The 144,179-nt window shown below is 40.7% G+C and overlaps 1 protein-coding gene across 4 annotated transcripts; it reads right to left on the reverse strand.

Moving 5' to 3' along the window:
- Nucleotides 1–13,877: 13,877 nt before the first annotated feature.
- Nucleotides 13,878–93,806, reverse strand: WAC (WW domain containing adaptor with coiled-coil). Of its 4 annotated transcripts, none has more exons than XM_068986921.1 (14): nucleotides 93,663–93,806; nucleotides 92,686–92,722; nucleotides 90,975–91,170; nucleotides 48,294–48,400; nucleotides 43,932–44,047; nucleotides 43,256–43,368; nucleotides 38,560–38,868; nucleotides 26,834–27,079; nucleotides 25,415–25,537; nucleotides 24,446–24,594; nucleotides 19,453–19,571; nucleotides 18,079–18,265; nucleotides 16,820–16,947; nucleotides 13,878–15,590 (listed from the first exon to the last, which is right to left on the reverse strand). In XM_068986921.1, the coding sequence occupies exons 3-14, from the start codon at nucleotides 91,111–91,113 to the stop codon at nucleotides 15,521–15,523; spliced, it is 1,806 nt and encodes a 601-aa protein (XP_068843022.1). In that variant the 5' UTR covers nucleotides 91,114–91,170; nucleotides 92,686–92,722; nucleotides 93,663–93,806; the 3' UTR covers nucleotides 13,878–15,520. The 4 variants fall into 4 exon arrangements, with proteins under 4 accessions (XP_068843022.1, XP_068843021.1, XP_068843024.1 ...); XM_068986920.1 differs by lacking the exon at nucleotides 93,663–93,806 and adding an exon at nucleotides 93,102–93,172; XM_068986923.1 differs by lacking the exons at nucleotides 38,560–38,868; nucleotides 93,663–93,806 and adding an exon at nucleotides 93,102–93,172.
- Nucleotides 93,807–144,179: the final 50,373 nt, after the last annotated feature.

The following is a 144,179-nucleotide window of genomic DNA, read 5'->3' on the forward strand; positions in this document are numbered from 1 at the left end:
CAGAGCTGGTGGCGGAGGCGTGAGGCGGGCGCCCTAGAGCAGGGAAGCCTCTGTGGTCAGACACACGAGTCCGTCGCTGTCGCACCTGGGGACCCGAGGAGTGTTAGAAGGCCTCGGTCCGAGCACACAGGAGCAGACGCCCAGGCCTGGGCTTCTGGTGTGGAACCCCAGCACCGGGTCCACCTAGAGGCTGCCCTTCTCCCCACAGGACAGGCGTTCAGGCAGCTCCCCGAGGCAGAGGCCACAGCCTCACGGTCCCCGCGGAGCCTCCAGGACCTTAGTGCCCCCTGAGCAGGTTCTCAAGGAGAACCCCCCTGTCCAGCACCCCCAGCCTTTGGCGAAGGGCCTTCACCCCCAGGGTAGGGGCCCAGGTAGCAGCCTCCCCCCGTGCCACCACCCCACACATCAGAGAGCAGCCAGGACCAAGAAAGGGGCCCCCTTCTGTAGAAAGAAAACTATTCCTCCCAAATATTTATTTGGCACCTGGCAGAGCAGCTGGGGCGGAGGGGGGCGGTGGGTGGTGAAGGTTCAACATAAGTTTCCAGCACCTTCTATAAACCAGGGTTATGACAGTGTGGTCAGACTTCACACCTTGGCACCGCTGGCTGGCCCAGCCCCCTCCCCACGGAGAAGAGGTTAGAGGAGCTTATTAACCGGAGGAGGAGGGGTCCCTTGGGTGTGAGGGTGGGGAGAAGGGGGAGAAGGGAAGGGAAGGGGGCAGAATGGGGGCCCTGACTTCTATGTGCTCCCTGGCTTCCCTTCTACCTGCCTATCTTTTCAATGGGCCTCTAGAGGCTTCTATACATAGAAGTTGCATGTGACTCCCCCCTCCTCCACGACTCCCACAGAAGAGGCCTTTCTTTCTTGGAGTCCCATCTCCTTACCGCCCCACCCCCAACCCCCGAGGCCCCCCGACCCTCTGACAAGGCAGGCTTGGTTCCTCCTGAGAAACAATCAGCTGGTTGGACTCTGTTCAGTGGTTGGAGCAGAAGTAAAGAAAAACACAGACTTGGTCTCTTCACCTCAACAATGAAATCCGTTTTTGTTCAGCCCTTCTTCCAGCCATCGGTGGGCCAGGGAATGCCTGTCCGGTGGCCTTACGATCTGCTCCCCACTCCGGAGGGGCTCAGAGAGTGAGGGTTGGGGTCACTGGAGGCGCCAAGACAGTGGACGTGAGCTGCACGGCCCCAGACCTGTGGTCTGAGCACTGGCCGTGCCTCCGATGGGCCGGGGGAACTTCGGTCCAGGGCACAGAGAGGGACAGTCAGTATCCGAGGAGGCATAGCACCATCTGCCCTGCCTCCTCTGACTGCACAGCTGCCAGCCTACCTCGTGTTGGAGTCTGACCGCCAGGGGTCCATAAAGGGCTCACGAAGCAAAGTGAAGTCGCTTGGTCGTCTCTGACTCTTTACAACCCCATGGACTATAGCCTACCGGGCTCCTCCATCCTTGGGGTTTTCCAGGCAAGAATACTGGAGTAGGTTGCCATTTCCTTCTCCAGGAGATCTTCCCAACCCAGGTCTTCCACATTGTAGGCAGGAGCTTTACCGTCTGAGCCACCAGGGATGCCCACAAAACAAAGGCGGGCTCTTCTGCTGCGTGACCTTGTCTGATGCGTTCAGCAGGTCCCTGGGGCTTCTTTGTGTCCTTGCCCCACTGGGGTCCCTCTACCCTCAGAGGACTTAGGTCCCAATGAGGCTGCACCCGTGGTCACATCCCTGCCCTCGCCTGCCCAAGAGAGAAACCCTTCCTTGGCACCTCCTCTGGCCTTTCCTAGAGGACCCCCCCAGGAGGCCAACATCACTGCTCCTTTGAGCCGCCTGAGGGCCCTGAGGACTGAGTGGGGAAAAGGCGTCCTTCCACCAGATCACAGTGGCCAGCGCGGCAGGCGCCTACAGTGACCCTGCATCGTTCACAGCCAGAAACCTCCCTACCATGCTCCTTGATTCTTCCCAGAACCCTGGGGTCACCCTGACCCCTCCCCTCTCAAACTGTCATCCGCTCCATCAAGCATCTCGGTTGGCCACCTTCCTGGTCCTCCCAGAACCCTGTGTCCTGTCTCTGCCAAGCCTTAGCATCTCAAGCCTGGACCATCGCAGTAGCTCCCAAGAGCCATGCATCTCCTGCTACACCACCTCCATTCAGGTGTTCTCAACACACAGCACTTGAAGATGGCAGCATGATGTGCTCTGACCAAACCCTCCTGTGGACCTGTTTCACTCGGAGTTAAAGCCAAAGTCCTCACGAGGCCTCCCGGGCCCTCTGTGGCCTGGATCTGGCCACCCACCCAACCTCGCCTCCTGCCAGTCTCCCCTGCTGATCACTCCACCCACCGCACCCAGGCCTGCTCTACCAGCGGGCCTTCACAGCAGCTTACTCTTCCTGATGTCCCCCCAGACGTGGCCAGCTCATTGTCTCGACTCTGTGTTTCCTGCCAACCATGCTGACCTCCAACACACTATTCAAAATGGCAGTAACAGGGGACTTACCAGGCAGTCCAGTGGTCAAGACTCGGAGCTTCCACTGCAGGAGCCATGGGCTCAAACTCATGTCCATCGAGTCAGTGATGCCATCCAACCATCTCATCCCCTGTTGCCCCCTTCTTCTGTGGCCCTCAATCTTTCCCAGCCTCAGGGTCTTTTCCAGTGAGTCAGCTCTTTGCATCAGGTGGCCAAACTGAGTTTGAGTTTCCCTAGATGAGAAACTAAGACCTCACATGCTTCTTGGCCCCGCAAAAAGTTTTTAATGAAAAAAATCTTTTTAATTACACTATGTCTCTGCACTACACATCCATCTGGATGTTCTTACCCTGCTCTGCTTTTGCTTTATTCCTACCACTTATCACCTTCTAACTCTCTGTGTAATTTACTTAAGCATCATTGGGAGGACTGATGCTAAAGCTGAAGCTCCAATACTTTGGCCACCTGATGTGAATTGCTGACTCGCTGGAAACGACCCTGATGCTGGGAAAGACTGAAGACAGAAGAAGGGAGCAACAGAGCATGAGATGGTTGGATGGCATCACTGACTCAACGGACATGAGTTTGAGCAAACTCCGGGAGATAGTGAGGGACAGGGAAGTCTGGCGTGCTGTAGTCCACCAGGTCACAGAGAGTCGGACACGACTTTTAGCAACTGAACAACAACAACAAGAACAACGATGTTTACCATTCAGCGTCTGCTTCCCAGTGGAAGTGCGCATGTCCGCAGGCCAGGGAATCTTGAGTTCAGTGATGTGCCCCAAATACCTGGGACATTTTCTGGCATACGAGAAGGAGCTCAGTATTTCCTCATGAATGGGCAAGAAGAATGTCACCCTTTACCAACAGACGTCACAGCTTGTATGTGGGCCCTGAAGCCACCCTTGCTGGTGCTGCCAGACCTTCCAGAGCCCTCGGTGAGAACACTCCTTTCTGCTAACTCGTAGGTGCGTCTGACTCTCAGCAGTGCTGCGCAACTGGGATTAAACTGGTATCACTGGTTTAAGCCAAAGATGGAAGGAGATATGAAAAAGGGCAGGAGGGCTGCTGGAGGCAGCCTCTTCGATGTAGTTCCATGTCAGAGAAAGTGAAGAGAAGGAGGCATTCTGGTCTCATTCACAGACCTGCTCTAACCCCCAATCACACATCACTACATGGGCAGGTGAATGAGAAGAGACATGCAATGCCCTGAGCAGTCACTTACGCAAAAACAACTAACGAGCTCAGTTTGCTCATCCCCATCATGCTTTCTCTTGACAGGACGGCAAAAATGAAGACTTGACTGAGAAGGAGACAAATGCACACATTCCTGGTTGGAATAGAACCTCCAAGCTGAGTCTCAGCTTGTCCACGATATCCTCTTGGAACACAGCCACCTTAGTTTCTTCATCTTCCAATCCAGACCCTTTCTGAGAACAGAAAGCCTAGCCCTAAACCACACTGTGAGTTTCTTGCAAGCCAGGACCCTCGCTCCCCTGGTCTAAGGTGTTAAGTGTTCATGGTTGTTGAGCTAGACGCTGGTGTCCTTGCCTGTGATCTAGCCATTATTCCTAGTTCATCTGGGCTCCTATCCCTGAGGACTGGTCCTGCCATCAGCCCCTGGCTGGCATCTTTCTGTATAAACGGATCACTCTCCACTTTGGGCTGCTGTCCCCCTAGACTCCTGACCTGCCCCACCCACTTGCTGGCACTCTCATCAAATGACCCCCTTTTCCCTCCCTCTCCTTCTCCTGTTTCCTGTTAGCACAGTTTCTTTCTCCTCCAAACCAGTCTCCAGCCCAGGGGTACTGGCACATTTGACAGTCAAGCTCACTTTTGTGATTAGAGTGGGTGATAGGTGACTAGACCTGAACCCTGCCAGCCACAGCCTTTGGCTTTATCGAGAGTAGATAGAGGGGGTAGGCAGATGGCTTCCGGCAACAGCACATCCTTCCTGAAGTATCCATGTTGCTCAGATAAATTTTCTCCTTTGTTCCCAGGCTCTACCCTAATCTGCTCATCTCCAAGTGAACAGCTAAGTGGTTTGTCCATAGGGGCACCAGAATAGTGCCTCAAGGGTGTTTTCCAGCTCTGAAAACTCCAACCCTATGATTTAAACACCAAACAGTAAACTTACAGTCAAAGAAATAACCAAAAACAACAAAGGAACTGCTGTACATAAGGCAAGCATCTCAGTGGAGGCAAATTTGAGCTATTGTTGTGAGCACTGTTTACCATTCCAACAGGTCCAGAACCATCAGATTCAATGGGCGGAGGAGAGCTCAGATAAGGGCAAAGAATTTACCATAGCTGTGATTGCTTCCAGCTAAGAGGTGGAGGGTTCACTCATTCAATCAACCTTTATTGATTAAACTCTTACATGCCAGGTCCTGTTCTAGGGGCTGGGGACCCTGCAGGAAACAGCCCTGCCTTTGTGGAGTTTATTCCTCAAGCTGAGGGAGTGAGGCCACAAATACATAAAAACTCAGTCTCTCTGAGGTTGTGCCGTCCTGCCCTGAATACGTGGTTTTGGATTACGGACTTCTCATTTCACTGGCTTCTCTCATTGTGGAGCACCAGCTCTTAGAGTGCAGGCTCAGGAGTTGAGGCCCATGGACTTTGTTGCCCTGCAGCACGTGGGATCTTCCCCGACCAGGGATCAAATCCCTGTGTCCCCTGCACTAACAGGCAATTCTTAACTACTGGCCCACCAGGGAAGTCCAAGAGCCTGGATCTGAATTCAGTAAGTCAGACCCCCAGGGAGTGCTCACCCAATATCTTCCCAGAAGAATTGTGTTCATTAAAATAAATTCCTGTCTCTTCAGTGTCCGCTCACAGTTCTTGCAGCTATTTGAAAGCATAACGACCTCTCTCACCCCAGCCCTGAAGTCTGGGGAGCTTCTTGCCTGCTTGGCCAATATGCCTGAATAGAGCCCAACACTGCCACCTAGTGTCACCTGCCGGGCAGCCCAGCCCGCAGCACGCAGATCTCGTACTGCTGTGGGCTTTCCTGGTGGCTCAGATAGTAAAGAATCCGCCTGCAATGCGGAAACCTAGGTTCGATCCCTGGGTTGGGAAGATCCCCTGGAGGAGGGCATGGCAACCCTCTTCAGTATTCTTGCCTGGAGAATCCCCACGGACAGAGGAGTCTGGTGGGCTGCAGTCTATGGGGTCCCAAAGTGTCGGACACGACTGAGTGTCTAAGAACATCCTAAGTCTGCTGCAGTTTCCCTCCCGTAACTGTTTCGGTGGTGGCTCAGATGATCAAGAATCTGCCTGCAATGCAAGAGACCCAGGTTCAATCCCTAGGTCAGGAAGATCCCTGGAGAAGGGAATGGCAATCCACTCCAGTATTCTTGCCTGGAGAATTTCATGGACCGAGGAGCCTGGTGGGCTACAGCCCCGTCCATGGGGTCCCAAAGAGTCTGACACAGCTGAATGATTGACACTATCACTATGACTGCAAAAGGAGATGCTTGTAACACTTTCAAGTATGCTTGTAGAGAATGATTCTGAAAACTGACTTCTACAGGGCAAAGCCAAAGGGGCTCTGGTTTGACCCCTGTATGGATATTTCTCTAATTTTCCTTTGCTCCCAAACTCCACCACATTGTATGTGTTCTTGGGATACAATGTTATCTGGTTATGTACTGTAATATCCTTATTTGTGGGAGAGTGTGTAAAGGAAAGTGCTACAGTGTCTACTACTGCCTGTGGGATGGTTTAGGGGGGAGGGAGGGGACAGGGCAGTGACCTTGTGAGTGACTCCCAAAGGCAGCACACAGGTGTTCAGTGAACAGTCCTCTTCATGTTTCATAAGTTTGCTGTTTTTCAAAATAAAAAGTCACAAGCATTACTGGGATGTGTGAGAAGAGGGGCCAAGCACGGTCCCAGTGTCAATATCCAGACTCAGCCCTTCACTGCTCACCTGAAACCATCACAACAGTGTTCATCGGCTATACCCCAATAGAAAATAGTTTACAACACCAACAAAGCCTGGCGGTCAGCCATCTTGTACTACCTAAATGAGAGGCAGTCCATAGGGATCGTGAAGTCATACCCAGAGGGAGCTGGACTTCAGATGACTTTATGAAGCTGACTGTCTTATTGCGTGCTGCGTGCTAAGTTGCTTCCATCATGTCTGACTCTTTGTGACCCCACGGATTGTAATCCAACCAGACTCCTCCGTCCATCGGATACTCCAGGCAAGAATACTGGAGTGGGTTGCCGTGTCCTTCTCCAGGGACCTTCCTAACCCAGGGATTGAACCCCGTCTCATGTCTCCTGCACTGGGAGGTGGGTTCTTTAGCACTAGAGCCACCCGGGAAGTCCCGACTGTCTTATTAGCTCACACTTTAATGCGTCAGATAATTTCTTTTCCTTTTTTGAAATTTCCCTTATGATTGGTCTCTGTCACAGTCAGTTGATGTCATATCCTAATTTATCCATTCCCAATGATGACATTTGGAATTCAATAATAAAAATGCAGATATATGTTGTGTTTAAAAAAAACATCCAGACTCAGGAATGTGGACGGTGTGTGTCCTTGTGTGGGTCTTGGGGCCTGCGTGCTGCTTGTGGACAAATCAGATCCTGGGGGGCTGGATTCCAGCCAAAGAAAATGAGTGACTTTCCCTGCTGGATAAGCTTGCTGGGTCCAGCCAAACAGAATATGATAAAACTTACCTGGTTACAGACGAAGTGAGGGACATGAGTGAGGATTAGGAAGCAGAGAGGATGCAGGGGGAGGATCCCGCTGGGAAGCACCCGCCTGGCTTGAGCCCAGGTTCCCTCTTTCTAGGTTGTTACACGTGTGTAACATGTGTGCCCTCCAAATGTGTGCACACGTTACATGTGTGCACATGCTACCTGTGTGCACTTGTTACCTGTGTGTAACATGTGTGCCCTCCAAATGCTTGCTTTCCCGTCTCCATCCAGATGACATTCCTCTTCTGTTTCACACGAGCGCAGGAGTCAGAAACAACGCGGAAAGTAACAACAGGGACACTGGAAAGGGCCCTGAAGTGGAGGCTGAGCCCTTCTCCCGTGGGGCTGGGGCACAGGGGACATGCACATGGGGGAGGAGAATCCTCCCAGAGCGTGATGGGAACACGTGAGCCAGAGGCTGTGTCACCCCTGAAGTTTATCACTGGCATCACCCAAACCATTCTTGCTGTGGACAAACACTGAGCTAAAGAAAATGGTTAAAAACAAAAACGTGCAAACTTGGAAGCAGCATCAAGGGGGGACACAAAGGCAGTGAAAGCATGGAGACCTAACCCCTGAGCTGCCAGGGAATAGTTCTAGAGGGCTTTATAAGCAAGCCTCTATGTCCCAATCCACATCCCTTTTCCCGAGGCCTGCATTTGTTGTTATTGTTGTCTAATTGCTTGGTTGTGTCTGACTCATTGCGACCTATAGCCTGCCAGGCTCCTCTGTCCATGGGATTTCCCAGGCAAGAACACTGGAATGGGTTGTCGTTCCTTCTCCAGGGGATTTTTCCAGACCTAGGGAGCGAACTCTTATCTCCTGCACTGGCAGGCAGATTCTTTACCCCTGAGCCACCCCAGGGCCCGCTGTGCGGTTTACCTAAGGTCACTGATGGAGACTGTGAAAGTCCTCACTGATTGAGTGCAGCCCCTCTCTTCCTCACGTGGCTGGTCCTGGTTGAGAGAGGGTCCAGTGGGGCTGCCTGCGCACTACCCTCCTTCTGGTTGTGTCCAGGGCAGGGATGACTGGCCAGGGGACTTGTCCATGTATTTATTAACTGGACATCATGTATGGCAGTAATGTTCATCAATCAGTGCACTAATGAATGCTTAAAATAGGTCTGGGGGAGTGAAGCCTGGTTGGAGGGTTAGCCCATTTCCATGGTGTCAATACTATCACTGGCCAATTTTGAGCGGCTGATAAAAAGTCATTAAACATAGAGTTGGGAATAAATGGGCATCATTGCACAGTCAGGGCCTTGAGCTTGGCTTCAGCATGTTACAACCACCACAGCAGTATTTCCCAAACAGGACTGAAAGTGACAGAGGTGATAAAAAGTCTTTCTTTGTGACTGAGATTGTACGGGACTGCTTCCGGTGTAGTGTCACTGAGCCCTGATGTAACGTGGAGCCTGACATGCTATAATCCTATTCTCCTTCCTCACATCTCAGCTCAAGAGCTCATTGTTAGGGAGGCTTTTCCAGTCTCCGTGGTGTAAAACCCCTCACCTCTCTCCCTGTGGGTCTCTAAACTATTGCCTTGTTTCCTTCATAGCAACTATTTCTGTAGGTATTAAGCATGTTGCATTGAATTCTAAGTTTTCTGTGCATTTATATTTTCAATCTGTTTATGCCTTCTTCATCGTCTTCCCTGGAGCAAGCACTTGACCCGCCCAGTATAGAGCACATTTCTACAGATGGGACTCCAAGTTGTCTCCCTAAGAAAACTTCTGCCCTTGTCTTTCCTCCCATTTTCTTATTCTGACATCACCTGACCGTCATCGGGGCCCAACCCCTCAGTTGCTCCCACCACCTTCTCCCTTCACCTTTTGGTTAGATCTGGTCATTTATTGCTTTCTTTGAGGTCTCTGACCCTGGTTTGTTCAGGAGTGTCTGCTATTCTTATATTTGAACAACTCACTAGCTGTTAACACTTGGGTCACTTTTTCTCAAACATTGTTTAGAACGTCATAAACGAGTGCTCCATGACCTCCTGTCAGGAAACGGTGCTGAAATCGGCACCCTTTCTCTTGGTTCTGCTAGTGAGATCGGAGGGTAAGCTGGTTATTTGCTTGTTTGTGCTCAAGCCCCTGTTTCTCCCATGTCTTCCCATCTCAGGGCTGCGGAGCTTGTGTGCCAGGCTCTCTTGCTTCTGCGAAAACTCTGCTCTGAAGCAGGGGAGGTGGGGAAGTGGGGTTTCTCCCACCCTGCTCGATTGGCAGCTTAGTCACGGGACTCATGTTTTCCTGGGCAGGAGCTGCCCTCTGAGCATCCTCTTGGGTCTCTGCCTTGCTGGTTCCTCTAGTTAGGCCTGCCTTGGTTTATCGTCCGCCAGTTCCACATTCCCGCCTTTGGAAATACCCAGGGTGACTTCTTTCTGACTGGACCCTAAGTAAGGGGTGACTAGATGTGCTGACCTCCACCAACATTTTCTGTCTTCATTTCTCTCCAGCCATCACCTTTCAAAGATTATAGAACAGGTTTGTGCTTTGTTCATTGTTTTGAAGTTTGTGAAGGAATATTTTGGCTCTTCAAATACTTTGGTTAAGCACTGGGGGATATCTTATCAGCTATCTTATAATTCCATTGTCATGTATTTTACGTCGTATCTTTGGCACACTTGTGCTTGCGAAACAGGTAAAGAGATATGGGTGGAACCTGAGACTGTATTCACAGTTTACAACTTAGAGCTTCTCCAACCACAGAAGTGCCTTCTGCTTATCACTTTAACAGTTTTAGCTCATAACATGATAAATGTCAAGGTATCAAAGTGGAAAAAAAAAAGTGAAATTTAAGGAAGTGGCTTGTTGACTTATTTCAGAATGACTGCTTAATCTTTCTTTAATCGTGAATTTTAAAAAATTAAAAAATGAATGCATTATGCTTAAATATTAAATACAAATTTGGGCAATCCTAGAAAGCAAATATGTAAGTTGTATATTTCATTCATTCATGTAAAAATACTTGAGCACATCCTAGGTGCTGATTTTTCTAGGTGATGGGAATAAGTAATACAAAAAACCTTGTTCTTGCATCCTGCCTTTTTCACTAAGGTAAAAACCCTAAACTACCTAAATAGGATGAGAAAACTTACAATCATCACACACCAACATATGCTGGTCAAATTGGGCAATTAAACAGTAGGCACATTAAAACAGGAAAAAGATGCCCATTATGAAATTCAGTTCGGTTCAGTCCCTCAGTCATGTCTGACTCTTTGCGACCCCGTAGACTGCAGCGCGCCAGGCTTCCATGTCCATCAACTCCCAGAGTTGGAGTTATGAAGTACATGCATGCTAAGTCACTTCAGTCATGTCTGACTCTGCGATCTTATGGACTAGCCTGCCAGGCTCCTGTCCGTGGAATTCTCCAGGCAAGAATACTGGAGTGGGTTGCCATGCCCTCCTCCAGGGGATCTTCCCAACCCAGGGATTGAACCCGTGTCTCTTAAGTCTCCTGCACTGGCAGGTGTGCTCTTTACCACTATCCCCACCGGGGAAGCCCTTATGAGGTACACCCAGTCACAAAAGCAGGGAATTCTCACATCCCAGTTGTTTTCCTCTAGGACTGTTTTCCAGTTGCTAGGTTGTGTCTGACTCTTTACAACCTATGGACTGCAGCATGCTAGGCTTCCCTGTCCTTCACAATCTCCCGAAGTTTGCTCAGACTCCTATTTATGAATTGGTGATGCTATCCAACCATCTCACCCTCTGTTGCCTCCTTCTCCTCTTACCCTCAATCTTTCCCAGCATCAGGGTCCTCTAGGATGGGTATATGTAATAAGGACATTTTTCTACCATTGACACATCTTAGAACGTAGTAGGCCTACACCCATCCTAAAAGTTACAAGCATCTAGTTGGAAGTTAAGGCATCATCTAAACCAAACAAATGGCCCCATAAAGGCCATTTGTGAAACCTGGACCCAGTCCCCAACCCCATCAGTCATGCAGTCATGCCCTACAGCAGAGACAGTTCCTGGCGGTCCATCTCCCTGTGCTTATCACATCAGAAAGAGCACCTTGCCTCTCAGGGGATTCTTTACTCCTCAAATGTACTACAGGAGACTCTGATTATTACTGATTCAGTTGACTGATCATTTGAGAGTAACATTTCATAACACTAGCAATTAAGATGGGTTTGGAGTTAGGTTTTGATAACTAAGTCAATAGTGATTTCTTAGAAAAGAATAAAAAAAAGCTAATTGCTGTTCTTGTCTCATGGTGAGGATCAAAATCACAACTTGAAGAAAAAACTCAGTAATCTTGTCTTCGTAAATTGACTCTGTCCATAGCCCTTTAACACTCATAATTCATTCAACAAAACATTTATGAAGTGCTTACTCTGTACAAGACACTTCCGAAGAAAACCGCATGCAGGCTTAGGGATACTGATTTGGATGGAGGGAGGGGGGTGGCAGTCAGGGCAGGCCTCTGAGATGAGACCGACGGGGCAGCCAGCTATACTGACCTCTGGGACCAGAGCTTTGTGGACAGAGGAAGAGAAGACCACTGGGGCAGGGGAAAAGGGGCACTGCAGCCAACAAGGGACAAACAGCAGAGAAACCTGACATGAGATTATGGTGACACTCTGGGGTTTGAACATTTAAGCCAAAGGAGTTATTTCTTTCTGTGACAGCCTGTGCATGTGTGTGTGGCGGGCATTAGAAGCAAGATGAAAAGGCAGGAGGGTGAGGTTGCCTCTGGCTTAGAAGACTGAGGACTGGGCTGGAGTGGGAAACCTCAGGGCAGGGAGCTCTCAAGTGTCAAGCACACTTCTGAAGGCAGACCTGTGGTTCTTGGTGATGGGTAAGCACATGCTATTAGAGCAAAAATATTTGCATCTTGAGCAACTGGGGCAACCATGCTGTCAGCTACTGAGAATGGGAAGAGTGGAGGATGAAAGATCTCCCCTCCCTTGCCGTTTTTTAAAAAAATTTGCCATGTTAAGGCAAGAATTAAACTCACTTGTTGGGAGCTCAAGAAGAGTCAAGGGCTGGAGATAATCTGGGTGAAATCGACCAAAGAGTGGGATTCTTTAGGTGGACTGCATTTTGAGGGCACTCCCCAAGTTCAGAATTAGGCAAAAGGGTACAGCAAATCAGAACAGAATCTGAAGAATCCCAACTTTAAGCCAAATGATGTGAAACATGACTGGAACACAACCGCTATTAAAAATTTTGTAGTAACCTGGTATTTTAAGTATTTTTCCTCAAGTGCGTAATTTATGCACTTTGACTTTCAAAACAGACTGTTCTGAAATAACTGCACAATATAGTCAAAACATATTTATTACTTTTCAGTGTCATTTTGTACACTCCAGTACAAATACAAGAATATAGCCATATTTACAGTTATTGAAAAGAAATCCGTATATTCAAACCCCACGTCTAAATACAGTAGCTTTAAGTCCTGAACTACAATAGTTCTGGTTTGCAGTGAATGACTTTGCCCCCTGCCCCCTCCCCTTTGAAATAATCCCTTAAAGGTTGTGTTTAAAGAGAACAGATTGTTTCTGACATGGGTTAACAAATTAATTCTTTGCAAAGTGTTAAGCACCTCCTTTCCAATATTTTACAATTATGAAGCAGATATATAAAATCTGGAAGATAAAAATCACTCATTTGGGCTATTAAAAGCAGCATAATGTCTTTAAAAAAAGGCTGACACAGAGTTTTCAGTGTGCTTAAAGTCTGGCAGTACAGCCCGTTATCAAATTAAAGGTTAGTCAAATTAGTAAAGCAGAAAACAAAGGGAAAAATAGGAGGCTGGCTCTTCAAGGCTAAGACTTTCTAACAGGCCCACCTTCAGACTATTTTATTACATCACTTTTTAAGATTTGAATGCAACACTACTAATGTCCCTTTTAAAATAAAATCCTGAGGTTTCCTAGGGGCAATTTGTATCTCTATTCTCAAATTCTCTGAACCACAGTGTCCACAAAATGAGATACATGCTCAAAGCCATGGCAACAGGACAAATAAAGGATATTCTGGAGGGGTATAATACCTATTTTAATAAATATCCCCTGGTTACCTCAAGAAAGTTAGTAGCTGGACACGAAGTCTGTATTAGTATTAAAGTGCAGTATTTAAAATAATTCACTACAGAATAAGTGAATCAAATATTGTAAAAATATTTCCACAAAATTTTTAATTGTTTAAAAATTCACTGGGAAATTTCAAATTAGGCATCTTCTCATATGTATATATATATATATATATATGAGCAATTCCTAATTTAGGGATAAAAACACTTTTTAGAAGTCCAACGAATAAGGTGATACAGATCAATAAACAATTAGCAAATTAAATTCAAAGTTACCTTAAACCACAACCCAAGCTGCTATCTGATGGGGAAATATCTGCCTACCCCATCATCTTTCCAGAAAAGACACAGGACTACATCAGTAAGGGTTCTAACTTAACAGAGCTCTTCCGAATTTCATGTACATGCACTAATCAAGCCCAGCAAATATTAACAATCTCACAGGTATTAACATTTCATGACGATGTAATTTATGACATTTGTCTTTTCTTACATTTTATCCTCAAGTTACAATAAAAAAAGTCAGTTTCCAGTATGATCTTAATTCTTAATTACACTGGAATATTTTTGTATTTAGAAAATATCAACCATACTATCACAATTTACCTTTTTAAATGTATTAAGAAGTCTGAGCATTATCTTCTATACTTTAAATATGCTTAAAGCACAAGAGCATTTTGAATTTTTGCATCCCAGAATGTAGCAACAATGTCTAACATCACAAAATAAGCCCTTGGTGCTGGCAGTTCTGAAAGCACATGAATGCATCTGCCTCAACAGGAAAAAAAGTCTCTAAATCGGATAAGATTTTGAATTAGGAGATTTTTCTGCATAAAGAAACCCTTGTGATCTGATTTAATACTGGCAGTGTCATGCTAAGGCCACGAGACCAATATTTTAGCAAAGAAAAAAAAAGCCAAGGTAATTTTATAGTAGCAATAGTTTCTTTTTTTATTTTAATATACTTTAGGAAACAATATACAAAGCTGAGCTTTCCCACCATCTCCAGGTAACAGCAGGAAGCTCCAATTACACAAATTTAGCGTTTTGTGATGGCTAAGAACAGCAGTCAGCACCAGACTTGAACAGTTAGCTACAACACAAACATCCTTCAAAATGAAATGTCATAATAGCAAGACAGGTAAACCAGGGTTTTAACAAATGACAACCACTTGGGAAGTGACTTAATCGTTCTTGTTGAATTTCTTATTTCATTAAATAGTCTTATACACATTTTCCTGTTAATATGCTTTAAACAAAACCTCCCTTAAGGAATTATTTCAATGAAGTATAAATGTTCAACAAGAATAGTTTTGATAAAGAATCCCCAGGTAGTTCAAATTCTAATATGCATTGACCGAAGGTAAAGAAAAATAACAATTTTTGTTTCTTTTAACATGTTTATTACAACAGATACAATTCACATCTGACTAGCTTTGTTTCCTCTTCCCTCCCACAACCATGTTCATTGGGCCATTTCCTCATATTTGAGCAATCAATGTACTTTCAGCACACATGCCCAGCAGTACTTTTAAGTCCATTCTTACAGGGTGCAAATGGATTTCAATAATTTATACAAACAAGTGGGTTATGCTCAATCACTGCAATTTTAAGCTACTGTACATAGGAATGAAAAGGTTATAGAAAAGTGCCATAGCAACAGTGCCTTAGGAAAAGAGAAAAAGAGGAGCCTTAAAAAATGAATAAAATCAGATCAAGGATTTCAGAGGGAAATGGAACACACGGGAAATGAAAAACATTTCTCTGCAAAACAAATGGAGAAGCACTGCTCTTGATCAGGTGCAAGTGTGGAAACAGTTGTTTCATGATATTTTGTACACTGCCCATAAGGTTCAAAATCGCATCCTTAGACACAGATCGCCTGGCGCTTGCACTGAATTTTTGAAAATGCAAGATTTCTGAATGATAAATTAACCCCCCAAATTTTTCTTTAAAAAAGCTAATTTTGCAGACAGGTTTACATGTAAAAGGCTAGGTATTTAGCCACCTCAGCATTGATTAGTTTTGGATGTCTAAGCTCTGTTACACATGGCTTCCCATGGCTTCACTCTACAAAACATATTTACAACGTGAAGAATACATCTACAAGAAATCTACATTTCAAGGGTTTTACAAATCAATCTTGTATCTTTCCCCTGAAGTGAATCTCACAGACCCCGACCCCTTGTCATTTCCTTTGCCCAGCTTAACGGTCCAAAGTCTACTTAAATGCAGCTCAAAAATGTTAAGACTGGGCAACAGATTTACAGTTCCTGTTCTCAACACCATGTGCAATTATTCACATCTTCACACCATGAAGGAATTCTGATTTTTTAGCTTTTCGAGTTCCTTAATTTGTTGTCTCAAAAATAGTATCCTGAAAAATAAAAGATGGCATTAGAGCCCATGCAGTCATTATAAATTTTACAGAAAAAACAAACTTTTAACTATAAAAATAGCTTTACAAAGAAAATGACTAACTACTAGCTATGATGAAGTAATTTAAAACTGTTCAGTTTAGTTAGGACAAATAACCATTTGAAAATATGACAAATATTAAAGTATTGGGACGACAAAAGTTAAAATATTTCTAGTTTTCTAACCCTTTCTCAATAATTACGAAGAATAATTCTCAATATAAATGTAGGTTCATAAAAATGGAGCAAAGTCCAGCTGACATGCATATTTAAAACAAAATATAAAAACACAAACTCCACAGCTTAACTAGATTTTTATGAGCTGCGTAACACTACTCTTCTGTGAACTGTGACAATTACTGCTTGATATCATATGGTCAAACACGGTTTGTGACTGTTTCAGTAGCTGCACATCTGTCGAGCAAGTCAAAGTAAAGTTTTACATATGTCAGAACTACTTTTGAAGCAATCCTAGAGTAAAAATTAATCCCAACTGATATTCAGGAAGTGTTTCCAGACTTTTTAGTCGTTGAAAGGTTAGGAAAAAACTCACTTTGCCAAGTATACCATAAACCATGACTTGGTATCAGTGGTTTCACGACAAGATTACGTCTGACACAGTGACTCAAGAGACAGGATGTGAAGCCACTCAAAGTGTGTCCTCAATTTTGTAACAGGCATTGAAAAAGAAAATAACCTATACTATTTAACACAATATAGAAATCCTACTTGAATAAAATACTACATCATTAAGAAATACAAGACAGAGTTAAGGTGAAAACAATTAAAGAAAGCACATATATATCATTAAACTTCCTAGACAACTAAACTCTTCATGTAATTTGCAAGGGATCTATTGATGCTTCAAGGACAATGTAATCAGTAGTTTGAATGTCAACTGAGATATTTACCCTCAGTAAGAGGGCACTGCTCTCAACCAAAGAGGGGACTCCTGATAACTGGTCACTGTCAACATCTCACTTTTTAAATAAAACAAGTACCTTATGTAGTCATTATCCAAGAAAAAAAGTTTAATAATAAAGCATTATATACCACGGGTTAAGAGAAATAAAATCTAGATGCCATTATCATTCATCAGGAATATTACTAACTCATGAAACAGTTCACAGTATTATGGAATGTGATATTATCAAAGAGAACTTTAAATTTACTTCAGTGAAAAGTTTACCTTTGCTCTCGCAAAGTTGCTTGAATTTCACATACTCGGACTAAAGATCTTAAATTTTTTAATTCAGTACAAATTTCTGACATATGAACGCTTCCCATGTTATGGGCTTCTTCTCGCAATCTTGATGCCTATAAAAGAAATGAAAATCTCATGAAATATAAGTCATATTCACATACAAAAATAGAGAATGTAACTTTATATCAAGATTATAAAATAAATCTTAATGCTCATGGATCTGGGGGCGGGCAGGGAATGATTTTTTTTTTTTTTTAAAGACCATCTCTAATGGTGAAGTGTATTCCTTTAAGATTTCACCCCTCACGTTTCTTCAGAAGATACTATTTTCAGTCTCATGGTAGTACAGCAGTAAGATAGGACTCATGACTTGTTAATAAAAAATGCTGGATCAGCCAAAGTGAAGTCCAGGTATAACACTGATAAAAGGGCCTTACCGTATCCCCATATCAAGAGATACACAATGCATGACCATGAGCTTACAGAACCATTTCAGATGGTTAGTCATTTGATAAAACGGAGGAGCCAGTGGCAATAACTGGAATGTGCTAGGGTTGGTCCTTCATCCCAAAGTACAAGTGTTTTCTAACTTTCAGTAGTTAGTTGAACCTTGAACAACAGCGGTTTACACTGTGCAGGCAGGCCCACTTACACATGGATTTTTCCCAGTAATCAACACCCCTGTGCTACACAATCCACGGTTGGTTGATCTGGGGGTGAGGGACTGTGGATATGGAGGGCTGACTATAAACCATACTTGGATTTTTGACTGTGTGGAGAGTCAGCCCCTCACCCAAGTTGTTCAAGGGTCAACTGTACTAAAAGGATCAGAGTAGCTGGCTGAGTAGGAAAAGCATGCTGGCTTTGAGTCATATCTAGTAACTGAGTGACCTTGGTACAGATCATTTGGTCTTAAGGGCCTCATTAGTAAAACGAAAAACTCATGATCAGTAGTTTTAGAAAATGGAAAAAATAAACATAAAGCACTTAGCACAGAGCTAAACGCTGAGCACTTGATAATGGGAGCTATAATGATAATTAAAATATGTGAAAAACAGAAAGTTACCTCACAAATATCCTGTAAGTACATATCAAATATTTACAAAGTGACCACAGACAATCTAATGAGAAATTAGTTGTTTTAAAGACTGCTCGAATCCACAGGGTCCGGGTCAGATTTTCTCAAAGTGGAACTGAGCTGCCAGCAAACCACAGGCAGAACACCTGCTGTGACTGTGACGTACCTGCTTCTCTGCATGGTCTGCAGGCCATCCTTGAACGTGCTTGATGAGATTTTCATTGAAGTGTGCTGCAAGCGTCGGTGTTAGTGAACACGGAGGTCGGGCAGAGGAGTTCTGTGGTACAACTGCTGTATTTGATGCATTACTACTAGACGTGTGATTTGGACCAGGTGACGGACTTCTCTGGCTGCTACGAGAAAAGATAACCGAACATGGAGCATGGTTAAAAGTGGTTTCTAGGTATCCTAAACATTGCCTGTCAATACCTTTCATTAACTTAAAGATACCCAAATTCCTAAGAATAACATTATTTTAATATTAAATAAGTATAATTTCAAATCCAAAGAATATTTACATCATATTCCTAATACACGTCTGGAGGTTAAAAGAGCCCTTTAAACAGTAATGTCAGGGCTGAATTTAAAATATCTGTACTCACCCAAACTTGACAGTGGAACCTGTGACTTTGTATACTACAAACACTAATAAGGATGTGACTAAGCAATGGTCACATTAGAACAGTTGTAGATATAAGGCACATCAATATATCTTAAATACATGAAGACATGGAGGGTGAAAAGTTCAGAGGTTTTGACTGTTTAAAATCAGAGTAAAGCGTGTAATCAGAGGGTGAAATAATGTGAAGCAAAATAGACACTGTAACTGCCTCACAATGAATGAGTTCAGTGGCAAATAAGACCAAAAATGGGGAACACTCTGAGGTTGCATATCTTCTTTTTACCTGTATGGTTTGGGCCAGGATTTGGGGATGTGGTGATGAGAATCAAGAATGTAATACCCCAAAGCTGACTTTCCAGCTGCCTCACACCAGACTTTGCTCTGAATGAATTTCAGTTATTTCCAAAAATGAAGTCTCCCAAAAGATGAAGAGTTTTCATCACTGAGTATATTTTAAATTATACTGCAGCCACTAAAGACTAAAGGTTCAGAGCTGAGGCTATCAGGAAGGCCTTACACACATCAGTTGGAAAATACTAACCCAAGTTTCAGATGTGAGGTTTTTGGCTTTATCAATAAACTCAAATCCAAAACTGCTATTGGGAAGTTATCATTCCCAATGAATGAAGTAGTATAAAATCATGTGCCTCTACAAGTGAACTGTCATATATAGTTACTCCCATTGTATTCCATCAAGCAAAATTCTAAACAGAGAGCCTCTTCCTCAAAATAACTCAGGATTCACTACTAGAGACAATCTAGTAAGATTTGCCTTTGTAAATTTTATAATACACGAAACTATGTTAGGCTATCCATGGATTCTTCCAAGAGCAAGGTCTACTATGCATATATAATATCCAAATAATATGGTAATAGAAGGAAAAAACAGTGTTGTCTCAACACACAAAATCAACTTACTTTGAGCGCTGAAGGCTTCGAGGAGAGACAGGTTCATGACCTTGCTGCTTGTCAGAAGTTACAGGCTGCTGTGTGGCCGACTGTGAAACTGGTCCTTGCTTAACTACTGGAGTACTAACCTGGAATGTCAAAATCTGGTGAGACAGGCTTCTACCACATAGACAAACAGCAGTGGAAACTAGATAAGAGCAAAAGTTCTGCCAATGAAAACTTTCCAATTATTTATGTTCAGTGATTTTTTTTTAAAGGTAAGAATTGTCTTAAATGTTCACAGTAAGATCAGTATTAGCGATACAGCCACACTTAATTATGTAAACTATTGTCATTTAGGGCCCAAATCTTCAGATCCCTCCAAGTCTAGTTAGTAATCTTGAACAATTTAAAATATGGAGATTTAAAGAAGAGGAATCAGATGAGTTTCCAAAGGTTACGTAGTTAGAAGAAAGTTTTGAGGCTTAGATCTCATTTCTTCATAAAATGGCCCAGGGCCAAACAATTTCTTAAGCCAACCAGCTTAAGAAACTAATTCTCCTGATTTTAAGCCCCATTTTCTTTCCAGTATACTGTAACATCTTTTCTGATTTACTATTACTTCTATATCAATAAATATATTACACCACACCATACAAATACAGCTGCTTAAAATTCAATCACAAATGAAGAGAATGTATAGACTTGTCTATCAGAGAATGAGCTATGGCCCATATGCAATTTAACTGGAGTGGGCTTCAAAGAGATGGCACCCTACAGTGGCAGACCAAGAGGTCCATGGTTACCACTGTGGACACATATATTTTCATACACACATGTGACAGAAAACAAGCAGTTTTCAATGTAAGTCCAAAATATATACAAAAGCATGTTCTTTTATAAAGAACATTTTAATAAGATATATATAAGATCAAATGCCCACTTACTTTTAAAGACAATCTGAAAGGTTTATAATGCAAAAAACTACAAGCCATCTGCTTACAGGATTTGAAGTGACAATGTTACGATCAACTGTAAACCCAACACAACCACTATGCTGTGTATAGCCATCTTTCACTGTGCTCTTAGAATACCACAGGCTAAGTTATAAGCTCTAAGAATAGGTCTCTTGTGCTAAAACTCACATTTTAATTTTTCTCTCATCAGAATACAAGTAAACAGTAAGGAACTACACAGGAAACTAACAACTGTAACTCAAAATTTTAAAACAGCAATCTACAACACACATAGAAACATGACTCAAGCAGGGAAGGGATGAGCCAACAGAAGACCTCAGAGATGGCCTGCCATCCATTTCAAACCATGTTTCAACACAGTTTTATTTTTAGGCTTCTGCTTATGATTTTATTTAAGTAAGGCATTCTCTGCCATTAAAGGGTCAAACAGCCCCGTTTTACAGCTTTGAAAAATAATTTCCCCATACAGTTACCAGTAAGAGTTCAAAAAAAGTTAAAACGCATACATTTCAACTTCCAAATAGCTCAAGTTTTACTGGTGGTATGCTACAAAAGCACAGAATGAGGATGACTGGGAACTGCTTATGAATTTATGAGCAAGGATCAAAGAATGCAGCGTAAAATCCAACAGCAGCATCATAAGGTCCTGTTCACAGCCCAGTAAGAACAGAGACTAGCAACAGTCTAACTGTGCTGTGAGGAGCCAACAATGTAAGGTTTTACTTGGACAAACAAGCAATATAGCTTCATAAAATGGGTTCTATATTCAGAAAGACCTGGGTCTAAAAATGACTCGACCATAAAAATCAGACTTAATCAAAGAGTTAAGTTTCTATCAAATGAAGCAAACAGTAGCTGATGTGAAAATTAGATACAAAGCTCTTGCCACAGAAATTTCTATAAAAAAGTATGGGGAACTCACTGGAAAACATGTTCTCTCACAGCTTGGAGTCTAAAAATTCTACAAAAATAAGACTATTAGTAAACCTTCTTTATCCATGAAGTCAATAAAGAGAAAACAGCATCAATGCACCAGTGCAACTCACTCCTCCAAGCCCTCCATTAGCTGAGATTAACCTGCATCTATTCTCAGTCCCCAGCCATGCACCCCACCACCACCTCACTCCCCAAAAAGGGCGCTTCCTCCATACAGTCTAGAACACTATGAAAACTTGTTTTAGCCAAAGTGTGTTCTTTCCCAATTCCCCTCAGAGGCGATGTACCTACCAGTCAGTTCAGTTCAGTGGACTCTCTGCAACCCCATGCCAGGCTTCCCTGTCCATCACCAACTCCAGGAGATTGCTCAAACTCATGTCCATCAAGAGAGTGATGCCATCCAACCATCTCATCCTCTGTCGACCCATTCTCCTGCCTTCAATCTTTCCTAGCATCAGGGCCTTTTCCAATGAGTCAGCTCTTCATATCAGGTGGCCAAAGTATTGGAGCTTCAGCATCAGCCCTTCCAATGAGTATTCTGGACTGATTTCCTTCAGGATTGACTGGTTTGATCTCCTTGCAGTCCAAGGGACTCAAGAGTCTTTTTCAACACCATGGTTCAAATGCATCAATTCTTCAATGCTCAGCTTTCTTTACAGTCCAACTCTCAAATCCATACATGACTAACTGGAAAATCCACGGCTTTGACTAGACAGACTTTTGTCATCAAAGTAAAATCTTTTCAATATGCTGTCTAGGTTGGTCATAGCTTTTCTTCCAAGGAGCAAGCGTCTTTTAATTTCATGGCTGCAGTCACCATCTGCAGTGATTTTGGAGCCCAAGAAAATAAAGTCAGAACACATACAGACTGTATGCCATCTATCTGGCATGAAGTGACGGGACTGGATGCCATGATCTTAGTATTTTCAACGTTGAGTTTTAAGCCAGCTTATTCACTCTCCTCTCTTACTTTCATCAAGAGGCTATTTAGTCCCTCGTCATTTTCTGCCATAAGGGTGGTGTCATCTCCATATCTGAGGTTATTGATATTTCTTCTGGCAATCTAGATTCCAGCTTGTGCTTCATCCAGTCCGGCATTTCGCATGATGTACTCTGTGACATGTACTCTTATAAGTTAAACAAGCAGGTTGACAATATAAAGCCTTGACGGACTCCTTTCCCAATTTGGAACCAGTCCGTTGTTCCATGTCTGGTTCTAATTGTTGCTTCTTGAACCTGCATACGTATTTCTCAGGAGGCAGGTAAGGTGGTCTGGTATTGCCATCTCTTGGAAGACTTTTCCAGTTTGTTGTGATCCACACAGTCAAAGGCTTAACATATTCAATAATGGAGGAGATGTTTTTCTGGAATTCTCTTGCTTTTTCTATGATCCAATGGATGTTGGCAATTTGCTCTCCAGTTCTCTGCCTTTTCCAAATCCAGCTTGAACATCTGGAAATTCTCAGCTCACGAACTATTGAAGCGTAGTTTGGAGAATTTTGAGCATTACTTTGCTAGTGTGTGAGGTGAGTGCACCTGTGTGGTAGTTTGAACATTCTTTGGCATTGCCTTTCTTTGGAATTGGAATGGAAACTGACCTTTTCCAGTCCTGCGGCCACCGCCGAGTTTTCCAAATTTGCTGGCATATTGAATGTAGCACTTTCACAGCATACCGTTTCTATGCTTTATTGTGCCATCTTTGGATAAAATGTTCCCTTGGTATCTCTAAGTTTTTTGAAGAGATCTCTAGTCTTTACCATTCTATTGTTTCCTTCTATTTCTTTGCATTGATCAATGAGGCAGGTTTTCTTATCTCTCCTTGCCACCTTTGGAACTCTGCACTGAGATGGATATAGCTTTCCTTTTTCTCCTTTGCCTTTCACTTCTATTCTTTTCTCAGCTATATTTAAGAAGTCCTCAGACAACCATTTTGCTTTTTTGCATTTCTTTTTTCTTGGGGATGTTTTGATCACCTTCTGTACAATGCCACAAACCTCTGTCCACAGATCTTAGGCACTCTATCAGATCTAATCCCTTGAATCTATTTGTCACTTCCACTGTATAATCCTAAGGGATTTGATTTAGGTCATTTCTGAATGGTCCAGTGGTTTCCCTACTGTCTTCAATATAAGTCTGAATTTCACAATAAGGAGTTCATGATCTGAGCCATAGTCAGTTCCTGGTCTTGTCTTTGCTGACTGTATAGAGCTTCTCTATCTTCCGCTGCAAAGAATATAATCAATCTGATTTTCGGTATTGACCATCTGGTGATATCCATGTGTAGTCATCTCTTATGTTGTTGGAAGAGAGTGTTTACTAACACCAGTGCGTTCTTTTGGCAAAACTCTGTCAGCCTTTGCCCTGCTTCATTGTGCACTCCAAAGTCAAACTTGTCTGTTACTCCAGATATCTCTTGACTTCATCCTTTTGCATTCCAGTCCCCTAAAAGCACATCATTTTGGTGTTAGTTCTAGAGGGTCTTGTAGATCCTCACAGAATCGCTCAATTTCAGCTTCTTTACCATTAGTGGTTGGGCACAGACTTGAATTACTGTGTACTGAATGGTTTGCCTTGGAAACGAGCACAAATCATTCTGTCGAGATGAGATGCACCCAAGTACTACATTTCAGAGTCTTTTGACTATGAGGGCTACTCCATTTCTTCTAAGGGATTCTTGCCCACAGCAGTAGACATATTGGTCCTCTGAATTAAATTCGTCCATTCCATTCCATTTTAGTTCACTGATTCCTAAAATGTTGATGTTCAGTCTTGCCATCTCCTGTTTGACCACTTCCAATGTACCTTGATTCATGGACCTAACATTCCAGGTTCCTATGCAATATTGTTCTTTACACCATCGGACTTTACTTCCATCACCAGTCATCCACAACTGGGCGCTGTTTTTGCTTTGGCTCTGTCTCTTCATTCTTTCTGGAGTTACTTCTCCACCCTTCTCCAATAGTATATTGGGCACCTACCAATCTGGGGAGTTCATTTTTCAGTGTCATATCTTTCTGCCTTTTCATACTGTTTATCGGGTTCTCAAGGCAAGAATACTGAAGTGGTTTGCCATTCCCTTCTCCAGTGGACCATGTTTTGTCAGAACTTACCTTTGGCTGTGATGAAACAGGAGGAGTACTGATCAAAGGTTTGATGGGGACTGTGTTTGTCTGGGGTGTGCTTATCCTTGGAGACACATACGATCGTGGGGATGATGCGTCAGACGTTAAAGACATTGGAGACTGATTGGATGGTTGGGCTGTGAAAAGTAAAATAAACCAGAAACCTCTGTAATTGACATGAGGCCGATCTTTACAACTCTGCACATGCCCGATAACCCCAAAAAGAATACCTATCTGAAAAAGTCAGCATCTCTACCCACTGGGGCCACACTGACCACATGACCCGTCAGAGACCAGCCACCCAGTGCAGCACCCACTCCAAGTCTGAACACAGTCTCACTGGGAAAGCATCCGGATCTCAGCCTTACTTCTTGGCCCCCTCAGATTCCCACCCCATGAGACTACCCAAAGGGTCTCTCAAGAGTCTTTTCACTGCACTGGTTGATCAGCAGTCCTGCTCACTTGAGCAGCTTTCTGCACTGGAGCTCAGGGATAAATCAAGAGACCCTTTTACTTCCCATCTGCTCCTTGGTGTCACTTCTAACTAGATACCTGCATGAAGAAGAGAGCTAGTTAACTCAAGGCAGGACTAAAGCATTTCCACATCCTCTGATCAAAAATCATCTAACACCAACTTGAACCAAAGTTCAACTCTGAAAACAGATTCAATGATTCACAAAGATTGAGAGCATATCATAGTATATTTTAGCTCTGGAGCAGGATACCTCATTAACGACTTACATGCTGAATTAAACATATACAGCATAAGATAAATGTGAAAAGCCTGTTTCATCTAAAAAGGTAAAGAAAAATACTACTTGTATAAAGCAGTGTTAAAAAATCAAAATAAAATTATCATAGTTACTTTTTCTTCAAAGATTAAAAGAAATCTGTTATTAATCCCACCTGCCTGCCTTAAAGACACAACTCTAGAGGTATCTAAAAATACATTAATACCTTGTGTGGAGAGCTGAGCAGCTTGAGAAATCAGAGAAGTTATGTTGAAAGCAGATGGTCCAGCAGTAAGAAACTTGTGAATTATAGACTGCAATGAGGCTTGTGTCACAGCTGCTGTAAGAACTAGAAACACAGTACATCTTAAATTCAAATAAAAACACAGCAGCATATGTAGTATTAGTAAAAACTTGAAAATTCAAATAAGAACCCAGAAAAAAATTGTTTCATACTAGAATTCCCAAATTGAGTCTAGAAGACAGGAGTAATACAACAGGTCTAGACATGGGGAATGATCTGAGGCAGAGGCAAAGAAACTGAAGGGGCTTATACAATAAAACAGTAGAGTTTCCTTTCCAGTAAAATTTAGGTGTTCAGTTAAAGGAAAACTCCTTGAGACGTTAAAACAGCATAGTCGTCACTGGAACTTCTGACTATACCAGGAACCTATCCATACATAGGCAAGGTGCTTAGTACATTACTTGGAATGAACGGGATAAATAGCAGCTGTTTCATGCAACTGCTTTATTAGATAAGCTGAGCACTCAAATCCTACATCAACATCTACCCTCAACAATCTTTCAAAAATGGATATTAAAAAGCTGGGTACTTTGGAATACTATGTACTTTTGAAACGTAAGATCTTTTATTATCAACATTTTCTTAGGCTATAGTTTCTTCAAACTATTTAAAACTCCTACTTTGTCTAGTAAAACCTTTACCTACCACACAAGAGAATACAGAAATGTTGAGAAGAATAAGACTGGACAACTAATGACCAACTAGCCTGGAATAGCTCCATTTTTATAATAAAGGAAGACTTAACCACTTAACAGTACTGTTAAATATATTATATGAAAATGCATGCAAACAAAATTTTGCAGTATTCCTAAGATTTAATACTTCAATCTGAATGGCTTACAAACTATATCCATTTTTACTCAGATTTCTTTGAGGTGGCTGTCTAAATACTTTAGTAGTACACTGAAAAGCAAAACTGCAATTAACAATGCAATTTAACTAGGTAAAACAGCATAAGATATCCATTACTTCCCTTCTCATAGATGTTTAAGTAGTTCAAGAACTACCTGAATTCCTACTCTTAGCTTAGTCCTAGTAATTAGCATATTTAAAATACCTCAAATTATACAGGAGGCTTTTTGAAATATGTTAGAGACTAAGCGTTTTCTATCAATTTTAGCAAATACTTTTTCTGTTTTCATTAAAAAAAAAATTCACCATAAACATTAAATTAACAGAACAATTATAATTATCTCTGGTAACTACCAGGTACACAGACAAGTCTTGGAGAATATACAGAAAGTTAAAGTATTGCTAATTGCTATACTGGGGATTTTACTAATTATGTAATTTTGCACACTGCAAATGAACTTTTGAGAAACTGTTACCATGAAAATTTACCTTCATTTATTTTGGATATGTCCACATTAGAATTATTAAGTTGCAGCGTGGCTTGCAAAGCAGGAAGCAACTGTCTAAGCAGATTTGGGTCCTGAAGTAATGGAGGTATTGGTGACTGTGGAACAGGAGAGACAGGAATTGCTGAAGCGGATGCTGGAGGCGCAGACGTGGGGTTCAGTCCAGAGGCTGAAGATGTGGAAGGAGTTGTGCAAGAATGTGATACAGACTTGTCTCCTGATGTAGATTCTAAAGACAAAGGAGACAATAAGGCTGAAAACTGTAACTTGAATACTGGAAATTGGAACCAACATCAAACAAGCAAGATCCATGCATATGCCAGGCACCTAACTCAAGTAATCGCATCAGAGGGGACTCAGGAAATAGTTGGCTGACTAGATATGAGGTAGATATGTCACACTCTGATTTCACAGATGACAAAACTGTACAAAAAAAGACTATGGAACTTGCTTAGAGTCACCAGGGAAAGCAGTGATGCTACCAAACCTGTATCTGAGTTTCAAAGCACCACTCTGCTTATTAGTAATAATGTCTCAAATACATGTACAAGCACATCTTGTTTTATTGCATTTCACAGTTACTGCCTTTTTCATCCCCCCCCCCCAAAATAATCGAAGGTTTCCACAGCAACTCTGTATTGCAAGTCTACCCACACATTTTCCCAACAGCATTCTTTTTTAAACTAAGGTACGTATCTTTAAAATACTGGAATACAATTGCTTTACAAAAGTGTTGTTTCTGTTGTACACCACTGTGAATCAACCATATATACACTACATACATATATCCCCTCCCTCTTGAGTTTCCCTCCCACCTACTCCCATCCCACCCATCTAGAGGTTATCACAGATTTTAGTCATAATGCTATTACTACACACTTAACAGACTACAGTATATCGCAGAGGTTAACTTTTATATACACCGGGAAGTCAAAATATTCATTTGTGATACTTGCTTCACTGTTGTAGTCTAGAACCGAACTCTCAATACCTCCATGGTACTGTCCTGTATTGACTACACTTCCAAATAAGGCTCCATTAAGATATAAAGGGACAATACAATTCTCCAAGTATTAATTTATATGCATCATAAAGTAAGGTGAAAATGTTCATCACCACGAAAACAGTCTACTTAAATATGAAAATCAGAATAGGCATGATGGTGAGCAACCCCAGAATGGACTAAGGATGTGATAAATAAGAGGAGACTCCTACTCTGAACTTTTATACTTAGCAACTGAGTTTTAGAATTACATACTCCTCTTCTGGAATTAAATATAGAAGGCAATGAACTATCTCTATTTGTATCATTTAAAGGTTCCCAGCACTAAAAAAGATGATTTTAATAGCAAAAAAAAAAAAAAAATCCCACAACACCCCAACCTCAGTGTTTCAATGTACACAAAAAAAGTATAAAACATGCATGAAAAATTATCATAATTTGAAAGCTGTCATTGCAAATTATTTACATAGATTTAAGGTAACTGAAATTAAAATCCCAACAGCATTTTTGGTAGCATTTGAAGAGGTATGGGTTAGTAAAAGCCACAAAACTCTTAAGAAAAAGAACATAGCTAGTGAAATTTTTAAACAAAACCAATTTAAGGCAGATTTAACTTTTATATATACATTAAAGTCTTAAGAAATAGTAGTGAAAAACACAGAAAAATAACTTTCATGTGAGAATGCAGAAAATGACAAAGAGCAAAATAATTACACCCAAAGGACTGGTAACCAAAATACTTTAAGGAATTTCTACAAATCAAAGAAACACAAACAGTAGAAAAAGGAATGAAAGACATGAAAAGACAATTCACAGAAAAACCTGAATGGCTTCAAAAACAAAAGATCCTCAACTTCACTGATAATCAGGAAAATATATATTAAAAAGCAACAGAATATTCTTTCACATTCATATTGAGAAAAATGTCCAAGTCTAAAAATACCAAATACTGATAAGGAGTAATAGAAACAGCATCTCAGGTGGAAGCTAAACTCATATAACTGCACTGGAAGATAATTTGGCATTCTCTAGAAAAACTGGAAATACATGCACTTCATAACCCAGTTAATTCACCTTAGGTATACACCCTTAGAGAAACTCTAATGTATGTAAATTAGAAGAAAATATTCAATAATTCTTGAAATGGTATTGTGATTAAAAAAAAATTCAGCACAAAACTAGAAACAAACCATATGTCTACCAACAGGAAAAGGAACACAAACTGGTATTTTTATATCACCATATTTTATTAATACAGTCACCTTAATGAAGCAACGAATTAAAAACAGAAGGTAACGACATTTATACTAGATTATTCAAGATATCCATACACTCTTACAATTCTGGCAGAAATTCCCCCTATAAACCCATTTCCTTAAGATTTTCAAGCTCATATACATTATACAATTGAATTAAGACTGCTACTATGGTATATAAAAGTTTCAGGAACCCTGTATTTGAAGATCACATTGCTACCTAGTAAGTACAAACCTTTAATTTCAATTCTAGGAACTAAACATTCGTTAATCTTCATGGCCCCCAAGAAGCTGGGAATTAATAGGAAGCTTATTGCAAAATAAAAAACCAAACCTCCTTTACCAGCCTTTTAACAACACTGCGTAATGGTCAAAAGAACTAGGGACAATAGCTCTCTAAAATCCAGACTCAGAGCTGCTTTCAGTACATTTCATGTATGTGCTGATCTCTCATGATCCATTTCGGTCTCCACATCTTCCATTTTTCTAAGACAGATATTTTCATTTTACAAAGCACACATTTTAAAGGAGGGTCTGTAAGTCTTAGCAGACTGCTTACCATGTTCAGCTTTGCTTTCAAACATTTGTTTGGAATCATAAACAAGTAAAAAGAAACTTGAAGGAAATAAGATCTTTCTTGTGAAAAGTTACTACATTTCATGAGGCAATTCTAGACAATAGCAGCAGTTTTCTCCAGATCATTATACCTTAAGTTTGGCTTAAGGAATAAACAGTTTAAATATCTTAATGATGTTTAGAATGAAACAAGTTCTATTTTTACTTCCTTTATGAACAATTAAGTCAGTACTTATATCCCTCTGAAATGACCCTTTTGTTGCTTTTACTTAGGTTTTCTTCTGCCTTCAAGGACAGGAGTTGGAGAAGGTGTTGTTTCCACATGTGTTTCAAAGCTGCTAAATCCAGACTGGAAAAATTAACAGGGGCTTGAAAATTCTTCAGTGTTATTCCTCATTCCAGGAAAAGAACACCACTCCAAAACAGAAAACTAATACACATCACTCTCACAGAGATAATGTAATAATGTAAATAAATGTTTATTTATCCTTTGGATACATGTCTTTCACAGTTTTGTGAGAGATTATTGATGAACAGTATGGAAACCAGTTGACACCACTCAGTATTTATAGGAACCTTCAGCAAGTAACATCTCTAAAGGCCAGAAATTCTCTTTTTAAAAGGTTTGATTTTGAGAATGACTTTAGCAGAATTACTCATGAAGTTTAAAAACAAACAAACAAAAAAGATACCAGAGCTCCACCCCAGTTCTAAAGAACAGAATGGGGATGAGAGAGTCCAAGAATATGGTAAACTTGCAATTCTATGGGTGATTCTGCCAGGCATTGTTGGTTATGGGGAAAAAAAAAGAGATCTTTAACTTTGAAACAAAATCAAAACAAAATTTAGCACAAACAAGAAATAAGGAAGCAAGGGCATAATCAAAGACAGGAGAGCTAAAATGCTTTTTCCAGGTAGGTCTTCAGCATGCTATTTTCCAGCATGCTATTTGTTCACACTTTTTTAAACAGCTCCACTCACCCTACTCTTCCTAAAAGACACACCTATAACAAATGTCCTCCCAAAGTACATCTTTAACATTTTTAATATTACTTGCCTCAATCTAGAAGTATAACTGAGAACAAAAGATCATATGTGATAATGAAAACATAAAATGCTACCCGGAAAGGTAGTCTTATCACTAAAATACAGAAGAAAGCTATTGGTTGGGTGCCGCTCCTCTACGTTCGGAATGCCCTAGCACAGGAATTACTCAGCATCTTCTATGAGATAGCTTATTATCTCTCCCTTTTAGCAGAAAAGGGACTCTTTCAGGAAAAGAAGTTTGTTGTATTTCTCTCTGTAACTCTGGTAGCAAAACAGGATCCAGCACCCAAATGGCATCTCATGTAACTCTGGTAGCAAAACAGGATCCAGCACCCAAATGGCATCTCATGTTTCTTGACTGATGCCTGACTCGCCAAGAAAGGCGCAGGGGCATGTGTATGTGGTCCTCTTCCACATACACATGTGAACGTTCCCAGGTTCAAAGCTTCAAGTGGGGGAGAAAAGCCCAAGATCTCCAAATACAACTGATAAAGCACACAATGACCAGCTTGCTTTATTTTTCATAAAGCCAAGTAATACTGTATAATCTTAGAAACAAATATAACTTAGACTTAATTCAAAAAATCTGAATCTTAAAAAGACAAACAATGAATTTAAGAAAATCAATGCAGCATTTTACATTACAAAGCCACTTCAAAACGCTGTTCTGCTTTTTAAAATCAGCCTCTAGTCTCATTCTTTAAATGAGAAACTTTCCAACTTTTCCAAGCATTAATTTTGTAGGTTGCTTTAAGCTTTTTCAGTTGTTGGCAGAGCAATGGTATCTAGTTTTAGCTCCAGCATTATTCTGTGTGTCTGACTTTAAGGAAATGTAGCAATGTCATCCTACCATACTTTAAATTTAAAATGAACTAAGTTACCTTCCTAACTGATATTTCAATCATTTGTAATTCTCTAACCAAGTCTTTAATATAAGCCATGGAATAAGTATGTTACCCTTTGATTTTAAATTGGATATATTCGCTTTGATAAAACTTTGTCTCTTTATGAATTCATCATTTATATTCATTTATATTTCCAATTTTTACCAGTAGAGGGAGTAATCTACCAAAGACTAGACCATTCACATAGAAATGTTATCATAACCTAACTTTTCAAGGCTTAAATAATATCCACTCACCTCTTCTAATTATAGATACGCTTTCAAAACACTCAAGACAGCATATACTAAAGTCAAAATTTTCTGACCCATATTTTTCTGGTATGCCAAATAACTCCTCAATCTGCAATAAGATCTCTAAAGAGATACTGCACTTAAAGAATAAAAGGTACTGACTGACTACATTACTAACAATTTCCTACAATGTTCTGATAGTTGCTGCAATAATACTGAACAGGACACAGGAACAAAGCTCAAACAACTGATGCAATGAGGGCAGCCTCCATATTCCACTGTGTAGGAATGGTTACATAGGGAGGGTACAACATGGAGAAATAAGGGAAAACAAAGTGTGTACAATAAGAAAAAAAAAAACAAAACCATGAAATAGCTAGGTAACACCACCTGGTATATAATCTGTGACTTTCCTTTTAATTCATAATTTCAAATCTTATGTCTGTTCATAACTTACCTAGGCATTTAAAATATACATAAAAATAAGTATGGTATTGATGTTTTATAACAATTTATGCTTTTGCAACTTGGTTTTTAATTCAATCAGGGAAATCATTGATAATACAAAAGATAAACCTACTTTAAAGCTTAACAGATTTTACTTAAGTGACCTTCATAATAACCATCTTACATACTTTTACCAACTGTCATTAATCTTAAGAGTGAAAAAAATGTCATTTTAATTTCCAATACTGAATCAGCAATCTTTCTTTTGAACTTTCATGCTGATAAAATATACAACATTAGTAAAAATTAATCATTTTAACCATTTCTGGGTTTACAATCCAGTAGTATTAAGTGTATTCACACTGACACACAACCATCATAATTCACCTGCAGAACTTTTTCATCTTTCCAAACAAATGCTCTAAACAAATAATAGCTCCCCATCTCATAAACCCTAAGGAGGCATAGCTCTAGTTTGTGTTCATGAATTTGTCCATTTGAGGTACCTCATAGAACTGGATCATAACAGTTGTCCTTTTGTGTCACTGAGCATAAGGTTTTTAAAGTTATCCGTGTGTATCACAATCTTACTACTTTCTAAGGCGGAGTAATACTGCATGTGTATTTTATATATATAACATTTTGTTTACCCTAGGATTGCTTCCGCAATTTGGCTACTGTGAACAGCGCCGTTGCGATCCTTGGTGTATAAATATCCATTTGATTCCATGGCTTTCAATTCTCCTGATTACACTTAAGCAAGAATCACTGGAGGATCCTACAGTAATTTTATGTCTCATCCGCTGAGGAACTGCCAAACTGTATTCCACAGCAGCTGTTTTTCAATGTGTATAAAGTGATATTTCACTGTGGTCTGATTTGCTTACCCTGTTGACTAATGATGCTGAACACCTTTTTATGTGCTTACTGGCCATTAGATTATGTTATCTGCAAAAATGTCTTTTGAACTCCTTTACCCATTTCTGAACTGGGCTGTTCACTTTCTCGCTGAGTCATACTACTGTATATTCAGGTATTAATCCCTAATCAGATGTGACTTAGCAAATGCTTCCTTCCACTCCATGGGTGGTCTTTTCACTCTAGAGCGTCCTTTGAGGCACAGTTTTTAATTTCGATGAATCCAATATATCTATTTTTTCTTCCTGCTGCCAGTGCTTTCGGTGTCATATCCAAGATATCAGCACCAAATCCAGTGTCATAAAGATTTTACCTTGTTTTCTTCCAAGAGTTTTATAGCTTTTATCTCCTAAGTTAAGGCCTTTGTCCCATTTTGAGTAAATTTCTCTAACCATTCTAAAGCAAGACGGGCAATTTAAAATTCCTCTTCTATAATCGCTGGTTCCTATCCTTTGCTCATTTTTCAACTGGATTATTTTTTCATACTGCTTTGATGAATTCTTAATGTATCCTTAATGTACTGTGTTTTAAATATGTTCCAAATATTTTCTCCTAATTCAGTATTTGCTTCCAAACTTTGTTTCTTATATCTCTGTCAGAGAAGTTTTATGAACTTTTTAAGGCAAATGTGTTTTGAGTCTGATTTAAAAGATCTTCCTTGACTCTCAAGTTATAAACAAATATTTTCTAATATTCTTTCACCACCAGGATTCCCTCTGTCCCACTATTCAAAATGCCATCTTTATTAACGTAATTTTAGTAAACTCACTGACTAAATCAGACTAACCACCCACTCCCCATTAATGTCCCCAGTTATTCAAATATCTGAGTACCTCTATGGCCAATTGGTCTAATTTTATATGAATATTTAGTAATCCTAAAAGCAGTTTAAAGCAAAGCAAAGAAGGGCTGAATGGTGGCCCACTTAAAACCAGTAATGACCTCCTCTGTGGGCTTACTGCCTCAACATACAATGCAAAGTCTTTGAGTTCATTTAAATTTCACCCAGTCTACAAAACATCATTGAACACAAAAAGGAAGTTTAGGTGACTAACTTACACCTCATATTAAGAATGACTAATCCCTTTCTTATTAGATTAAGACTACAGAAAGTCAAAGTCGCTCAGTTATGTCTGACACTTCGCAACCCCATGGACTATACAATCCATTAATTCTCTAGGCCAGAATATGGGAGTGGGTAGCCTCTCCCTTCTCCAGGGGATCTTCCCAACCCAGAGATCGAACCCAGATCTCTCACATTGCAAGGGGATTCTTTACCAGCTGAGGCACAAGACTACAGAAGCAGCATGTAACTGACTGACTCTTTAGACATGCTAAATTTCCTAAGAAATTACTTAAGGCCACTGACTAGGTCTGCTTCTGCAGACCTAGTTTATTTTAATATATAACTCAAAATTATTAAATAAAAAATTTTAATCTCTTCTGACTTCAGCACTTGTTTGGCCAAATCCGAAAACAAGGACCCATGTCTCCTGCCTATTTTGTCATTTCACACATCTGAAAAGGAGGGTGGAGTCGACCAGTTTAGAATGTTCAACAGGCTACCAATCTGTAAAAATTCAATTTCATCATTTCTTAAGCACAGAGTTTCTCTGTACTTTGTTGTCTAATAAAGTAGTCTTGCCAATAGATGTTCAAATGTTACTATAACAAAGATATAATCTGTAGGGAGGTAACCTGACACCCTTGTTTCACTCTACCTAACACTAGAATTATTATTCTCTGCAAAACCAAACAGCTTCATAGCTCCTCCACACTTCTATCCCTCAAGCAAGCACAGACTGATTTGCCTTATGTTCTTTTTAATGGAAGACACACTGGCATTACACAGATCTAAATCTATTTCTGGTTTCTTTAATTAGATCACAACATATGTAACACTTCTTCTCCAAATACATTTTTAAACCATGACCAAGGCAGGTGCTTCCCCAGCCCTCAACAGCACATTACCATTCTGTCAGTTATTTATTCACATATCACAAATACCGACTGCCTATTCTAGGGATATAGAAGTGGTCAGGACAGAGATCCTGTTCTTGTATTCTTTATTAGAGCATTCTATTGCTGACACCCTTGAAATACAGCTTTTTAGCACTTAAGACCAAGACCCATCTTATAAGAACCATCAACCTCTTAATTATTTGTTAAGGAAAATCCAAACAAGGAAATCACTGTGTTGATGAGAAGAGTCAACAGGGAGGTTAACTGAATAACACAGATGTCTCAATTTAGGGAAAAAAATGTATTTCAAATTAATTGACCTTTTTATAAATTTAGACTAACTGGAAAACAATCTGAAAAGATCCAAATTGTTACACAATTTATTTAAGGGAATACACAAGCAATTCCAAGGCAATCAGGTTGCTTCCTAGAAGCTTAAAATTATATGTAAAATTCTCACATAAACTTTGTGATCAGCAAAGACACTCTGTAGAATTTAAATATGAACTGATTTTTTAATCTCTTTCATGGTGTACAATTTTATGGAAAGAACATGGATTTTGGAGAAACCGCATCTTACACAATACGTTTGCTGCTGCTGCTGCTAAATTGCTTCAGTCATGTCCGACTCTGTGTGACCCCATAGACGGCAGCCCACCAGGCTCCCCCGTCCCTGGGATTCTCCAGGCAAGAACACTGGAGTGGGTTGCCATTTCCTTCTCCAATGCATGAAAGTGAAAAGTGAAAGTGAAGTTGCTCAGCCGTGTCCAACCCTCAGCGACCCTGTGCATTGCAGCCTTCCAGGCTCCTCCATCCATGGGATTTTCCAGGCAAGAGTTAGCGGAGTGGGGTGCCATTGCCTTAGACTTCACCAATGTTCAAGCTTTTCATATCTAACAGACAATTCTTTTCCTCACAATGTTGTTTTAAAGCATAAAATGTATACAAAATTTTTAGCACCAAACTAGGTATACAGTTTACTTTTTATTATGTTAAGTTTCTCAGGAATGGTGCTTGAAGCTTTGAAGGAGGGCAGGGAGTGAAAAAAGTACAAAAAGCAATAAATCATAATGGCTCACCCTACACAGGACAGTCTAATTGAAGGAACTAAAATAATAAAGTTGTAAGTGCAATAACAGACCAAAAGAAAAGTGTTTGAGAGGTTAACTGACACTGAGAACAGAAGGACATCATAGCTGGCTCTGAAAAAAAGAGTCCTGAGTTCAACAAAATAAAAATGGAGGAAAGAATATATCCTTTTCAGCAAAGGATCAAGCCATGAAAGAGCATAACATGATCTGAAAAGAAGTACAAGTTTTTAGCAGATGAATTATACAAAGAATGTAAGAGTGAAATACTGGAGATCAAGCTAGTTAAGACAGACGCAATCAGACTGTCAAGGACTTGCTATTATCTTCTTGAGAAGTATGAACTTTGATCCTTTGGGAAAAACCACTAGGAAACTTTAAGCCAAGAAAAGAACACAACCCAGTATAATGATGTCACTGCTAAGTGCACAGACTGGGTAGAAGGAAGCACAGCAGTTATCAGAGGTTATTTCAAGAGCCATTATCTGAGTCTCATGGCACTGGCAGTAGCAAGAAGGACATACATGAATAAAATCTGGAAGAATTCAAGAGTTGTTGATGGATGGGTAGGGGTAGAAGGGCAAGAATGTTAAAGAACATGGAGTAGTTGCGAGGATAGCGTTATCGCTGAGAACCTACAAATTAGGGGAAAGGGAGGCATTTGGTACACATTAACTTCTGGATAACTTCTGGATACCAACTACTTAGATAAGGAAGCAGACATGTGTATGAGTTAGAAATAAAGTTTGGGAGTCACTTATGTAGACAAAGTAGTCCTAAGAATTGCCAGCCAGCAAATGAGAACATGTTAGGGGGGAAGAAAAAAGAAAAATAACACAGTAAGAGACTAAACTCTATTGACATTTAAGGAGCAAGAAGAGAAGAGTGGGGAAATTAAAGAGCAGCAGTATTCTAGAAGTCAGGGAAGAAAAGAACTCCAAGATGAAGGTAAGAGCTGAAAAAAAGGCTGTTAAATGAACAAGAGGTAAAATGAGATAAATACCAAAGATCTTTTTTAAGGCCAAACGATTTTTTTTTTTTGCCAAACTGAGAAAGGCTTAAAAAAAAAAAATGTTCTGTAATCAAAATAAAACGGACAAAATTGGAAAACCAAACTTCCTTTAGAAAGTACTACTAACAATTAATGCATTAAATCAGATTTTCTAAGAAATTCTCTTTTGGAAATTTAGTTCTGCATCAGGGCAAATATAACTTGTACAGTGAATTCTGATACGCCATCTTTGGGGAATTTGACAACATTTGGAATATCCTGTTTATGTACTATGCACTATATGATAAAGCATGGTTTAATAATGTGCAAAAACTGCTACAGGAGAAATTCAAACAACATACATAAAAGGAGAAGAAACTAGAAGCGAAAGAAACCCAAATACTTAAATCCTTTGTCAACAAATTAAGTCAGTGTGAAACAGTGGGCCAGATATTACAGTAAAAGCTTGAACACTCAATAGGTCCATGTCACATCTCCTAAACCCAAAGGAAAGAAAAATTCCTCAACAGTTAACTGATGCTAATCTGCTAATGAGTCTACTCATTAGAGTGATCTGTTTACTTAATGCCTTTAAATTTCCTTAGTTTCATAAAACAGTGTTTAGTCTGGGACTGTGACTGGTCTATGCAAATATGCTTATCCCATCACCGTGCTTCCCATTATCCATCATCTCCCAATTTTTTTCCTATTTTTTTTTGAACATTCTATGGTTATTAGCACAGAACTGGAATTTGGGTTGCAAATTTTAACCTCTACTCTTTCAACTAAGTCCTAATTCAGACATAAGACTCCTTATCTTATGGCCCATAACTCAGCTGTCTAATTCACAAACTGAAACCAATAGTTGCATGTTACGTGGAAATGACAAGTTTTTAAATGTCTCTCTTCATATTAAATTTTAAGTGAAAACTGAGACAATTTCTAGACTAAATCATGAAGACAATTATCACAGAACACCCAAAATTACTTGTATACATGTGTGATGGGACACTCATTTAGCTTTAATAAGTTGTTTTATCCATTACTGTTAAAAATTAAGCACTTGACTTCAAAGTGTTAAATGCAAAACCAGTTCTGAGGCTCCACAATTAAAGAGATAAAAACTAATTACAGCTAACTCAAGATCTAATCTATGCAGTAACATTCTAAAAGACTTTTAAACGAATTTATAATTCAGAGTCTCACTGAAGCTGACGGAAATAATGTCATATAATCAGAAACTCACACTACAGTTCAACGTGCAGCATCTAGTAATAACGGCATACCTTTTCTTTCTGTTCTCTGAGCAGGGACAGAAGATGTGGGTGTAGGCAGTTTTGATAAGGTAGATGCTCCATTAGCATCAAATGATTTCTTTGGCTGGTGATCAGACTGTAGCGTAAATGGACTAGAAGGAACAGTGCTTGGGGCAGCAGTTGGATGCACCACTGGTTTGATGGGGTGCTGTACTGGCGCAGAGCTACTGTGAGTCTCTGCTCTTGGCAGTCTGTAGTCTCTGTCATTGTGTCTGCTTGTCTGAGACAAAATATTCTGTGGGAGCAAACTACTGGCATCACTGGAATGCTTGTCTTCCACTTTAGTTCAGAGTTCGGAAAAAGAGATGTCGGAATGACGGAAGGGGGAAGAAAAAAGATTACGTTAGAATCCTGTCTTTAACATCAGCTAATTTAGCAACATACTTGTACTTACATCTTTTCTATAAAACTGCAAGCCCAGTTAGTGTCTGCAGTTTTACCACTAGCATATAAACATCCAAATACTGGAAGAGGAATTTCAGATCGACTATAAATATTAATCCTGTTCTGAGATTTCAAGTGGGCTACTAGTTTGGGGGGATTCTTTAGAACCACACCATAGTTCCAACAGAACATTTTTTAAAAAGATCAATATATGAATTTATAACATTTCACTCAAATTAAAAAAATATTTTAAAAACAGAAAATGCAAATGATCCATGCTTTTAAAATATGGATCTTGGCTCTAATAATTGACTGTATCATCCACAGTGGTTCAAATGCAAAGAATTATTACTTTGTTAGCCTGATTTTTCTGAATACTGAAGTAGCTAACTAGTGGGCTCTAAAGTTGTTGGTACTAGGGCTAAAACAACCTCATTTAGGGATGGCTGAATTTGTGAAGAACTCTGCATTCATTAAGTAAATCATTTTAAAAATGCTTACAAATACCAGATATTTTAGTTTATTTATAAAGTTATAGATAATGCTATCTGAAAATAGAAGCCCTACATCTGCAGCAAAGTCAGAAAAATATACTTAGGTATGTTAAAAACAGATTCTCTTCCAACTTAAAGCCACAAAAATAAATTTTAAACTCAAAATACTTTGCTTCTGCAAAATAAGTACAAAAGAAGGAAAATCTGAACAATCACAGTTAAAGAAAATTTATATTTATCAAAAATTCTCCAGCCTAAATTACAATAGTCTCCCCAGTAACTAAAGGATGAAAGCAACTTCCATGTAGAAAAACATCTTAAGATTCAAGCACGTGATTACCACAGGATGCCCTCCCTGTTGAATGCAGTGTTATTTTTTTCCAATTCATGGTTCCTCCAAGTTTAGAGACCACAAGAGCACAAAGAAGGAAGTATGCTTAAACTACAAATCAGTTTTCAAGTTGGCAATGTACACTTTCTAACATTATAGCCAAACAAAAGGTACTGGGTATAGTACTGGATACTGTCAAAAAAAATTTAGTCATTATCAAAACAAGGTCTTTTGACTTGAAGACTTAATGAAAATCAGGGTTACAAAAGATGCATTTATTACTGTACCAGAAAAATAAACAGACTGAGCTGCCACAGCAGATCACAAACATCTGCTGCCTGATATTAACTTATCAGTAAACTATCAAGTTGAGTGCACATACAACTTAAAAATTTATTCTAGAGTTTCTTCCTGAAAATAACACTACCACAAGCTTTTAGAGACAGATTTAACAGTTTTAAAAAACAAAAACAAAACATGCCCAATTCCCATCAACCTTGTCACTTTCCTCATGAAGTAAATGCCCTTTGTTTTGTATGACTACAGCCAAAATGTATCAAGTATTCAGATGAAAATTAAGGATACTTCTCACATGTGTAAACTCTGAGGGTGAGGGGGGGACACAGCAGCAAAATCACAGCAGATGAGAATGCTATGGCCCCAACAGGTTTCTATTACTCACAACTCAAGACGAAACACGATTTAAGTGACTTGATCTGCACATCCCCACAACAAGAACATTAAGCATGTGTCTGGAGACACTTCTGGTTGTCACGACTGGGGCAAGGAGAGGAGTGCTACTAGGATCTTAAGTGTGGAGGTGGGAACAAGCTCTACATTCTACAACAGAGGACAGAATCCACCAAGAATGACCTGACCCAGAATGTCAGTAGAGTCACTGCTGAAGAACACCAACTTAAAGTTTCCCTAACCACAGAGCAACCACTCTACAAGGCACAGATTAAAGATTAAAAATCAAACAAAACACAATACAACCACATCAGTGCAATTACAGTAGCAGTGATATCAAATTTAAAATTTCACCTATACAACTTCAGTGTCAAATTGTGGATTATTTGCAACACTGCCAAAAAACCCAAAACCCTAAAAATGCTCTTAAAAATCCTTTCTTCTACCTTTCTCTCTTTACATGTAAGGTGTTCCAATCCTTCCTGCTCCCTGCTCCATACTTCTTTAGTGGGCTGTTAGGAAGAACAAAGCTTTAAGTGCCACCTTACATGCATACCAATGTACCAGACACAGAGGAAACTCTCCCAGCAGTTTTTGGTAGACAAAGTTAAGTACTTCAAAGGCTTAGTAACTGTTACTCTCACACCAGGTACAGTCAGTTGACCAATAAAAAAAAAAAAAAAGGCAGTAGCAGCAATACAGCTAAAATCCTTTCTCAAACATTACTTAAAACTCAAAAAGTGTAATATATGACTACATTTCAACACAAACACAGACCCACTCTCTTCCTCTACACTTCTAGGAATTTAACTAAGGAAGTAATCAGGTCAGTGGGCAAACATAGAAATAGCAGCACTGTTTACTGTAGGAAAAAGCTGAAAACCATGCCAGTTTCTGCAGACAGAGGATTATCTACCGGACATGAGCATGTCCAAAAAAGGGAACAGCATGCAATCAACATAATAAAAGTTAAATTATAAAATGACAAGCAAACATGTTTGGAAAAAAAAAATTTTTTTTGGCAGTGCCTTAAGTCATCCAGAATCACAGTTCCTCAACCAGCGATCAAACCCCCGCTCCCTGCAGTGGAAGCATGAGTCTTAACCACTGGATCTCCTGGGAAGTCCTATATCCTTGAAACATTACTGAGTAGAAGAAAAGGTTAAGAACAGTAACATAATCTGATTTTGATATAAAATACATACACATGTAGTTTTTATATACTATTATATGCAGCTAGAAAAAAAGTTTATGTCAAGTGTTCCTGAATCATGAGATTAAAATATTTTCCTTCTTTCATTTTTAGTAACAAACATATCTAACTTCTGAAATCATAAAGAAGAAAAACTTACTTCACTTCTGAAAGTAAAAACAAGACAGAGATAATTTAAAAATTCAACTATGGTTTCATTTGCTTAAAGATATTTTTTTAAGCAGACAAAACTTGTACTTTCACTTCTGTCAACATTTCATCAGATTTCTAATTACCCGCAAGAGAGGACAAGTGCCTAGGTTACCTTGGAAGGGACAGACACACTAGACGGTAATCTTTTCCTCTCTGGGAATCACCAGCCTCTTATGTGGAGAGGCCTGCCCTAATAACTAAAATATGTTATCTTTACACCCAACTAGCCAGTCTTCCTGGATATCCATAATTTACTCAAGAGGACCACAAGCTGGGCACTATGTATTTTTTTAATCTGGAAGGAAAAGCCACTCATGTTTAGTTATTCACCAAAAGTCAGTTACTTAAGTAAAATGAGACTACAACCAAAGTCTTCCGTATCAAAATACAATATTCTGAATTTCTTAAGAGTATCTTAAACCATTTTTATTTTCTAAAACTCAAGTACAATTTAATATAACAAACTTAATGTTTCCAGAAACACATTTTAAACATTCAGCCCTACAGAACTATATTATATTTCACCTTAAATAATTTTTCATCAAAAGTTCAATATCCTTTATTGAGACCAAATATATCCCTACTTTTTTGAGTTACAGAATGAGAAGTCAAATATGCTTAAGTCTAAGAATTTCCAAAACACATCTTAAAATTCTCAAAACTTGATAAAGAGCCTAAGAATTCTATGTGGCATTTAAATTTTATTCTGGGCAAGACAAGTCACTGGAAATAGAACATATGTGGTAAAATCTTTAAATCCAAACTTTACTTGAATTAAAAAAATAAATTTACATTACCCATATTGTTCAACTTGGACAAAATTTGACCTTAAGAGAACATGAAGGTATGCCCACAGTACCGAGATAGCACATACATCTATGATCATTATGAAACCATTTCCAAATACAAGAATAAACAAGTTTTCTCACTGCCAACACAAAAACAGGCACTTCATGTCACTATCTGTGTATCTTTAATTATTAGATTGAAATCCAGGAAGGTTTGCAATGTCCAGTTTAAATGGGGGGAGGGGGATGTTGCGGCGGTTCCTGTTTTAAGAAGTTAATCCACAACATAAAATTTTACTTTTTAACCAACTCAGTGGCATCATAGCCATTATGAGTAGTGATGAATACACAGGTGTATCCATTCTACTATGTACTATTCTATTATATACTCTTTCCCTTTTCAAGAAACAAAATAATGTAGGTTACAAGGACAGATTCAGCATAAAAGAAAAAACCTGTTATGTTTCTAACTATTTTACATTACAAGTGGCAATGCACATATATCTGTAAAGTAAACAAACTACTGGAATGAATCAAACACTACATTAGTTCAAAGAAAAAAATTAATACTTACTTCCGCTGGCAAACCCACTAGTGGCTGTTGCTTGCATCACCTCTCTTCTGTAATCTCTATCTTTCGGGAAGCTATTAACTGCCATCTTGTTTGCTTCTTTTTGTCTCTGTTCTCTAAAAATAAAAGATAAACCCATAAAAATTATAACAGATACAATGAATCTACACAACACTTCTGGTCAAATGCTTAAGGAAACAGTACATTGAACATCAAAGAACAAGGCAGTGATGTCATGTAACTGGTGTGGGACCTGGGACACAGCAACAACAGTAATGCTTCTCACTGACGGCAACATTACACTGATTATTTACATGCCATAAACCCTACAACTCAACACGGTAACAATATTTCTACATTCTACATGAAGGAAACACTGTCCTACAAGATGAAGATTTCTAATACAAATTATAGAAAAGATGAATAAATGTAGATCAATATGTTTTAAAATTAAATATACTGTTTACAAGGACCTTGTGGACAGCTGCTCATCTGTCCTAGTTTTTAGGTTTGTTTTTTAAGAGAAATTATGGAAAACACAGACAATGGTCAACATTTTAATTAAGAAGAGAAGTGATGAATAGCACACTAAGAAACCTAAATTTAGAGTGTTTAGTGCCCTAAGATGTTAGCCCGCAGAATCAAGGATGAGAAATACTGTTCAATTAAGCACAAATACCTCTCAAGCCACTCTTTTGGTTTTTCCCATTGTGAAACTTCTGTTCGACAATTGTAGTAGTATTTTTTCCCAGAAGAGCTAATATGCTCAGACCAGTCATCTGCAGAATCATAAGGCTTAAAAAAAATTAGAAAATGTTAATGTAATTTAATCATTTGATATATCAAGACTAAATGGTTTTACAAGCACACACGGGGAAAAAACCTTAGACAAAGGTGCCCTCATCTGAGATGGAATCATCTGCATGTACACTTTAGGAGCTCTTAGTCTAAGAAAACCTTCAACTGTAACAATGGAACACTCCACTCCATAAAGTATCAAATTAAACAGTTCAGTATCTTTACTAGGTACAAGAAGAAAGACATGAAATTAACATCATGCTAACCTTAGAAAAGCATTACAAAACCCCCATCACCACAATTTTAACTGCTGAAGTCTAGTCACACAGAGAATCCACTCTCAACTGACTGGCTTGATGGCATGAGAGCACATCAGTTCTGAACACTTTAAGGCACAACAGTAATCAGTGTAACAGAGAACAACCTGCTTGTATTCACTGTTACTTAGTGGGGGATAAAAGCACACACAAGAAAGCTTCAGTATAAACACAGGATATTAAAAGCTACGAATTTGCTCCAGCTTCACAATCCACAAGACATGTCAAGTATTAACTGAACTTGTCTCACACAACCTACAGCATCAGCAGCACAGCACTCATTTTCCCAGAACTAAAATTGGTCTGTCTTAGTTCTCAGATACAGTCTGCTGGTCATTTCACAGACACTGTAAAACTATCATGAAATTAAAAATTACCTGAAAGGCCCAGTGCTCATGGAACTAATCTCAACAATGTAATGTTTAACTGCCTGCACTAGCTCCAGGAAATCTGGGGGAAATCCTAGTATTACATGAATTTATTGATAACTGTTTACCAAGGAGCTTTGAGATTAAAATGAAGCAAGAGTTATACTTTGGGAGCTCATCCTTCTTCCTTGTTCACCACTGTGCAGAGGGACACAATTTGAACACTTCAGGAAATGAATTCTTATGCACTGCCTATTCAGCTTGAATTTAGCACATAGGAACAAGCTAAGAGAACATGTCCATACATCACAAAACTAATGAGTGATTAAGAAAAGATCAAAACTCAGGTTTCCGGGTACCTATTATTTCCACTAAATCAACACCAATTTTGAAAATGTCAACAATTTTGAGCATAGCTGAAGGAACACTGCAGATTCTGCTCTCCGGCTATTTCAAAATTGTGAAGCTGCTGGAAATCAGCCCAGTGCTTCCAAACCTCTAGAGATCAGGGGAGAGTTAATTCTCAACACCCCACCCAACTCTAGCCAGGAGAAGCCTTCACCAGGCTACAGGAACCCAATCCAGAAGGCAAAACTCAAAAGGGTTCTTCTCCACCATCTACCACCCCCTAGATCTAAATTATCATGCCAACAAAGCCCTCTATGGATGTATTTCCAAGATTTGGTTTGCTGGGCAGGTGATTACATGGGATTACTAGTTCGGTCTAAAGGCGGACAGAGGACATCAGAGTAGAACAGAGAGGCCTAAGCCAGTGAGTGCCCTTCAAAAGTGATGGTTATGCAAACTGTGACCTGTCCTGGAGGAGACAAGGAGCTTGCATCAGAATATATATAAACACAAGACCTTCCCAAGCCAAAGGTCTTGCTTTAAAAAACAAACATATACCATAGCTCAACTAAAGAGTGTATTTAATGACAACTAATTTCTATTGTGGCACAACCTGCAGGACAGTGAGTTAAAAGTTCACAGACCAGAAGCTCGAAGAGCATGGGTCTATCAAATCCTAGGTTAGTACAAGTTAATATCTTACTTAACAAAATGTGCTCCAGGGTACAGCATTACAATCACATACTAGTAATTTAAGTTCATCTTCTCCACCCTATTTCTATCCCCCAAAACAGGTTAAGGAAGGAATCTTTTAAAGAAACAAGGAAATTACTTAAATGTTGATATGCAAAAGCAGGTGCTAAATGTTCTTCCCATTGTATTATTTTCCACTTTACTGAGGTGTGACTGACAAATATAATTGTAAGATATTTTATTTAACCTGGGTTAAAATAATGTGTTTTTTTAACCTGGGCTACCTAATATTCATCAGTGCGTCTCTTTCATTACAAAAATATTAATGAATGGTGATTTTATATTTTACTTTACTACTCAAAAAAAGTCTATTAGAAGTGATTTTAAGACATAGTTGGAAAGTAACCTTCAGATTACTTCAGATTACTAATGTTCAAAAGCCAGCTTCTCAGGTAACATTAAACTCGGTTTGTAAAAAAATGTCATGCCCACTGGGTACATTATGATGAAAAAGACCACCACTTGAAGGTTAATTATATACCTAGAGTTGAAATTTACAGAAAGGGGAACCTTGATTCTAAAAACACATGACATTTAATCCCTGTTCTGTTGTCACTCACATAATGAAATCCCGACACCCTTTAGAATCTGGATGTTGCAAACTTTCTGATACCCATTATTTATGCTGATTTCATTATGCCAATCTATTTCCTGAAAATCAAGATAATCAGAAACCATTTTTCCTGAATAAAGAATTTTTTTTCACCAAAACAATGTCCACATGGCCCGCCTCTGTCCTAACAGCAGATGAATACAAAATCTAAATAGTGATGAAGGGAATATGAGGTTAGTGCTAGACTGTTAAATTAATGGGGCTATTTTTCACAAAAATGGATACTCATTGTAAAATATTCAGTATATTTCTTAGTGAAAATGATTCAGCAGAAGCAGTGTGATGGTAACACCTGTGAAAGTTTATCAAGCTGCTATCTGGATCTCAATACCATCCTTCTATGTTCTGTGATGCTAAGGCTGGGACAATGCAAATTACATTCTATTTAGCCAGCTGGCTTTCTGTTAAGTCTGCCAATACCAGATATTAGAGGACTGAAAGGCAGGAGAAAGCAGCCACAGCGGATCCCAGTTTCCAGCTCTCAATCCAGAATCAGAAACTTTCATTATATCCCTCGGAGAACTGTGCCGGGCTCCTCCTCTGAGCAATTAGGTTCTGATAACCCCCAACCTCTTCCTTTTGTTTCCAGTCCTCAGGGGTAATCACTATCTATGCTACTTTTTGTTTTGTGTGTTTGAAATTCTCTGTGCTAAAATAACCAATATGATTTGTTTTCACGAACAGACCCTAATACTTAAAACTAAGCAAAGTTTTTTTTTTAATGAAAATCATTGATGTCCCAATTTTCTCTGGAAATGTACTAATCACACTGATTCAGCAAGAGACAAAAAATAATAAACCCCAAGAGTTTTCAATACCACTTAAGGTACGATAACCACCTGAATAACCAATGCCTGCAAGATTCAGCCAATACTTCCCTGGCCTTTCAGTTAGTTGTCCTTTTGTCCTTCCTGTAATGGATTTTCCACACTGCTATCAGATGGTTTCTAAAGTGCAAATACAGCAATTCTCTGACTAGGCCCTTGAGGAGCTATCCACTGCCTTCACATACAGTCCATGATCCCTGGGAAGCAGAAAACGCTGTGTGATCTGGTCCCATTCTCTCTGTAACCTGAGCTCCTACCATTTCTCCACACCAGAAAAACCTGTGTTCTCCAAAGTGCTTTTTCACACTTCTATGTTTTTGTAGGTGCTGTTCCTTTCCATGCTACACAAATTCCAGATCTCTTCCACTACATGGGTTACAGTCAGCCTGTTGGCCAGCACAGCCTCTTCATCCAGGCTCAGTCCTCTCTTGAGGGCTCCCCCAGGACCTTAACATGCACTGATCTAATGGTTTACGGACCTACTGTCAGTCTCCGTATTTCTTTTGTTCTATACATCAAAAATCTATCATCTGCTTGGAAAGTTGAAATCTTATTTCTGCATGAATGTATTAGAACTTTCATTTGAATCCTAACTTTAAAAAGTTCAAACTACTTCATTAACAATTACTTCATTTTTAGAAAAACGTACAGTCTCTCACTGGGTTTCATGCCTTTCAGGACCGAGACCTCTATTATCACTAATGTTTTGTAGGCTATATAATATATAGTAGATACTCAACTTACAAATTTTAAAAACAGAAGTTTATGAAAAAAAAAAAGCTCAAGTCAAGACACAAGTTTCACAATCTGAAGTTCTTTGTATCTCAAGTATCACAATGGTAAATTCTGCTCCACAAAAGGATGTTAAGGAAACAATATCAAGATGGCATATTCAGACTATCCTCAGTTTTAATATTAAAGCTAGCTCATTAGTTCAGCCGCATTAAGATCAACTTTGCTTTTTTAAAATTTTGCAACATATTCAAAAAACAAAACTGCAAACATTAATATACTTACTGCATCTGAAGTTTTGCTTGGATTATTGCTTGGATTAGAAGAATGTGAATTTGAACTATGAAGAGCACTGTGGTTGTGTGAATTTTCTTGGGGAGAGTAACTGGTCCCTTTAAAAAATAAAAAGCAAAGAGAATTTTAAGTAAGTCATAGCTGATGTTTATACTGGGCTGTCATACTACAGATATATCACTAATTCATCACTGCAAACCTGAATTGTTGTCATTTCTAGCAAACTGTAGTTTTTTTTAAAAATTTTAAAGTTGTATTAAAGACACAACATACATTTTTAAAAAAGGCCAAAATTTCCACTAATGAGAGAACAAAAGTGACAATTACCCAATTATCCACTGTCCATGGAATTCTCCAGGCAAAAACAGTGGGCTGGGTTGCCATTCCCTTCCCCAGGGGATCTACCCAACCCAGGGATCAAACCCGGGATTCCTGTATTGCAGGCAGATTCTTTACCATCTGAGCCACCAGGGAAGCCTCAATCATCTACTAAGTTTTTGCAATTACTTTCCAACTTCTTTAAGTTTCCACACTTGCTCTCTAAAGTTTTGACAAATTTTAACTAAAACAGTATAAAGTTTTCAAAAAGTTAAGTTTCAGGGAAGGTGCTTGCTTTCAAGATGATGAAAATGACATCGTATCTCCTCACAACATGACCAGTTGCTTTAAAGTAATTCATGAATTTTATGAACCATGACCATCAGGGATGCCAGTTTTATCTTAAGAAAAGCCAAGATCTAAAAATCCAGACTTGATTAGTAATACAAAAGCTCCACTACCAAAGTCTAAGTGCTAGTATTTCAGTTTCATTCCATGAATTTTTCATCATAAAGCTAACATAATTCAACTTCCCACCTACTCCTTGTCCCAGAAAATGAACTAGCAAGTGGTATGGAGGCTACAAGATAATGAACAAAACCTGGAAGCAGGAAGAGCAATTTAGATGGTCCAGTGGTCCTGGAAATTAATTAGCAGTCAGAATCAGGGTGGTTATGAGAAGAATTTAGTAAAAATTAACTATTTCAATCAACAAGAACAACTACAGGCCTACGTTTGTTTTATTGGGTTTTGCTTTACTGAACTTCAGATACTGAGTTTCATACAAATTGAAGGTTTGTGTCAATCAGTGCTATTTTTCCAACAGCACTGGTTCACTTCTTGTCTCTTGTGTCACATTTTGGTAATTCTCATAACATTTCAAACTTGTTCACTGTGATTATCTTTGTTACAGTAATCCGTGGAGAGTGATCTTTGATTTACTATTGAATTTGTTTTGAAACACCACAAATGACACCCACACAAGATGGCAAGCCTAAATGATAAATGTGTGTGTTCTGACTGCTCCCCCATGTCTCCCCTTCTCCACGGGCTGTCATTTTCCCTGAGACAAGTGGTATTGAAATTAGGCCAGTTAATAACCCTACAATGGCCTCGATGTGCTCAAGTGAAAGGACGAGTCATATATCTCTCACTTTAACTGAAAAGCTAGACATGGTTAAGCTTACCGGGGAAGGCAGGTTGAAAGCCCAGACAGAAAGCAAATTGGGCCTCTTGCACCAAACAGTTAGCCAATGTGAATGCAGAAAGAAAGTTCCTGCAGGAAAATTAAAAGTGCTACTCTGGTGAACACACGAAGAAAGCACAACAGCGTTACTGCTGATATCGATAAAGTTTGAGTTCAGATGGAGAGAAGATCATACATACCAGCCACAACATTCCCCTAAGCCAAAGCCTAGTGCAGAGCACACACTCTCTTCAATTCTATGAAGGCTGAGAGGTGAGGAAACTGCGGAGAAAAGTCTGAAGCCAAGAGGTTGGTTCCTGAGGCTGAAGCAATGAAGTTGCCTCTGTAACATCAAAGTGAAGCCACAAGTGCTGATGTAGGAATTGCAGTAAGTCACCAGGAGATCAAGCTAAAATCTTACATTCATGAAGGTGGCTACACTAAACAACAAATTTTTCAACATAGATTGAAACAGCCTTCTATTACTTTCACAGAGAGAAGACGTCAATGCCTGGCATCAAAGCTTAAAAGAACAGGCTGACTCTCTCAGGAACTAAGGCAGCTGGTGACTTGAAGTTGAAGCCAACGCTTAGTTACCACCTGAAAATCCCAGGGCCCTTAAGAACTCTGCTAAATCTTCTCTGCCTATAAATGGAACAAAGCCTGGATGACAGCACATCTGTTTACAACATGTTTTCAGCCCACTGTTAAGATGTATTGTTAAGAAAAAAAGACGCCTCTCAAAGTACTAGGGCTAACTGACAATGTGCCTGGTTACCCAAGAGCTTGATGGAAACATACAAGATTCATGTTGTTTTCAGGCCTGCTAACATCTATTGTGCAAGCCATTTTAACTTTCTGTTCTTTTTCAGAAATACATTTCATAAAGTTATAATTGCCATAGACATGAGTCTGACTGACCTAAGTAAAGTAAATTAAATACTCTCTGGAAAGAATTCATCATTCTAGATGCCATCAAGAACATTTATGATTCATGCCTGGTAAGAGGTCAAAATATCAGCATTAACAGGAGTATGAAAGAAGCGCATTCCAACCCTCACACGTGACTCTGAGTCTTATCAAGACTTCAGTGGAGGAAGGAACTGCAGATGTGGTGGAAATAGCAAGACAACTAGAAGTGGAGCTTGAAGAGGAGGCTGAACTGCTGCCTCTCATGATAAAGCCTGAATGGATGAGGAGCTGCTTCCCATGGATGAATCAAGAAAGGTTTCTTAAAGAGTGAAGCTACTGCTGGTAAAGATGCTGTGAAGACTGTTTGAAATGACAAAGGATTTAGAATATTACAAAAATTTGACTGATAAAAGCAACAGCAGGCTTGGAAATCACTGACTCCAATTTTGAAAGACACAAAATGCTATCAACCAGCACTGCATGCTAGAGAAACATCTGTGAAAGAAAGAGCCAAGCCGGCAAACTGCATTGTCTTAAAGAAATTGCCACAACCCGCCCAGCCTTCAGTAATCACCACCCCAATCTGTTCGGGCCATCAACATAGAGGCAAGACCTTAAGATTAGGATTCCTGAAGGATCACAAAATAGCATTTTTTTTTTTTAGTAATAAAACTATTTTAAAATTAAGGTGGTTGTTCAGTCGCTTAGGTGTGTCTGACTCTTTGCAACTCCATGGACTGCAGCATGCCAGGCTCCCCCGTCCCTACTATCTTATGGAGTTTATGCAAATTCATGTCCACTAAAGTCAGTGATGCTCTCTAACCATCTCATCCTCTGCTGTCCCCTTCTCCTTTTCCCTTCAATCTTTCCCAGCATCAGGGTCTTTTCCAATGAGTCGGGTCTTTCCATAAGGTGGCCAAAGTACTGGAGCTTAAACTAAGGTATGTACATTTTTTTAGATATAATGCCTTACACACTTAACAGTCGATAGTATAGCATAAACTTTTACGTGCACTCGGAAATAAAAAAACTTGTGTCTCACTTTATTGCAATATTCACTTGACTGAAATGGTCTGGAACCAAAATGGCAATCTCCCCAAGGTATGCCTCCAAATGGGTAAGAGAGGTGGATTAGGACAGAAGACAACCTAAGGTTTCACATACTCAACTGGAATGGTCAGCAGATCTAAGAAGTCAGAAGTGGAGAAAGAAGTCTGTTCCACTGGAAAGGTGACAGGTAAGGAACTCACACATAGTAACGTAAAAAACAAGCATTATGATCTCAGAATGAGCAACAGCAAGGCAAGAGGAAAGGGAATAACCAAGACTTAACGTTGGCCAGAACACAGCTTATTGGGGAAGCTAGAAGCAGACTCAGAGACCCAATAAAGCTAATGATATGACAAAAGATATGTACCTAGGAAAATGAAGGGGTACAAGAGAGGAAAATTTCCCAACAAAACAAGACTGATGCTTAAGATGTCTAGTGGTTTCTTCATCTACTTGTTTAAATGTACCTTGTTGGATAGTACGTATTTATGTAAAACATCCTCAACTTTTTAAAAAATACAGTAGTCAAATTCTTCAATAAACATTTTAAGACTAAACACAATTGAAAGAAGCAATCAGTCAAGGATAAGCTCCGTGTACAGGGACGTTAACATGCCAGCCTGAGGTTGCCATTCTTAGAAAAGTCAGCTTGCACAGTTGGTCCTCGGCTAGCACAATGACTGTTCAGCAGGGTTTCCACAACAGTTAACTGTTAAGAGTGGTTCACCGTGCCTAAGCCTTTCTGTAGAACATATGGTTTATGCTGAATACCTGCTTTCCTACTGGGAATCCAGACTTCTGGTTCAAATCAGGCAGAGATGCCTACATAAGAATCCAAATCCAATAAAAACCTTGGGTACCAAATCTCTAATAAGCTTCCACAGTCCACAACATTTCACCAGTGTTGTCACAGTCCGCTGCTGGAGGAATGAAGGGTGTGCTGTGTCTCTCTGCTGGGCCAAGACTCTCAGAAGCCTGCACCTCGTGTCCTCCAGACTTTGCACCACATGCCTTTTCCCTTTGCCGACGTCACTTTCTGTTCTTTCGCAGTTATTAAGACAAAGCCGTGGTAATGAATGTTAGGTCCTGTGACTCCTCTTAAGACAATCACCAAGCCTGGGGGGTGGTCTGGGGACCCCAACACATTCAGTTAAAAAGAAAAAAAATCCAAATTAAGACTTTTAAAAAGAAAATCTCAGATCTACACCAAAATTTGTACTTTTCAGGTGTAACTTAAAAACTATTTTTAAAAACTCAGCTTTACAGTTGCATGCAAGTGAAAGAGAACTAGTAATATGGCCTAGAGAACACCACATTTATACCCTATGAGTTGAGAATCCCATGGAAATTCCCATAAATATGTTGCAATAATGAAGGAAAGAATGGCCAGTCTTACCAACTGAAACGATCCCCAGAGTAGTTCTTTAAGAAGCCTGGGTTAGATGCCCTGACACTTATTTGCATATGTTCTTCAGCAAGATGTAAATTTATGAAAGAATGGTGCCACACTGAAGATGTGGTAAAAGACATGATAGGCAGAGTCCTCTATAAGCCTAATATATATTAGAAATGAGATCTACTGATCTCTCTTGAGTTTAAGACACAGGAATTCACTTTAGTGTTATTCTTCATATCAATGAAAATTCAAAAAAAAGTGGTAATTAGTACTAAAGTGCTTAACCTCTGAACAAATGACATGTTAGATAGCTTTTAGGTCTGTTAAGTGTTTTCAGAGGGCAAAACATAACAATTAAAAACCATAAGCATCAAGACACACTAGTCTAAGACTTTAATAGAATCCAGAGAAAAAACTCAATCAGCCTTTAAGAGGAAAGCTATTTTCAGAAACAGGAGCTTTTTGATAGGGACTAGATTCCACATTCTATGAGACAGATTCATCTAGAACACTTAGCAAAACTACCAACTTAAAAAAAGAAGTGAGGAGGAATTTCCTGGCGGTCCAGTAGTTAGGACTCTGCACTTTCACTGCTGAAGGCATGGTTCCAACCCTTGGTTGGGGAAGTAAGACCCCATAAGCAGAAAGGCGTGGCTCCCCAAAAAAGTGAGGAGCAAGATTAAGACACAGATATTTTATTGAAAGACTAAGAATAAACTGATAATTCTTAAATAGAACCCAAAATAAGAAAGAGGTTGTACAGGAAGCATGATAAAGCAGGCAACAGGCTCTCTAGATTAGGGTCAGAAGGATGCACTTAAGAACTCAGGGCAGGGAAGATTTGCCTCTGAATAATATGACTATAATTGGCTGAACCAAAGGTAACTATTACAAAAGCTACAGTTTGTATCATTTTCCAAAGTATTTGGAGTTGGGGGGGGTGGGGTGAGCATTCCATTGAGACTTTTAATTTCTCCATATAGTTCTTTCCAAACTGAAGTATCAAGCAGGCAGAAAAGCAAGATCAGAACAATGATTATGGTTATGATTTTCCACAGCCATACCTAAGGAGTGCTACAAACAGTATTTCTTTGAAAGCTCATACTTCATCTTAAAAACTCCCATAAATTTTTATATCCCACTCCATGATGGGATTTGTATGTTTCAGGATAAGAAAAGTGTTTTTTATTCTGGTAATAGCAGTATAATGCATAGTCTAAAGCCAAGACAAAGAATACATGACCTGTGGATGGTAACATATCCAAAGAAAAATACAGCCACACATAAAATTTGAACTCAGACTTTCAGTGCTAAATTCAGAGACATACATATATATATATATATGCTGGTGAGAGACTGTCTCATAGATGCTGCTTGGCTCAACAAAGTAATGGAAGCAATAGCTGTTTACATGTCTGATGACCTTTATGCTTTCTTTACATTACCAAGAAAAAGGCTCTCCACTTTAAAGAAAAAGAAATTATCTCGAGAAAAGCAGAATTTGTGACTAAGTGGGATGAAACTGTTTTAAGTAACACAAATTTAAACCAACTTTAAGAAATTAAAGTCTGATGAAAAGTATTCAAGACTTTCAGAACACAGGTGCAGCCAGCCATTTAAGTATTATCTACAGTTACTTTTATTCTCTTAACTGCGGCAATGACTGTGTGGACCTTGAGACTAGAATTTTTACTATCCAGCCCTTTAAGAAAAAGTCTGCCAACTCCTGCACCAGGCAAATGATAGACAGTTCATGTTAACAGTGCAAGATGCTACCCTTCTCCCTGACAGAATCTTCACTATTTAAAACGGCAGAATAACCCCTCCTACTTGTCAGCCTCTAAACTTCAGAAGCTAGATCTTACGAGTAAGACGGCTATAACCTACAGTCTGAGAAAGATGAAGTCCTAAGAGTACCATGGGAAATGGGACCAAAAATGTAGCGAAACTCATCTGATTCTGCAAGAAATGGGCATTAAGCAATTAGACTGCCCTCCCATTTAGAAAAGGGAACTTGGATATTAAATGGAAAGTGGGAAGTACATACAATTCTATATAAAGAAACAAGGCTAGGAAATGCAATTAGCTTTTCTAAAGATGAAATAAGTTTCCAGTCTATTCAGGGGCAAAATATGGCATCGTGTCCTTATTCAGAACAAGATAACCACTAGAATTCCCTACGACATCCTCAGACTTAGAAATTAAGTCTTAATGCTTTCTCCAAGAAACTGGGAAGCATATGTAAGGTACACTTATAATAAGTGAAGATCTCAAGTACATCCACCACCCCACACTGCTATTCAAACTAATACAAGCAGATAATGTGCATGACTGAATAAGGTTCAGCAGTGGACCTCAAATGTTAATCTAGTAAAAAATGTAGAATTCAAATTTAATTTCACAGTGATTCACACTCTATGAGATGGGATCTTAAGATCTGAACTTTTTACAGACACTTTCTCTGCCAAGATGGTTTTGGTGGTCAGGATCCAGACCAGGGCTTCCCAGGTGGCACTAGTAGTAAAGAACCCGCCTGCCAATGCCGGAGACATGAGACGTGGGTTTGATCCCTGGGTTAGGAAGATCCCCTGGAGGAGAAGAATGGCAACCCACTCCAGTATTCCCTTCTCAGAAATTCCATGGACAGAGCAGCCCAGCGGGCTACAGTCCATGGGGTCACAGGACAGTCAGGCATACTGAGCATGCACACATATATTAATAGTATCCAGACCACAGTTTATTCCAAGTGTCCTTCTCTCATCAGTTAGAATCAGAGACCACAGATACTTAAACATAAGGGGATTTCAGACTCCCCTAGTGGTCCAGGTCTCCAATGAAGACAAGAGTTCCATCCCTGGTCAGGCAACTAAGCCCCTGCACTGCAACTACTGAATCCGCACGTCACAACTAGAAAGCCCACATGCCACAACAAAAATCTCGTGTGCCAAAACTTAGATCCAATGCAGCTGTAAATATTTTGAGAGAGAAAGGAAGCCAAGCAAAGAGAGGAAAGCAGGCTTGAATTTTCTTTAGAGGTCTTGCCTGTACAGCTAGATAAGGGCTTTCCCTTTCAATTTGAAAGTTATCCTACTCCTGCTATTCTGATTTGCATTTCCTAGAAAAAAATTTTTCATGTATGAATCAACACAACTTCATTATACTGATGCCAATTTACCGACTGCATATGAGGTACCTGGTGATGAAAAGTAAAAACTGTAGCTAACTGGACTTAACTACTCTGCACAGGACATTTTTCAAAGAACCATTTTATATCTGAAAAAAATCAGCTTCTAATTAACTGAGCCTAGAACCTGGTTCTGCTTTATTCAACCTGCTGAATTTTCTAGAAATGTTAACTGTTGCACACACTGTACTGTATTGAGTTTTGTTTTGAACTTTTACCAAAATGTTCAACTCTTACAAAAATCTCATCACCAACAATAATGCCATATAATACACCTGCTGGCATCAAGGAGACATGAGTTAGGACCAAAAATAATGAAACTTTAGACATAAATGAGAGATACAGCTCTCACTTTCATTAATATAGACTATTTTAAAAAGTACTGCTATCCTGTATCTTTATAACAAATGAATATGCTAAATATTTGCAGCGCATTGATACCAACTACTCTGTGCAAATTACATTTAACATCATTTCCTTTGAAGCTGTCCTTTTATTTCCTACTCTTTAACATGTGCAGCTGGTATGTATTACTCACACTTGTCTACAGGCTATAAATGGGGAGTTTACAAAACACTTGAGAAGGTGCACATGCAACAAGGAAAACTGAGTTGTATCCCTTCCTTACATCATACAAAATAAATCACAGGAATTAACATAAGAGCAAAAACTATAAAACTTTTAAAGGCATAAATCATTGCCAAAAACACAAGCAAAAAAAAGAAAGAACAGAAAAATTAGACTTGGTCAAAATAAAAAACTTTAGTGCTTTGAGGTACACCATCAAGAAACGAGAAGACAATCCACAGAATGGGAGACCGTATCTGCAAATCATATGCCAAGGACTTTTACTTGGTTCTGCTAGTAGGAACTCTCTGGCCAAAAGGTACATGAAAGGATGCTAAATATTAGCCATTGAGGAAATACAAATTAAAGCTGCAATGATAGACAACTTCACATCCATCAGGATGGCTCCAGTAAGAGAAACAGACTTAACAAGTGTTGGTGAGGATGTAGAGAACTGGCACTCTCCCACACGTTGCTGCTATAGAAGTAAACACTCGGCTGCTTTGGAAAACAGGCTAGTAGTTCCTGAAAAGGTTATAGAGAGAGTTATCATATAACACAGCTATTACACCTCTAGGTATGTGTCCAAGAAAAATGAAAGCATGGGTCTCAAATGTTTACTGCACACTACTTGGAACTGCCAAGAGACAGAAACACACTAAATGCCCCACAAATGATTAACAAATGAATAAAACATCCTATGTCTATACTATAGAATATTCTTCAACAAAAAGGAACAAGTATTGTTACACGTTAAAACATGATGAACCTTGAAAATATCAAGCTAAGTGAACAAGCCAGTCACAAGACTATACATTGTAGGATTTCACTTACATAAAACGTCCCTATAGGCCAACTCCTTTCTATAGAGACAGAAAGGAGATGAACGATTGCTGACATACAGTAGCACAGGGGAGTGGGGCTGCAGGTACAGCTACAGTTTCTTTCTGAATGATAAAAACGTTCTAAAATTGGTTGTGGTGATGGCTGCACAGCTGTAAATGGAGGAACTGTATGGCAGGTGAATTACACATCAAAAAAAGGATACCAAAGTCTACCATATCTTATATTTGACTTTTACTTGTCTAGCTTAGATGTCTGCCATCATTTCTCAAATTCTACTCCATGAAATGCTTTGAACAAACAATCTTGTGTGGTCCCATGAATCCAGAAAAAGTTGCACATGATACTGTCTTACAGAAAACTTGAATGTAACTTTAAAAGCACTGAGAATTGTTGGTGAATAAACTTTAACCTGGTGCAGGGGGAGGAATTAAGTACTGATATTTGATACAATATGAACCAAACCTCAAAATCACCATGCTAAGTCAAAGAAGCCAGTCACAAAGACCACAGGTCCACAACAGGACAATCTATTAAACACCATGCTAAGTGAAAGAAGCCAGTCACAGAGACCACATGCGATCCATTTATATGGACTGTCCACAACAGGACAATCTATTAAGACAGCAGATCAGCAGTATGGAGTGGGCAGGGAGAAAAATGGGAATGATGCTAATAGGTATGGAAAAAAAATTCCCCCCCAGGGGGTGGGGTGATAACTGCGTGAAATGTGAGTTATATCTTAATGTTTTTTTTAAATAACTTTTAAAACTTCTTGCAGGGTGGGCACATTGGGTCTAACTAAGAATCACTCATTTAGTGAAGAGTACTCAGTCAGGCCTCATTCAGGCAATCTGGGCTTCAGTAAAGATTTTGCCTCTACACTTCACTAAATAAAAATGAAGAGGTCACCCAACTTCTGTAGTAACCTTTACTTGTCAAATAAGGCAATAGTGTGCAAGACTGCAAACAATGACAACTAAATATGAAATGCATATTATGAATATTAGTAACTTCTTTTGACCTCTGCCATCTGACTTTTTACTAGGTAACTGATGCAGATTTTAGAGTAAGATTTTTATCCTCCCTCTGTTAGCTCTTGGTGAGGGCTATATTAACAAGGTAACAATGAAAAGTCCAGGGCCTTCAAACTGCGTATGCCCTCAAGATTCAGTGCCTCATACTTATATTCCTAAAAAAATTATTAACACAGGACTCTCAACTCTTCAGCGATCTCAGGCACTGGCCTTAATACCACGAAAAGTAAACAGGCAGTGAACACTACGGGGCCATGCAGACTGAATCCTGGAATAAAAGCGCCTCTTCTTACTGACTCCAGTAGAAATTTACTGAGTTCACCATAATAGCTAACTGCCCTCCCACTTTCATTTGTATCTCCAGTTCAAAACACTCACCACAGAATAATCAAAATAATCTTTTCAACATGTATCTCAGATCATGACATGTGTTTTTGAATTTCAGTGAGTACAGAGGGAAGCCATTCAAACTTCTCATTGCTCACTACACTTTGACTACACTGGCCTCTTTCATTTCTCTGAATATATGCCCAGTTCTTTCCTACTCTAGACCCTTCATACACTCTACCTGCTCACCACTATCTCCCACTGCTGTCTGTGTACTGCCTGGTCATCCTTCAGTTTCAGTTTAAATGCCAAGTTGTTAGAAAAGCCCTCCCTGATCCCTCAATCTAAAAACAAGTCCCCACTGAGAATGGATATATGTTTATGTATGGGTGAGTCCCTTCCCTGTTTACCTGAAACTATCACAACTTAATTGGCTATACCTCAATAGAAAATAAAGATTTTTTTTTTAATTTTTAAGCCCCCACCACAGCACATCTGTCCTTTATAGTTATTTTTATGCAGTGTAATTAGATTATATCTCACATTGCTCCCTATGCTTTCTTATTTTTATGTTAGCTGACTGGCTAGTCTAAGAATGCATTCCTCTGAAAGAAAAATATAGGTTAGTATGAAAAATAACAAGCATTTTTAGTTAAATTTATAAAATTATTGTGAGACTCTAAAAGGATGAGTAGGAGACAGTGCAGCTGAAAAACTTAAAATATCTTTCTCCCAAGCTAATGCCTTTAGAGAGACGGTACAGCAAACAAAAGAAAGAGGCAGGTGCTGGCACGCCTTTAGGTCTCCAAGTATTTTCATCTCCTGACTAATCAACTGGACAAGAAGTGGCAAAGGTCAACTTTGGAAGCCTCATGGCACCCCCTCAATCTATGAACAGATGAACAAAGGAATCTTCAAGTAAGTGCCATGTCCTCTACGAAATGAATAAAAATCTGTCAGAGCAAATATGAGCAAACAGCATAAAAGGATGTGAGCACAGAATGAAAGGGTTCAGAGGGCAATGAGCAGAACTAGTTTGACAGCAACATGTGGTTCCCAAATGAGATAAAACTATATTAAGCTAAATTAAGCTAAAGACATCAAGGACCCTGGAAATCAAACAGAGGGTGTGTGTGTGGAGATTTTTATCTTTGCTTTTGGGGGGTTTTTTGGTGGTGCTTTTGAACAGTACTGGGTGCATCATGAAAAAGCAGATTAAAAATATGTCTTTAAGGAAAACATGAAAGACTAAAGAATAAGATTAAGAGGATTCTTTCTAGAGAAATGGTTATCTAGTACTCTCTCCCAGCTTCAAGCCACAGATTTTCTTACTTACATGGCTGCCTGCTCATCCTTCAGATGTCGATTCACGTTACTCCCTAAAAAGGCCTCTCCCTGACCACCTTCTACACCTGCCTCCCTTCCTCCCTGCCATTATCATTTATTTTCTTTATAGCACAAATCACAACATGAAGTTACCCTCCTTGTCTACTTTATGTCTCTTCCACCAGGAGAAAAACTTTCTGTGCACAGGAACCTTGCTGCCATGCCATGCTACAATCCCTGATGTAACTACAACAATGCTTGAGTTTCTCAATAGACACATGAATGGAAACCCAATACCTCAAACAGAAGTGCCTCTTGCTATAAGGGTGATAGTGGGGGATTAAGGGTAAATAGCTCAGTCACATTCTTGGAACCTCTAGGCTCGCTACAGTGTCATTTAAAGAGAAATGACATAGATAATCCCTAGAGTTTAGCTCTTGAAAAGGCTGGTTAGTAGTTCTATGTATCATAAGCAGGTATACAAGGTCCACCTGTTAAATATGACACAGCAAATAGGTTTGAAGACACTCATGACCTGAAACAATCACTGAAAACGTCTGACTTAAACTTACTTTAAAACTGACACCCTCCATTCTATTACCTAGGAAAAGTGCTTTCCCCAAATCTATAAGCTATATGAAAGAAAAAAGGCAGCATATTCCAGCAGTTACCTCAAGGAAAACACTACAGATGAGAAGTTTTAATACTGCTCTACTATGTCTCTTAAAAGACGCTTACTCCTTGGAAGGAAAGTTATGATCAACCTAGACAGCATATTGAAAAGCAGAGACACTTGTCAACAAAGGTCCGTCTAGTCAAAGCTATGGTTTTTCCAGTGGTCATGCGTGGATGTGAGAGTTGGACTATAAAGAAAGCTGAACATAGAAGAATTGATGCTTTTGAACTGTGGTGTTGGAGAAGACTCTTGAGAGTCCCTTGGACTGCAAGGAGATCCAACCAGTCAATCCTAAAGGAGATCATTCCTGGGTGTTCATTGGTAGGACTGATGTTGAAGCTGAAACTCCAATACTTTGGCCACCTGATGTGAAGAGCTGACTCATCTGAAAAGACCCTGATGCTGGGTAAGATTGAGGGCAAGAGGAGAAGGGGATGACAGAGGATAAGACGTTTCAATGACATCACCAACTCAATGGACGTGGGTTTGGGTGAACTCCAGGAGTTAGTGATGGACAGGGAGGCCTGGTGTGCTGTGGTTCATGGGGTCGCAAAGAGTCGGATACGACTGAGTGAACTGAACTGAACTGTCTCTTAAGACAGACATATACACACAAACAACGTTTACTCCAAAAACCTCACCTGTTTTTGCTGTGTACTCATCCTGCTTTGTATTTAGACAGGTCTGCAGTTTAGGGTGGGGTACTGGTGATCTTCTAAGATTGGACACCTTGTATCTATGTCTTCTCCAACTGGGACATGGTTGTATATTAAAGGTAAAAGTAAATACTCTGCTGTATCACCTAAACTAGTTTTATAAACATTTAAATGGTGCATGCAAAATACTACGAGGTATCTTAAAAATAAAAACAAGCTCAGAATGATTAGGGATAAGACAAGCTGCAACAGATAATGTTTAACCTGCATACCAATTTTACCACAACATGCTTTCTACAGAGATTATTACTATGTTATCTCTTCACTCTCCCTTGAGTTCCCCTCTGTTCCTCACCACCCACCCTGTCCAATCACAGCTCTAGCCAGACTCAGATATTACAGTTTTACTGAGGACCTGTTTCAAACTTTCAAGGAAAAAGTACATCATCTGTTCCAGAATCAGATTCAATCATTAAAGTAACCAATCAGAAAATCCTGGCAAAAATAACAAGAATCAAAGGAAAATAGCAGAAGAGGATTCACATCTATATACACACCTCAGTCCAGGAATGCACAACAGCTTAATATTAAAAGTCCTGCATGAATATGAATCTTAAATTTTAACTTTTTTAAACATTCTGTCAACAAATAATGAGAACATTTGACAAACCTAAATCAAGACTTAAAGTGTTAACAACTAACTGTAGCAAATAGATGGAAAAGCTTCAAATAAGGAACAGTCTTTACATAATGATCATCCCATCACCAAGCAATACCCTTTTAATACCACAAGAACCATATTTCCGGTTGAGTCTTTTACTATTTTTTAATTGCAATAGCTATTGGTTTTCTAAAATCCAGAACAGATATCAATATTATAGTCAGAAGCTACAGAAAAGCATTAAGAAGGGTTAACTGTATCTTCCTAGGTTTGTCCTCACATGTAGATCTAATACTCATAGAATCACCCTACTTTACACGTGGATTTTTCTACTTAATATACAAGCACATCTTCACTAATGTGGTTCTACATCATTTTTAACAGCAACATTATACTCCACATTGCACTGCATAATGTAAGTAATCCTAAGAACACTTATGTTCTCTATTTACCATCTAGGTGTTGGAATTCCCATCCATGCTAAAATGGAATGAGCAGTATCTAAAAAGAACCAAGTAAAACTCATCTTAAGAGATTGTTTCAAAATTTTAAAAATCATTAATTCAATGACTGGAATAAGATATTTTAATAATTAAATGATTCAGACATAATGAAAATTTGACAATGAAAATTAAACTAAAAGCAGATTTTCAGATGAATAGTGTTAAGAACAGGCAGTCCAGTGGTCAGGACTCTGTGCTTTCACTGCCAAGGGCCCAGGTTCCATCCCTGGTTGGGGAACTAAGAACCCAGAAGCAAGGCAGCAAAAGTTTTCTACGTGTGCCCTCCATAAAAACCTATCAAAATTAACTAAAGAAAAAAACTAACAAATCCATCAAGTAATCCATCAAACTGGTCCTGACAAATGATTTCAAAGAAACTTAAATCCGTGCTCAAGTTCAAAAAAATACTAAAAAGCCAACATCCAATTCCTCTAAAGTCTGTTAGGATACATATCTTAGAACTATGGCAGACAAGAGGAGGAGGGAGAATTCTTAAATCATCCAGGCAGAAGCCTGTCACTTACAAAACAAATCTCAGAACTCTACATAGAAACACTAAATGCCAAAAGATAATGTGCTAAGAGAAAAACAATAGATATGACCCAGAGAATTATTTTTCCAAGTAGACTGTTATGACTGAAACAGGACACTCAAATATTTTAAGAATTTAAAACTTAAGGTAGTCAATTTCGGAGGTGATGGTGTCAGTAGACTAACACAGACAATCCTAAGAAAATTCAAAATAACCAATGCACAAATGGAGAAGTTAGAAGCTATACTTTCGAAACAGGCAGTGTACAATGAATGAAGCTAAACTCATCTCCTTAATATCTGGGATCAACACCACTTATTTCAAAGTGTTTATTTTGACACCTTTTTTTTTTTTTAACCAAATGACATACAGCAAATAATTTACTCAAAACACACTCTTTAAACTTTCCCTTTGTTGTTAAAAGCAGTCAACATTACACACACACACAGAGCATTCATTTAACAAATGTTTCATTAACTGAACATTTACGATATGTCAAAGGCAGTGTAAGACCTAACAGTACAAAAATCATTCTCTGAACCTTAGTATAGTTTTCCAAACTTTATGTATCCAAAAAAAAAAAAAAAATCGAGGTGCTTTTTAAACAGTGAAAAATACCTATTCACATTCACCCCTTTTAATAATTTGAATATTTTCAGGTTTGTTTCAACTTCTCAGGTGATTCTGACAGATAGCCAGGTTGAGGAACAAAAGGTCTGCCAGTTACAGCTGACCCTTGAACAAGGTGGGTTTGAACTCTTGGATATTTTTCAACAGTAAATGCTACAGTCTTACAGGGTCTGTGACTGGTTGAATCTGATGACTTGAAGGAACCAAGGAGATGAAGGGCCACCTATAAATCATAACACACCTGGATAAAGCCTTGCATTGTTCAAGGATTAAATGCACTGCAACCTTTCCTGGTCGCCTAAATCTTCAAGGGCAGATTAAATAACATAGAGTACAGTTAACAGTAAAATTACTCTAAGTTTTTTGACAATGGTAGCACAGGTCATCTAGAAGAAATGTCTGTTATTAGCTGAGCAAAATAAAAAGCAAATCTGGTACATTTACCAGCACTTCACGCTGGATACAAGTATTAAACATTAAATTAGCATACAGTAATTAAACATCTTTCCTTTAAACAATTCAGATATTTGTGTAATGACTTACAGAAAAATGTGATTAAAGAGTGTAATAAATGAAGATTAAGTTCTAACAACAGCAATAGCTTGATAATTGGTGACAACAAGATTTTTCTACTTGCAACAGTCATTAAGCAGCAATTCATTTACTCTGGCATTTGTAATAGAGAAATGAAGTTATTTCACACCAAAATCTGTACATGAGTGTACAGCAATGCTGGTAATAGCCCAGAACTGGAAAGAACCCAAATGTCCTTCAACACTGAATGGTTAAACAAACTGAGTACATTATACCACAGAATACTACTCAGCAACAAAACAGAAACACACCATGGACATGCAGTCCCTTGCTTCTCAAGGGAATAAGCTGAGTTTAAAAAAAAAAAGTCAATCTCACAGTTACACATCGTGATTCTATTTCTGTAACGTTTTTGAAATGACAAAATTACAGATTGAGAAGACATCAGTGGTTGCCAGGGCTTAGGACAGAGTGGAAGGAGGAAAGTGGCTGTGCCTATAAAAAGAGTAGCACAAGAAACTGCTGCTGCTGCTAAGTCGCTTCAGCCGTGTACGATTCTATGTGACCCCAAAGACAGCAGCCTACTAGGCTCCTCTGTCTCTGGGATTCTCCAGGCAAGAACACTGGAGTGGGTTGCCATTTCCTTCTCCAATGCATGAAAGTGAAAAGCGAAAGTGAAGTCGCTCAGTCATGCCCGACTCTTAGCGACCCCATGGACTGCAGCCTACCAGGTTCCTCCGTTCATGGGATTTTCCAGCCAAGAGTACTGGAGTGGGGTGCCACTGCCTGCTGAACTGCTCTATATCCAGACTATGGCAGTCGTCACATTCATCTACTCATATGCTACAACTGCACAGAACAGACACATACCCAAAAAGTGCATGTACTCAATAAAATCGGTGACATCTGAGCGATTAGGGATTGTACCATCAACTTCCTGGTTGTGACAGTACACTCAGTATACTAATAGTTATGCAAAAATAAATAAATAAATTTTAAGGTAGCCAGCCAAAACCAAACAGTTTGGGATTAGAACCCAAGTGTGACCGCGCCTATTCTGCCTGTTAACAAGTACGGGTGGTGTGGTTTTGTTCTCTCACTGCCCTAATCAAAGTCATTCTTGCTGAAGGTGCTCTTTCAACATCACTGCCCTTTACTCTCCCCACTGAACTTAATCTCCACCAATGTATGTTTAATGACTCCTGATTACTCGCCAAACTTCCATGGCTTTTCTCTTATTTCCTGGAATCAGTCACCATCAAAATCTTCAAATACATCCTTTTGCCTCCTACAGACAACCCCAATATCAGCCAATTCTGTCAATGAACTCTGTACAACACTTTTCTTTCCCCCGTTCTTGTTCCTTAATTTTTCTTAAGTTTTTTTTTTTTAAACACTTCCAGATTTGATGCCATTTTAGAGAGAAAATCCTGTTCAAGCGTTCTCCTTAAAAATACGTCTTGTGTTATTATTAAATTATCACAGGTGTGAAAAATTCCCAGACTTCATCCCTCCTTTCTTTCAACTCCAAAATCTCTAAAATACAACCACTATGGCTTGGCTATAAGCCAAAATTAAGAAAAGACAGAAATTACTGAAAGTGAAAGTGAAGTCGCTCAGTCGTCTCCGACTCTTTGCGACCCTGTGGACTGTAGCCCAACAGGCTCCTCAGTCCATGGGATTCTCCAGGCAAAAATACTGGAGTGGGTTGCCATTTCCTTCTCCAGGGGATCTTCCCAACCCAGGAATAGAACCCAGGTCTCCCGCATTGCAGGCAGACGCTTTAACCTCTGAGCCACCAGGAAGTCCGTAGAAATTATTAGGCATTACTAAATACCCTAAGTATAGGAGAAGACTGATTACTTGGAAAGAGTAATGCTGAAAGAATATGGTTCTTTGTGCCTAAATTCAAATACATGGAGATCTTCCTGACCCAGTGATCGAACCTGAGTCTCATACAATGTAGGTAGATTCTTTACTATTTGAGCCACCAGGAAAGCCCAAAGTGTTAGTTCCTCAGTCACTGTCCAACTCTTTACCACAGCACGCACTGGACCTCACCAGGCTCCTCTGCTCATGAAATTCTCCAGACAAGAATATTGGAGTGGGCAGCCATTCCTTTTATCCAGAGATCTTCCCAACCCAGGGATCAAGCTCCAGACTTCGGCATTGCAGGCAAATTCCTTACCGTCTCAGCCACCAGGGACACCCCATTTTTACTCAGATAGTACCAAAAGACTTCCCATGTGGCTCAGCATAAACAATCTGTCTGCCAATGCAAGAGATGTAGGAGACTCGAGTTCGAATCCTGGGTTGGGAAGATCCCCTGGAGGAAGAAATGGCAACCTCTAGTACTCTTGCCTGGAAAATCTCATGGACAGAGGAATGTGGCGGGCTATTATCTATGGTATCGCTAAGACTCAGACACGACTGAGTGTGCACAGACATGAATCAAATACTATCATAAAACAAAAAACAAAAACATTTTTTGACTACCCTGTATACGGCAGGAATTGTTACAGATTTCAATCATGCTGTTCAGTCACCAAGTCATCTCCGACTCTTTGTGGCCCCATGGACTGGAGCACACCAGGCCTCCCTGTCCTTCACTATCTTCTAGGAGTTTGCTCAAATTCATGTTCACTGTGTCAGTGACACTATCTAACCACTGAATCCTTGTTGACCCCTTCTCCTTTGCCTTCAATTTCAAGCATATCACTCCACTTAATTCTCAAGCAAATCTTTGAGGGAATAGTAAAAATGCCTATGTTAGAGTTCAAAAAAAAGGAAAAGTTTTAAATAATGAGCCCAAGGCTACAGAGTCACTGTGTGGAAGACAGGGGTTAGAGCCCTGGCCCTGACACGCTAATTTTACATTATTTTCTTTGTACCACAACACCCACTGCTAAAGCAGCACAATCTACACAAGTGCATCTGGTACAGGAGAGCCAATACTGAATCACTTTAACCTCTTCAAATAAAGGACAGAGTGAAATACCCAAATACTGTCAATTTTATTAATTTTTCTTACCTTTCTGATCTCCTAAAAGTATCTTCTTAAATTACTTTCAAATTCAGAAACTATCAACCGAAACTATTTGCTCATTAAATCATATTATTCAGCATCTACTGTGTTCAGGAACAAGATGTACCAGACCAAAAAGCACACCGGAAATGATCGCATTACTCTATTTGTATCAGTTTTTCAATTAACATCATTGCCCTTAAGGAACTAAGGGAAAAAAACACATTTAGAAAAATCTATCGGCAAACAGAAGTCATTACAAATGTCTGCAGCCTAACACAGATTACAATCAGCTCCCAGTTCCTCGTTCCCTGCCCTCGTATACTTTCTCATCCTTACTGAAGCTGTAATTACTTCACCCACCATCCCACCTAATGAAAAAACTACACGTTCTGTAATCCAGTCTACCCCCGCCACCACTGAAACACACACATCCACATATCCAAAAGTGAACTGTTTTAAACTATTTTTTATTACAAGCACCAGTTAAAAGTGAACTTTTCAGGTAGTTGTCAAAAGAACATCTATACAGGTGTCTTTAAGAAACAAAATCAAACCAAATCAAATTCATGACAAACATCAAAATGAGGACAGTTATTTAAAATTAATCCTTCTATTTAACCAAAAAAAAGGTGCTACAATGCTATCTCCAGCTATAGTTAAGTAAACAGTAAATAATAATATGTATGCTGCTGCTGCTAAGTCGCTTCAGTCATATCCGACTCTGTGCGACCCCACAGACAGCAGCCCACCAGGCTCTGCCGTCCCTGGGATTCTCCAGGCAAGAACACTGGAATGGGTTGCCATTTCCTTCTCCAATGCATGAAAGTGAAAAGTGAAAGTGAAGTCGCTTAGTAGTGTCCAAATCTTCACGATCCCATGGACTGCAGCCCACCAGGCTCCTCCATCCATGGCATTTTCCAGGCAAGAGTACTGGAGTGGGGTGCCAATGCCTTCTCCGAATAATATGTATAGATACTGTAATAGCATGTGTGTATATTCCTACTTATTATCAATGAACTATTAATGCACCAATCTACTGCCAATCTTTAATTTATACAGTAAGTGATCTTGCTTCTCTAATTCAGAGATTAAATGACTCCATATCCTCGATTGGCTCTTCATCTTTTTCAGAGTAAAAGCCTAAATCCTTTTCAAAGCCTCCATGATCTGGCCTTTGCTACCTCTCTGAGATCATCTCCTATTACTTCCCCACTCTGAAAACAGGTTCAGTTCAGTTCAGTTGCTCAGTCGTGTCCGACTCTTTGCGACTCCATGAATCGCAGCACACCAGGCCTCCCTGTCCATCACCAACTCCCGGAATTCACTCAGACTCATGCCCATCGAGTCGGTGATGCCATCCAGCCATCTCATCCTCTGTCGTCCCCTTCTCCTCCTGCCCCCAATCCCTCCCAGCATCAGAGTTTTTTTCCAATGAGTCAACTCTTCACATGAGATGGCCAAAGTACTGGAGCTTCAGCTTTAGCATCATTCCTTCCAAAGAAATCCCAGGGCTGATCTCCTTCAGAATGGACTGCTTGGACCTCCTTGCAGTCCAAGGGACTCTCAAGAGTCTTCTCCAACACCACAGTTCAAAAGCATCAATTCTTCGGCACTCAGCTTTCTTCACAGTCCAACTCTCACATCCATACATGACCACTGGAAAAGCCACAGCCTTGACTAGACGGACCTTAGTCGGCAAAGTAGTATCTCTGCTTTTGAACATGCTATCTAGGTTGGTCATAACTTTTCTTCCAAGGAGTAAGCGTCTTTTAATTTCATGGCTGCAGTCACCATCTGCAGTGATCTTGGAGCCCCCAAAAAAATAAAGTCTGACACTGTTTCTAGTTTCCCCATCTATTTCCCACGAAGCGATGGGACCAGATGCCATGATCTTCGTTTTCTGAATGTTGAGCTTTAAGCCAACTTTTTCACTCTCCTCTTTCACTTTCATCAACAGGCTTTTTTTAGTTCCTCTTCACTTTCTGCCGTAAGGGTGGTGTCATCTGCATATCTGAGGTTATTGATATTTCTCCCTGCAATCTTGATTCCAGCTTGTGCTTCCTCCAGCCCAGCGTTTCTCATGATGTACTCTGCATATAAGTTAAAGAAGCAGGGTGACAATATACAGCCTTGACGTTCTCCTTTTCCTATTTGGAACCAGTCTGTTGTTCCATGTCCAGTTCTAACTGTTGCTTCCTGACCTGCATACAGATTTCTCAAGAGGCAGGTCAGGTGGCCTGGTATTCCCATCTCTTTCAGAATTTTCCACAGTTTATTGTGATCCACAGAGTCAAAGGCTTTGGCATAGTCAATAAAGCAGAAATAGATGTTTTTCTGGAACTCTCTTGCTTTTTCCATGATCCAGCGGATGTTGGCAATTTGATCTCTGGTTCCTCTGCCGTTTCTAAAACCAGCTTGAACATCAGAAAGTTCACAGTTTACGTATTGCTGAAGCCTGGCTTGGAGAATTTTGAGCATTACTTTACTAGCATGTGAGATGAGTGCAATTGTGCCGTAGTTTGAACATTCTTTGGAATTGCCTTTCTTTGAGATTGGAATGAAAACTGACCTTTTCCAGTCCTGTGGCCACTGCTGAGCTTTCCAAATTTGCTGGCATACTGAGTGCAGCACTTTCACAGCATCATCTTTCCAGATTTGAAATAGCTCAACTGGAATTCCATCACCTCCACTAGCTTTGTTTGTAGTGATGCTTTCTAAGGTCCCACTTGACTTCACATTCCAGGATGTCTGGCTCTAGATGAGTGATCACACCATCGTGATTATCCGGGTCATGAAGATCTTTTTTGTACAGTTCTTCTGTGTATTCTTGCCACCTCTTCTTAGCCATCTTGTTTTCCCAACACATCTAACATGCTCTCATCAGAAGCCCCTAACACTCTTCTGGAATATACTCCCTGTATTCATAGGGCTTCTCTCATAGCTCAGTTGGTAAAGAATCCACTTGCAATGCAGGAGACCCTGGTTTAATTCCTGGGTAGGGAAGACCTGCTGGAGAAGGGACAGGTTACCCACTCCAGTATTCTTGGGCTTCTCTGGTGGCTCAGCTGCTAAAGGATCCACCTGCAATGTGGGAGACCTGGGTTGGCAAGATCCCCTTGAGAAGAGCAAGGCTACCTACTCCAGTATTCTGGCCTGGCGAATTCCATGGACTGTATAGTCCATGGGGTCACAAAGAGTCAGACACAACTGAGCAATCTTCATTTTCATTCTATAGTCATACGCTCACCTTTCTCATTTCTATATAGCAATCATTACCTTCCCCACTTCCAACATTTCCATAGAGCAACCCCTACTTCCCAAGATTATCTTATTTCCTCTTATTCAGCTCTACTTTTCAACAAGGAGCACTTTTTTCTGACTCATATATTACCACTTTATTATCTCTCGCAAGACAGTGTCAGTTTTGTCAGGGCACAGTCAACTATCTGCAATATCCAGAGAGCTTGACACACAGGAGGTGCTCAATGTATTTACACGTTCTCTATCAATGGTTTTCTACCTTACACATTTCATCTGTTTTATCAACAAATTCACCTTGAGTGGTACAGCTACACATTCTTAATTATACAGTTTTCTGCTACCTTCTAACCTTTCACCTCTAATCAACCTTTGACTTTAGGTGCCTGCCAATTATATCAACTAAAAAGCCTACACTGCATAAAAATCAAGTCTTACTCTTTGAAGAGTATCTTTATTCCCCAGGACAGCCCCACCTGGGGAGTCCCTGAACTTCTTGAATGTACCAGAGCTTACTGATTCTGAAGCAAACTCTTTATCTTATTTGCTTTCACTAATACCTGTAACTGTCGTCTTGGACACTGTAAAGTGCAACAATGAAAGCCAGAAATGTAAAACTGAACTTACCTAGGTTGGTTCACTTACATAAAACTTATTACAATTTGTATTTATAAAAGGTAGATTTGTTGCACATAACATTAGAGAACAAAGCAGGTGGCAGCAGGTAAAAAAAAATGAAGAAAATTTCACAGAAACGAAATATAGTTCTCAAGACCAAATTTGCTAAATCTCATATTCTTTATATAGGTAATGTTGATGTGTAACATTTATACAGTTTTATAACACTGCTGCTATACTGCATCAATATGTGATTTTAACTGGCACTAAAAATGCAATAAATTATGCCTAAGAGTATACTCAAATTTCTACTTGTTTTTAGAAAAACACTGTTTCCAGTTCAATAACCTTGACTATAAGTAAGCAATTACCAATCTCAAATGTTTAGGGCAATCTCCATCTTAAAACTGTTACACATTTCATATAATGACAAAAGTGCTAAGTTTTCATTTAACAAAACAACTGGTAGCAGACAGGAAACAGTCTTCTACAACCCAAAATAACCCATTCACATCCAGGCCAAAAGCTGAGCAGTAATGTAAAACAGTTCACAATCACTGTAAGAAATACCTGAAACTGTCTGATGCAACCAAAGCACTAACGTAAGAGACATTCCCCTAGAAAGCAAGTGAAGTGAAAGTTGCTCAATTGTGTCCGACTCTTTGCTACCCCATGGACTATACAGTTCATGAAATTCTCCAGGCCGGAATACTAAAGTGGGTAGCCTTTCCCTTCTCCAGGGCATCTTGCCAACCCAGGGACTGAACCCAGGTCTCCCTTATTGCAAGTGGATTCTTTACCAGCTGAGCCACAAGGGAAGCCCAGAAGGCCAGGGTTTGCAAAAATCTTTACACAGTGAATGTATGTTTCTGTGGTTTGAATCAAAGATTATCCCAAAGTTCTCAGTGTGACACACTACAGATAAAATGCTACTAAGGATTAGAACGCATGCAACTGTTGACAATTCCAACTGGATCCTATTCAGTCCCAAAGTTGGTCACACTTGCTTCCAGAAAAAAATGAAGGCTATTTCTGCAGACTTACAGGGCTCATGTTCACTTAGTATCAAAGTTTTGAGTTATAGTTCTTTATAAAGTTTTAAATATATTTAAATATTTTGTAAAAATTTAATTAAAGCTTAACCCAGACCTTTCGGCCACTAACATAATATGGGAGTCATTGTAACTCCATTATTCATAGAGCACACAGCAGTGGCTGTCAAACTTATATGGACACCAACCTGAAGGTTTGCTGACATTCAGGTCTCAGCACCCAGAGTTTCTGACTCAGGAGGAACTGAGTGGCATTCTTAAACACCTCAAGTGATTCTGGGGCAAGTGGTCCATGAACACCACTGTGAAAAACAATGGTACATGTTTCTGGCCATGGAAAAAAAAAAGAATGCTTCTCTAAAACGTAATATAGATTTCTCTGAGACATTCTGAAGTATGTTCTGAAAAAGACTGAAAAACTGAGAAGACTTAGAATTACTGGCAGTATATTTTATTGTATATGGTCACTTTTTATTCAAAGAAGCCCTTTGTAGACCCTAAATAATGCACTAGCTTTAGTCAACTAACTAAGTGATAGAAGATACCCAGACCGTGAGGCAGGAATGTACCTGAAGTGCTTGAGGAGACAAGGAAGCCAGTGCGGTAAATCTTTGCAAGTGAACAGTAAGATTTAGAGGCAGGTCAGAGAGGTGACAATGCTGGAGTTACAAATCGCAGGGGCCTGTGGGCCACTGTTGAGGACATTTGAGAGGGTTCTGAACAAAAGAGTAACTTGATAGGGTTGCCGCACTGCTAATAAACTGTAGAGTCAGAAGGTAGGAAAGCAGAGAGACTGGTTAGGAGGCTCGAGATTATTGGTCAGACTAACTGAAAGGCTATAGTTTCTACTTAACAAAATGTAGATGGGAGAAGGCGATGGCACCCCACTCCAGTACTCTTGCCTAGAAAATCCCATGGACGGAGGAGCCTGGTGGGCTGCGGTCCATGGGATCGCTAAGAGTCGGATATGACTGAGCAACTTCACTTTCACTTTTCACTTTCATGCATTGGAGGAGGAAACGGCAACCCACTCCAGTGTTCTTGCCTGGAGAATCCCAGGGACAGGGGAGCTTGGCGGGCTGCCATCTATGGGTTCACACAGAGTTGGACACGACTGAAGTGACTTAATAGCAGCAGCAGCAGGAAAAGCAGGCTTGAGGGGGAAAATGAGCAGCTCAGTTTGGGCAGTACAATATTACCACCATAAGTGAAGTGTTTTATGGGATATCTGATTTGCTAACTAACCCAGACTGGCGATTGGGAGGTTGGAGAAGCAACCTCTAAACTGAAGATTTTTGAAAAACAGGAAGGAATGAACTCAGCAAACTGAGGCAGGGAGAGACAGTATTCTAAAAAGACACAGCATGTATGACAGAACTCCAGTTATTATCTTCAAACAACTAGAAGAGGGCTAGAAAAACAGAGACGCAGCAAGTTGTTTAGGGAAACACTTGTACTTTTTATCTTAGGGGCACTGGGAAGACACTGAAAGATTTTTACATAAAGAATGAGCAAATGTGCTTTTCTTAGAAGGCGATTCTGGCAGCAGGGTGGATAATGGACTGGGGAGAGAAGGGGTCATAGACCACTGCTTTCTTTTAGGCAAGAGGGAATAATGATCCCAGTTCGGAAAAAAAAAAAAAGAGTGGCTTCAAAAGCTATTTCAGAGGTAAAATCTAAGAGACTCAGTAAATGGATACTGGGGAAACGGAAGGATAACAGCATTAAGGAAGTCAAAAGCAAAGGAAAGGAAACCAAGATGCGAAGAGAACTTAAGTCCATACAACCAGTAAATGGACAATCAGGATACTTCACCCACACCTCAATGTTCACTGAATCACACAGCTACCTACACAGCATTATAAATACTTACTCATGCTTAATTATGTGCATTCTGAAATACTCATTTTCACCAAAAACAAACTGCCAAATTTAGGTATAAACATTTACACTCTACTTATATACTTTAAACTGAAGACTCTTCCCTCAACCTTAAATGGCACTCCACAATTGCATGACACTTGTTTTATAATTTTGTAAAGTAAAAATGAGAAAAGGTTGTATGTTCAAAATACAAAGAATACACAAGAATTTCTGGAATATGAAATTAAGTGTTTCTTCCCTTTTTAAAAAGTAAACCCACCAGAAAAGAGTATTTGGCCAATAGATTAAATAAAAAATATTAATACTCAATGTTTTGAGAGTCACAGTGATTTTATCCTGACAATGCAAAAGAATGAATATTGTTATTTGGTGCGCATCTTAAGACTTAAATTGGAAGCTGTATGGCAGGACTACAAACTAAACCACTTCTTGTATAAACAAAAATGACTTTTAAAGAATATACCATACAGTGAAAACTTCAGGGTTTGTGTTTATAATAGTCTTGAAAATGCTCAACCTTGTTTCTCCAGCTATCATGCTGTTCAATCCTTCTCTAAAAAGTGATGTGTGCCTGTGCGTGCTCAGTCACTTCAGTTGTGTCTGACTCTCTGTGACCCTATGAACTGTAGCCTGCCAGGCTCCTCTGTCCACAGGGATTCTCCAGGCAAGAACACTGGAATGGACTGCCATGCCCTCCTCCGGGGTATCTTCCCAACCTAGGGATCAAACTCTTCTCCTGCATTGGCAGGCAGGTTCTTTATCTCTAGCGCCACCTGGGAAGCCCTAAAGAGTAATGAAAATATTAAATGAACATCGGAGAGAAATATTCCAACGTAGTCTATACTTCCGGCAGGGAGTGAGTTTTGGTAACCATGGAATGACAGGACACAGAGCAAATATTTAAAAGCATAAATTAAAGCACAAAAATTCAGAAGGTTCTCCTACACACATTTCAAGCCATTTATTTGGAAAGTACCTTGTAGATTATTAATTCAATCTTGTTTAAAAAAAGGGAAGGAAAGAGAAAAGCACCCAGAAATTTATAAGGTTTCCCCATAATCAGAAAGCTAAGAATCAGCAAACAAAAACTACAAATCCAGACCTCAGGACTGGTGCGCATTCACCTTACATTTTCTCACCTTAACCCTTGTCACCAAGCTAACAAGGATCTACTTTTAACAGCATGCCATTCTAAAAGATACATACACCCAAGTACAAAAAAGGAACTTTTTTTGCAGTTTGAATCCAGTTAACACTCAATCCAAAGGGTTCTGGCTCTATGATACAACATTTTCTTTTTTCTAGGTTTCAAATTTTATTAGGTACTAGTTCTTTAACATGATGCTTTGACATGTGTATTAAAAACCCAAATGCCAATCAACAAGGATCTTCGGATATAATACAGCAGAATGCAAAACAGAAGCTCCCCACACGCATCCCTGGCTTCCTCCACTAACACCAATCTTAATGATACTGAAAGGTTTACAGAGAGATAAGGTGATGGACAGGGAGGCCTGGCGTGCTGTAATTCATGGGGTCACGAAGAGTCGGACACGACTGAGCAACTGAACTGAAATGAATATCTAGTATGTCCAAGAACAGACAGTCAACAAACCAAAACTTAAGCACCACTCTGACCAACAATCTTGACTTTCTCCACCTGATTTGATCAATCCTGAGTCAGGTGGTGCTAATGGTAAAGAACCCTTCTCCCAATTCAAGAGACCTAAGACACATGGGTTCAATCCCTGGGTCAGGAAGATCCCCTGGAGGAGGAAATGGCAACCCAGTGCAGTATTCTTGCCTGGAGAATCCCGTGGACAGAGGGTTACAGTCCAAACAGTCACAAAGGGTCGGACATGACTGAAGCAAGTTAGCACCCAAGCACGAGTCTAGATATGGGAGAAAGCATATTGATACAGTTTTCCAACATAAATAAATTAGTGCTTGTAAGCCAGATGACAGCTTTTAAAACCATACATATCCTTAAGAATAAACACAGAGAAAAAATTAAGGTGAAAAATAATTTTAAAAAAAATAAACATTAGAATACACATATACCAAAAAAAAAAAAAAAAAAGCCAGATAGGAACCTTTAAAGCATTCACCTTAAGGCATCTCCAATGATGAAAACTAGCACTTAAGAACTTCTCCTTTGAAAGCTTGGAGTATATTCACTGAAGTGAATAGGCTAATTCTTTAATCATTAAAGATGTGTTTGCCTATTAAAAACAACTAGCAACTCAAATGAAAATAATGGGGAAAAGAGTAGAAGTAAAATTGGCTAATATTGTTTGCTCAGTATTGTTTCAGATCAAAACCAAATGGGATTTAAGAGAAATGAAGATCAACCTGTTACTATGGCTCTTGATTTCCAGTACGATGAGAATTCAACCCCTAAAGACTTCAACTGATCTTCAATCCATTGCTGGATTGAAATAGTTTACATTATTTAAATGATCTTAAAAGTCATAATTCTCTCAAAATTTTACTGTCAAGAGCTAAAGTATGCCATATTATAGCTATATTCTATTTTCTGCTGATACAAAATGATCTTCAGTTACAAAATGATCTTCAGTTAACATTTTAGTCACTTTAAGGAATAAAATCACAACACAATGAATCACTAATTAAAAATAATTAGAGCATTAATTCTCAAGGGTGAAAAATATAGAGCACCACATGTGAGAATTTCTAGGAAAATTCTTAATTTCAATAAGCTTCAAAAACATTATTGAATATTCAAATACAGTAAAATTTGGATAAAAGACCAACAACCAAAAAAGGGGGAAGTAAAGCAGTAAAGCCCCTCAAAAACAAAACCAAATTATTATTCTGCCTAATATATCACAGAAAGTAAAACTGTAAGAGATCTTCTTAAATAATGGGGCATGAATTTAAAAGGATTTGAGAAACAATGATTTGTAAAGAGGAACAGTAAAAAAAAATTGGTAAAGTCTGTAAAAATGTAAATGTCATTATTCAAATTAAATATATTAAAGAGAATAAGGCAACTGATACCAGTCAAACTACCAAGGTAACTTAAAGAACAAGTAATAATGTGTTGGAATTAACATACCAATTACTGTACACAATTTTTTTAAAGTTTAGTTTCCTGAAAACGTGAATGAATTATTTGTTTCCTTCATAAACAGTACAAAAGCAACTTCAATCCAATCACTTTAAGAATTCTGGAATAGTAAATTCTTATTTTACTCTTAAATGTACCTGAGAACGAACTAGTGTACCATCATTTACCTGTTTCTCACATGTACTGTGTGTGTCAAATGGCATGTAAGTGTAACATTACTGTGCACCTACATTCATACGCCAGGCCCTGATACAATAAAAATTAAACAGTCTCTGCCTTCTAAGAGCTTAAGAGTAGGCAAACCATGTATGTAAACAATTACAATTCACTGGACAGGAACTTTAAGAGAAATAGGTTCAAGGAAGGCTCATACAATAAAGAACTGGGATCCTGAAGGATTACGAGGTTTGCCAAGCGAAGTGACTAGAGTACAGTTTTGCTGTAAAAAACATAGACAAGGGGGACAACAGTATTTGATGTTCTAGGACTGGACACAACTGTACTAGAGAGGAGAGGGTGGCTGAGAAAAGTTTGGACTCTTGGCCATGGTGACTTAGAATATTTTTTTCCCAGAAGACTTTTAATTGAAGTTTTCTAGCTACCATTACAAGCAGAAAATCTATTCTGAGTTGCCAGCTTTCCAGCATGAACGTAGCAGCTTTTTTTTTTTTCCAGTGTCTTCCTATGTATACTACATAGGAAGATTATCCAGGTAAGAAAGCATATGAAGAATTAGGGAGGAAAACTCACAGATTTGGACAATCATGTTGTTAACACATAATGTTATATTTACGTATATTATTATAATATTATTTCACAAATTTAAATATGTATATTTCTAGTCTCAAGTCTTTACTCAGACAGCAATGCATAAGGAAAGAGACAACAGACAGACCCGTAAAAATGAGTTAGGAAAAGAGTAACGTGGTCTAGAATCCCTCCTAAACACATGAAGAAAGGAAAGGAAAAGGAATTAAGGATAACTTCCCAGGTAGTAATCAGGTCAGGGAATACTCAAATTAAGAAGACTTCAGGAATCCATGGACCATCACATGAAATATGCCTATTAAGTAAGAAACCCTGTGAGCCTGGAAATCCAAGGATAGGGTACACCAAAGACAGAACAACACAAAGAACACCGACATGTCAGTGGAGGTAAATGAGACTCGGAGCTCAGGAAGAGCTGATACCAGCTGCAATCATAGGAAAGCCAAGAAAATTAAACATCAAGCAACTATCAATAAGAAAGGCAAAATCACTTTAAAGGACTTAGGAACATCTGGAAAGTTTTCAGTGGACTTGGCAGCCAAAAGATTAATAGCAACTGCAAAAGGAGAAATCGCCATACTGCAGAGAGAAAACGCCATAACAGCAATGGGCTAAATTTAAAAGCATTAAAACTTCTTAGCTACATTAGCCACATTTCAAATACTCAATAGGCACATGTGGTTAGTGGCTGCCACACTGGACAGCTCAGATATTCAACACTTTGAACTACACATTTTTTTGGACAGTGATTAACTAACCTAAACTCTCCTTTCCAAACATGAACAGACAACTTCAAACAGCAAATGCCTGAGGAAATCGGTAACATACAAGAGGCAGCAAACCCAGAAAGAAAACTTTCTGAGGACATATATTTGACATGGAAAAAAACTAAAAATATTATATAAAATCTCAAGAGTTTCTACTGAATCAAATTATAAGAAGGCATTTAAAAATTAAAAGTAGATCATCCAAAAACTAAAACTTTTAACAGGTGAATAAAATGAACACAGCTTTCAGTGTAACTATGGCACTAGAAGAACCTGTCATGGGAGTCTTCTCCCCAGAGTATAATGTACCCTGTTCTCACTCAAAAAGTTATCCCAACACCTACTTTTTACCAAGCAAGAGGTAAAAATGAAACGAAAACACATCTAACACCAATTCCAAAGGGAGAAGAATCAGAAATAACTTTAACGGGGGGGGGGGGTGGCAGGAAGAGGAGAAAGGATGCGAAGACTCTTTCTAAGGACTATCCTCAGGCTAAAATAGCAGAAGTACCCAAATAAGACCACACACAGGGAGAGACTGGTGAAGGTGAAATCCAAGATTCTCAAACTGGACCGGAGAACAGGGCAAAGACACAGCATCCCAAAGGATAAGCCACTTATAAACAAGAACTATGTTTGATGTGGACTTCTCATTTGCAACCATGATCAGTTATCAATTTAGAAGTAGCTTCAAAAAATAAAATGTTTAAAGATTCAAGGAAAAATGATTTTAATCTAGCAAAAAGATCATTCTCCATATATAGAAACAAAATGAAGACATGTTTGAGCATGCAAAGCCTCAGACTACCACCCATCAAAAAATAAGCTATGAATCTTTACGTGTACAGAAAGGTAGAACACAGAGCAAAAAATGCTTTTAAAAAGTAAGTACAGGCAAAACCAATACAGTATTGTAAAGAAAAATAAATAAATAAGTACAATCAATTATGTACGGGAAAACTTTCTCACCTGTCAAAAACAGATCAAGTAAAAATTAAAACTACAAAGGGTTTCTGTTGCACAGTATTATACGATAGAATCTATATAGCATAGCAATAGTAATCTACTGCATCCATTTCTTTAGAACTTGATTTAGAGTTCTAAACTAGATCTAAAGAGAAAAATACATTATTTTCAAACATTTCAAAAACATCTGCTAGAATTAAAGTATTCTGAGATAACAGGAAAAAAAATCTTAATTTCAACAGGCCAGTAAAATCGGAATAGCAAAGTCAAACAATTTTTAAAATACAGATTTATAAAATTCATTCAGAAACTTGAAAGCATATTTTTAAACATACTTTGGCTTTTAAAAAAAGGAAAATCAAAACTGAAATCACATTTAGGCTTGAATTAAAATGAAATCATTCTATAACCCTGCATTAAAATGAATGCAATATGAATAAAGCAGCAAAGTTTAGAAAATTTACAGGCCAATCCATTTTACTTTACAAAGTAAGACTCAGAAGTTTCCCTACTATAGAAATTTGATAAGAGTTCACAAACAAGACTGTAATGGGTCACCCAATGACAAATACATATCCAAATCGATCTATCTAGATTTGACACCAGAATGTTTTTGCTTCAAAATACAATCAAGTGCAATCCCTCTTAAATTCTACTTCTACCACCTTAAGCCAAAACCTAATCACCTCAAATCTACAGTACAACAAGCAATGCTAACCATACAAGGCTTTATATAACCAAAGGCTGGCAAATGTGCCCCAATCAGTACACAAAAGGACAACCTCAAAGCCTAATTGTAAGGATTCGGTGGTGGTCCAGTTGTTAAGTATCTGCCTTGCAATGCAGGGGACACCAGTTCCATTGCTAGTCTGGGAAGATCCCACGTGCCGTGGAGCAACAAAGCCCATGTGCTGCAGCTACTGAACTCACATGCAGCAACCACTGAAGCCCAGGTACCTTAGCGCCTGAGCCAATGTAAGAGAAGTCACCGCAACAAGAAACCCAAGCACTCCAACTAGAGAGTAGCCCCTGCTTTCCGCAACTAGAGGAAGCCTACATGCAGCAAAGATAGACCCAGCAGAGCCAAATGTAAATTTTTTTAAAAAGTGTAACTGTATAGTGTGCCCATGAACAAGGACATAATGGGGGAAAGCCGTGAACAAGCATGTGATTCCAGAGCTAAGAAAGTCCAACTGAACAACTAGCAAGTAAGGGCCCCCAGTAGCTCTCTTGCTTTAAAGAGGCCACTTACGTCTTCCATACACTATGTAACGAAAATGAAAATCAACTTATATATAAATTAAGCAGTAATTATCAATGTCTGCACTAAAAATAATAGTTTAACATTTAAATACTAAAATGAGTGCTACATTTTAAAATCTGTTCTTCCCAAGAATCAAGAACACCCCAATTCTAAAGTCCGTATTAGGGACTTACTAAACTGATTGTTGAGGAAATAATAAATAAAACTGGCCCAAATCAAAGAGGAGATTTTGAGGGACCAAGTAACTTGGTCTACTTTTGCAAAATAAGGAACACTGACATTTAAGTTATATTAAAAAGGAACTACCATAATTACACAAAAATACAAAGTTAAGGTCAGTCTTCAGCTTTAGAAAGAATAGCCTTGTGACTTAAACGTCTCATGATAAGACAATCTCTACACAAACAGTATTAAATAAGGCTATAAAACCTGAATTAGGAGCTAACAATCAGCAGGGACAAATCATCACAGAAAAGGCTGTAGGACAGCAAAAAACACCACTTCTAACTGCCCATCTTACTGTGTCACAGATTCCATGTTTCCCTCAGGGCTTCAACAAAAGTATGCATAATCAACTAGCGCACAAAAGTTTGAGAAGTCAGAAAAGTTTTTCTTCGTAAGTGTATTATTAAATGCAGAAATACTCACCATGATCTCATCTAAGCCAAATATTCCAAAATAATGTCTTTAGTACTAGAGTTGCTTTTTGGCTACCAGAAAGGACCAGTTCTGAATATAATACAATTTAGTCAAAACTCTTCAGAAGATGCCAACACAATGCCATGCTCTTTTGGGCATATTGTCATATAACTCAGAAGGAATCAGAGATTAAACCAAAAGACTAGCATTATCTAAATACATCAGCCATGCTTATGAAAATTAAATGATTTTAATTTTCATTACATAGTGTATGGAAGACTTAAGTGGCCTCTTTAAATTTTTAAAGGTTTAAAATGCAATTACAATTGACCCCTGACCAACAGAGGTTTGAACTGCATGGGTCAACTTACACATAGATGTCTTTTCAATATTAATTTAATCTGAAATGTGGAATCACCAGTAAGGATGATGGACTGTATAAAGTTAACACACAGAATTGCAATACGGAGTGGGGGAGGTCTGTTGCCATCCCAACCCCAAATACTGTTCAAGGGTCAATCCTACTCCTAATGGTCAATTTCAAGAAAACTGTTTGCTAACACCTGAAGTCAATCTGAGTACAACTTGGGTTAAAGGCTTTACTTTCCAAACACTAAATCAAGTTTAACACTGAACTGTCTCAGGAAAGCCTGATGGCATGGGAATGTGAGGGGTGGGGGGAGACATGACATGCCAAAGACATTTCACCTGAAGAAATAGCAGTGGCTTCAGATAGTACCCAAATAGATCCTACTGGTCTGTCGAACTGCAAATACTGGTAAGAAACTCTAATGGCCACACCTGTTCTACTCTAGGGCATTAATTACCACATTAGATGCCACAGGATGCTAACTTCACTATTTAATGTGTAAGTGCATACAAACTATACTATTATCTGTGACTCAGACAGAAGGTGACAGAAGAAAATTCTTTCAAACTCAAGAAAGCAGAGTATGATTTGGCGAACAACCGCCCTACTTCTAGAGTCCTAATGATAAAATTTACATTCCTTAATACCTCATTTTCTTCGAGGATCCTCCTCTTGTGTGTACTCTCCCTACATCTGTAGTTGGTAAATACTGAAATTAAACCAGTGTTTGTTTTTAAAAATTCAGTTTTCTATGCTCCATCCTCCTCCACTGCTCTGATTCACGGTAATTCAAATGGACTCAGGAACTTCCAGCTTCAAAAGCTTCCTAGGTGATTTGAACAGACAGCCCAATTTGGGGTAATCATAATAAACATGTGTTTACGTTTCCCCTTCCATCAATCCTAAAAATCTCTCCACTGCAGAGTTCTCGGTATGAGCAGGGAGCAAGTCAGCACAGCCCTGCAGGCCCCTTCATGCAGCTCTCACTGACCAGATTCCTCAACTGGCAAGTGAAATATCTAGGATGCTCCTTCCTAAGGAAAAGGTAAGAATGAAAGAGTAGCTTGAGGCCTGGGGCTGCTGATCTGACTGACAACAACTCCTAATTAGTCACAGGAATAAGAATAAAACCTAATAATTCACTGTCAGTCTGAACACTCATCTAAATGCTTTACAAGTGTTTTAGATACCATAATTTTCATTCAATCCCACAACAATGCTCAGGGAATGGACACAAAAACACACATTAAGTAATAGGCCTAAAGTCACCACCCCACTACAAGTATCAGCACCTGGCCTTAAACAACTAACTGAAAAATGGCTTCACCCACTAGTTAAGGAAGAAAGGTAAATATGCACATTCTCTGAGCACTAACTAAAAGTTTACCTCCTCAGGCCTCTCAGACTGATACTGTCAATACCAAGTATTGAATCCACTGAGAAAATATACTAAAGACAAGTCAAATAAAACCATAAGATGTAACCATTTTTAATATAAACTCTACCAAGGCTACATATAGAATTCTTCTGGTATTTTATAGCACAAGAAGGAGTCCTATAAAAACTGATAGGATCTGAGGCAATGTCATTTTCCCTCCTCTGCATTTCCTGGTTTTACTATAATAAATTTGTACGCACAAAGAAAAATTTTAGTACAAGCAGCACTATACAGTCCAAGGGCCCATTAACTCCAACCTTGCCTTGCATAAACGTCCTATTTCAGAACTCAAGCGGTAAAAAATTTTGGAAAAACAGGAATATGTGTAAAGCTAAATATGTCAACAGAGTGATCATATTCTCCAGAACTCTGCTGTCCAATTCAGTAGTCACTAACTACATGTGACAAGTAGGCACAGGAAATGTAGCTGGTCCCAACTTTAATATGCTATAAGCACAAAACAACAGATTTCAAAGACTTTGCAAAAAATTAGATTGTAAAAAATCTTTAGTTTTTAAAAAATCAAGTATGTGCTGAAATGAATATTTTATATACATTATATTATATAAAATATACTAAAACTCACTTCACTTTTACTTCAACATGGCTACCAGAAATCTCCACAGCTGACTTGCCTTTGTGGCTCACGTTTTATCTCCATTGGGCAGTGTGCTCTAGCACCGTGTTACTCACATGCAACCAGCAACATGGGCAACATCTGGGATCTTGTTAAAAAGGCAGAGCCTTGGGCCCCACCCTAGATTGTCGAACTAAAATATGCATTTCAGCAAGATCCCCAAATGTTTCGTATACACATACAAGTTTGAGAAACACTGTTCCAGAAAACCGCAATTTCATTTCCTTAAATCATAATGACAAACCCAGTATTCTTTCATCTACCCATTTACTAAAATGATCCATAGTGCGGAGCACTGTTCTAGGCCACTGGGATATTAGGGGAAAAAATCATTAAGAAACTCACTCCCTATTCTGGTGAAGTGTGGTCCAGAGGACAAGCAACTGTCAGTTCTGCTATAACACGGCTTTTTTTTTTTTTTTTGAAAATCAAGTTTGTTTGAGTCCTATTGATTTATCAGGAAACTATCTGAGCATAACACAAATTTCCCACTTACCTACAAACAATTTCATCTGCTGAGAAACACCAGCTGCACCCAGCTGACCAAGCTACATACGTATTCACAGGATAGACACACACCTCAAATACCTGCCAGTTACCCCAGTTCTTCCAGTTAGGAATGATATCCACCCACAGTTGGTTACAATTTTCAGAAGGTTACTTCAGATAACCTTCCTTCCATCATTTCACAGTAACTCATAAACTGCAACCTTTCCACAAGCTAATTTCAGGTCATTAGCAAAGTAAAATGCTGTTACTAAATATATTGTTAGTTTACTCCTTAACCATTTAACAAAGTTATATCAAGGTATTTGTAAAGTTCCTGTTTTAATGTGTCATTGACAATGTTTTTGAATACTGTGCCCCTATCACATTTTCCCTATAAATCCCAGGGTGCAATTTTGCACAGCATGGTAACTTTCAGTAACATGTGCTGTAACAGAATGACTAGAAATAAATAACATCAGATCACTTTAAGTACAAGGAAAGAACAAAGCAGCAGACAGGACAGAGGATGACAGGGAGCTGTTTGAGTCATCAGAAGGGTAAGTAGGCCTCTAGGGGAGGGGGTGCTGAAGCTGACCCCTACTGGAATGAGACAGCATCAGGTGGACATACAGAAAGATGAGCATCCCAGAAACAAGGAGCAGAACTCGAGACCAGAACAAACTTCCTGAGGGCCAATGCGGACAGAGCAGCACAAACACCCAGACACCAGATTTTACAAAGAGCCTATTACAGGCATTGGTAAGTAACAGGGTCAAGGGAGGGTCTTGAACTTGAGTGATGTAAGCTGACTGGCATTTTATCTGGACCACTCCGGCTATGTGCTGTGAATAACAGTACGAAGCAAAAAGGATGCAGGACACCACTTAAGGGGCTGTTGAAGAGTCCAGGTAAGAGGAGAGAATAGCAATTTTAAGTATATACCACAGTTCAACTTAGGATCTGTTGGCCTTACAATGATGTGGAAGCAACAGGCATGCAGAGTGAAAAGCGCACTTCTAATTGTGAATTCTGCTCTCTTCCCAGGCTAGTGATATACCCTGAGGATGGGGCGGCAGCAGCAGAGAGATGGACTTCCCAGTCAGCCACGTAATTAGAAAGGGAAACAACTCCTACATTTACAGCCAATTCTGCTTTTCACTCAGTACAGCAGAGAGTTACATGAGATACTCAATACTTTATTATAAAGCAGGCTTCCTGTTAGGTAATTTTGTCCAATTGCAGGCTCATGTAAGTGTTCTCAGAACATTTAAGGTAGGTTAGGTGTATTAAATGCATTCCCAACTTATGTATTTTCAACTTTTGAAGGGTTTATTAGAGATGTAACCAAGTGGTTATAGTTGGAGTACAACTGTAAGGTAGAGATAAGGTTTTATATACAGCAAAAACACTTGCCTTCTACTTTCAATAGCTAATAGTAGGCTACATAATTGGATTATATGTTCATTGTAAAACAGGAATAATCCTGATCAGCCTAATTCAAAGGGTTGTGGGACCGGATATAAAATGGCTTTCAAAATTACCATGCATCAAATAAATCATAAAAAGGAGACTCTTCGTAGGATATATTTTCAAGCCCTAAAAAACTGGTTTTGAAATGACTGACAAACTCCTCCTCCAATACTTAGTATAAGGTCCCAGAAGAAGAGTACAGGTACATATGTGGGGTATGAAGACACCCCCAGCTCACTGCTAACTCCACTCTTTTCAGCACCATAACAAAATGATTAACAACTTAACCCAAACCATCCTGCACAAAAGAGTAAGACAAAAAGAGGCTTAACAGAAAGACCATCTAGAATACATATTTTCTGTGAATTATGAACCCCAAATCCTAAGCATGTTCACCAAGAACTTTAAATACATCTTGCATAATTCAATCAGTTCAATTAACACTGCCGTAGGCAATCCACTCCAGTCTTCTTGCCTGGAAAATCCCAAGGACAATCCATGGGGTGGCAAAGAAGTGGACACAACTGAGCAACTTCACTTTCTTTCTTTCTTAAAATTTAAGATCTTAAAGTAAACCATACCAAAATAGTTTTGACTGTGAACTGAAATCCATTATATCATAATAACCACCTCTTTAAGAATACCAAGAATGGCTTGCCATGCCCTCCTCAAGGGGATCTTCCCAACCCAGAGATCAAACCCATGTCTCTCATGTCTCCTGCACTGGCAGGCAGGGTCTTTACCACTAGTGCCATCTGGGAAACCCGTTTCTAGACCAGTCTTACTATTGGTTCCTTTCACACAAGTAAATATTCTCTCATCCATAAACTATAAAACAGGGATACTATTTGTTCTACCTACCTTCCAAGGTCAATGCAAGGATCAAATGAGACTGTTCATTTTTATAGTACTTTCTAACATTACAAATGCAAAGCATATTTCATTTTAACCCAGTGTAAAGTTATTCAAAGAACCACAAAAGTCATACTATGCAATTATCAGTCTACTTAATGTGAGAATACTATTACTAAATTATTTTAAAAACTATAAAAACAAGTTATCCCCAAATACTTTCTACTGAATAACAATTCCTTCAAATGTTACAGTAACTGTCATTTGAAAATTGGATTACATTTCCCAATTTCTCCAAATATACGTAAACGACCCAAAAAAAGGAGGGGGGGATACTTTCATTATGCAGTGAAAAACTTTAAAGAAAATTTAGAAATGTAAGCACTAAGGCAATTTTCCCTTTGTACTCAAAAATATTTGAATACTAACTTTAAAAGCTATAGAAATTTACTTAATTCCCACAATTCAGGGAACCAGTAAAGAATAATTTTTTTCGATTTTGATTAACAAACTGAACTAAGCTATCTCCCCCTAAAAGATGTTTCTAACAGTTAATTCTTAGAGGGAAGATAAGAAAAATGGGACAAGCCCCAAGAGGCTGAACTTTTGTGGAACAGATTTACATAATTCCTATAAAGCTACCCTTCATTCCTAAACTCACTGGTACTAGCATCATCCTGAAAGTTACTTAGTAAAATTATCATTAGAACTAGTCAACAAAAACATACTTTAATGAAATGGCAAAAGCTTAAAAATTCCAGTAAGTACAAATTCAACCTAAGCTATTAAAAAAAAAAAATCAAACGACTGTACCTTAGATTCCTGCTTTTGGTTATTTTTAAACAAAAGATTGTATTTTGCAAGTTGATCACAATATATGTAAAAATAATTTTCCACTAAGTAATGAACTTTTAGGTAATGTTATGTCACAAAATTTCCCTTAGTTACAATAAATAAACTCCCTTTCATAAATCCTATGGGATAAAAATCTCTAATTCCTTTAACTGTACAAACTTAGCTGGAATAAATCCTTTTAAACTGCAGACTTCAATCTTCTGCAGGGAGTGACAATCCTCAATCCCTACTTTCTGATTTCTTTCAGTATTAGTATGTCTTAAAGTCTTTTTATATATTACTCTAAATTGGCACTTTAAAGAAATCTAAGGTGACAAGAAGAACAAAAAAAAAACTGTGATGTGGACAGATGCCAGTAAAGCCCGGTGGGGCAGTGTGGGGTAGGGTAGGGGGTATGTAGATGCTTGAGTTAGGCATTTATTAAAATTAGATTTTAAAATCCTAAAATAAAAATCAATTTTATATTAGTTCAAAAATATAGTAACCTGTTCTTATATTGTTACTCACACAGGCTGAGTACACAGAGAATCCAGCTTACTTGCATTTGACTTTGAATAATAGTTTTCATCTTTATGTGAAAATCTATCTACATATACAATTGAGTTTATAAAGATAAAAATATCAAGGAATACAAACACATCTATAATGAAATTACACATATTCACTTTAAAATGTTAGTTTCAAACTCTCATTGTTAAGAAAGAAACAGCTAGAGTCAAAGTATAATGACTTAAATGTCTAAGAATTAACTGAGGGAAGAGTCACCACTTCACATCTTTAAAACACAGAATTAACATCAAAGATGCTCTCTGCACTCAAGAATACAGATCTCATTTTACAGTATTTGTTATTATTCCTCCGTGGTGTAAAGTAATATGGCAGCCAAGTATATGAGAGATAATATAGACCAGGAATGAAGTTAGACCAGGGAAGAAGTTAGTATTAGTTAAAAGGCTCCAGAGGAAGACAACCAAATAGCTAAAAAGCAAATCAGAAAAGGGGATTAACTTAGCAAATGACTACATCAGAAACATAAGTTTCTTACAAATGGAAATAAAGAAACACCAGCAAACATATGCAAATAAAAAAGAAACTAAAAGCCAACAAGAGGAAGGAAAATGAAAATCAAAATGAAGGGGGAAAAAAAAAAAAGAGTACAGAAAAAAAAGCAAGCAGCTAAAAACAAGTAGCTCTCCAAAGTCAGAGCTTTTAGTAACCGCTTCAAGGACAGGACTACATCTCAGCATTATTTCCAGGCACACCACACAACTGCTGACACACAGTGGACGCCCAATGTTTGCTCAATATTTAAGCATTAAGCAACAGAACGTTCTTGCGAGTATTTCACCTGTAAAAGAACTTAATCAGACACAGTTCACTGTAAATGCATGAAAACATTTACAGAAGTTTCCCAGAGTACCTAAAATGACCCTTTTCTGGATCTGGGGGTAGATGACAGATTAACCAAATCATATTCACTAAAAGAGAACCTGGGATACTTATTCTCTTTAAGGAGATGAGGTGCCACATCCTATTTAGTCACAATCACCAAAATTTTAAAGACAAAGCACAATATAGTATAAACAGTACTGCCTTCTAAGATTCAACATTTGAAATGAAATCCACTATAGTAGTGACTGGTAATAGAATCTCAGGCTAAATGTAACACTACACAAAACTTACCCCAAAGATTAATATTAATTTTGCCCCCAAAATTCTAACTTATTAACCAAATCCACCTGCTGTTATTTCCAAACAAATGTTTATATGCGTAAGTAGCATACAGCTATGCTATATTTAACAGAGAACTATACTCCCCTCCCATTCAATAACCATCCAAATATTCCATCTCCATCCAATCTTTTTTTTTTCCATGCAATCTTCTGACCACTATTAACTTCCTCAACCCACCAATTATATACAGAGGAGGCCAATGTTTTCCAATATCTCATCACACTGAATATAGCTGATTTCTATCCTAGAAGGCAAAAAGAGAACCAGAAGAAGCAAGATTTGAAGATAGTTGAAAATCAAGGGACAGAAAGCCATGAGGGACTCTGAGTTTCCTTATAAGCTTATAAAAACACAATCAAAATGGGCTGTATTTATTTCAAACACATTATCTATTATGCAATTTAAGATCTTATGAATAATAGAGATGATTAATTGACTTAGTGAAATTGGTTTGTCCCTCAATGAATGCCAAATGTAGACAGGAAATCTGATTATTTTGGTAAATTTTGGATACATTAAATCTGGAAACAATTTATTTTCAGCCTCCTACCACAAAAAACTTGAAGCAAAGTAATAGCTGAAGGGTAAAACCACTGAAATGCACTTTTAAAAAGGTGAGTATCTGAGTACATACAGAAGTTACATTAATAAGACCCTGGAAAATATGAAAAATAGTATTTTTCTTAAAAAACCTAACAAAAATTTCCTGTATCACGAATGACTTTAACCCATGAACTGCCTCAAAAAACCTAAATTTTTAAATTCATACTTTACCACAAGAACACACACCTGAACTCCTTAAAAAATAAAATGAAGTAGAAACAAGGATCTCAAAATTAACCAAGCCAAACTGCAATCTTGGAAAGTTGAAAAGCTGAAAATTCCTTTCTTGGAGAAATGTCCTGCATGTCACTCACCATTAATAAAGCACTGGTAGGCTACATTCATAAATGCATCCTCTAATTATCACCCACTGGGGTCCAGCTGTAGATGCTGGGATCAGCATCTTATTTCTACATAATTTGTTTAGGAATCAAAATATTCTGATGACAAACATTTAGTAACATTTGCAAACTGGAAATATGACTAAAACTTTTTGTCTTACACAGAATTATTATTAATAAATGTAAGTTTCAATAAAAAAAGCTACTCACCACCATCCCTCTCTCTAACTCTGTGAATATGCACATTTTTGGCCTTACTGTGACCTGTGCTGTCACTGTATTTGTTTTCAGGACTATCAGATCTCCGCAACATTTTGTTTGGTGGTGAAGGATCTGCGGCGTCTCGCATTTTTTCATGTCTGTGATCACCACTACTGGGGTGACTCTTCGATGAATACTTAAGTGCCTGTAAAACATCACCCCCCCAAAATAAAAAAGAAATCAAACTTTAATTTCATAAGTCAGTTTTATCATAAAATTTGCTATATTACCTACATTCAGTTTTATGAATTTGTAAAATTGAAATTTTCTTTTTGAATTCTGCCTTTAAGTTACTCACACAAGACCTAAACACAAGTTATTGTAAGGCTCATCACACATATCAAAATGTTTTTTTTTTTTAAAACCTTCCATTAATCATCTTGTAAACACAAGAAATCAACACTTTGACAAATTAACTCCTCAAACTTTTCTGCGAGTTAAAAAGTTTAAGTATTCACTGAGTACTACTGTAATGTTTTTGCTCTGCAACTATGCTAGACACAAATACAAATAAGCATAAACACGTTTCTTCAATCTGACCCAAAAAAAGCATCAGAATTCAGAGAATTCTCATCAGAATTTCTCCAATTCTTGGATTCAAGTAAGTAAGGCATTTCAGATCTAGTTTAACTACTCTTGCAGGCATGGGAAACAATTTTAAGGTATAGAAATGTAGGCTCTTATTTCTGACCTATCCTAATGGAACTTAATGGAACTCCCTCAAAAAACATTTAACATATTTAAGACAACCATGATATAGCTGTCTTTCTTAATGCATAATTAACCATGTTTTAGAGTGTGATTCAACAGTTTAATCGTTGACCTATCCAAATGTAATGCACAATGTTTTACCCGTCAAGGAACCTAGATTTTTAACTGGAACTTTAACTCATGCTATCCAGAAACACAACCGTTAGCTTGGAAACCCGCTCTCCTATCCTTTAAGTGGTCAGATGCAAGAAGCATTTACTTCTAGTCACCCCAGAGTTACAAATTAATGAACTTTCCTCCCCCGGAAAACAGGGGCCAACTCTTTCAAAAAAATTTTTACAATGTTACACGAAGCTGTCACAAAAAGAAAATTATGTACCTAAAACTCCTTTCAGGACAGTGAATTACCCAAGATCTCAATTTCTACAGAAAGAAAAGCGCCATCTTTCACTGAAGACAATTATTTCCACCGAAAACAAACTGGGAAGGGGTAATGGTTTACAACACACTTAAAGAGTTGCAAACCCATCAGTGGCTTCTTCCCCGCCCTTCCGTCCAATTCTGATATCTCTGCGTTAACTTTTAGTTTCCCCAAAACAACAAATGAAGGTGATTCCAGAGTTACTGAACACCTTGTCCTACCGAGTCCCGCACACCCGAATAACCGAGTCAGGTCCTTCCTGGACAAGAATCAATTTTTATTCCCTTCCCCCCACCCTCCCCGCAAAAAGAACTTGAACTTCCTCCCGTCACCTGTCAAAATAAGCCCCCACCCCTCGCCGGCGAGCGCCCCGGGAGGCGAGCGCAGGGTTTCCGGCCCCACCAAGCGGGTTTCGCGTCTGTGGCCCCGAAGGGCCTGCAGCGACCTGTGAAGCCTGCGCTCGAGTAGCGGCTCCTCCCTCCCCCGCCGGCCCCGCCAGCCCCGCAGCCCGCGCCCGCCCCGTGGTACCTGGTAAGGCTGCGCGTCCCCCCGCCGGTCGTGACAGCTGGAAAACAGAAGAAAAGGCCACCTGAGGCCGGAGAACGGGCCCCCAGCGCGGGGCCCGCAGAAAGGCCCCCGCTCCGAATCCCAGCGGCGCTCCGGCCCCAGGTAGCCCGCCCTCCCGCCTCGCGCACACGCTCTCGCTCTCACACCCGCTCACACGCACTCACACGGGCTCCCGCCGGCGAGGGGCCGCCGCCGCCGCCGCCCGCGGCCGTCCACCCTCGACTCCCCCCCCGCCCGCCGCCGCCCGCGCGGCCGCTCCCCCTCCCGGCCGCTCCGGATCAGGGTTAACAACAAAAATGGCGGCGCGGCCGGCCCAGATGAGGAGGAGCGCCCCCCCGCCGCCCGCCCCGCCGCCTCGAAACGAAAAGACGATTTACCCATCACTGAGCCTCTGCTGTTTCCTCGCATACATTACCATCAATGCCCGGCCTGTGAGCGTGTGTCGGGGAGGGGGGAGCGGCCGCGGGAGACGGCGGCGGCGGGCGGGCGCGCAGGCGGCGGGCGGCGCAGGCCCGGCGCGCCCTCGGCGACGCTCAGCACCTCCCCGTCACTGGCGCCGGCGCTCCCGGGCCATCTCCTCAGTCCGCACCACGCTCACGCTCAGCTCAGGCCGGGCAGCGGCGAACTGGGGGGTGGGGGGGAGGGGGCAACACGACGCGTCCTGCTCGCCCCGCGGACAGCGCGACTGCCTCCTCCGCCTTCTCCTCCTCCCGCTCCGCCGCCTCCTCCCCTCCTCCCCCCGCCGCCGCCGCTGGGTCCTTCGCCGCCTCCTCCTCCTGCCGCTGCCGCCGCCGCCGCCGCCGCTGGTGCCGCCGCTGCCGCTCCACCAACTACATCCGGGCAACTCGGCCGCTGCGGCCTTCGGAAACCCTCGGCAGTTTCCGCCGCGCCCCTCCTCTCCCACCCTCGCGCGCGCCGGAACGCCGCCTTCGGCAAACCTCGGCTCGTCCCGGCCCTCCTCTTCCTCCGCGGCCTGGCTCGCCTCCTCGCGACCCGTCCGCTCTTTCCGGTCGCCGCTACCGGTCCGCACGCGCCCTTTCGGCCGCCGCCGTTCCGGTTTAGGGGTAGTCGGGCTCGGGGAGCCCCCCGAGGCTGGTCCCGGGGGCCCCGGGGCGCGCGGGGCGGGCAGCGTCTATAGGAGGAGGCTGGTGGGGCGTGCGAGGAGCCATCGCGGACTAAATAAGGGCGGCTGCGCTACTGCGCGTGCGCCCGGCGGCGCGGGGGCGGGGGGCGCGCGGAGGAGCGCGCCGGCCGCCGCCCCCGCCCCCGCCCCTGCGGGCTCCGGCCGGGAAGCCGGTGGTTGGGCGGCGGGCGGACTGTGAGCCCAGGTGCTGTTTCCGTGCGCGGCGGCCCGAGCTCCCGCGAGGCCCTCTCCTCGGAACCAGGGCCTCGCTCCCGCCTCAGACCGGCGGCAGACCCAGAGCTAGGCCTTTGGCCTCACAGAAGTAAATCATCCCCGGAAGCTCGGGAAAAGGGCAGGTGGTGTTCAGGGTCACCGTGCTTTGTGCCCGAAGCCCGTGCGCCTTCGAAGACCAAGGTGAGGACCCGCGGAGGAAGGGCCAGCGCCGCTGCTTTGAAACACCCGATGAGCCTGCTGATGTAGGGGGACACTCATATTTTCCACCCCAGCCGCGCCCTCCCCACCGTCTCCTTTATTTCTCGTTTTTTTCTCTTTTAGCTCGTCCGCTCTCAGATCCAGTCATCTGGAGTTTGTCGCAGGTGAACTAAGGCCTGGTGGTGGTGGTGGTAGTTAGTCGCAGAGTCCTAGCCGACTCTTTGCGACCCCTTGGACTGTAGCCCACCAGGCTCCTCTCTGTCCATGGGATTTTCCAGGCAAGAATACAGAAGTGAATTGCCATTTCCTTCTCGTGGGGATCTTCCCAACCCAGGGATTGAACTTGGAATTGCAGGCGGATTCTTTACCAATTGAGTCACCAGAGAAGCTCCAATAAGACTTGGGAAGTGCTAACGAGTTGCTGCAAATTGAATTTTATAGACTGCTACAGGCACAGTGGCATATTTAGAGGGGAAAATATCCAAGTATACTCCCCAATTAAGCTTTACGTGTGTGTGTGTGTTGGTGATGATTTAGTCCTTAAGTCGTGTCCGGCTCTTTGTGACCTCATGGACTGTAGCCCAACAGGCGCCTCTGTCCATGGGGTTTTCCAGGCACACGAATACTGGAGTAGGTTGTCATTTCCTTCTCCAGGGGATCTTCCTAACCGAGGGATGGAGCTCAGGTCTCCTGCTTCGCAGGTGGATTCTTTACCAACTGAGCCACCAGGGAGCACAAATAAAGGCCTCGGGGCAGGGCGGGCGGGGCGCTAAATTTGCTGCAAATTGAATTTTGTAGACTGCTACAGACTCAGTGGCAACATGGGCATATTTGGAGGAGGAAAATCCAAGTATACCCCCCAAGTTAAGGAGTGTATCTGTGTTGTTCGCTCAGTGGTGTCAGACTCTGCCACTACACAGTGGCAAATAGGCATATTGGAAGAGTGAAAAAATCCAAGCTTACCTCCCAGTTAAAGGGGGAGGGGGGTGGCGGCGGTGGCGGTGTGTGTATTGGTCGCTCAGTTGTGTCAGACTCTTTGCCACCCCATGGACTGTAGCCCGCTAGGTTCTTCTGTCCATGGGATTCTCCAGGAAAGAATACTGGAGTGGCTTGCCATGCCCTTCTCCAGGGGATCTTTCTGACCCAGGGATGGAAGCTGTTTCCTGCATTGGCAGGCAGGTTCTTTACCACTATCACCACTATGAGAAGCCCAGCCTTTACCTGAGGATGATGGTATTCAGGTGGTTTTATTTCTTCTGCTCTAAACTTCATGTAAGGCAGCATTAACTACAAAGGATAGTAATAAACGTAAACTAAATATACAGCCATTTACATGGAAGATAAAGGCAAGGTAGGAAACAAATCAGAAGAAACAAGATCCCTTCAAAAATCAGTATCAGAAAATTGATTTAAGTGGTATCTAACCGGTTACATTATTGCTAACCTAATCAAGAGATGGGATGATGTGGGAGGAAAGGGCTAGAAATCACAACTGATGGGAAAAAAATTTTTTTAATCAGGTAGCCTTATTTGTCAAAAGGTCAAGATTTTTGCTGTTTGGGATGACCAGTAGAGACCTGCTTAGTGCCCTCTGATGCTGTCAGTAACTAAGAAGAAAACTGCCAGTGACTGAAATGGAAGAAAAAGAAAAACGGGAGTCTTTTAAGTGCAATTTTTAACACTTTTGTAACAAGACATCACGTTGGAACAGCACAGAAAGTAGTACAGAAGTCTCATGCACAAACATCTTGTTAGCTGGCAGCAAGATTTATTACTAATTTCTTGTTCAGTGATTGGATGTCTGCTGAACCTATTACACGCCCTTTGATCAAAACAGCAAACTGGGCTGAGCTACAGAGAGAAACAGCTTTAGCAGTGTACAGTCCATACGGGTTATTCTGCATTGGTAAGTTCGCTTTCTCACTAAAATTTATTTGTAATACCCAGATCAATATCCATAGTATTTCTGGACATTCATGGTAGAGAATGTGACTTGCCTGATAGGCACTGATGAGGGTAAAGGCAACACTCAGTCTTATTTCATTTCTCATACTAATGTGTAAACACACATACTAATGTGTAAACAAATGTGGTTTTCACGATACACACATAGTCATGTTTTTAGCATTTTTTGTTGCTTTTAACTGGTGACTTTCCTGTTTTAAGTGCCCCTCCACTCCCACCCCAAACACCGTGCTGAACTATTATCTAGTACCCCTAAGCACAAGACAGCTGTGATGTTCTTTGTGGAAAAAATGTGTAGTACATCGGGTTGATTTAGGTATATCATTAGTGCTCTTGCCCATGATGAGGTCAGTGCTGATGAATCAACAATGTATTAGATGTCTAAACAGAGGCTTCCTTGGTGGCTCAGCAATAAAGAATCCACCTGCAGGGCAGGAGATGCAGGTTCAATCCCTGGGTCTCGAAGGTCCCCTGGAGGAGGAAATGGCCATCCACTCCAATATTCTTGCCTGGAAATATCCATGGATAGAGGAGCCTGGTGGGCTACAGTCTATGAGGAAGCAACAGAGTCAGACAAGGAAGTGACTACACCACCACCACCACATGTCTAAACAGAAATCAGTTGAATCAGTTCACGAAAATGTGGTCAGAGTATCTCAGGACCCCATCCATGTGTTTATTTCTCCAGGAGCAGTTCAGCGTTCCCAGTGACTGTAGAACACACCTGCCTCAGATGATGAGAATCGACTATTTACTGAAGTACATATCTAAACGTTAAACCCATTTTTTAAAAAATTCACTTCTGTAAGAGAATCTGATTCCATTATCTGTTCTTATGACTCCTCTCTTCCTCTACTTTACCTACCTGACCCGTGTACCCTGCTCAATTCACTGTATGCTTGAGGAAAATGAGCTGCCAGTATTCCTCACCCCTTATGTTACTGAAAGCTCAGTCTCTGCACAGGTGCCATATCTGTGGAGACAGTTTAGAGTGAAGAAGAAAATATCTTTATTACTTCACCAAGCAAAGGGAAACACACCAGGTTTCTGCCTAGAAAAACTGTGTGTCCCAACCCCAGAGGACTTGATGTTGGGGTTTTATAACAGTGGTTTAAAGGTGGGGTCTCTAACAAGATTAGGATGTGAGCATAACAAGTTGAGGATGTGAGCCCACCAGTCTCCTCTGTCCATGGGACTTGCCAAGCAAGAATACTGGATAATCTTCCCAACCCAGAGATAGAACCCACATCTCTTATGTCTCCTTGTATTGGCAGGTGGGTTCTTTACCACTTGGGAAGCCCTTCATCTCAGGTGGACGGTCTCCTAATCTTGATGGTCCTTTTAATCTTGCCTCAGATTGTTTCTTGTATGCTCCTCCCTTAATCTGCCCTTTGGAGCTCAGGGAAGGTCGTGGAGGCTGAAATCTCTCCTACGAGAAATAGGGAACAGAAAGGCCTCTATGCCGGGGAGCCTCACTGAGCCCTGCTCAATTTCACCTCTCACTAATTTCTCTTAGCTGTGTACCCTACCCAGCTGTTTAACATCTTCCAAACCTGACATTACATCCTGAGTCTTTGCTGTGTTGCTTCTTGTTTCTGTAAGAAAATAGAGGGAATCAGAAATGTGTAGCAGCTCCGGCCCACTCCCACCCTTGCAGCTAGCAACGTTCCTCCATCTGAATACACTACTAGCCTCCATAACTGGATGGACAGTCCAGATTCCTATCCAAGACCAAAATGGCTACTTTTATGTCAAGTTCCATTTTACTCTTGGAATTGTCTTCCTGTAAAAGTTTCCTCACTCAACTTGATCATTTTTGTCTACTTATGAACATTTTAATAACCGCCCTCCAGGGAAAAAATCTTGATCGTGTCTCCCTCCGAATACTACCCCATTGCTCTGATCCACTCCTATACAGGAAAACTTGCATGTCTGCTACTCATTCTTGAACCCGAAAGTCAGACTTGATCCCAAACTCCACTTAAACTTTTGCTCTGGATCCTCAGGAGCCTCCATGTTCTCAAACCCACTTTTCATTTCGCAGTCTTCATCTTACTTCACCTGTGAGCTGCATTTGGTAACTCATAGCTGATTACTTACTCTCTTCCTCTTGAAGCTCTTTTTCTTGCCTGCTGGAATTCCACTCTCTTATGTTTCCTGTTTTCTAAATGATTCCTTAGTCTCCTTGCTGGCTCCTCGCCTATCTTAAAATCCACTAATGGCTTCCCATCTCAGAGTGAAAGCCGTGGACTTTGAATCTTACCGTGGTGTACAAGGCCCTGTGTAAACCACTCCCACCCACGTTATCCCCAGTTTCTCATTCAGGACTTTTTTGCTTGCTCAGTCTTCTCCCACCTCTCGACCCTCCACTTTCCTCTGCTACACCAAGCATGTCTGGGTCTCAAGACCTCTACTCTAGTATCCTGCCTTCCCCTTGGCACCAACTTTGCTTACGCTATGTCCCTCCTCAGATCTCTTTCAAAAAGGTCAGTGCTCTGAGAACTATATAAACAGCTCCCCACTTACTCTCTCTTACTCTCCCTTACTCTGCTCAATTTCCATGTATACCATTTGCCCTATAATGTCTTGTGTATTACATTTAATGGTTGGCTCTCACTAGAGTGAAGGCTCTATGTGACAGAATGAGATAAATATTTGTTGAATGAAAGATTTAACTACAAAAATGTGCAAAGAAAGTAGCAAAATATTGTAAGGCTCAAGAGAAAAAAGGTATATGGTTTTATTTCTGCTTGCTCTCTAAAACAAACAGGATCATTAATTATTAATTCAGTCCTGCTGTCACAAATTAATGGGGAAAAGCTGGATTATCCCTAATATAAAATACTGTAAAAGGTAACATTTGAAAATGAATATGAATTTGCATATGTAGCTAATCTTATGCAGATTACTTGCATACCTTTCTAATGAGAGATCTCAAATTTGTAAATGAGCAGGAGATCTGTATTTCAACCAATAGATTAATACATGTCAGCCACTACAGGGGAGAACTATCAGCTAAAGGCATCGGTGACCCTGATTTTAACACCATCCTCTTGGTGGAGGAAGAATAAAAAACTCAAGTCCTCAAGCCTCTAGTTGTAAAAGAGACTTTAAAAGGTTTTGCTAGAATTTTTAAAGGGTCACAAGAATAAATATATTCCCTGAATTTTTACTGACCTCTTTTCATTTCTCTTTTTTTTCTCTCCGTGCCTTTCTGTCCTGTGCCTTGACACAGTGTAGTGATTGAGAGCATGGTTTTTGAAATCAGAATGACATGATCTAGTGCTCTGGCTACATGGTTCACTGATTAGCAGTGTAAAATTGGGCAGATTACCACAGTCTCCAAGATTGTGCTTCCTTGTCTCCAAAATTGGCTTCATTGGGTATAGGGCTGTCTGTAAAAAGTGAATGCGGTTTGATAATTTAGCACCATGTGGCATATACATGCTGCAGGACAATCTTAAAAAAAAAAATGTGAGGAATTACCCACAGAACTTAGAGTACAGCCTGAGTCATAATACTGTGCCTCTCCTGTGAAGTGGATACTCAGACATGCTGCATGGGCGACCCCAAGTTATGGACCAGTCCCTGCTCACAAAACTGCAGTATTCAATGTAATTTGCATGGCACTGTCTGCTCATATGTAAGCACATATACTCGCTGATGAAAATTGTAGTCTGACAAAAACATTGTTTACAGTTTCCCATGTTAGGTTTTGGGAGGTTTTCTTGTGGCTTCATCCAGGAATGTGGGATCTTAACTACCCAACCAGGGATCAAACTAACACCCCATGCAGTAGAAGCAGAGTCTTAACCACTGGACCGCCAGGGAAGTCCCAGGCTTTACTTCAGATTACAGTAAAGCAGGCTGGATCCAAAAAGGAAGCACTCCATTTTACCAGGAAGTTACCCCCAAACAGCCAGTCATCCAACCAGTAAGAGAGACAGCACCTCTTGGGGAGGAAGTAGAAGTGCTGCAGTGATGGTACGCAGGCCTTACTGCTCTGGTCGATCCATCCCTGGTTTATCCAGGTCGTTCCTCAGTGTAAACTTTCCTCTGCTGACTTTGCCCAACAATATCAAACCTTAGGAGAAAGGTAAGCAACTTTTCAAATAGGAAAACTGATTGTCTGTTTTCAAAAATGTTCATTGTATCTACTTTTTACCAATTTTACTCTTTTTGTGAACAAATGGTTTTTAATTTTTTTTTTAATGTTAGGAACTATATAAACTAGCAAAATTTCTCCCCCAAAAAAGCTTATCACTGCCTGTAAGGCTTCTCTTTCACCCTTCAGCTATTTGTCTTTGAATCAAAGCAGAGGGAAAGCTTAAAAGTGGTTTCTTAGGACCCTTTTAGTCCATTAAGTTTTAGAGAAATTACGCCATTTTGGTATGTTTGGTAAAGCACAATTTGCCTATAAGACTGGTGAATTCTAGGACTTCCCTGGTGGTCCTTTAGTGAAGAAGCCACCTGCCAATGTAGGGGACACAGGTTTGATCCCTGATCCAGGTAGATCCCACATGCCTCAAAGCAACTAAGCCCATGTACCACAACTGGGCTCTAGAGCCCAAAAGCAGAGAAGCCACCGTTGTGAGAAGCCCAGGTACCTCAGCAAAGACTAGCTTTCCACAGCTAGAGAAAGCCTGCTCAAAGCAGCTAAGACCCAGCTCAGCCAAAAATAATAAATAAATTTTAAAAACTAAAAAAGACTGGTGGGCTCTAGAGGCTCTAATGCAGTTTGCAATGATTTCTTGTTAAATAAGGGTTTCTCCAGGTCCAGCAGATAGCAGTCACTACCCCTGTCAACACTCCCTACAGGATATCATGTCTGCAGAACCTTCCATATCTGTACTCATATACAGATATTTTGTTCCATGAACTCCTGGGATATTGCAGGATTGGGGAAATCATAAGAGGTATAGTGGGTTTCCCTGGTACCTCAGCTGGTAAAGAATCTGCCTGCAATGCAGGAGACCCCAGTTCAGTTCCTGGGTCAGGAAGATCCACTGGAGAAGGGATAGGCTACCCACTTCAGTATCCTTGGGCTTCCCTGGTGACTCAGCTGGTAAAGAACCCACCTGCAATGCGGGAGACCTGGGTTTGATCCCTGGGTTGGAAAGATACCCTGGAGAAAGGAATGGCTACCCAGTCCAGTATTCTGGCCTGGAGAATTTGCGAAAAGTTGGACACAATTCAGCAACTTTCACGTCACTTCAAAAGGTATCATGTAAGCCAGCTTAGGATAGAATTTAACATGGTACCCAGTTTTTCATGCAGAATTTAGAGAAATACTATGATACCACTCATGTCAATGTCCAGTATTTCCTAATTAAGCTTCATTTCAAGATGGGATAACTTCAGTAGGGATATTCTTTTAAGCTCACTGTCGGCCTGTATTATGTGCATTTAGGCCACTGCATTAAACCCATGGCAGCAGGGAGAACACGGGACTTATGAGCAGGTGTCTGTACTTGCAGCCCAGCCCAGCACAGCAGGGCCATATGACTCCATCGGCACAGCTCCAAACTTGTGTTAGTGTTGACTGCTTGATACAGGTAGTGTGCAACTGTGTGGTACCAAATTCCCTCCTTTTAAAATGTTTTTCATCTGACTTTTCATCCTTTCTTGCATCATGAAGTATACTTTTAGAAAAAGGGATATTCATCATCTATATATTTAAAAAGCATCTTACATCAACATCTAAAAAATTTCATCTGCAAAATTGTAAAATCGATTTTTGTTGTTTTTCTACATGGAGTTACTTTCCTGTCTGAAGGAATAGTAAATGTATATTTTTACTTATTTGGCTTCACCAGGATTTAGCTGGGGCACCCGAGATTTTCCTTGCAGAATGCCATCACTTAGTTGTGGCAAATGGGATCTAGTTCCCTGACCAGGGGTGGAACTCAAGCCCCCTGCACTGGGAGCACAGAGTCTTAGCCATAGGGCCACCAGGGAAATACCCTATTCAACGGAATATTGACCTGTTTATATAGTAAATAGATTTACCTACAGAACACTACCAATATGAAAGCTCTCTGTGGCAAAAAAGACTTCTGCCAGTATCTTTTCGTTCTTAGTAGAACGCTTGATTTTTAGTGGGACTATCTCTGTCCGGAAGACTGTATTTCCTCACTTCCCTGTATCTTGAGGTTGCCATGTGATCAACTTCTGTCTAGCAGGATATAAGCAGAAGTGCATGAAACTTCTAGGGAATCCTTGAAGAGAAAGGGCTATTCCACCTCTCCTTCCTCTGGCACAACGTGATGTGATGGCTGGAGCTTGACTAGCCATCTTGAGCTGTGAAGTGGAAGCCATGTGCTAAGGATGGTTTCCTGGCACAGTGGACAGGCATATCAGCCCAAGAGAGACTACCGACAGCCAGATTTTTTTTCTGTGAGAGAAAATAATCTGCTATTTTGGTAAGCAACTGTAACACGGGATTTCTTCTTGCTCGTAGTTAAGTCTAAGTCTGCTCTCAAATATGGAAAGAAATGATCTGAAACTGCGTTGTGCTGTGCTCTAAGTTGTTTAATTTGGAGTGGGTGATCATGGCATCTCCATTTGATGAAGAAATTCAAATCTGAATAATGTCCCCACAGTAAAAAAAAGAAAAAGAACAATACAGCTCACTTCAGTCTTTCTTCCCGAAGATGTTGGTACCTTTACCATGATGTTCACTTCCTTTGAAAGAATAATATGTCTTGACAAGTGAAATAGGTTATCTAAAGCAAAATACCTTGATACTTTAAACTTGCTAACGAACAGACTCTGTTGTATTTATTTTCAATTCTTGTGTCTGTTGCATTTGTGGAAAATTCATGTTCAATGAATTCAGGAAATTAATGTTGAATTAATAGTAAGTGAAGTTTGTATTGAAGATGATTGCTTCTAGAGGGCTGGTACCTTATTTCTTGATCTAGATGGTGGATGCATGTATATTTATTTTTAATCCATTAAACTACATATGGTTATGTGCTTTTCTGAATTAATATATTTCATAAAAATGATTAAAATGTGAATTTTGTGGTTTCTTTAAAAATACACCTTTCACTTGTTTGAAGCAAATATTTTGTTTTTTTACAAAAAGAAATGTAAAATATAAAATTCATATTATTGTTAAAAAATTCCTCAATAATATATTTATTTGATTAGCAATTTTTATCAAGTATATGTGGTTTTTTGTTATTGTTGAAACCTTTCAATAATTGAACTAACTACATAATTCCCAGAAAGTTAGCAGACTTTCTCTATATAACATCCACTTTAGCCAAACCCTTAAATAAGTAGAATCTAGTTGAAATAGAACCACTTCACATCTTGTAGAACAAGCCTAGGATGAATGAATTGCTAGATTAGATTTTATTACAGGTGCAGTAACATTCTAAGACATATTTCTGTAAAAGTAAAGCATCGTAAAAGAGTGTTAGTCTCCACTAGTGTGTTTGAACAATCTCCACTGTAGATTTTGAGTTTTAGTTTGCTATATCCATAGAAGATGTATACTAATCCCTGCCCTCCTGCAGTTATAAAAATACAGTGAGATATGTGCACATCCATTGAACAAGCATTTCATAAACCTATTGTTATTAATATACAGATTTAATTTAACCTTTTTTTCCTCTGCCCCTTCTAAACCCAGCTTACACATCGGGAAGTTTTCAATTCACATACTGCTGAAGCCTAGCTTGAAGGATTTTGGGCATAACCTTACTAGCACACAAAATGAGTGCAGTTCGATAGTTTGAACATTATTTGGCACTGCCTTTCTTTAGGATTGGAGTGAACAATGACCATTTCCAGTCCTATGCCCACTGCTGAGTTTTACAATTTGCTGACTTACTGAGTGCACCACTTTAACAGCATCATCTTTTAGGATTTTAAATAGCTCAGCTGGAATTCTATCACCTCCACTAGCTTTGTTATAATGCTTCCTAAAGGCCCACTTGACTTCACACTCCAGGATGCCTAGGTGAGTGACCCACCATCATGGTTATCCCAGTCATAAGACCGTTTTTGTATAGTTCTGTATATCCTTGCCACCTCTTAATCTCTTCTTCTGTTAGGTCTTTACGATTTCTGTCCTTTATTATGCCCATCCTTGCATGAAATGTTCTCTTGATATCAAATTTTCTTGAAGAGATTGCTAGTCTCTCCCATTCTGTTGTTTTCCTGTTTCTTTACACTGTTCATTGAAGAAGGCCTTCTTATCTCTCCTTGCTGTTCTCTGGAACTCTGCTAAAGATGAAGCTCCAATACTTTAACCATTTGATGTGAAGAACCGACTCATTGCAAAAGACCCTGGTGCTGGGAAATATTGAAGGCAAAAGGAAAAGAGGGCAACAGAGCATGAGATGGTTAGATAACATCTCCATCTCAGTGGATATGAATTTGAGCAATCTCCCAGAGAGAGTGAAGGACAGGGAAGCCTGGTGTGCTGCAGTCCATGGAGTCGCAGAGAGTCAGACACGACTTAGTGACTGAAAAACAACAATTTAACATGGACATGGTCCAGGTTGATCCAAGTTCTCTGAGGCCTTATGTGTCAGCAGCGGGGGTATATCAGCGGGGGTATATCAGTTGGGTTAAGCAGTACTAGCTGCCTTTCCAGGCACTCTGACTTCTCAGGAAATTTGCACAACACAGATTTATCCCTCCATCCCCTCCTAATCCAGTGTGGGTCAGGTGGGTCTCCTTGGTGGCCCTCCTACCAAGAGGAGAGACGTGGGATTGGGGATGTGGGATGCCTACATTTTACAACTCTGCCACCTTAAAGTCCAAAACAGAGAATTCAGACCTGCCCATTATAGTCCTATGTTCTTCCCCTCAAAGCCCTTGGGCCAGAACTGTTTCTGCAGCCCCATCCCACCTTCCGGGAAACATGGGTACTTATAACGGCACAGAAGGCAGCTTAAAAGAGCTACTTGATTTAAAGCAGGAATTCTTAATATTGAGTCCATGAAATGGCTTTAAGATAGTCTGAGAATCCCACTAGATTTTATACAAAACTCTGGGCTTGTGTTGTGATGTTTATTTTTTCATAAAGAGAATCCATTGCTTTCTTTGGTCTCAAGGGGTACTCAAAAAAAAAGTTAAGAATTATGATTTAAAGTGAGATTTTCCTGTTGGTCCAGTAGCTAAGACTCCAAGCTCCCAATACAGGGCCTTGGGTTCAATCCCTGGTCAGGGAACTAGATCCCACATGTTGCAACTAAAACCCAGTTACCCAAATAAATATATGTTACTTTTAAAAAAAGAGCTACTGATTTAAGGCAATAGGTAAGGGGAGAAAAACTATGAAATTGGCTGCTCTCCTTTTATATTTAACACTATCTGTAGTTTACAGCCTACTTTCTATAGGTGACACATGGACCATGGAGGTTACACACAATGAATGACCAGGCATTTTTCATATGTTACCTGTAATATTCACATTCACCTTGAAGGCAAATTTCTCATCCCCTTTTTGCAAATAGAGAAACTAAAGCATAAAGATCACATAATATGCCTCAGATTACACAGCAAGTAAATGCAAGGAATACCTATGAACCTAGGGCTTCAAAATCAAGCTTCAAAATCCTCATCTCATACTGGGCAATTTAAGTGTTTACCATCCACTATAAATGAGATGTAAAAGACAATATGGCCTGAACACATTCCTGACTTTTATTTTCCTGCAAACCGAACAAACAAAATACTGGTCTTTAGCAGAAATGTTATAGAAATTTCTGTGGTTGAATTGACAGGCTCCAACACTGATGAAGATCTGTTGTATACAGACCTGGCTACAGATAGAAAAAAAGACTAAGTAATAAAGACGAAAAGAGAAAAGAATTTCTACCTTATTCATGCTCAAATAGATGGGTAGATATGTAGAAATATGTTCTTTTTTGATTTTGAGATAACTACAAATAATTTTAAGTAGCTGCGTTGAACTGATGAGAACATTTTTTTCTTTCTATTTTTTTTGCTGAATTTTCTAAATTTTCACTTTAAATATCAAAATTCACTTAGAAATGGTAAATATGTCCCTGAAGTATCCAGAGTGACTCATCATCTTCAGAGAGCACTGTTGAGTTGGTATCCTGGAGCATTTTTGGCAATAGAATCTGGATTTTTTTTTTTTTTTCTTGAGAACATCAAAAACCGACTGGCTATAATAAGCAAAATGGAATTTATTAGAAGAGCTTAGAGAATTCCTGGAAAGTTGGGTCCCCCAACTTGGACAAAGAACAGGAACCAAGTTGCTCTCAAGGGTCAGGAAGCAAGTTGTCAGCAAAGTTCTTGCAGCAGTAAGAATGTCTTCTCAGCTGGTAACTGTTTTCGTCCCAGTGCTTCAGTGATTCAACGTTCAGTCTCAAGAGTGTCTAAATATCCAGTCCTCGGTAACAGGCTCGATACTCCTCTCCCTGCTATTTGCCTGGTCCTACAGCCTTTTGTTCCCATGAAGGAAAGATGCCACTTCCAAAAATGACTCACAGTAAAGGGTTCTCAAAACAGAGGCTGAGAGACCAAATCAGGCAGTGTCAAACTAACTAACTCCCCCACGACAAGCAGCCATCCCACAGGTCACTGACACGAGGCTCTTAGTGTATAACTTTTAGGAAAGGAAATTAAAATGTGAAATGTCTTAGTCAAATTTCTTAGTTTAGTTACCTATGCTGAGCAAAAATATAATAACTGAATTCTATAAAATGGGCTTCCCAGGTGGCACAGTGGTAAAGAATCTACCTGCCAATGCAGGAGACACAAGAAACTTGGGTTCAATCCCTGGGGCGGGAAGATCCCCTGGAGAAGGAAATGGCAACCCACTCTAGCAGTCTTGCCTGGAAAATTCCATGGACAGAGGAGTTTGACAGGCTACAGTCCATGGGGTAACAAAGAGCTGGACGTGACTAAGCATGCACACAAGCAATACCAAAAGAAGTACAATAAAGAAAAGAAATTGTGAATAGTCAATAACAAAAGTAAGAAGAAATAGGAAAAAAAAGAAGAAGGGATGAAGAGACAGACACTGCAAAGGAAAAGAAAGGGAGGCTGTCAAGGGAAACATGGGTGCAAGCCTTTGGCAATCTCCTCCTTCAGGCTTGCTCTATCTGCTACCGTAAATTCCTCATCACCCTCCCTTTCTGACACCATTACTTCCATCAGTTCCAGTGAGCTCCCTGCACCTACAGACAAACCTGTTAGGGGAAGCACACTGATTGAAACTGCCCACCCTGGCCAGGCACCATAGTAACTATTTGCATGAGTTGTTTTATGAGAGGAGATCCTGATAAGGAATACGGAACTAATAAGCCACCACCAACCGGAAGAGTTTGGGAAAGGTCTAAAGGAGACACCGCGTGTCCGTCCACTTCCCAGAATCCCTCTTGCTAGCATCCATCTTGGCTGAGTGACATGTGCGCCACCAGGAAATACTCTGAATTAGAATGATTGGCCAAAGACCATCCGGAAACTAATCCCATCACCATAAAACCCGAGACTGCGAGTCACGCAGCAGAGCTGTTCTCCTGGGTTCCCTTACCCTACTGCTCTCCACCCGGGTGCCCTTTCCCAATAAAATCTCTTGCTTTGTCAACACATGTGTCTCCTCAGACAATTCATTTCCGAGTGTTAGACAAGAGTCCAGTTTCGGGCCCTGGAAGGGGTCCCTCTTCCTGCAATAAACCTGTGCTCTATAGAGAATTAGAGCTCGCTGAGATCTCAGGAAGCCAGAAGAACCAATCCCTACCAAGTGCAGCTTCCTTGCACCATCAACACAGGACCTCCAGAAAGCCACAGGTGCTGGGCGCAGCAGCCCTGGAGGGGCTTCTGCAGAAATCTGATGGACGGAGATAACCTTCAGAACCTGTGCCTCCCTTTTTCTTCATATCCCTTCCAAACAAAGCTCTTCCAAAGGAGGACAGAACCCTTCACTAGGGGAATCCAGTGCCGCAAACCGAGGCTTATTCGCGTCTGTCTCTGGCCTGAATTTCACCGGGAAATTCACCCAGGCACGCTTTGTTGAGAAGTACTTTGTGGCGAGGTTTCACATTTTCCCTCAAATCAGCTAAAACAAAATCTTAAGTTTACCTCTTTGGTTTTCACATTTTTCTTTGTTGGGCTTAAGTAAAAGGGACTGTTACAGAACCAAACTTGGGTCCAACCACCTACAGGCCATAAAAACCCCAAGTTCTGGTGAAGGAAAGTGCATTTTGAAACTGTGCAACTCAGATTGAAACTTGAACCCAGGCAAAACCCAGATTGGAATTTGAACCAAGTCTTTTAACTGAGATCACACACCTGCTCTGAGGACTTAATGGAGCTCAGTTCAGTTCAGTTCAGTCGCTCAGTCGTGTCCGACTCTTTGCAACCCCATGAATCGCAGCATGCCAGGCCTCCCTGTCCATCACCAACTCCCGGAGTTCACTCAGACTCACGTCCATCGAGTCTGTGATGCCATCCAGCCATCTCATCCTGGATCGTCCCCTTCTCCTCCTGCCCCCAATCTCTCCCAGGATCAGAGTCTTTACCAATGAGTCAACTCTTCGCATGAGGTGGCCAAAGTACTGGAGCTTCAATTTTACCATCATTCCTTCCAAAGAAATCCCAGGGCTGATCTTCAGAATGGACTGGTTGGATCTCCTTGCAGTCCAAGGGACCCTCAAGAGTCTTCTCCAACACTATAGTTCAAACGCATCAATTCTTCGGTGCTCAGCCTTCTTCACAGTCCAACTCTCACATCCATACATGACCACAGGAAAAACCATAGCCTTGACTAGACGGACCTTAGTCGGCAAAGTAATGTCTCTGCTTTTGAATATACTATCTAGGTTGGTCATAACTTTTCTTCCAAGGAATAAGCATCTTTTAATTTCATGGCTGCAGTCACCATCTGCAGTGATTTTGGAGCCCCCCAAAATAAAGTCTGACACTGTCTCTACTGTTTCCCCATCTATTTCCCATGAAGTGATGGGACCAGATGCCATGATCTTCATTTTCTGAATGTTGAGCTTTAAGCCAACTTTTTCACTCTCCTCTTTCACTTTCATCAAGTGGCTTTTTAGCTCCTCTTCACTTTCTGCCATAAGGGTGGTGTCATCTGCATATCTGAGGTTATTAATATTTCTCCTGGCAATCTTGATTCCAGCTTGTGTTTCTCCCAGTCCAGCGTTTCTCATGATGTACTCTGCATAGAAGTTAAAGAAGCAGGGTGACAACATACAGCCTTGACGTACTCCTTTTCCTATTTGGAACCAGTCTGTTGTTCCATGTCCAGTTCTAACTATTGCTTCCTGACCTGCATACAGATTTCTCAAGAGGCAGGTTAGGTGGTCTGGTATTCCCATCTCTTTCAGAATTTTCCACAGTTTACTGTGATCCACACAGTCAAAGGCTTTGGCATAGTCAGTAAAGCAGTGTTTTTCTGGGACTCTCTTGCTTTTTCCATGATCCAGCGGATGTTGGCAATTTGATCTCTGGTTCCTCTGCCTTTTCTAAAACCAGCTTGAATATCGGGGTTCACGGTTCACGTATTGCTGAAGTCTGGCTTGGAGAACTTGAGCATTACTTTACTAGCATGTGAGATGAGTGCAATTGTGTGGTAGTTTGAGCATTCTTTGGCATTGCCTTTCTTTGGAATTGGAATGAAAACTGACCTTTTCCAGTCCTGTGGCCACTCCTGAGTTTTCCAAACTTGCTGGCATATTGAGTGCAGCACTTTCACAGCATCATCTTTCAGTATTTGAAACAGCTCAACTGGAATTCCATCACCTCCACTAGCTTTGTTTGTAGTGATGCTTTCAGGTTCTGGATATTTCATTGCAGAAAGAGTTCAGTGTGAGACAAAGTGATAGGTAAGAGGTGGATTTATTTAGAGAGAAACACACTCCACAAAGTATGGGCCACCTCAGAAGGCAAGAGCAGCAGCTCAGTAGGAGGGTGTCAGTTTTTATAGGGGTGGGTCATTTCATAGGCTGGTGAGTGGGAGGGGTATTCCAGCTATCTTGGGGAAGGCTATGTGCTAGGTCACTTCAGTCATGTCCAACTCTGCGACCCAATGGACTGTAGCCCGCCAGGCTCCTCTGTCCATGGGATTCTCCAGGCAAGAATACTGGAGTGAGTTGCCATGCCCTTCTCTAGGGGACCTTCCCAACCCAGGGATTGAACCCACATCTCTTAGGTCTCCTGCATTGGCAGGTGGATTCTTTACTACCAGCACCACCTGGGGAAAGGGTGGGGGTTTTCAAAAACTGGGCCACCACCCACCTTTATGACCTTTATGGACTTGCAACTATCATGATGTCTGTAGGGTCATTACTTAGCTTGCTGATATGTTACAGTGAGTGCACACTGAGACTCAAGGTCTAGTGAAAGTCAATCGTCTGCCATCTTATATCTGTTTGATGCTAATCAGTCTATGTTATGTCCTCAGGCAATGTCATTCCTTTCAAGATTGTTCTCTAAATTCGCAGCCTCCTATTTCAGCTTGGCCACAATGTGGGGCCAAGAAAGGAAAATGGGCAGTTAATTCTCAAAAGGCCCAAATTCCCCAAAGGCTTTCAGGGAAATGTTTTTAAGGACAGAGTGAAGAAGTGGGCTTCTGGGTGTGTGATCAGCTCATGAACATTCTTCTGATTGGTTGGTGATGAGGTAATCAGGAATGAAAATCAGAAACCTTCCAATTCCAACTGGTCTGGTGTTTACAAGCTGGTGATCAGTATGCATTTAACTTCTACCTGGTGGGGGTTTCAATACCTGCAAAATAGCTCAAGGATATGGCTCAGAATATTATCTGTAGCCCTTGAAAAGAGCTAAATGTCCTTGACTTTAATGACTAAACTATCATTATCTGTCTTGCTGGACTGCTTTCCTTTGTTTCTGCATTTTCTTACTTCTCTGATTAAATGTATTCTTTGGAATTCAGGAAGGCCTCGGAGACTAAAGTTTTTTCCATAAACAAGAGGCAGACAGAGGACACAGCGGGGATCTGTCCCTGGAATGCCCCATAGGATTCTGCTCAGGTACTGGACTGCTCTTAACCAAAAACTTCCAGCAGCATGAGCACTGGTTAGGGAAATCCTGAAAAGTCCAAACAGCCTCCCAATTATAGTCTACTTTGAAAATGAATACTGTATTAGACAAATACGAAAAGTCTTGAGAGTGGGATACTCCGAGATGTTTGTCTGCAACTCTAAGACTGTGATTAAAGTCCAAAGTAGGAAGAGGTAGAGAGAAAAAAACAGATTGTGATAAAATCTTTCTACTTTGTTTTCTCAAAAGAGCATTTTTCTTGTCCCCTTCTTTGGGAGTTACCCTGTTAACTCCCTTTCCATATTAACAGTGTGTCTCAACTTTGGCCAAGTTCTGCTATATTTTGTAAATCAACTTTGTTTTTCTATCAGCGATAGCAAGCACAGAAACTTTTAAAGAGGAATGACTGTATCGAGACTAAGACTTGAGGAAGAATAAAAAACAGGTCAGTTTAGGCTTCATTTTATGGTATATGCTTTTTATAGCATGTATTTTTCTTAAATTTAGCATATATTTTTGTTACAGAGCAGCAAACATGTAGAAGAGGTTTTTTATTTGGAAAAGTGAAGTCGCTCAGTCATGTCCGACTCTTTGCGACCCCGTGGACTGTAGCCCACCAGGCTCCTCCATCCATGGGATTCTCCAGGCAAGAATTTTTATTTGGAGACTTGTTTAATAAACATTTTGGCACTTATTAGGAAAAGCCAAAACCTTAAAAAGGAGAGTTGTAGACTTTGCAACTTCTGTTTGAGAATAAATATAGATTTGGCAGTCTATCCTGGTAATTGGGTAATAGGCATATGACAATATTTAATGCAGAAGACAATGGTTTCAAAGAAAATCAGAGTACGAGCCTTGTGTCACTGAGATGGGCTGGTAAACACTGAGAAAAATCAAAATACTTTAAGTTTTTAGACTTAAAGTCTAAAACCATGCTTTCTGCAAGGATGTAAGAGGCTGAGAGCTACCATTTAAGAGAGAGAAGCCTAACACTGAATTCTCAGAAAAATGAAACTGGAGTTAAGAACATTTTAGTGTTAAACTGGGTTCAGTTCATTTCAGTCGCTCAGTCGTGTCCAACTCTTTCTGACCCCATGAATTGCAGCATGCCAGGCCTCCCTGTCCATCACCAACTCCCAGAGTTCACCCAAACTCACATCCATTGAGGTGGTGATGCCATCCAGCCATCTCATCCTCTGTCATCCCCTTCTCCTCCTGCCCCCAATCCCTTCCAGCATCAGAGTCTTTTCCAATGAGTCAACTCTTCACATGAGGTGGCCAAAGTATTGGAATTTCAGCTTTAGCATCAGTCCTTCCAATGAACACCCAGGACTGATCTCCTTCAGAATGGACTGATTTCCTTGCAGTCCAAGGGACTCTCAGTAGTCTTCTCCAACACCACAGTTCAAAAGCATAGGGTTATATTTGACCATCAATAGTGCATCTTTTACTTAGACTGGAGGCCAGGCTTTGGGCTCAGATGGAGAGAAATGTGTTTCTCTAATATGCAAGAGAACTGAGAACAAGAAATTGAGTAGCTGCTTTAAATCCTCTTAGTAGCAGTCAGGGTCTATATGTATCTAAGCTAACTAACTATATGGCTTTGGTCTTGGCCTGGTCTTGGAAAGATGTGGAGACATCAGTTTAATGGCTTTAAGCAACACATATGCTTATTCGCCCCTGTTGTACAAAATCCATGCCTAATGATGGTCCAGTTCTGGAGTCAACTGGCTTATACACCCTACATGGCTGACAGCAAAGCAGATCTGGAGTAAGCGAGCACATGTGACGCAACTCCAAGGACACTAGTCCATCTTGTGGACTCTCAGTTCTCTCTAGTGTACCTGTGTGTCTCTGCAACGTGCCTTTGCAGTGCCTTCCTCAAGAGACCATCTATTTCTAGTCCTTAAATCTGGACTTGACCATGGGACTTGCCCTGCAAATGCAGTGCAAGTGGAGGCTTGACCAGCACCTGTGCACACAGCCCCTCCCTCTCTTGCTGTTGAAGACTCTGCCTGTTACCAAGTCTAAGCTCATACTGCTCAATGTGTGACAAGCCAATCAATTGAGAAATAAGCTGCTGGGGCTAGGAATAGTGATTTTATTCAGAAAGTCAGCAGGCAGAGAAGATGGTGGACTAGTGTCCCAAAGATCCATTATGCTGGTGTTTGAATGCTAGTTTCTTTTATAGAACAAAGAAGGGAAGGTGAGGAAGTAGAGTGAAAAAGGTGATAAGTTGTAGCAAATATTTCCTGGTTCCAGCCAGACTCCAGAGGGGGTGTGTTAATTTCTTCTTTCCTGCATCCATCCACAGGTGGGCTTCACTGGATGTTTCCCATAAGCTAAACAAAGGTATTTTCAACCTTAACAGTCAGACATGGGAAACAGGATTCCCGGAGATAGACCATTATGTACAGTTTAAGCTCTGGACAACATCCCTTTAGTGATGAACTTGTAACAAAAGCATAGAGTACAAAGGTTAATGAAAAAGAAACAGATCCAATATGGATTCACATGTGCTCTTCCCTATCACATAACCACTTATCAGAAAAAGCTCAGGCTAGTCCTGTAAAGGATGAAAGAGTACCTGGAGAGAGGACCCAGAGTACATGGAAAGAGGACCCAGCCATGGCAGCCAACCCAGCTTCTCCAGGTGAGAGCTACACACTGACAGGGAACTGAGAGCCGCTGACCCTACATGGAGCAAAGACAGACCCAAAGGACTGACCCACAGAACTGTGAGCAAATACTGGTACTCTGCTTTTTAAGTCATTACATTTGGGGGATGATTGGTTATACAGTAAAAATTAACACCATTACTTTATAAGTAGATGCTAATTATTATTGTTCAAACAAAATGTTGCTTTAAATCTTTAGCAAATATGCATGATATGGGAATAATTTTTTAAGACTAAAATAAATCTAACATATCTTTATTTATATACTGAAAGTGTTAGTTGCTCAGTCATGTCCGACTCTTTGCAACCCCCTGGACTGTAGCCCACCAGGCTCCTCTGTCCATGGAATTCTCTAGGCAAGAATACTGGAGTGAGTTGTTATTCCCTTCTCCAGGGGATCTTCCCAACCCAGGGATCAAACCCAGGTCTCCTGCAGTGCAGGCAGATTCTTCACTGTCTAAGTGAAGAATAATGTATATATTTTAGAGAATAATGGAATATAAAGCAGGAGTTAAAGAAATACAACACTTAGCTACAGTAAAGTAATTCACTGGAATTCAAATATCCTCCCTTATTTAATCCAGGAGCCAGAAAATTACAGCCCTCAGGGCAAATCTGAACCCTGACCTATAAAGTTTTGACTGACCTATAAAGTAAATAAAGTTTTATTGGAACACAGCTATGCTCATTTAATTACATAGTGGCTAAAGTGCTTTCAAACTGTGGTACTGGAGAAGACTCTTGAGAGTCCCTTGGACTGCAAGGAGATCCAACCAGTCCATCCTAAAGGAAATCAGTCCTGAATATTCATTGGAAGGACTGATGCTGAAGTTGAACTCCAGTACTTTGGCCACCTGATGTGAAGAGCTAACCCAGTGAAATGGGATGGTGGGGAAAGATTCCTGATGCCGGGAAAGATTCCTGATGCTGGTAAAGATTGAGGGCAGGAAGAGAATAGGGTGGCAGAGAATGAGATGATTGGATGGTACCACCAACTCAATGGACATGAATTTGAGCAAACCCCAGAAGATAGTGAAGGACAAGGAAGCCTGGAGTGCTGCAGTCCATGGGATTGAAAGGAGTTGGATACAACTTAGTGACTGAACAATAGCTTCTTTAATACTATGATACCAGAGCTGAGTAATTGAGACTAAGACTGTGGCTTGCAAAGTCTAAATTATTTCCTATCTGCCCCTTTACAGAAAAATTTGCTGACTCCTGTTTTAGTGATTATCTTTCAATAAATGTTAACTATTGCCATTGTCATTATCATACATTGTCATCATCCCTATATTGTAGCCAATGGGATGCATGTGTAAAATAATCTTCCCTTGATCAAAGAGCAGCCACCTAATCCTACAAAATTAGTATTCTTAATCTTTACATGAACACTGTAGTCAGCAATGAAGGGAAACACATACCCTTCTCCTTATTTGAGTAAGTACTAATAGAGAAACTTGCCTTCTATTAGAATGTATTTATTTGCCATCTAAGTCTACACATATAATTTTTACTTAATTGCAAACATATGATACATTTAAAAATCTCTGAACTGAACTGAAATCGCTCAGTAGTGTCCGACTCTTTGCTACCCCATGGACTGTAGCCTACCAGGCTCTTCTGTCCATGAGATTTTCCAGGCAATAGTACTGGGGTGGATTGCCGTTGCCTTCTCCAGGGGATCTTCCCAACACAGGGATCGAACCCAGGTCTCCCGCATTGTAGACAGATGCTTTACCATCTGAGCCACCAACCAAAATTGGTTTAAAATGTAATATGGACAAAAAGCAAAACTTAGATTCAATTTATTATCTGAAACTAGTTATTAGTGCTGTTTAGAGGTGGCAAGAATACACAGAAGAACTGTACAAAAAAGAGCTTCACAACCAAGATAATCACAATGGGGTGATCACTCACCTAGAGCCAGACATCCTGGACTGTGAAGTCAAGTGGGCCTTAGAAAGCATCACTATGAACAAAGCTAGTGGAGGTGATGGAATTCCAGTTGAGCTATTTCAAATCCTGAAAGATGACGCTGTGAAAGTGCTGCACTCAATATGCCAGCAAATTTGGAAAGCTCAGCAGTGGCCACAGGACTGGAAAAGGTCAGTTTTCATTCCAATCTCAAAGAAAGGCAATGCCAAAGAATGCTCAAACTACCGCACAATTGCACTCATCTCACATGCTAGTAAAGTAATGCTCAAAATTCTCCAAGCCAGGCTTCAGCAATACGTGAACCGTGAACCCCCTGATGTTCAAGCTGGTTTTAGAAAAGGCAGAGGAACCAGAGATCAAATTGCCAACATCCGCTGGGTCATGGAAAAAGCAAGAGAGTCCCAGAAAAACATCTATTTCTGCTTTCTTGACTATGCCAAAGCCTTTGACTCTGTGGATCACAATAAACTGTGGAAAATTCTGAAAGAGATGGGGATACCAGAGCACCTGACCTGCCTCTTGAGAAATCTGTATGCAGGTCAGGAAGCAATAGTTAGAACTGGACATGGAACAACAGACTGGTTCCAAATAGGAAAAGGAGTACGTCAAGGCTGTATATTGTCACCCTGCTTATTTATATGCAGAGTACATCATGAGAAACGCTGGGCTAGAGTTAGCACAAGCTGGAATCAAGATTGCCAGGAGAAATATCAATAACCTCAGATATGCAGATGACACCACTCATGACAGAAAGTGAAGAGGAACTTGATGAAAGTAAAGAGCCTCTTGATGAAAGTGAAAGAGGAGAGTGAAAAAGTTGGCTTAAAGCTCAACATTCAGAAAACAAAGATCATGGCATCTGGTCCCATCATTCCATGGGAAATAGATGGGGAACAGTGGAAATACTGTCAGACTATATTTTTGGGCTCCAAAATCACTGCAGATAGTGATTACAGCCATGAAATTAAAAGACGCTTACTCCTTGGAAGGAAAGCTATGACCAACCTAGATAGCATATTAAAAAGCAGAGACATCACTTTGCCAACAGAGGTCCATCTAGTCAAGGCTATGGTTTTTCCAGTGGTCATGTTATGGATGTGAGAGTTGGACTGTGAAGAAGGCTGAGCACTGAAGAATTGATGTGTTTGAACTGTGGTATTGGAGAAGACTCTTGAGAGTCCTTTGGACTGCAAGGAGATCCAACCAGTCCATTCTAAAGGAGATCAGTCCTGGGTGTTCATTGGAAGGACTGATGCTAAAGCTGAAACTCCAATACTTTGGCCACCTCATGGGAAGAGTTGACTCATTGGGAAAGACCCTGATGCTGGGAGGGATTGGGGGCAGGAGGAGAAGGGGACAACAGAGGATGAAATGGCTGGATGGCATCACTGACTCGATGGACACAAATCTGGGTGAACTCCAGGAGTTGGTGATGGACAGGCAGAACTGAGGGACCATATGAGCTGTTACTAACAACCTTAAATCTGTATTTCTACAGAGTACAATAGTCTATGTTTAAAGAATGTTCTTGACCAGAAAGTTAATAAGCTTAAAAGTCATTTCCAGTTTTCCAGTTGAGACAATATACAATACGTATGAGAAAACACAGGAGTTTGATGAGTGACAAGATTTGAGAAGATAGACCCAAGAGCTAAAATGTGTATGACAATCAATACAGTAAAAATTGGAAAATTTTTTAAATTTGGAAGCATGGGTCCTATGCCTTATTATTGAACTTTTAGAAACACTTATGTGTTTATTTGGCCATGTCTCAGTTGTGGCATGCAGGCTCAGTGGTTGCAGCATGTGGGCTGTTGCCCTGCAGCATGTGGGATCTTAGTTCCGCAGCCAGGGGTTGAACCTGTGTCTCCTGCATTGGAAGGTGGATTCTTAACCACTGGACAACAAGGGAAATCCCTGGGTCCTTTGCCTTTGAACTCATTGTTCATTTTGTTTTCTTTATGTCATAAAGCTTCTAAGAGTTTTTGTCATTCTTGTAAAATTTTAGGAAGATGTCACTAAATACCACTCTCTCAAAATGTATTCAGCTTGGCATATGATGGCTGCATCAAACTTACATTTTCCTCTTACTGTCTATTTCTCTTTCTGAAATTGTGTCTGTCCTCCTCGATAGATCCTACATCTCTCTCAATCTGTCAAATTTTCTTTCATTTCTTTTTTTATCTGTCTGGAAATTTATGTTGACTTAGATTCTTAATTCATGAATGTGATCTAAATAAAAAGAGGTCAGCTTCAGATATATCTAAATTCTTAATATTTTATATTTCTCTTGTCACAGTTAGGGTATATTAGTGAAATAGAGCCTTAAACATTAATAAATGCTTAATAATTTTCCTAAATTTTATAAAAGTTTTCTTATCAGAAACATAGCCAGTGATCTAAGGAGGTTGGCTAATAATGAATACTCATTTCCTAAATGACTCATAAATAATAAAAGTAACTAGTGGCAGCATAGGAGTAAAATATATGGATTCTGAACTGAGTCTGAATGAGTCAGTGGGTAAGTACTCTTATCAGCCTACTCCAAAATGAAAATATCCACTTCTAACAAATACGTTTTACTTCTCTTTACAGTAGTGGCAATTAATGAATCTTTTAATTACACTTACATGTGGTTCTCATCAGCCCAGCTCCCAGTGGAAATATCAACCTTGAACAAATACCTGTAAAGGGTAACTGTTAAATATATAATGCCGTGCTAAGTTGCTTCAGTCAGGTCCGACCTGTGCGACCCTATGAGCTGTAGCCAGCCAGGCTCCTCTGTCCATAGGGATTCTCCAAGCAAGAAGTGAATTGCCATTCCCTTCTCCAGGGTTAAATATACTGACAAACACTTAAAGCTGGAAGATTAACCTCTTCATTTCAACAAGGAGGAATCAAAATCAAAAGGATTAAATGGTTTGTCTAAGATAATGCAGCTAGAAACACAGTTTCTTGATTCCTAACTCGTTAATAAACAATCCATTGTCTTAACAATCAGCATGACAGAGAGATGTGCCTTGGGAACAAGTCAGACTTATTAGAGAACAACATGCTGTGCACAGAGCCACTTCTGGGTAAAACACACCAAAACAGTCATCGGAGAGCCCAGGCATTAGAGACTCCAGGCACCAAACTCAAGAAGGCAGTGAATTAGAGAAAGGGGTGTATCAGAGTAAGCTGATGGGCTTCCCTCATAGCTCAGTTGATAAAGAATCTGCCTGTGATGCAGGAGACCCTGATTCAATCCCTGGGTCTTCCCTGGGAAGATCCGCTGGAGAAGGGATAGGCTACCCACTCCAGTATTCTTGGGCTTCCCTGGTGGCTCAGTTTCCAAAGGATCCTCCTGCAATCCGTGAGACCTGGGTTCGATCCCTGGGTTGGGAAGATCCCCTGGAGAAGGGAAAGGTTACCCACTCCAGTATTCTGGCCTGGAGAATTCCATGGACTGTGCAGTCCATGGACTCGCAAACGGTCGGACACGACTGAGCCACTTTCACTTTTATAGTAAGCTGATACAAAACAAGGACCCTGGGCACTACCAGACACACATAAATAAAATGAGTCTATAAAGTGCCCTCCCAGTCTCTGGGCCAAACCCACACCTACTTTTCTCTTACTTGTTTCTCTCTCAAAGCCTCTGCTTTTCTCTGTCTCTTTTCCCCATCTCTATTCCCCTCAAAACCTAATTTTAACTACATTATATTCCATCAGTATTTTTTTTACAGGCAGGGAAGAAGACAAAATGTACAAAACACAGTATAATTTCCCCTAAGTCCCAAATTCCTTAAACTTGATCTCAGCTATGTGATTTAGTAATTTTCCCTATGTATTTAAGAGCAAGTTAAATATAAAGCTTTATTTTTTCCCTTTAAAAACCCTATAAGTTTGCTGCATTATGTGCTTCACGATCCATATTTTTTGGGGAAAAAAAAGCTTAAAGAAAAATAAAGATTGTTAAACTTACCATGCATTCCTAAGACTGGAAGTATCTCTGTTAATCTTGCTAATTAGGGGTTAAGTACCTTTAAAGAAATAATCTTTAAAGAAGTGCCTCTACTGTGAAATTTATCAGATAGAGATTAAATTCCTGTAAAGGAACAGGAATATAGCAGAAGCCTACTCTCTTCTGAATGTCACAGAAGCCTACATTCAGCCTTGAGGAAACATTAACTTAGTGCTTGTACTCTGCCTGGAGATGGCAGACAACACATCAATGATATGAAAGGACTATTTACTCTCCTCACATTATCAAAAGGTAATGAAACTTGAGAATTTCTCAGTGGTTTTGATGACACATGAGTATAGGCCAATTTACAGTTATTCTATGATCCTATTTTAGTCTCCTATTGATAATGGAGTCCCTACTGTGTATTTTATTTTTTTAATCTCTTACTTTGTAGTAAATTGACATTCAATGTGTGAAATGTCTATTTCTATCATGTCGTGTTATTAGGGAAATATTCATCTGAAATTGTGAGTACATAAAGTTATACTTCTAGCTTCTTGAGGTTATGATGTTCTACACCCTAGGAGTTTGCTTCCAGGCCTGCTTAGCAATACTGCCTGCAAAGCAGGAAAGTTCCAGACTTTGGAATAAGTCAGATGCTCTGTAAATTACACAAAGAGCCTTAAGTCCACAGACCACCAGCCCAACATTAAATCAGACTCTTAACTACTGTAGTCTGACTCTACCCTAGTATTTCTGGAAGATTGGCTCCCCATTTACAATTTGCACCTGAGTGCTCACGTTTTCTTTAAGAAGGTGGGGAACTTGTTGCTTTTCTCCGTGGTTCTCTACCCCCAGCCCCCACAAACTGGGCATTTCTCCTTCCCTAGCCCATCCAGGAGAGTGCATGGCTTGTGCCTTTGAATATCACTGATTAGTGACCATGTATCCAGTACCTATTCCTAAGCCCTCCTGAGAATACCGGCTTCCTAAACCATCACCTTATGGGCAAAAGTCAGGTCTACTTGTCCAACTGGTGGCGGAGATCCTGAGAATCGTGGATCATGGAGGCAAAGGTGGCCCTTCAGAAGGTGCCATTCTCATATATCATGTGTGCTAAATCACTTCAGTCATGTCAGACTCTTTGGGACGCCATGGACTCTAGCCCACCAGGCTCCTCTCTCCATGGGTCTCTCCAGGCAAGAATACTGGAGTGGATTGCCGTTGCCTCCTCCAGGGGATCTTCCCGACCCAGGGATCAAACTGGCCTCTCCTGCGTTGCAGGTGGATTCTTTACTGCTAAGCCACTGGGAAAACCCCTTCTCATATGGCAGCAAAGGTGAATTTGAAGTTCTCTTGGTCTATACGTCAGTCTACAAAAATAATTAAGTAAGCCTTCAACGTGACAGCCACTAGTTTTGGAGAGTCAAACTGGCATCCAACACCCAGCATCCTGAATTACTGTCTTTCTGAGACCAGAAGGAAGTGATGAACCTACCACATTTTGAAATGAAAGCAGAAATCACTCTCCGGCAGGGCTATAGCTTAACGTTTTCAGCAAGATGTGGATTCTTTATTCGCTATCCACTTACAATGCTCTAACTGCAAGTCTTATTCACAGTCAAGTGGAACTGAGACCAGGGTCCAGGAAGATTAAGGCCTAAGTCCCAAACTTGCCTTGGGTCAAACCACCATTTCAGGTGAAATCTGAGGGTTTTGAAGCCTGAATAATGCCAATTACTGGGGCTTCCCTGGTGGTTCAGTGGCTAAGAATCTGCCTTGCAATGCAGAGGGAACACTGGTTCCATGCCTGGTCTGGGAAGATCTTACATGCTACAGAGCGACTAAGCCCATACACCACATCTACTGAAGCCCCTGCCGTTGCACCTCCTGAAGCCTGGATCCTTGCATGCACCATGAGATAAGCCACCGCAATGAGAAGCCCACGCACCACAAGGAAGAGTAGCCCGCACTTGCCGCAACTAGAGAAAGACCATGTGCAGCAACAAAGACCCAGTGCAGCCAAAAAATAAATAAGAAATTTTTAAATAAATCCTTATTTTTTAAGTCATGCAAATTACTGTCCGTCGTGGCCAGAAGAATGTGCCTCTCAGATTTTCTAGGGTAGGAGGTATAATTGGCCTCCAGTCATGGCTGCTGACATACTGGCAGCCAGGTTAATGTTCCTACAGGCTGCACTGGCCAGTGACCAGGCACGTTAGCGGTATCACTCCTGGGAGGCAGGGGCTCCTCTGCTGCATGACCTTGGCTCAAAAGACCCTTCCAGACTGGTTGAAATTTCCTTAGAAGCACAGAGCAGTCCATGGCGTTCCTCAGCACTTTGATTCCTCCTCTCACTCCGTCTCCCTTCCTTCTCTCCTTCATGGGCGCCAGACCTGCCTCAGGGTCTGCTGGCTCTCCTGCCTCCTCCTGCTCCTTCCCCGTCATCCCTCACTGGTGTTTCCCCAGCACATCTCTTATCCGTCGCATCCCTGCTTGGCATCCGCTTCTCAGAGGACCTGGACGAAATCACTATTTAACTGTTCTGTTTTGAATGTGCAATTTAGGACCAAACGTACTTCCTGAATTCAGGTCCAAATATCATTCATTAGAAGAAGGAAGACTCAGTCTTGAAGGAATATATATGTGAACTACCTGTATTGACTAATGAACTCTGTTGACCTAAACATGCAGAAAAGCATTTCAGTTCTGAGTAACTTAAAATCTCTAGAGCAAGGCCCTGTACATTGGAAGAGTTGTTGGAGGAGCCACAAGGAAAGAGGTGAGGCCAGAAGGTCTCCTCCTCCTACGCGCAGTGGGTGAACTTGGAGACAAGGTGACGTGACAATGGAGAAACTATAGCACCGCCTCGGAGCTTGCCTGGGGGGGGACAGGGCTCAGAGGGACAAGCCGTGCCCTCATTACCCAGTCACTCATCCACACAGCAAAGTCCACAGAGCACCTGCTCCCCGGTGAGCTCGCCCACAAAGATGACAGAGGCAGTCCTTTCCAAGTCATCACTTGGCAAGCTCCCTTTTGTTGATGTAAAAAATAATAATAATAATCGGATTATTGGAAGTGGCCTCCTTATGACAGAAAACCACAAAATTCTGTAAAGCAACTATCCTTCAATTAAAACATTTTTTTAAAATATAAAGTTTAGTAAAATTTTAAAAAATCAATAATCAGAAATCCCAATTAAATAGAATTGAGACCAGCAGGGGGCACTCTCACGCCCTGTGATGACACCAGAGCCCCACAGGAAGACAGACTCCCTCTCTTTCTGCTGAGGACTCAACCAATGACAAGCCCTGAACTTCTTGTTCACCATGGCCCGCCCTCCTGACTTCCCTTCCCCTTTATAAAGTAGGGCTCCTCCCCTTTTGTGCAGGGACTTGCATGTAGTCCCCCACGGTTGCAGACCTCAAATTGCAATTCTCTGCTGATCTCAAATAAACTTCTCTTTGCAGGAGAAATATTTGGCCATCTGTTTCCGATCAATGTTAGGAACACAGGCACCCATCAATGTTTCTACCTTCTGAGTTACTAAGTTTTCAGACCATATCCAAGAATCAGCTTGACCTTCATCTATTGTTAAATTTTCTTTGTAAAAAGTACATATATGGAATTTGGTTAGAGTTTCCTTTATGTTTATCTATGTGTTTGAAATCTGTAATATTAAAATAGGTAAAAGTGAAAGATGATTTCATAGACTAAAATTTTCCCTTTTTTAAATGTGGTAATAATTTTACACATACAGAAAAGTTTTGTTTTGAAAGACTTTCCGTACTGAATTGTCTCGAAATTTGTATTGAAGATCACCTGACTGTACACTTATGAGTCTAGACCTTACGTTTTATTTCATTGATGTGTTTATGCTGTGTCTTAATTACTTTATCTTTTAATTTTTTTATTTATTTATTTTTGGCTGCACTGGGTCTTCATTGCTGTGTGTGGGCTTTCTCTAGTTGCATCAAGCAGGGGCTGCTCTTCATTGCAGTGGCTTCTTTTGTTGCACAGTTGGTGCTTAGTTGCCGAGGCATGTGGAATCTTCCTGGATCAGAGATCAAATCCAGATCCTCTGCATTAGCAGGCAGATACTTAACCACTGGACCACCACAGAAGTTCCACGCTTATGGAAAAGTTGAAAGAATAAGAATAGTACTAAGAACATCCACATTGTTTCCTTAGTAGTAGTATTTTTCCCCCTTCAGTTTATCATTTGCTCTAATTTTTTTTTTTTTTCCTGAATTGTTTGGGGTAAGTTACATACACTAAAGCTCTTTATCTCCATATATATCACTATTCCCTAACAGTTGCACAGTTATTAACTTCAGTAAATTTAACTCCATGCTATGCTTTTATCTGGGCTTCCAGATGGAGCTAGTAGTAAAGAACCCGCCTGCCAATGAAGGAGACATAAGAGACGTAGGTTCAATCCCTGAATTGGAAAGATCCCCTGGAGAAGGGCATGGTAACCCACTCCAGTATTCTTGCCTTGGAGAATCCCATGGATAGAGAAGCCTGATAGGCTGCAGTCCTTAGGGTCATAAAGGGTCCAACACAACTGAAGTGACTTAGCATGCACGTATGCTTTTATCTAATTTAATCTATCATTGGGCTTCCCTGGTGGCTCAGTGGTAAAGAACCTGTCTGCCAATGCAGGAGATATAAGAGACGTAGTTTTGATCTGTGGGTCAGTAAAAAAGCTGAGTGCCGAAGAATTGATGCTTTTGAACTGTGGTGTTGAATTGATGCTTTTGAACTGTGGTGTTGGAGAAGACTCTTGAGAGTCCCATAGACTGCAAGGAGATCCAACCAGTCCATTCTGAAGGAGATCAGTCCTGGGTGTTCTTTGGAAGGAATGATGCTAAAGCTGAAACTCCAGTACTTTGGCCACCTCATGTGAAGAGTTGACTCATTGGAAAAGACTCTGATGCTGGGAGGGATTGGGGGCAGGAGGAGAAGGGGACGACAGAGGATGAGATGGCTGGATGGCATCACCGACTCGATGGACATGAGTTTGAGTGAACTCTGGGAGTTAGTGATGGACAGGGAGGCCTGGTGTGCTGCAATTCATGGGGTCGCAAAGTGTCGGACACGACTGAGCCACTGAACTGAACTGAACTGACTGAAGATTCCCTGGAGAAGGAAATGGCAACCCTCTCCAGTATTCTTGCCTGGGAAATCCCATGGACAGAGGAGCCTGGCGGGCTACAGTCCATGGGTTTGAAAAAAGTTGGGCATGACTTAGCAACTGAGCATGCATGCATGCCATCTATCATTGGTATCAGTGTTCCAGTCTTGTCTTCTTAAGTTAATAATGTCCTTTATAGAAAATTTATTCCCTCCAGCACACAGCTGAATCCGGGGTCTGTTGTTGCATCTAGCTGTCATGTCTCTCTCAGTCACCTTTTAATCTAGAAGGCTTCTGTAGCTTTTCTTTAGTGTTTGAAGAATGCAGCTCTTCACCCCTTTTTAAAACAGAACATTCCTCACTGTACATTTGCCTAGTTCCCTCATGATGAGATGCAGGTGTACCTTCTTGACCAAAACACCACACAGGTAATATACCCTTCGCGGATCACTCCTGGAGGCATGTGGTAGTCCTCTGTTCCTCACTGGTGAGGTCGATCTGGAGCATATAATTTGCTGTTTTCTTCTCCCTTTCAACCAACAAGTAGTCTGCAGGGGGAGATACCAAACATCTCACCAAATTGCCTGGATTGAGCATCTTGATTTTTTTCTGATCCAGGCTTTACTGTGAACTTTCAGCTCCAGCGCACCCTTCACCTTGATCAGTGAGCCCCCAGTTATTTATCACTTATTTGTGGTTATTACCTATTAATATGGACTCATGGATTGCTACTTTCCCAATGGCTTACAATGTGTTAACACAATTATTGGGGTGCTCACATTGTCCTGGACCTGGCCTGTGGAAGCCCCATCAAGTTGGCTCCTGAATCTTTGTGACGAGCCATAGGTGCTTTTTCTTTAAACCTGCATTGTAATAATAAATTCTACAACTGCTGAAAAAAATTTAAAAATAAAAGTAAATTGAAAAAAATGCAAATCTCCCCTGTAAGAATTTCAGGCTCCTCTATTGTGCCTTGAGTTGTATTGCTTATAGTCCTTTTTGTTATAAAGGGTTTTTTTCAATAAATTAAACATTTCTTGAGCATTCATAGTATTAATACATTATGTTTGCAATAATCTATTGAGGCACAAAGGGCAGATAAAAGAAGTGTAATCTATGGTCTTATATTAAGGAATTGATAATAGCTATAAACAGAAGATTTCTTTCAGTTCAGTTCAGTTCAGTCGCTCAGTTGTGTCTGACTCTTTGCAACCCCATGAATTCCAGCATGCCAGGCCGTGGCTCCTTTAATATTTGAAGAAGAAATGTAGGCAAAGCATACATAACAGTCATCAGACATTAAGTAAAACCTCCAACTTCTAATCTTCAGTCAGTTAGAAACCCAATCAGTTTGACCTTGGTGCCAGTCCTGCCATCCTGAGTTTTCCTAGGGACTCTGGACAGTCTGAAACCCACACCCTCCACCTTCCCCTGCTGACAGAAGCATCAAGAGATGCTAGTGGGTGGAAGGTAAACACATGTCTATTCCAAGAAGCTGGTGCGCACCTGCAGGCACAGCTGTGGGTGTGGCCTGTGGTTATCAGCTGTGCACTGAGCACCCCCCCATCTTCAGGGAGGAAGGATTGGTGGGAACTGTTCTCTGATCCCTGTCTTCTGTCATTCCCATCTTATCTTCAGAGGCTAAATTCCTGATTCTCAGTAATAATCTCACTAAAACTACTTAGGTGGCTACCATTTTCCTGACTAATATCATGTGATTTAGTTTCTTATTTTTTAAACTTTTACTTATTTATTGTTTATTTTGGCTGCATTGGATCTTCATTGCTGTGCATGGGCCTTCTCTCGTTTCAGGCAGTGGGAGCTACTCTCTAGCTGTGGTGCATGGACTTCTCATTGCGGTGGCTTCTCCTGTTGTGGAACACAGGCTCTAAGCATGCAGGCTCAGGAGTTGCGGTGCACAGGTTTAGTTGTTCGTTGGCAGATGGGATCTTCCTGGACCAGGGATCAAACCCATGTCGGCTGCATTGGCAAGTGGATTCTTAACCACTGGACCATCAGGGAAGTCCAATTTCTTATTAATTTGTCACATACTTATATAGCGTTTACCATGAGCTAGGTTTTACAAATATTCACTCATTTCATCCTCTTAATAACCCTACAAAGGAGGTAAATATTATTGATAGGCACAAAGGTAACTTGCATAAGGTCACAAAGTCACAGAGCAGCAGAGCTGGGGCTCAAACCCAAAATGTTAGGTTCTGGAGTTCATGCTTTTATTCTTATAACCTTTGCAAATAATACCTATGAGACTGTATTTGTCTGCTTGAGATGTCATAACATAATACCATAAACAAGGCAGTTTAAACAACAGATGTTCGTTGTTTAACACAGTTCTAGAGGCTAGAAGTTCAAGATCAAGGTCTGGCAGCTGGTTTGCGGTGAGAGCTCTCTTGTTGACTTGTAGAGGACTGCCTTCTCACTATGTCCTCACAGGACCCTTTCCTGGGGTGGGGGTGAGAGAGAGAGAGTTCTGATGTCTCTTCTTATAAGAAATACCCCTATCAGATTAGGGCCCCCACCCTACAACCTTATTTAATCTTAATTACTCTCATAAAGGCCCTACCTCCAAATAGAATTCCATTAAAGTTAGGGTCTCAACATGTGAATTTTGAGGGATCCAAACAGAGACAAAATAACAGCAACAAACAGCCTTGCCCACTGTTGATGGAAATGATTAGTAAAGGGTCTATAATAGAAATGAAAAGGAGTCTTATTCATGCCAAACTGAAGACTACAGCCAAAGAGATATAGATTCAAAAAGCCCTTGAAATGTGTTCCCCTGGGCTACAAAATAAGGGAGATTCTAAAGGAAAAAAACTGCAAAATCACAGCAGCTGTTCATCAAGAATTAAGATTGGAGCTGCAAGAAGTAAGGAGGCTTGCTAAGCAAGGATTGGTTGTGATCTGAAATGGTCGTGTAGTTACAAGAGGAAACCCTGAGACCTAAGGTTGCAGCTGGCATCTGCCAGCAGACACTGTTATGAGAACAGCTGGTGACGTCCTTGAGTCTGATATAGTTCAGAAAATTCAAGTTTCCACGGATGCAGGAAAGTGCCTGAAATCACATCCACAGTGGTTACTGGCTCCAGCTGGGTGCCTGAACCACAGTGACTCCATTCTGATTTTCAAATGCATTCTTTCCTTTAAAGGTTAAAGCAGATGTACAGTGCACGTTTAATGGGCCACAAAACAGGCTGTTTCAGCTACCATAAAGTTTAGGTTCAATCATGTATAAACCAAAATGACTTCCTCATATCTCAATAGGTGAAAACTTCTCCCATCACTACATCATTATGTCTTGTGGCCCTGAGAATGCAGCATCCTGTTCCCTGGGCTCCAAAGGAAATGCCTGGTTTTTTTTTTTTTTTAACCTCCCTCTATCATGGGACTGTGCCCAAGTTATTCTATCTTGCTGAGCCTTGCTTTCTGCACCTGAAAGTGGGGGTGGTAATACTTATTCTGTAAGATTGTTGTGAGTATTAAATAAAACAATAACACAAATTTCATAATCTAGTCCCAGCCACATAGCGTCTACTCCATATAGCTGTGCTCCCTGTTTTCAGTTCTCTTCAAATGATACTTATATCAACACAGCATGTCCACCCTGGTCCTACTTTTTCACCAGCATCTGTGGATATTTGTCCACCCGTAGGTCATGTGAGAGGACAGATCCTAGCCTGGCTTACTCTGCCCCACTCTGCCTCTCTGAGCAAGCTTTACTCTGCAGATATGCCAGGTGGAGACCGTATACCCCATTGTGTGTACAGCTGGGGTCCCCAGCTGTACACACCCAGCTTCCACCCAACAGCCACACCCATGCCACTTGTAGAAGGTGCGGGAAGACAGAGGCTGCACTTTTGCTGTTTCTGGAAGCATTTGATTTTTCTGAGGTGGGAGGAGCCAAGACATGGGCTGAAGGCCCCCGCTCTGAGGTGGGGACCAGCGAAAGCAATCCCCTGCGACAGCAAAAGCCCTGCACTCTCAGGACCTATGTGGGGCGGCAGGCCCTTGGCTCTCGGATTCACACAGTGACCGAGGAGGCAGTTTACTCCCGGGGCCAGTTCTGAGATGTTGGTCTTGAAGTTAGCTCTGAAAGTTCCACTAGAGTCTTCCTTTCCAGACTTTTCGAAGGTTTTGCCGACCCGATCCCCTGTAGAGTCCCTTTGTGCTCAAATGTCCTGGAGTCATCACCACCTAAAGCAGACACTCGCTCAGACAAATGTGCAGAGATCAGAGTTACACAGTACCTGAGGATAAAAGGTCCATGGAACTCACACCCTGAAGTTTCCTCTGTGCTTGCTGTGGTCACCCCAGTGCCCAGAACTGCCCAGCAGAACTGCCCAGTAGATACTTGTGAAACTGTTGACCCAACATTGCCCCTTTATTAGTTATTGATCCCTTATTAGTTACCTCCCACTGCCTAACTAATTACCTCACATTTAATGGCTTAAAACAATACACATTTGTTACCTTGCAGTTTCTGTGGTTCAGGGCTCTGGGATCGGTGTGGCTGGATGATTCTAGGCTGTGGTCATCTCAAAGCTACCTGAAGGAGGCTCCCTTGCCATGCCCCCGACCCTTACCCCAGGCGGTTGCAGGAGTCCCCGTTCTTCATTCTGTGGACCAGCCACCTGTTGGAGTAGACTCACAACCCTGCAGCGTGATTCTCTCCCCACGTTGTCCCTACCAGAGAGCAGGTGACTTTCCCATGTGAGTGATTCAAGGGTGAGGCAGACGGAGAACCACACACATCTGAGACCTCATCTCTGAATAACCTACGTCTTAGGATGACATCTCATTTCATACCTATTAAGGTGGCTATTATCAAAAAACAAGAACAAGTGTTGGTGAAGATGTAGAGAAATCAGAACCCTTGTGTACTGCTGGTGGAAATGTAAAATGGTGGAGAAATCAGAACCCTTGTGTACTGCTGGTGGAAATGTAAAATGGTGCCACTTCCATGTAAGCCCATTTAACAGTTCATCCAGAAAGTTAAGCTTTGAATTATCATATGATTGAGCAATTCCACTCACAAGTATATACCCAGAAGAATTGAAAGCAGGGACTTTTACGCATGTGTTCACAGTTGTGTTATTCACAATAGCCAAAGGGGGAAGCCACCCAAGTGCTCCTTGATAAACAAGGTATGGAATATACACACAATGGAATGTTATTCAGCCTTAAAAAGGAGGGAAATTCCAAAACATGCTACAACATGGATGAACCTTGAGGGTATTATGCTAAATGAAGTTAGCTAATCATGAGAGGACAAATATGATTCCTCTTGTAGAAAGTACCTAGGATAACCAAACTCACAGAGAAAGAAGAATGATGGCTGCCAGAGGGTGGGGGCAGGGGTAAATGGGGAGCTGTTTAGTGGGTGCCGTGTGTCAGTCTGGGATGAAGAAAATGTTCTGGAGGTAAATGGTGGTGGTGGTTGCCCACCAATGTGAATAGAAGATGCCCACTCCCAGCTCCTGTGGGTCAGGAATCTGGAAACAGCTCTGCTGGGTGATTCTGGGTTTGGGCCTCTCACAGGATAACTGTACACTGAACTGTTGTACTGAAAATGGTTAAAAGGATCAGTATTACATATATTTTACTACAATTTTAAAGAGTAAATTAAAATTAAGATAGAAGTGACAGCTCATCATTTCTATCAAATTATATTGGCTAGAAGTGAATGACTAGGTCCTGCTGACACTCAAGGAAAGGGAACTAAGCTCCACCCTCTGAGAGGAGGAGTGACACAGGATTTGTGGGGCTGTTTCTCCACCTCCGCACCTGTTCAAGGCTTCCATTCCAAAATAGGTACAATTGGCAGAAAAGTAGAAAAATATACCAGCTACTTAAAGTATGAATCACAAACTACTTCGGGGTGGACTTCATGCAAAGGATGATCCAAAAGGCAAGGACAAGTGTTCCTCCTTGGGTTGTACTTCGATTTATCACTTTACACCCATGGGCCCTGACACCTAAATTGGTTTACCTCAGGGAGTAAAATACTGATAAGGAGATTAGCATATGTATAAAATAGATTATCCAAATTCAGTGAATTATTCTTTTAGAAAGAAAATTCTATAAATCATTTTCACCTCTATCTACACGCCACTCGTACCTCCCAAGACTATCAGGCAATCAGGCTAACGGCGCACTCTAGCTGAAATAACTAAGAAAAGAAGTGTTCAGTCTTAAACTGACTCTTTGCAACCCCATGGACTGTAGCCTACAGGTTCCTCTGTCCGTGGGGCTCTCCAGACTAGACTACTGGAGTGGTTTGCCATTCCCTTCTGCGGGGGATGTTTCCAACCCAGGGACTGAACCTGGGTTTCCTGCATTCCAGGCAGATTCTTTACCATCTGAGCCACCAGGGAAGCCCAAGGGAAAAAAACCTCTAACACAGGGAAATGTACTCGATATCCTCTAGGAGTCTGTAATGGAATATATATATCTATGAATCACTTTGCTTTATACCTGAAATTAATACAACATTATAAATCAACTATATTTTAATACATTTTATTTTTTAAAAAACCTTTAAAAGTAAAAAATAAGAAAATTCTACCTTTTATGATTTTAAATCAAATGTAATTACCTGAAGGACTGCATTTGAAGTGGCACAGTATTTGCAAGGACAACATTCAAAATTTGCAATCTGTGATTTTGTTGAATTGTTAGAGTAAGTAAATAAAACCATATTCTAGAGGCTTCTTGATAGATTTCCCTGTGATCACCCTGGGCCTCTCAGTCACAGAAAGGAATAGGCATGATCATAGGCTGGGGGTGGTCATAGGAGAGGGCGTGGCTGGAGAGAAACCCCTGCACCTGTAGTTCCTTTATTAATGTCTTTAAAGTCCTGTGCAGGGCAAAAATCAGACGGAGATCATGCTCAGGGCAGCATTTCCACTTCTTCCCAAAGGAGTATACTAACGAAAGTGTTTTAAGTAAGTTCTCTCAAGTAGTTTAATTTTTCCTCTGTATAATGAAGATTTTATTGTTTTTCTCTCTGATTTGGTCATCTGTTTCTTTCTACATTGCTTTTTCCTTTCTGAAGAAAGGCCAGACTATTTCCAATTTAAGCCAGCACCTCAAGGCTTTTTGTAATCTTGTAGCTGCTCTCCTTCCTCTTCTTTTTTCCTTCCCCACAGCGCATTACAGAAGGATTGCAGCTATTTCTTAATTTTAAACAGTTGTTTTCGGGGGCGAAAAAAAAAATCAATAAATTTTAAAAAATCAGCACCTCTCTGTCGCTTTTTATCGTTTTAATTTGTCATTTGACTTGCCTGTGGTTTCATCTCTTTCAGGAGACAACAGATCTTTACCAGAAGAGTTAACTTACGGCATTTTTTAACACAAACTGGGATTTTGATGTATTAGGGACTTCCTGTTATTGCCTTTCCCCAGATCTTTTTTCTAATCCCCCCAAATATCTCACCTCCTTTTCTCCCCGTTTCTTCCCCTCTCTTTCTTTCTCTCCTGGGGGTAAAGGAGTTGATCGTGCTATTTCTGTTTTGGGCACTCACTGACAGTCCTGTCCCTAGAGGTTACCCCATTGCTCAGTAATTACCCAATTTCTATATAAGCACAGGTGCCTTGGGTTCAGAGGCCTTTTCCTTCTGTCTTTGTTGGGGGAAATGGAGACAGCTGAGGGTGTTTCATTTGGGGAGATTTGCTAATGTATATTTTATCACTCCCCTGCTAGTGGAGGTGTAGACAGGAGTTCAACTGAGTAACAACTAAAAATTTTTTAAATTGCTGGCTGTGAACTGGAGCTTGTTTGACTCGGGCTCATTTGACTCCCTGACATCACATCAGTCAATTGAACCCCTCAGACTCCAAGTTCATGTCCCTGGATTGCAAAGCCTTCAGTTCTTAAAGGTTGTCATTTTCAAAACAAAACTAAGCTATAATTACCAGTTTAATCACTTATCTTCTGACATTAGCCCAATATTTTAACCATCAATAATCCAAAGTCCCTCAAGAAGTTTGTACCACACTAAGACAGAATTTTCTTCAAAATTCTGAAAGCGTGGGCTGTTGTTTTATGGACAGTGAAGCAAATATCAGTGTTGAGACCTGGGTCTCCAGGAGGCTAACTCTGAGCTGGAGATGAGCAGGCAGGATGTTTGTGAAAGGGAGGCCCTGGCACCAGAGGAAGGAAGAGCAAGGAAAGAAATAGGACTGGGCAACGGGTGACAGTGGGCTCTAGGCCATGTTTGACGTCCCCAAGGTGTCTCATTGAGAGAGGCTTGGTCAGCTGGTCGCTGGACGTGGACCATGTCTCCAAATTTCTAACATCTTTCATGGCAACTCACATGACCCTAGGCTGTTACCCACCCAGGGCAGAGGAAGACTGGCTTTCCCTCTGGACTGATGCCTACTCGGGTTTGTGCCTGCATTATACATCTGCCCTCAAGTTCCGGCTAAACACATCCTTTACCTTTCCCAGACGTTGTTGTTAAGTCACTCAGTTGTTTCTGACTGTTTGCAACCCCACGGACTGCAGCACTCCAGGCTTCCCTGTCCTTCACTATCTGCCAGAGTTTGCTCAAAGTCATGTCCATTGAGTCCATGATGCCATCCAGCCATCTCATCCTCTGCCTCCCCCTTCTCCTCCTGCCCTCTATCTTTCCCAGCATCAGGGTCTTTTCCAATGAGTCTGCTTTTTGCATCAGGTGGCCAAAGTATTGGAGCTTCCTGGGCATAAGCCCCATTTATTGTCCTTTTTATGAAAACAGGGTCCAAGATGAAGAAGGGCCGATCTTTCAGGAACCACACTTTCCTTGCCGTCCATCCCCTCCCTTGCTCCATCCAGTGAGCCCTATGCTCAACGCCCTCACAAGGGTGCAGCACTCGGTCTTCCCCTCCAGGCTCCGTGGGGCCCAGTGCAGTCTTGCAACACTGCTGTCAGAGTACATACCACCCTCTGACATTCGTGAATGACCTGTGTTAAACCCACAAATGTAAGTAGAAGAATAAGGCGGAACCACCTCAAAACCATGAGAAATCACTCTTTTGTAGAAAAAGACAGTGTGCTTAGTCCCTCAGTCATGTCCAGCTCTTTGCGACTCCATGGACTGTAGCCCACCAGCTCCTCTGTCCAAGGGGATTTTCTGGGTGAGAATACTAGAAAGCATTCCTGCTGCTGCTGCTGCTAAGTCACTTCAGTCATATCCGACTCTGTGTGACCCCATAGACGGCAGCCCACCAGGCTCTGCCGTCCCTGGGATTCTCCAGGCAAGAACACTGGAGTGGGTTGCCATTTCCTTCTCCAATGCATGAAAGTGAAAAGTAAAAGTGAAGACACTCAGTCGTATCTGACTCTTAGCGACCCCATGGACTGCAGCCTGCCAGGCTCCTCCATCCATGAGATTTTCCAGGCAAGAGTACTGGAGTGGGGTGCCATTGCCTTCTCTGGAAGGCATTCCTATTTCCCCTCAAATTGTTCTTTTGTTAGAGTTGAGCTTCATAGAGAAGTATATTGGAAAACATTATAGGTTCTGTGACTTGTTTATATTTACAGAATAACATTTTGTTTTATATCTTATTTGAACTAACAATAATAAATCCCTACCATTTTAGTGTGGCTAAAATCAAATAGTGCAAAAATAGTGTAAGTGCATAAGGGGGACGTGGATGTGAGTTTGGATTCTCTTGTATCTTGTTTTCTATTTTAAAAATAATATTAAAGTCATGAAGGAGCAGAAAGCATGGTGAGCAAGTACTACATGGTATAAAGAAGAAAGAGAAAAAAATCAGTAAGTTATCCAAAGGGATGTCTCAAAGAAAAAGAGGGAAAAGAAAAAATAATCCTTTGGCAGCATCAGATTAATCTCAACTCCAACTCATGATGTGCATGATATGAATTTATGTCTTACTTGTAAGAGAAAAAGATTACTTAACAATTTTTGTTCTTGTTGTATTAGAGTTTCCACTGAGTTTCTTGTTGGTACCGGTGAGTGCTAAGAGCTCATTCTTTCTCAGGAGAGTGCTAGAAACAGCCACGGGCCAGAATTAGTTTTATATTCCTTACCCCATTTCTTTTTTCTTTTTAATTAATTTATTTTTTAATTAAAGGATAATTGCTTTACAGAATTTTGTTGTTTTCTGCCAAATATCAACATGAATCAGCCATAGGTATACATATGTCCCCTCCCTCTTGAACTCCCTCCTATCTCCCTCCCCAGTTGTTACAGAGCCCCTGTTTGAGTTCCCTGAGTCGTACAGCAAATTCTCACTGGCTTTATCTATTTTACATATGCTTTACCCCATTTCTTGCCTTACCCGTAGAAGAGAAGCAAAGGGGAGATGAGGGGAGATTCATATTCTTTCCACGGTCACATGGCTAATACAGGCACAGGTTACCCCAAAATATGTGCTCTCTACACCATCCACCGTGACTCCTCAATCAATGGACTTCTGACTTCTGGGTCAACCTCAAGAACTTATTACTGAGAAAATGGAATTGACAAATTCTAAGAGAATGCCAGGGCCAGGTTCATAGGATTTCAGATAAATAATTTAGGAGCCAAGAACTAGAGCCTTTTAGTTGAGGACAGGATAGCTAGTTCTTATAAGGCTGACTTAATTTGAAGCTCTAAATGTAGTATATGTGCGAATTTTCCACATTTTTGTAGATTCATCGGATTCTGAAAGTCCCAGGTCACTCATTTAAATAATTTACATGCTAAATGATCTGACATGGAAGGCAAAAACAGGTAGCAATAGAGACCAGAGACTATGCTGATGGAAAACAAGGAAGGCAAGTATCAGTAAGAGAGAAAAAAGGAAAAAAAGGAATAAAGCAAAGTGGTTCTTGCCACCGATCTCTATCTTTTTTCTACTTTTCTTTGCCTAGTAGCTCAGCTTGTAAAGAATCTGCCTGCAATGCAGAAGACCCCAGTTTGATCCTTGGATCAGGAAGATCCCCTGGAGAAGGGATAGGCTACCCACTTCAGTATTCTTGGGCTTCTGTGGTGGTTCAGCTGGTAAAGAATCCGACTGCAATGAGGGAGATCTGGGTTCAATCCCTGGGTTGGGAAGATCCCCTGGAAAAGGGATAGGCTACACATTCTGGTATTCTGGCCTGGAGAATTCCATGGATTGTATAGTCCATGGGGTCACAAAGAGTCAGACACAACTGAGTGACTTTCATATATATATAATACTTTTGTCACCTGTAGAGAAACAAAAGCCAGCCTTGAGACTCAAATAACTAACATCAAGAGGTGTGAAAGGATGCAGGGTCTGTGTTTCCTCTTTCCTCCACAGCAAGGGTACGGTTAAGGGATTAGGAAGGTTTGGCACTGTTTTTAAGGCTGGTCCTAAGTTTAAATGGCAGATATGGCTGAACTGAGCCACAACCAGTGTTGTGTAAGATAATCAGAAGTTAAAAAGGGATTCCAGGGACTTCCCTGGTGACCCAGTTAAGAGTCTGCCTTCCAAGGCAGGGGACATGGGTTCCATCCCTGCTCGGGGAACTAAGATCCCACATGCCACAGAACATGCAAGTCCATGAGTTAGTTACAGCTAGAGTGGAGCCCTCAGACCATAATGAAGACCCAGGCAGACAAAAAAAAAAATAATAATAACAAGGGATTCTGACTCAATCAGAAATGATGCGACAAGTTAAATACAGTCGTCCCTCAATATCTGTGAGGTGTTTGGTTCCAGGACACTCACAGAAACCTGAATCCTGTGGATCTCAAGTCTCTTCCCTAGAATGGTGTAGTTCACAGATTCTTCTCTGTGCCTGAGGTCCGCGTCTGCACTTCAGCCAACCTTGGGTCCAGTTTGATTTGAATCTGTAGATGCTGAACTCGAGGGTAGGGAGGGCCAACTGTATTTATTCTTTATAGGACACATGCATTTGGGATTAAAGAGAAATTTGGTTTCTTATCACAGTTAGAGGTTGAGATTTGAATTTTTTTAATGTGAATTTTTTGTCAATCATGTAGCAAAGCAAGATCTGGGTTCTTTCTCACTGACTCACTGATCTCATTTGCTTTTCCTAAGACATTTAGTGTCCTTTCTTCACCCACAGAAAAAAAATTTTTCTCTCATTCACAGGGATGAAATGTGGTAAAATCAGCTGTGAAGACAGGAGTTGATGTTAAGAGGTCAATATTCTGATAAAGCTGGAGACTTCTTTTTATAACTAAAAATGACCAGACAACACTCATATACATTGGTGCATGAAGATGAAATCAGGGTTTTAGTTTTATGATGCAGAACAACAATAGGTCTCGCTGCCATGACAAGTGACCTTAAAAGCTCCCTGACTTAGCCCTGCCTATGAGGCACATCCATTGAAGGGTGACAGGAGTTATGCTCCATCTGACCACCGAAGACTCAGGCGGCCGTTGGCTCCACTGTCTCGGGACATTGCATCTCAGCACATGACTTCAGGGGCTCCATGGGAAAGGCACAGTGTGAAAGACTCAACTAAACCCTACTCACAGCCCTGTGGCCAGAACCGCTCATGCAGCCCCAACCTAACAGCAAGCAACTAGGAAGGCGAGGTGGACCAGATACGGTGGTTCTTATCATTTCTACCACACTGCAGCCTCTGGATGTGTGTAGATTGTGTCTGTGTTACCATCTGTCCAAGACATGACTAACAGAGTTTTTATTATAAGGGCATAATAGAAAAGGGGTTACTGTGTCAGTTTATACGAGTTGAGTTTGATATATCATTTAAAATGATTATACATTTTAATAAGTACCAGAATCATTAGACAGCTAAATAAAATACAAATTTCTTGTCCCTATCCCTAGAGATTTTTTTTAAATTGGAGGATAATTGCTTTATAATATTGTGATGGTTTCTGCAATACGTCAGTATGAATCAACCACAGGGATACATATGTCCCCTTTCTCCTGGATCCCCCTTCCCATATTCCTCCCCATCCCACCCCTCTAGGTTGTCACAGAGCACTGGGTTGAGCTCCCTGTGTCCCTAGAGACTTTTAATCCAGCAAACCTGAGGTGCAGTCCAGGAATCTGGGTTTCAACCAGCACCTCCGAGGGTTTTCCTGCCTATCACCTTCATAGTTTGGTGCACACGAGGTGACTGGTTTCTGCTCTCCGACAGTGATACTTCAGGGTTTCAACATGCATGAGAGAGAGAGACAGAGACAGAGAGATATTCTAAGGAGTGGAACACTAAGAAGCAGATGGCTGTTCCTTCTCGTTGATCTCTACGAAACAAAAGTTATTGGGAGCAGTGGATCCCCAAACTTCAGAAGTGTTGAAGAGAAATAGCTGAAAATGAAAGACAATAAGTAGAAAGTGCACTGTGGGATGCTGTGCAGGAGGCAAGGACTGTGAGCAGGTGTAAAGGAAGAGAGGGACTAGGCATGATGTACATCCCGGGTGGACCAATCACGTGGCTAGAGGGATGGTGGACCAATCAGGTGGCTAGATGGACGAATTAGTGTATCTGGGTCAGCATATGGTCGGGCGGAAAGAGAAGGTACTGAGGCTGTTCCACAGTATGGCAGAGGATTTTCATGATGGTTTTATTTAGAACCATCAAACTACAGAACTAAGACAATGATGAGAATGGGGAAAAGTAAAGTTGAACTTCTTATCATTATTGAAAATGTGATCATTTACCAAAGAAATCGTCAGAGATGTGTGCACACAGTACATACAAAGTTTTTGCAGCATTTTTATAATGATAAAAAATTGGAAATCACCTAAAGTTGCCAGTTGGAAGTTGATTAGGAACATTTGGTCTCATCCATGGGTTTGGTACTGTATAACCATTAAGGTACTTCTGGAGCAGCCAGGAAAGACAGGGATATGTTAGCAGATTTACAAAAATCTCCTTGAAATGAAGAAAACAAGATACACCAAAAAAAAAAAAAAAAATCATCCAACAACAAATCCAGGAAAATTTCCCAACTTCATACCACAGACTTCAGGATATACACATCTAAATACAAAACATCTGATATATCCAAAATACAAAACAATTAAGCCTAAAGGGATATAAAGTTCTGAGACTCAACCCACAACTCCCTTTAGGGAGTGAGCTGTACAGTGTGGAGAGAAGAGGCAGAATTTCTGAAAAATCTGACTAAAAAGTCTCACTTTGGAGGGACAGGAAATGGGGCCTGAGTTGGCAAGAGAAAAGATCTGAAATGTTCCACCCGGGGCCCTTTTCCTTAGTGAAAGCCAAACATCAGTCAAAGGTCAGAATGGTGGGAGAGAGGCCAGAAATGAGCTTCTAGCAGCAATTCTCTCTGAGGGGACAAGCAGCTGCTAGTAGAACAAGCTGGGTGGGGACAGTGCCCGAGGCCGCACCAGGCAAGGCGTTCACACCACCCGGCTGAGCTCCGACTCCAGCTTCCATCACCAGGGAGGGGAGAAAAATCCAAACCTCCAGACCTACCACCATCCACGGGCCCGGGCAGGTCTCTATTCCCTGGACTGGGCCTCTCTACACAAGGGTTTCAACAGAATCAAAATCAAGATGAATGTGAAAACTGTTCCCAGCTTTGAGGGCTCATAGAACCACTCCCCTCCCCACTCGTCTCAGGCAACTTCGGGGCCAACAGATACAAGTGATGCTGATCTAAGTAGGGCCCAGCTCGCTCATCTCTACAGGGAAGATGCAGATTGTGCTCAGGTAAGTAGTTGTAGTAGTTCAGTCGCTCAGTCGTGTCCAACTCTTTGTGACCCCATGAAACGCAGCACACCAGGCCTCCCTGTCCATCACCATCTCCCGGAGTTCACTCAGACTCATGTCCATCGAGTTCGTGATGCCATCCAGCCATCTCATCCTCGGTCGTCCCCTTCTCCTCCTGCCCCCAATCCCTCCCAACATCAGAGTCTTTTCCAATGAGTCAACTCTTCGCATGAGGTGGCCAAAAAACTGGAGTTTCAGCTTTAGCATCATTCCTTCCAAAGAAATCCCAGGGTTGATCTCCTTCAGAATGGACTGCTTGGATCTCTTTGCAGTCCAAGGGACTCTCAAGAGTCTTCTCGAACACCATAGTTCAAAAGCATCAATTGTTCGGTACTCAGCCTTCTTCACAGTCCAACTCTCACATCCATACATGACCACTGGAAAAACCATAGCCTTGACTAGACGGACCTTAGTCAGCAAAGTAATGTCTCTGCTTTTGAATATACTATCTAGGTTGGTCATAACTTTTCTTCCAAGAAGTAAGCGTCTTTTAATTTCATGGCTGCAGTCACCATCTGCAGTGATTTTGGAGCCCAAAAATATAAAGTCTGACACTGTTTCCACTGTTTCCCCATCTATTTCCCATGAAGTGATGGGACCAGATGCCATGATCTTCGTTTTCTGAATGTAGAGCTTTAAGCCAACTTTTTCACTCTCCTCTTTCACTCTCATCAAGAGGCTTTTTAGTTCCTCTTCACTTTCTGCCATAAAGGTGGCATCATCTGCATATCTGAGGCTATTGATATTTCTCCCGGCAATCTTGATTCCAGCTTGTGTTTCTTCCAGTCCAGCGTTTCTCATGATGTACTCTGCATAGAAGTTAAATTAGCAGGGTGACAATATACAGCCTTGATGTACTCCTTTTCCTGTTTGGAACCAGTCTGTTGTTCCATGTCCAGTTCTAACTGTTGCTTCCTGACCTGCATACAGATTTCTCAAGAGGCAGGTTAGGTGGTCTGGTATTCCCATCTCTTTCAGAATTTTCCACAGTTTACTGTGATCCACACAGTCAAAGGCTTTGGCATAGTCAATAAAGCAGAAATAGATGTTTTTCTGGAACTCTCTTGCTTTTTCCATGATCCAGCGGATGTTGGCAATTTGATCTCTGGTTCCTCTGCCTTTTCTAAAACCAGCTTGAACATCAGGGAGTTCATGGTTCACGTATTGCTGAAGCCTGGCTTGGAGAATTTTGAGCATTACTTTACTAACATGTGAGATGAGTGCAATTGTGCGGGTAGTTTGAGCATTCTTTGGCATTGCCTTTCTTTGAGATTGGAATGAAAACTGCCCTTTTCCAGTCCTGTGGCCACTGCTGAGCTTTCCAAATTTGCTGGCATATTGAGTGCAGCACTTTCACAGCGTCATCTTTCAGGATTTGAAACAGCTCAACTGGAATTCCATCACCTCCACTAGTTTTGCTCATAGTGATGCTTTCTAAGGCCCACTTGACTTCACATTCCAAGATGTCTAGCTCTACATTAGTGATCATATCATCATGATTATCTGGGTCGTGAAGATTTTTGTACAGTTCTTCCATGTATTCTTGCCACCTCTTCTTAATATCTTCTGCTTCTGTTAGGTCCAGATCATTTCTGTCCTTTATCGAGCCCATCTTTGCATGAAATGTTCCCTTGGTATCTCTAATTTTCTTGAAGAGATCTCTAGTCTTTCCCATTCTGTTCTTTTCCTTTATTTCTTTGCATTGATCGCTCAAGAAGGCTTTCTTATCTCTTCTTGCTATTCTTTGGAACTCTGCATTCAAATGCTTATATTTTTCCTTTTCTCCTTTGCTTTCGCCTCTCTTCTTTTCACAGCTATTTGTAAGGCCTCCCCAGACAGCCATTTTGCTTTTTTGCATTTCTTTTCCTTGGGGATGGTCTTGATCCCTGTCTCCTGTACAATGTCACGAACCTCATTCCATAGTTCATCAGGCACTCTATCAGATCTAGGCCCTTAAATCTATTTCTCACTTCTACTGTATAATCATAAGGGATTTGATTTAGGTCATACCTGAATGGTCTAGTGGTTTTCCCTACTTTATTCAATTTGAGTCTGAATTTGGTAATAAGGACTTCATGATCTGAGCCACAGTCAGCTCCTGGTCTTGTTTTTGTTGCCTGTATAGAGCTTCTCCCTCTTTGGCTGCAAAGAATATAATCAGTCTTATTTCAGTGTTGACCATCTGGTGATGTCCATGTGTAGAGTCTTCTCTTGTGTTGTTGGAAGAGGGTGTTTGCTATGACCTGTGCATTTTCTTGGCAAAACTCTATTAGTCTTTGCCCTGCTTCATTCCGCATTCCAAGGCCAAATTTGCCTGTTACTGCAGGTGTTTCCTGACTTCCTACTTTTGCATTCCAGTCCCCTATAACGAAAAGGACATCTTTTTGGGGTGTTAGTTCTAAAAGGTCTTGTAGGTCTTCATAAAACCGTTCAACTTCAGTTTCTTCAGCATTACTGGTTGGGGCATAGACTTGGATAACTGTAATATTAAATGGTTTGCCTTGGAGATGAACAGAGATCATTCTGTCGTTTTTGAGATTGCATCCAAGTACTGCATTTCAGACTCTTTTGTTGACCATGATGGCTACTCCATTTCTTCTGAGGGATTCCTGTCCGCAGTACCAGATATAATGGTCATCTGAGTTAAGTTCACCCATTCCAGTCCATTTTAGTTCGCTGATTCCTAGAATGTTGACGTTCACCCTTGCCATCTCTTGTTTGACCACTTCCAATTTGCCTTGATTCATGGACCTGACATTCCAGGTTCCTATGCAATATTGCTCTTTACAGCATCGGATCTTACTTCTATCACCAGTCACATCCACAACTGGGTATTGTTTTTGCTTTGGCTCCATCCCTTCATTCTTTCTGGAGTTATTTCTCCACTGATCTCCAGTAGCATATTGGGCACCTAATGACCTGGGGAGTTCGCCTTTCAGTATACTGTCATTTTGCCTTTTCATACTGTTCATGGGGTTCTCAAGGCAAGAATACTGAAGTGGCTTGCCATTCCCTTCTCCAGTGGACCACATTCTGTCAGACCTCTCCACCATGACCTGCCCGTCTTGGGTTGCCCCGCAGGCATGGCTTGGTTTCACTGAGTTAGACAAGGCTGTGGTCCTAGTGTGATTAGATTGACTAGTTTTCTGTGAGTATGCCCTCTGATGCCCTCTTGCAACACCTACCATCTTGTTTGGGTTTCTCTTACCTTGAGCGTGGGGTATCTCTTCATGGCTCCTCCAGCAAAGCACACTAAGCGCAGGCGGCAGCGAGCAGGTGCACTAAGCGCAGGAGCTAAGCACGGCCGTAAGGAGCTATGCCACGTCCAAGGTCGGGGCAGCGGCCTAGAGTGCCAGGCTGTGACGGCGCAGGAACGGCCGAGAGGAGCTACCCCGCGTCCAAGGTCAGTGGCGGCCGGGAGGAGACACCCCGCGTCCGAGGTCAGTGGTGGCCGGGAGGAGACACCTCGCGCCCGAGGCCAGGGCCAGCAGCCTGGAGGAGCAACCCGAGGAGCGGTGGCTGCACAGGCACAGGAGGGCCTAGAGGAGCTATCCCACGTTGAAGGTCAGGAACGGCGGCGGTAAGGAGATACCCCTCGTCCAAGGTAAGGAGCAGCCACTGTGCTCAGGTAAACAGGGAGTGAAAAGACCATGTGGATACTTTTGGGTTGGCCAAAAAGTTCCTTCAGATCTGAACGCACTTTTGGGACAACCCAATATTTCAGGGTGAAGAGCAGCCCATGTAGAATAGGCTGCTATGACTAAGTAAGAAGAAACCCAGCTTGGGATCCGTGCAATAATTCTGCCCCTCACTCTCTTTAAAAAAAGGAAGAGGAGGAAAGAAGTGTTAGGAAGTCCAAGCTCACACTGCTCTCCTCGAGGCGATCAATAAGTCAAGAGACAAGTTGTTAGGGCAAGGAATAGCAGCTTTATTTGGAAAGCTGCTATTGGAAGACCAAGAAGATTGTGGACTCATATCCCCAAAATCATCTTACCTGAGTTAGAATTCAAGCTTCTTTTATACTAAAAGAGAAGGGGGTGTGGCTGGTTTTTGCAAACTCACTGGTGCTGGAATCCTTTGTTCTTGCACAAAGGTCTGGTCACAATGTTCCATTAAACCTTCAACAAGACAATTGTTATTTCCTGTTCTGCAACTTTCTATCTCTGTAGGAATGGGAAAGTGCTACATCTTTAACAGTCAGAGCCTTGAGAATAGGCTATCCTGTATATTTCAGGCTCTAGGCAACATTGTTTTTAAAGGTGCAGAGCCAATATGACTAAGTTCAGGCAACAGCAGTTAGAGCTAAAGGAATAGACCCAATATGGAGTCACGTTTGCTCTTCTCTGTTTTGGAAGGTCAAAATACATAAGAAAAAGCTCACTTTGGAAGAAAATTGAGTCTACGCTTAAGTAAGTTAAAAAGAAACATTCAATCAAAATAACAGAATGGAAAAGACTTCATGCCTCACAGAGATGAGGAACTTACAAAGTACATGCAGTGGCTGG

The sequence above is a fragment of the Capricornis sumatraensis genome, chromosome 15, assembly GCF_032405125.1.
Source record: "Capricornis sumatraensis isolate serow.1 chromosome 15, serow.2, whole genome shotgun sequence".
Taxonomy (NCBI): Eukaryota; Metazoa; Chordata; class Mammalia; order Artiodactyla; family Bovidae; genus Capricornis; species Capricornis sumatraensis.

Bases quoted from the DNA above. Each gene is read 5' to 3' on its own strand.
- WAC (XM_068986920.1), bottom strand. From the start codon at position 93,142: ATGGTAATGTATGCGAGGAAACAGCAGAGGCTCAGTGATGG. The intron at 25,538-26,833 runs GTAAATTTTCAT...CTGTGTTTCTAG, and splicing joins CATATCCAAAATAAATGAAG to TTCTTACAGCAGCTGTGACA. The intron at 24,595-25,414 runs GTATTAATGTAT...TACTTTTCACAG, and splicing joins TGCTCAGCTCTCCACACAAG to CCCAACCATCCAATCAGTCT.